The sequence below is a fragment of the Arvicanthis niloticus genome, chromosome X (genome assembly GCF_011762505.2).
Source record: "Arvicanthis niloticus isolate mArvNil1 chromosome X, mArvNil1.pat.X, whole genome shotgun sequence".
NCBI classification, from domain to species: Eukaryota; Metazoa; Chordata; class Mammalia; order Rodentia; family Muridae; genus Arvicanthis; species Arvicanthis niloticus.
Window position 1 is genome coordinate 66,021,672 of NC_047679.1, and position 144,179 is coordinate 66,165,850.

Genomic DNA, 144,179 nt, shown 5'->3' on the forward strand with positions numbered 1-144,179 from the left:
TCAACAGAATGATGGACTGGGTATTAGGACTATCTTGTACCTCACTGGTACAATTAGGAATAAGTATGCTCTAATTGTATTTTGAGAGAAAAGTTTTATTTTAACAGGAAGAGTGATATGTAGGAGGAGCTAAGTGGGAAGGAGTACTGAGAGGAAGAGATGGAGCAAGGAGAGAAGATGAAGGAGAGGAGAAGCTAGATGATGAGAGAGAGAAAGAGAGAGGGGGCATGGAGGCAGATGTTCACATGTCTCCACCAGTCAAAGATAGTTTTTATATCTAGGTTGGGTATTGGGTTATGCTTCTGATTGAGCATTACCAAACTTATAAATCCTTTGATTAACATTTTAAAAAAATCGTATAAAAGCAAAAAGGAAAGGGGAGCATGGGACAGCGATGTTCTAGGGAGGGGAAATGTGGAAAGGGGATGGCATCTTAAATGTAAATAAAATATAAAATAAAAAAATTCTCATGAGAATTAACTACATAGGAGCTATTGAATGTTCTAGGAATATAGTAAAGTAGTGCACTAAGTTTTGAAGTTTGTGTAGCTAGTTTGACACAGTTTAAATCCTTTAAACATGTAGTAGTCCTATTTCATGTTATAATTAGCAAATTACTTTTATTATAGTATTATTAGTAGCATTGTCTTTTCTGTTTTATCAATAATGATAAATATGGGAACATCTAAAAAAAAGTAAAAAAAAACTTTTGGATAATTGAATGAGGTTATTTACAAAGCCCACATGACAACTAAATAAAATACAGTTAACTCTGAAAGAAAAATATAAGTGTATACCTATATCAACACATATATTAATATGTGCATTTGCAACTGTTCTTAATAGAACTGCAGATAAATTGATAATTTCTAGTCACCCACCAAACATATAAAGACTTAAATGTGGTCATTAATTATTTAACATTCAAAGATTCAAAAATTTGTATAATACATGACAAATATTATTTAGCAGTCACACTATTGTAATACTATAATTTCTAATTGAAACTAAATCTAATTTCTCAAAATTGAAAATTTAAAGTAAGTGTTTTTGTTGTAACAAAGTGTAAAAAAATTGCAGTGAGTCACAATTAGTGAATATTAAGATTAACTAGAGTTTTACATATGTTCATTTTCTATAAAAATGTGAATCTTGCTAAATGGAACTAATTATATAGTTTTCAGAATCCAGTATTTCTTAAACACTTTGCACCATTTTGAGCTTAGTTACTACAAATTCACTAATGATATTTTTTGGACAAGTGATATAGCTTTATATAACCAATATTATACTATAAGCATAATTTTTTAATGCTATATCTTTGAAACTCAAATTTGAAACATGTATATATTTTCTTTTAAATTTAACATGTGTTGTATACACTCTGAATCTTTCCTAACATCTTAAATATAGTTTTTAATTAATCATACTTATAAAATTGATAGACCTAATTAATCTCCTGCTATGCATCAGCGCTGCATGGGACAGAAAGAACAACAAGAGAAATCTATGTCATTAAAGAACTACTTCAAGCTGTGATAAACATTTTTTGTTCTTGTTTTCAGTTCTGGAGAATAAATTATCCTTTGTATGATTATTTTTGGCAAATGCATACAAATGTTTGTAATTTGTACAAATTAATTTATCAAAATCAAAAATGTCTTTACTATTAGTAAGATTTGGTGCCAAGTACATGGCATGGCATGGCATTTATCTCATAGATTTTATTTTTTTTTCTTAGTCAAGATGAAAGTGAGCAAGGAAGGAAGGAGATAAAGAATGTAAAAGATTGAGAGAATTATTTTATGGTTAGACAGTGTCCAGTATTTACCTGAAAAGAGTGATAGATATTCATTATAGATTATTTGGGGACTGTAAAGAATATTAAAGTTTAAAGTATATATAGTTGTACTCATGACAACTTAGGTAAAGTAGCACATTACTCCCGTTTTAGTTTACTGCATAGGATTTGTTTTATTTGCAATCATTGGCTTGGAGATAAAGAGAATTCACCAAAAGGCCTTAAAATATTTATTCTATAACTATAACTTAGAAATGGCCCAAAGTGTACAGTGTCCTAAATTAGTCCTTCTCTCCTGGAACTTCATTTTGATTAAAATAAATTATTATCTTTCAGCTACAAAATAATTTTTGTGCTTAGAATATATATATATATATAAACATTATGGATTCTTGCTGGTCATAGCTTTTTTTTCCTTTTTGATAAAACACTTTCAGACACAGGATGACTACTTCCTTCCTTGTCACTGTGGGTTAATTTTTACTAGAGAATGTAGTTTCATGTACTTGGATTTAACAGTTTATTGAAACCAAGGTAATCAAAGCAATATATTGAAATGCAGTTGAAGTCTAACAGGAATGATTGTTTTCAATACATATATATATAATATATATTATTATTTGTTAATATATTATTTTTAAAATATATATAAATTTATAAAGTTATTTTTAATGATTATTATATTTATATATTAGCAAATTAAATTATTTATTATATTATATATGTATATATTTATATTCATGATTTATATATTATATATAATATCAAACTCTCCTAAGGAATGACACAAAAGCATATTTACCTTATGAATTACAAATTAAATTATTTATTATATTATATATGTATATATTTATATTCATGATTTATATATTATATATAATATCAAACTCTCCTAAGGAATGACACAAAAGCATATTTACCTTATGAATTACAGTATAAAATTCATATTTGGAACACATGAACTCTTCTTTTTAAATTAATTATAATTATAATTAGGAGGCTGGAGAGATGTCTCAGAAAAAAGAAGAGCACTGACTGCTCTTTCTTTCTTTTTTTTTTTTTTTTTTTTTTTTTTTTTTGGTTTTTTGAGACAGGGTTTCTCTGTGTAGCCCTGGCTGTCTTGCAACTCACTTTGTAGACCAGGCTGGCCTCGAACTCAGAAATCCACCTGCCTCTGCCTCCCAAGTGCTGGGATCAAAGGCGTGTGCCACCACTGCCCGGCCTGACTGCTCTTTCAAAGGTCCTGAGATCAATTCCCAGCAAACATTTGGTGGTTCACAACCATCATGTTATGGGATCTGATGCCCTCTTCTGGTGAGTCTGAAAACAGCTGCAGTGTACTTGTATACGTAGCATGAATAAATAATTCTAAAAGCCTGAAAAGAATTGTTTAAAAAATAGTTATAATTTAAAAAGTAAATGAACCCTACTAACTGCACGTCAACTATGCAGTTTCACTGCCTCTCAGTTACAGAAGAGCTTACTTTGTAAGTTTTTTTTGCATTTCTTACTAGTATTAGCATTATAAAGGAAGACTTGCTTTTGTGATTATTTGCAATAGAAAAACTTCATTGATAGGTAAAATACATCTAAACTCCGGGAAGACAGAATTAGGAATAGGTATACAATCTATGTAAAACTCATTTCCTTAAGAATTTCCTTTGAGTATATCAAATGTGTCTGAGAACCAAGTTTAAAACCTGGTTATCAATAAAATATTACAAAGAAGCTTATTTTGTAACCTAACTTTTGTTTTCGTCTCTCCATATAAAGTAAGACTTTGTGTACATTTAATCCTTTGGATTGATTTCTAAAGTTCTATCCCTGCGATTAATCTATGATGTTGACTTTTGTATTCAAATAAAAATATTGGGTATAGAGTCATAAAATCATTGATACTGAAATGTATGAATGTTCTAATTAAATGTGGGGAACTAATATCAGTTAAGATTATTTTGTGTGTCAGCATCTTACTTCAATTGACCACTCTATAAATTGTCTAGGAAACCAAGATTAGATAAAATTGTACTCCAGTTTTCATCTGATACATGAAAATTATATACAATGCCCTGAAGACCATATCCAGAATTCTATAATAAATCCACCAGGTAGGAACACCCACAACACCCACAATACTGATCCTGTTGCCAAAGGAATACATGTCCCATGCATTTCTCCAGGTAGTATTATCTACTCCAAATGTGAACCCAGCAACTGCCACCTATGGACTATCATTTGAACCTTTACAATATCACATAGATTTCTGAGTTTTGCAATGAGAACCTGATCACACTAAAGAATGCTTATTCTATACAGAGAAACTATACCTAAGCTTAGTTAAACTATGGCCCACATCTTATACTCTATTTGCCTATCATTGCCAAATGGCTCTTGAATTGAACTCCAAATACCACTCAGTTGTTTCAAACCCTGAGCAGCTAGGATAAAAACAATCAGATCTGAATAGCTATGAAGTATGGCAAGGGTAGAGGACAGATATCCACACAAAAATTACTATAAATGACATGAGGTGCTTATTTCCCATCAGAAAAGCACAAACAGTATAAACAATTGAATCCTAGAATTAATCCTCACATACTAATGTTCTCTGAGAAAAACAGCTTGGATGACTCACAAAGCAATGATGTCAAAGTAAACAATTATAAATACATTAAAGGAATGCAAATAAGATAACAAACGCCATAATGAAGACCATAAAAACAAAATTGAATTAAATAAGGAAGCAATTCAAGACATGAAAAGAAAACAAAAAAAGTAATTTCTTTAATTTTCCATTGTTTATTTTTATTACTTGTATGTATTGTTTGACACTATTATATATGTGTAAAATGCATTCTGATGACTCTAATTTTGCACCATGTTCAACCACTCCCATTCCCTAATTTGTTTTTACCATATTCATGTTTTTGTTTTGTGCCTCATTTCCTGCCTTGAGTTCCTGATCTAATTTCCTTTGATGACGAACTGTAATCTGTCAGGTGAAATAAACCTTATTGTTCCCAAGTTGTTTTTTGGTCAGTGTTTTATCACAATGGTAGAAACCCTAAAACAGGAATTATCCATTGGAGTATGGCCAATCTCCCAGGAGCCATATCCTTAAAGAAAACTGATTTTCACCTCCTGAGAAGGTTCAGCCTTCAATACTCCTCTGTTAGTGTTGGGAACTTCTGAAGCACTTTTCATTCTACTGATTTGAACTTGTACTTGCTTTATGCAGGCCACCACATCTTCTGTGAGTCCATGAGTGCAGTTGTCATGTCATGCCCAAAAGATACCTTTTTCTGTGGTCTCCTGAATCTTACAATATTTCTGAGCCAACTCTATTATGGTCCCTGAACCTTAGGTGCTGTGATATAGGTGTCCCATTTTTGTCTGAGCACTACAGTGATACTTATTTTCTACATTGTGACAAGCTGTGAGTTTCTGCATTAAACACATCCACTACAAAAAATATTCTCTGATGGGGTATGATTAATTTATGAATTTATGGGTATAGAGAAATAATTTAGAAATAAGTTTTAGTCTATGTTCATTTAACAAAATATGAATAGTTGCTTTACCTCTGGTTCTTGTGAGCTCCCAAACCATTGGTTCTTGGCCAGATTTGCAATACATGGTGAATGTTTCCTCTTGTGGAGCAGGCCATAAGTTTAATCAGGAAACAGGTGACTACCCCTTTCACATCTGTGTTCCTATTGCAGCCATTGTCCTATCATGCCACACTGGTCTTTATTGTAGTTTAGTTTTCACAGTTGAGTATAACTGCTGGTGATTTTCCCCCCAGTAGCTGGAGTAGTACCTTTTCATAGAATGAGAGCTAGTCATCACAGAAAAAGCTTTCTAATAAGTACTGAGTTGATTTCTTTGTGTGTGATGAATAATGTGTACTGTCTTAAGCAATTTTATCTTGGCATTACGTACAAATGTGTTAAAAAGTTTAATAGCACTAGCTTGTTTTGGAGCTTTTTAGGACACCATTTACCAAAAACTTACAGGAAATATCCCACACCTGGAGTTGGGATTTTTATTTGGTGATTTTATTTGGTAATTTACTTGAATTATCATAATTTCTTTAGCGAGGTAATTCCAATATAATTATATTGTATAAATATACATCCATGTGTGTGTGTGTGTGTGTGTTCATCTTACATAATAGTAGGATTCTATATAGCTTTCCCCTTGTACACTATTAGTCAGAGTGCAAATTGGTGAAGCACCTATATAAATCAGTGTAGCAGCTACTTAGAACACGTTTAAAAACTATCTTTTATTCCTGGGTATACACTCAATGGATTCTCTTTTTCATCTATCTATCTATCTATCTATCTATCTATCTATCTATCTATCTATCTATCTATCTGTCTTTCTGTCCGTCTATCTATCTATCTATCTTTTAATTTACTTTATGTCAAGATAACAGCCCCCTCCCACTTCTATTTCCACTCTTACCCTGATAAATCCTTCTGCCCATTGCCCCTCCCCTTCTTCTCAAAGAGGAGTGCCACCCCCTTCAGTACCACCCTACCCTGGGGTATCTAGTCCCACCAGGTTTAGGCACATCCGCTCCCACTGAAGCTCAACTAGGCAGTCCAAGTAGGGGGAAGGGGATCCAATGGCAGGGAACAAAGACATAGACAGACCCCATTCTACTTGTTATGGGAACAACATGAACACCAAGCTGCACATTTGCTACAGATGGGGAGGGTGTCTAGGTCCAGTTCCTGCATGTTCCCTGGTTGGTGGCCCAGGCTCTGTGAGCCCATTGGTCCCAGGGTAGTTGACTCTGTGTGTATTCTTGTGGTGTCCTTGACCCCTCAGACTTGCTCATTTCTATCCCCCACTCTTCTGCGAGACTCCTGGGTTCCACCTGATATTTGACTGTAGGTCTCAGCATCTGCCTCCATCCTCTGCTGAACAAAGCCTCTTCAAATGAACAAAGACAGTTTCATTTGATTCCTGTCTGTGAGGATAACATAGTATCATTAATAGTGTCAGGTTGGCTGTCTCACATGGGATGGGTCTGAAGTTGGGCCAGTCACTGGTTAGTTGTTCCCTCAGTCTGTGCCCATCTTTATCCCTGCCAATCTTGTAGGCAAGACAAATTTGGAGATGAACTCATGCCTGGCTATAGGAGATAGCCATTTCAGTCTCTATATACCCCTCTGGTATGAATCTCAGTTAGGGTTACCCCACACACAGTTTCTCCATATCCTCTCTTATACCAGGCCTCTAGCTAGTCACAAGAGATGAACTTCCCCCTGATTTCCATTTCTGAGTCCTAGGTCTCTCTCCCACCCTTCAACCCACACCTGGTCTCCATCCACATTCTCCTCTTCACCATCTCTGCTACCCAGTTCCTTCTTTCCATCCACCTCAGGTGACTGTTTTCCTTTCTGAGTAAGATTCACACATCTTCCCTTGGGACCTCCTTATTACCCAGTTTTTTTTTTTTTTTTTTTTTTTTTTTTTTTTTTTTTTTTTTTTAATCTGGGGATTGTAGCATGGTTATCCTGCACTGGGATTTTATTTTCTACAATGGACACACATGTTAATCCATGTTCAGATGCTCTATTTTAAATAACTAGGCCTTGAACCAGACTAATTACTGATCAGTTAATGTCCACCAATGGGTAGTGACCATTTTGTACTTATAGACAATGGAATTTTATGCAGCGGTAAAAAAAAATGGAAGTTGCTGGTAAATGGACCAAGTGGGAAAATTTTATAGTGAGTGAGGTAAGCCAGGTCTAAATAACCTTTATGTTCTCATTAATATGTGGATTTTTTATTGATCATTTTACTTATTTGCATTTCAAATGTTGTCCTCTTTCCTGGTCTACATTCTGCAAACACACTATCTCATCCCCCCCTTTTCCTGTGCAGGTGGTATGAAGGGAATAGAATAATGGGGAGAGGGATGGGAAGGTAGGACAGAGAAAGGTATTGGGGGAGGGAAAATTAACCCAAGCATATTTCTTTTGTCACAATTACCTTCAATTTGACTCGTGTATTCACAAATTATAGGACATAGGTTACTCCCACACACACCTACCCACTCCCTTTTCACCCCTCTAAGCATTCCACTTCACTGGGGCAACAAGCCTCCACAGGACCAAGTGCCTCCTTTCCCATTGATGCCAGATAAGGCTATCCTCTGCTACATACATAGCTGGAGCCATGGACCTGCCCATGTGTAGTCTTTGGTTGGTAGTTTAGTCCCAGGGAGCTCTGAGGGGTCCAGTTAGTTGATATTGTTGTCCTTTCTATGGGGTTGCAATCACACTTCAGCTCCTTCAGTCCTTCCCCTAGCTCTTCCATTGGGGTCCCCAGGATCAGTCAGATGGTTGGCTGTGAGTGTCTGGATCTGTCTTACTCAGGCTCTGGCAGATCCTCTGAGACAGCTCTTACTAGGCTCCTGTCTGAATCTTTAGAGGTATATATTAGAAGCACTCACAGAATCCAGGAACATATAAATCATCATTGCTTTGCAGAATCAGGTGAAAGATCTTAAGGGCAGGGTACAGAAGAGTGCATTTCAAATGTCCTCTTTCCTGGTCTACATTCTGCAAACACTGTACCTCACCCCCCCTTTTCCTGTGCAGATGGTATGAAGGGAATAGAATAATGGGGAGAGGGATAGGAAGGTAGGACAGAGAAAGGTATTGGGGGAGGGAAAATTGACACAAGCATATTTCTTTTGTCACAATTAGGTTCAATTTGACTCATGTATTCACAAATTATAGGACATTTGTATGGATAAGGACTATTCTATCATAGTTTTCACAAGTATTCATCATTTGGTATATATTAAAACTGTATCTGTTTCTGGGAATAAACTCATGAACATGGTTCAAGTTTATGAAAATGCATGAGACAGCAGGGAAATAACTGCTAAAAAGTAAATTTCCCATGAAGATGAACTAGACACTCCTGATATTTCATAATGGACTAAAATAATAATTAACAATATCTAATATTAGCAAAATTTATTTGTGATGAAAAGTCGGTATTTGGAAATATAACCTTAGCTTACTCCAATACAAGAACATATTCATTGCAAGAAAAAAAAAATAAGCTTCAGAATTATGTGAATTTGGGAAGCTGCAGCTCTCTTTCCTTACTAATATGAGTTTAGAAAAATTAATCACTAGTTTTACATTATGTTAAACTTCCAACCTCAGTTTTTCACATAAATTTTCAGCATAATGATAAAATTCGCCAAAAATATATTGCCAGAGGGCATTGTAAAGATCCTGTACAAAATGCTTATGAAATACTTAGTATAGCGACTTCTGACACAGAGTTAAAATTAATTAAATGTTGTTGAGGTCTTGATTCATGATATTTTCTCAGATTGATTCTAACAAGGATTACTAATAATGATCTTTTAATTACTTCAGCATACATTTGATGGAAAGCTACTTAAAAATATTGAAATAGTACATGTACCTGAATTTTGTGGTTCAAAGGATGAGTGATGGTGAGTTTAAGATCACCCTCTTAAGGGTGCTTGTTAAGTTTCTGCATATTTTTAAAATACTTAAATATGTTTCCATTTATTTTTGAATTATATAGTAGAATTTCATTCTAACTTGATACTTCATCTTCAAGCTTAATTGGTATAAATAAGGTCAATAAGATAAGTCTAAATTTTCAATAAAATGACACATTAATTTGTATGATCAAAAATTTAAAAGATGCATTCTTTAATATGTTTGGCACAAGTGATAATGTTTGAAAAGCTCATAAATCTCTGTAAAAGGCTGCTTAAGCTAATTTTGGGAAACACTGTATACATTCTCATTTAAAACTATTAAGCAGAATTAATATTAGCATACAGAAGAAACTTCTCCAAATTGGCTAATAGATGATGAGAATGAATAGAAAGCATGACATTTTCTATAGTCTCTGAACTGATCCATAGATGTTCTCCAGTAGGTGAGAAATTCTCCCCAGGGAGCTATATCAATTCATAAGTTAAAGTAATGGTTAATTATATAGGTATAACGGTAAATTTTAGATGACTGTGTTATGACATTATAAGAGAAAAAAACTGTTTATTATTTCTAACCATACATGCCCTCATATTTATTTGCCTATTAATCATAACAGAGATAGTGCTTGAATTGAAAGCTTCATGTAGGTTACTAAGTTTTCTTCTTATATGTTATATGTTAAGATTTAGTGAGAAAAGTATAGCAAGAAAATAGCATTTTTGCATCATCCAACACAGTGTGTCATTTGAATATTAGGAAGTTTTAGTAGTATTTCTGTAGAAGAAAATTTAGTTCATATGACTACTAAGTTTTCTTAGCTTCTTTGCTTTTTTTAATTTGCTTGTTTTAATTAAAATAATATTATTTTTAATTCTTTGCATTATGTGTCCTAGGTAATTTTCTTTGGAATTTATTCAAATTGAAAAATATGGTATCTAAATGCTCTGAATTTTGTTTATTAATTAATTAGCTTTTGACACGTAATCTTTCATGAGGAACTGGAGCCTTTCAATTTAGTAAGACTTAGGGCAAATCTAAGGAATGAACCCTTTTCCACTTTCCCAGACCTGATATTATAATTGTGTACTAGCACACTTGGATTCTTGGTAAGGGCTCAAACACAGGTCTTCATACTTAAGACAAGCACTCTCATCTATAATCAATTGAAAACTATAGTGCTCTTTTTAAATACATCAGATATGATGTATAAAATATCCTTTGTCCTGTAAATGAAATGCTTTTCTTTCTTTAGTATAGTCTCATTTTATGCAAGTGGAATGGCTCATTTATGAGATATAGAACATAAAACACATATGATTACTTACATAGTCATATCATATGTAAGTTATATCTACTTAAAATTGATAACAACTTAAATCAGAGATGAAATCTCTACATTATTGCTTCCTCAAATATACTTCATATTACTGATACAAATATTTTTAAGTTCTACATTGTGCATCCTATAAGGAGCCTTGGTGGCTATTGTTATTTTTAACTCTTTCATTTAAACTTTTATATTAAAGTTAAGATTGATTTAATTATCAACAATTTGTTTATGTATGGACTTTAGCAGTAAGATTTGTATTCTCATGTGCTTTTGTGCTTCTGTTTGAGGTTTATTCTGCTGGACTCCAAGGTCAAATAGGCTGTTTGCTAGGCTCTCTAGTAGGGTGTGGCTGTTATTTAGACTTTGGTTAACCTTCACTGTTGGCTAGGTTCCCTGCTTGGGTGTGGTCTCTCCCTTGGAGTTCAGCATCCTTGGCAAGTCTAATTTGCTTCTATAGTCAGACAGTACAAGTTAAAGAAACTCCACATTATAGTGAAATTATTGGTAGGAATTCTGGAGACAGAACTAGTACTATGGGTACAAAGTCACCATGAAGTTCTGTGCACTAATTAATATGATGCCTCATTTGATTTCCTTGCTTTCCCCAGTAGTATAGCTGTACCATTAACCAGCCCATCCTGTTTCCAAAACGGAACATAATAAAAGTGAGTGCAGCACCTCCTGTTCCAAAATGGAACATAATAAATACTTGATCTCTTTTTTCATATCTTGAATTATTGCCAGTGAAAACTCACCTTAGTCTGTCTTTCTTGCTCAAAAAGCAACTGTGTTCAATGACACCTTTTTCCATCTGACGCTTTACTGATCCAGGTAAGAGTTAGTAGAATCAAGTGCCATTTCTACTCTTAACATTTGTCATTGTTTCTGTGTTCTCCTATGGTTCTCTGGCCTGACCTTATGTTCTGGGATTCAAATAAAGGCATTTATCTTTATGAATTTGTGTTTTATTCAAAGAACCATAACTGTGGGCCTCCTATTCAAGTCTTGCTCCAAGATCTTATTTCTGCATTTCCTAATCTATTCCACAAACTTTGTAATTTAGCATATTTTCTCTGAACATAATTTGTTTCTGTATCTTTAAATATGCAACAATATTGTTCTCTTACATCTATTCTTTATGCCTTAATATTAATATCAAATATCCATGGAATTTACCTCTACAAGACTCCATATAACTGCTCTATATTAATAGTTTCTTAATACAATACTCCAAAAAACATTACTCCTTATTTCAATATTATATTCAAATAATTCTAATCTTCACCCTTATAGTTCCATTGGGTTTCCTAAGTCATTTGGTGATTATGATATCTGATTTGAGAAGGGAAATCATCTAATTCTGTTGGGATATGAGAAATATGTCTTTGAAATTCCCTAAGAGAATATTAAATAGAAATGTTTTGAATGATGTAGATTCCAGAAAATATTCATGAAATTAATTATCTCTTAACAATAAGGAAGAGTAATAAAAATAGAACTCTCTATAGAGATCTATTATTAACTGGAATGATGATTGCATTATTGAAGCAATTCTAATGAGGTGACCTAGAATGATTCAAAGGCCAAACTTTGCATTATTTTTAGGTTATCTCACAACCATAAAGTATAATAGAATTCGTTCAAAATGTCTTTATTAGCATATGTTCAGTATAACAATTGAAATGATGGGTTTCAATTATGATATTTTGTAAAAGTATGTCATACACTTTGAGAACACAAGTTTTCCTAAGTTTGACTTATTTCATCTCAATTTATCATCTCTGTTTTCATTCACTTTCCTGAAAATTATGTAATTTCATTGTTCCAAAGAAAATATGGTCTCTGTAAGCAATGAAGTTTTATCTGTCCATAAATTGTGCTGTAATTCTAATGATAATTGTTTACACTAAGATACTGTGTTTGTGTACATATTTTGACATGTTGTAAGCATAAGGAAAGCATAGTCATTTGATATAAATTAGTTTAAAGATCAATCAATTCTATCTTTTTTAACTACTGTGTGTATCAGCCTTTACTTTGTCTTGGGAAGGTAAAAGGCATATAGATAAGTAATTCCTAAACTAAGTGAAGTAATAAGAATGGTGTATTTAGACAGCATGACTCTGCTAAATGGAACCTTTATGGTTTTGATTATTTTACATTTTGTCAAAGTACATCTTTGAAAATGTCATAAAAAGCTCTGGACTTTCTCCTAAATGAGAATGAAGGCAATATTCTTACAGGATCAAAAACCACACTGAAACCCACTTATGTGTTTTACAAGGATAAAGAAATACTGATGTCAGGAGAGAGATTAGTAAATATGGATTAGTAAATGAGTACGAGATAAGTCCGGAAGGAAAAAGCTTGACTTATTTAGAGTGGAAATGGTGTATTTGAAAATAAGAGAAAGCAGTGTAAGTACACATTAAAAGCTTATAATAAATGGTGTATTGTCCTCTAATATGCTTGGAATTGAGAATCAAAATAGGAAGTTTCAAGCAATTTGAGTAAATAACTATACCACATTTTAGGCTCCCCAACACACAAGAAAGTGAAAGAACCAAAATAATCTTGATTCTTGTTCATTTATTACTTGCTTACACACCTTGATCATCAATTTTCCCTGTATTCTCTCTTCTCTCACTGATCAGTATCACTTTAAAAGTTTAGCTAGTGTTATAAACCTAAGGGACTAATAAAGATCAATCTCAACCCAATGCTTTTTCTTCTTTATATGGAATATGTTTCTGGTTCCACATTTCCACTTAATTTGAGGCCAGCCTTTTATGTGGAGAAACTGAAACATTATACCCCATAACATATTTACTGCCACATATGAACAATAATAGAGCCAGCTTTCACAAAAATGTCTTTTTCTGAAACACAGCAAATTGTCCACAGCTTTAACTCATATCAACATTTATCTCTTAATTTACTGATTTGAGTTGATCATCAATAGTAACAGTTTAGTGTGTTTGCAAATGGATTATTCGCTGTCTGGAAAATGACAACGTTTACATATTCCAAGTCACTATAATATTTGTCGTAAGTTATAATAACATCTATAACACTGCATCAAATAATTATGGTGTAGCAGGGTGGTAATTTCTGTTTTAATGGAGGGTAGAGGTAGGAGAAAGCACAGCCTCAGTCTTAAAAATCCTTAAGGTATCATCAACATTGTGTCATTTCTTTACTACAGACCATATACTTTCAACAGGCTGCTAGATGTCAATAGTTTATTAGCTAGACATCCCAAAATTTCACATATTTCTTAGTCAAACACTCTCTTCCACAAGTGGTAAAATACCATGTTTTGTGAAATGTTAACATTGTGCAGATTCTCCTAATTTGAGCAGTAATCATTTATCTCTTATATACATTAAAAGTTGTATTGATACTACATTAGAAATGGATTATGCATGTTTTCTTTCCTTTTGTATTTCTAACTATACTCACTTTATGCAGGCCTGAATCATCTCTTGTCATAATTGTTATAACATCTTTTATTCTGCCATCTTTAACATGTAAAAGTGTTTTCATTATTCAAGGTCCAATTCAAACTAATTTGTTTATAGATTTTACATTCTTAATTTGGTAACACTACAAATTTGTTTCAGTTTTTTTTTTCTGCTTATACAGATAAAAAGAAATTCTGTAGGCTTCTGGTCTATTTCATGACTGGAAACATCATGACTGATTAGCCAGTACCAAAGTTCCATATTAGCCATGCCACCATAAAAATCACTTTGCCTCTGCAGCTCATTCTGGATCAAGCCATTATGGATATTACATTGTCTATGCTGCCCATCACAAAAACTATGATCACCTTGCCTTTGGTGATTCATTGATGCACCTGGCTCCTGCTACTTCAGGGTCAAAATAAACCTAGCAATTCATCCATCTGAGCAACATCTATCTTAATTTACAAGTCACTGTGAGCCATCTGAAGTGGTTGGTGGGAACCACACATTGGTCCTTTGCCAGAGCAGTACTTGCTCTTAACTGCTGAGCCATCTCTCCAGACCTATCTAACTTAAAAACAATTCTCTTTTTTGTAGTGTTTGTGATTAAATTCATTATTTAATTAAATTAAAACATTTCATATTTAAATAAATTAAAACATTTGCTTTTTGTACATCCTAAGCAAATGTTCTATCAGATTCACATCTCTGACCCTTCTGGTTTTCCTCACATTGAGTTTTCCTTCAATTTCTGTCTTGAAACTTTCTACTTCTCTTATTTCTTTTTGTTCATAGCTTATCCAAGAAATTTTTTAATTCAGATTTTAGTTTTTCTGCATACAATTTTCCATTTGTGTCTTTTATAGCATTTTAAAATTATTTAAGTAGCTATTTTTAAATAAACAAAGTCATTCAAATTTGTCATACATTATCTTACCAAAACTGATTGTGAATCCTACACCACACAAACTTTTAGAATAAAGGTGTTCAAATAGTATTGGTTCTACCATTTTAGGCAGGAAGAAAAGGCTCTGCAAATATTGGTTTATTACTAGGAATTGGGTAGCTTATGGGTTGATTTAGATGGCACAATTGACTATGAAAACATGGAAAAACACTCTGAAAATTTATATCAAAATCAGCGATCGGTGCCTACCATTGTTAGACATCGGTTTGCTCAACTAGCTACATGATGAAATTTTTGTTTCAAGAAATAGAATTCAGAGAGATACAGTTCAGTAAATGAAGCTATTATTCTTGAATATGAACCATTCTAAATACTGCCCATTTCTGCTGGTAATTATTCTACTTTGTCTTTGAATACAAGTAGTATTCCAATATTAAAAGTGATTATCTAACAAAAGAGTAATACAAGTTCCAAAGTGATTCATTTTAATAGAAATTTAGTAATATGCTCAGAAAATTACCACCCATACTATTTAAGACAAACTACTAAATTTGTTCAGCAATGTACTGAATTCAGTTTAACTGGCAGATACTTTGTAAAAGAGATACTTTATGAATGCAAGCCTTATGTTGGTTATATTTTGTAAGTGTTTTTCTCAGATTAAAAGAAGAAAGAACATTGCTTCAGGAGCAAGGCTGTGAACTTCCTTTATTTTATATACTATCACATAGTTATAATAAAATATGGCTTTTCATTGTTACTCAATTTCTCAATTTGACTTCTGTAATAGGCACAATTTATTTGAGATTCACACAGATTGTTGCCTACATAGAAAGATCATTATTTTTTAATGATAAGTAATACATCACTACAAAAATATATCACAGATACTTTAACCCTTCAGTTTTTGAAATATATATGGATAGTTTTCATCTTTGGGCTATCAAGATAATAAATCTGCCATGGGTATTATTTACGTCTTTGCATAAAAATAAATTTTAATTACTTGGGGAACAACATACCCAGGAGTAAAACTGTCAGATCATATGGCAGTCATTTATTTAATTTTATAAGATACTGTCAAAATGTATTTCAGAATGGTTAGATTATTATACATTATTACTTTGCAACATATGAGTGACTGACATTCCAGACATTCTCACCAAAACTAGATGCTGTAACAATCTCATTTTTGCCATAAAATACAAATTGCCCTCATTCATTTTCTTTTCCAAAACAATATACATCATAGCAATTAATTTAAGAAGAATGAAAGTTTATTTTGTTATACAGTTCTGTTTTTTGTTGTTACTGTTTTGTTTTTGTGGGTTTTTTGTTTTGTTTTGTTTTGGACAGGGTTTCTTTGTACAGCCCTGGCTGTCTGGGAACTCACTCTGTAGACCAGGCTGGCCTCGAACTCAGAAATCTGACAGCCTCTGCCTCCCAAGTGCTGGGATTAAAGGCATGCACCACCACTGCCCAGCTGGTATACAGTTCTGAAGGCAAGGATACGAAACAAAGTGCAAAATACTATCCTATGGTTGCCAGTGTGGGAGAAATGGAGAAAAAGGGCCCACCTTGATTGACAACTAACTCTTTGAAGAACTAGTCAATTCTCCTTAAAAGCTAATGCAGAGTTCTAAATAAGCCATTCTTTTAAAAGTTATTTTATTTATTTACATTCCAGTCACTGCCCTCCCTTCATCCTCCCTCCCACAATTCCTCATCCCATTCCTATTCTCCCTTGTTTCTGAGAGGGTGCTCCCCACCCACCAAACCTCCCTCTTCCCTGGGGCCTCAAGCCTCTCAAGGATTAAGCTCATTTTCCCACACTGAGGTCAAACCAGGTAGACCTCTGTTATATATGTGCCAGCGGCTTTGGACCAGCCAATATATGCTCCTGGTTGATGGCTCAGTCTCTGGGAGCTACCTGGAGTCTGGTTTACTTGAGATTGCTGGTCTTCCTATGGACTCATACTCCCCTTCAGCTTCTTTAATCCTTCAACTAATTCAACCATAGGGGTCACTGACTTCAGTCCAGTGGTTGGGTTTAAGTATCTGTGTCTGTCCTAGTCAGCTGTTGGTAGAGCCTCTCAGAGGACAGTCATGCCAGTATCCTGTCTGTTAGCACATCAAAACAGTAGTGTCAGGCTTCATTGTCCCCCCATGAGATGATCCCAAGTTGGGCAAGTCATTGGACAACCTTTCCTTTAGTTTCTTCTCTATTTTTGAACCTGCAGTTGTTTTAGACAGGAACAATTCTGGGTCAGGAATTTTGACCCTGTCTCTCTACTTGAGGCTCTGTCTGCCTACTGGAGGTGGGCTCTTCAAGTTCTCTTTCCCCATTGTTGAACATTTTGGCTAAGGTCACCCCCTATGATTCCTGAGAGTGTCTCACCTCCTGGGTCTCTGGTACTTTCTAGAGAGTCCCCCTACCTCCCACTCTTGAGGCTGCATATTTCCATTCATTCTCTTGGCCCTCTGGGCTTCTCTCCTGTCCCCTCCCCCATCTATCTAATCCTGTTCCCTTTTTCCCTCACTCTCCCCTCCCCCACCCTGATCCCTCCTACTTTCTCTTCTACTAGATTTACTGTATCTGGTTTTGTGATGATGTCCTTGATCTACCTGGATATGAGCTTTATGCAAGGTGATGAATATTGATCAATTTGCATTCTTCTACCTTCAGACCTCCAGCTAGACCAGCACTACTTGTTGAAGATGCTTTCTTCTTTCTGCTGTATGGTTTTAGCTTCTTTGTGAAGATCAAGTGTCCATAGGTATATGAGTTTACTTCTTGGTCTTCAATTCTATTCCACTGATCGACTTGTCTGTCCCTATACCAATACCATGCAGTTTTTGTCATTCTTGCTCTATAGTACTTGAGGTCAGGGATGGTGATTTCCTCAGAAGTTTTTTTAATTGTTGAGAAGTGTTTTGGTTATCCTGGGTTTTCTGTTTTTTTCATATGAAGTTGAGAATTTTGGTCAATGGGCCTACTATCGCTTCCTTTTTATCAACCCCAGCCCCACTCTTATTCAATCTGTTAATCTCATGGTATTCCTGACTGTTTCTTTTCACATATATTCTATATTTTTACTTTTTAATATTGTTTTTGCATATTATATGGTTATACATTTACTTATATGTTTTAGTTGTATTCTGTCTACATCTACAAAGATCTTTAGTAGTTTTGATATTAATTAAAAAAAATATACATCATTCCTGTAAATGCATGTTTTTCATATATGTATGTTTAACTATATACATTCAGATGTTATCTCCTTTCCCCATTCCCCACACCCCCTCGAACTCCCTATCCTGTCCCTCCTCCCGCTGCTTCTATGAGCATGTCTCCCCACCAATCTACCCATTCCTCCCTCCCTGCCCTCGAATTCCCCAACACTGGGGCATCCTGTCTTCATGGGACCAAGGACCTCCTCTCCCACCAATGCCTGACAAGGCCATCCTCCACTGCACATACCTCCTGTTTAGCCTACTACCCACCAGAAATAGTGGGAAAGAAAGGACATGGGAGTTGGGAGATTGTAGCTGTTTAGAAAGGTTCTTTGGAGCAATTCCCTTCTGTGTTGTCAGGAAATTGGCAATTCAGTTCACAGGTCAGAAGCTGCAGCTCATTCCACTCACAAGCATTTCACAGATACACTGGCAGTTCAGTTTGGGATAGCAACCACGAATCAGCAGTGATGGCATACCTAGCAGAGACAGCCAGGCCTCAACCTCTTCATGATACCAGGAGGAAAGCCAAGAAAAGTTCTTGGCTGTTTTATTTGTTTTATATATAAGAGTACACTGTCAGTATCTTCAAACACATCAGAAGAGGGCATCAGATCCCATTAACAGATAATTATTGACCACCATTTTGTTGCAGGGAATTCAACTCAAGAGCTCTGGAAGAGCACACAGTGCTTATAACCATTGAGCCATCACTTCAGCCCTAGTTTCACACTATTACAAACATTTACTCAAGGCTGTTGAGGTGGCATACTGGTTTAAAGCATTTGTTGATCTTTCAGTGGACCCACATTCAGTTTCCAGTACCAGTGCGGTGGCTCACAAACATCCGCAACTCTATCATCAGGGGATAAAATGCCCTATTCAGGCCTTCATGATTGTGAGGCATGTAAATGGTACACAGTCATGCATAAAAGAACAACATAAACACACTAAGTTTTAAAAATTTATTCTTCTCTCATACATTATATCCCAACTGCAGTTTCCCCTCTCTCCATTTCTCCCAGTCCCTGCCTCCAACCCCCTCTCAGATCCACTTCTCTTCAATTTCCTTTCATAAAAGGACATGCTTCCCAGGGATGCCAACCAAACAGGGCATAACAAATTACAATAAGACTAGACACCAACTCTTAAAGTAGTTTTAAATCTTTAAAATGAACACTTTCAAAACATATGAAAATGTATCATGATAATATATTTGGGGGTAAAACACCTTGCCACTGAGTACCAAAAGTATCTTGTTAATGTATTACTATACTATAACTAAGATTGATTTCCTGTTGCACTATTTTTTATTTTAGTCCAATGATTGATGTTATTATGCTATGAAATAATATTTAATAGTGATTTTTGCATTTTTGTTAATACTTCTGATAGTTTTTTATATTTGAGTCTTCAGGTTTTCTATGCTGAGGACTACCTTTTTATGTACATTTACCTCTTTAAATTGAATCTTTTTTGAGTACCACTATAGATAATGATAACTAATAAAAATGCAGTGTTTTGAGCTCAGTCCCAGTGGATACATCTACAAAACAATGTTATATCTAAGGCTCAGGGAACACTGTGAAGGAGAGCATGGAGAGTCAGAGGATTAAAAACTTTGCTGTGAGAGTGTGTCTCCTAAGAGTATCAAAAGCTATACCCATAAAGCCTTACTCTTATGACTGCCCAAACATGAACCAAACAAGGATGGCACCAAGAGACATTCCAAAGGCCTGAACTCCACACAAAGAACAACAGGCAACTTAAGGAAAGCTGGGTGTAAGAGAGGTATTCTCCAGAGATGAAGGCACCAATTGATTATTCAGTACCAAACTGCCCTGAAAACATAATCCTATACTGTTTTACAGACTAAGCTGGTTATATTTAGGAATATATGTACATACATATATGTATGCAGTAACAATTAATGAAAAAAAGAGGCTATGACTTGGAAGGACCATAGTGACTTGAAAGGAGCAAAGTGAGGGGTACATGGGAGGATTTAGGGGGAGGAAAGAAGGGAGAAATATTATGATTATATTATAATCTCAAAAAGTACATATACAAATTGAATATTTATTACATATATTTTAATTTAATAATCAATAGTATAAATTACTAATATACATATAATGCATATGTATCATATATGTTGTTAATATTATATTAATATATACATATTGTATATATAATGTAGACATATATTTGCACACAGGAAAACACCACATACACACATAGAAAAAGAGAGAAAACCAGGTAAACAGAGAGATATAGTCAGATTTAGAGAGAAAAACTTTTGTTAAAATAATGTAATTACATTAAACAAATTTAATTAAATGCTTTGGTGAAATATATTTTTAAATATAAAACTATAAACATTGATAGCCGGGCGGTGGTGGTGCACACCTTTAATCCCAGCACTTGGGAGGCAGAGGCAGGTGGATTTCTGAGTTCGAGGCCAGCCTGGTCTACAGAGTGAGTGCCATGACAGCCAGGGCTACACAGAGAAACCCTGTCTTGAAAAACCAAAAAGAAAAAAGAAAAAACATTGATAAATATTTTGTAAAACAGAAAGATCAAGACATCATCTCATATTTCTGATCTTAACAGCATTTTTTTTCTATGACAATACTAATGGCAGCACACTTTTAAAGATTTTCTTGTTATATTGCTTTTATCATGCTAAACTAGCAGCTATACACATGTACTCACAAGAGATAAATGGCAATATTGTTAGCTCTTTGAAGGGTGTTTTATTTACCTTCCAATAAAAGAAATGGAGTTTCTTTTCAATATAACACTTAACCACAATTCTAATAATCCCAGTGTGCCTGCCTATTTTGTTGCATATTAATTTATTTAGGAATGAGAATTAAGGACTTTAGTATATTTTGTCATGGCAGTTAGGTAAAAAAATTGCATCCAGATACATGATAGTAGCTACAAAATGGCATTTTCTACATTGCTTATACCTGGGTTGTCTATCAACACTTTGTTGTTTAAATCACCCTTCTTCAAAACATTTTATACACTAGAAAAAAATCTGTATCATTCTTTGTTTTGTTTTTTTAAAAAACTACCCAAGGCATTAGGTAATTTTTGAATCACTTTTCTTAAATATAAAATTTCTAAGAAAGCTAAGAATACTATCACTTCAATTATTTCCCTTTAGGTAAATATGATTAGTTCATTGTATTTCATTATTTATTCCAGAGATATTGATATATGCGATTGTAGTAAAAAACCTAGGAGGTTATTTTTAAATGTAATTTTACTCAGAATATCTCAAAATTACACTGTAAGTCTTCAATGGAGCTCATCATTTCTGCATGACCAAGTGAACACTAATCATATTTCAAAGAAGTAAAATTGTGAATTTAGTTCTTGGGTTATTATTAGCTTCAATATAAATATGTTCACTCAGCCTTGATACTCATTGGAATTTCCAATTTCCTGGGATGCTTACAGTTAAACTGATATTTGTGTGCATTTTCATGTACTGTCACAATTCATATCTCTATGACTGCTGAAAATGCTGGTTATATAACACTCATGTGAATTTTTTTAATTTGATAGGTAATTAGTATAAAAAATGACTCCTCCCTGTCTCTCCTTACACAGCTCTTTCCACCATTCTATTCTCAAGGAGGAGGCCACCCCTGGGTACCTTGTAGCTTCAAGTTACTGTAGGACACATCTTCGCCCACTGAGGACAGACAAGGCAGCTGGGTTCAGGGAACATGATTCACAGGCAGATAACAGAGTCAGGGACAACACTTGATCCAGTTGTTGGAGGACCCACATGAAGACCAAGCTGCACATCTTTTACATATGCCTTTATGTGTGTGTGTGCGGGGTGTTTAATCTGGCCCATGCTTTCTCTTTGGTTGGCAGTTCAGTCTCTAGATGCTCCCAAGGGTTTAGGTGAATTAACACTGTTAGTCTTCCTGTGGAATCCCTATCCGTTTTTGGTCCCCTAATCTTTCCCTGAAGTCTTCTACAAGACTAGGCCTACATTATAAAATGACCAAATCAGGGTACTTAGCATAATTTTGTAATACTCATTAGATCATTATTAATCACAGCCATCATATTGCGCAACAGAACAATGGAATTCACTTCTCTTACTGAAACTTTGTACTCTTGACTAGTGTTCCCCCCTTTCTCAGTTGAAACTCTTTCCCAGCCCTGATAATCATCTGTCTATTTTCTCCTTGTGTGAGTTCAATTCCTTTTTGACTCCATATATAGATGAGCTAATACTGTTTTTCTCTGTGCCTTGCTTTCCCCTCTTAACATTATGTTCTCTAGATTCAGTCATGTTGTCATAAGTGACTTGATTCCTATCTTTAAAGTCCATTCCATTGGGTAGTTACATGAAATTTTTAATGCAGATGAACAGTTAAACTGTTTCCATAGTTTTACTATGATGGGTAATGTTTCAAGGAACATATTAGCACATGTCTGTTCAGTATACCAATATTGATTCCATTTTGTTTATATTCAATAATAAGTGTTTGTTTATATTTTTATTTTTTCAAAAGCTTCCATTCTGTAATCTACAATGGCTGAACTGATATGTCACCCTACCAAATATATAAAGTTTCCTTACCTGACCATTCTCCTTGACATTTCTTTTATTTATTTAATATATTTTAAGTTAAAATGTAATTATTTTATTTCACCCCTTCACCTTCATCCTTTAACCCATGCCCTCTCTCTCCAGTCTTTTTGATGCCCCATATCTCCCTCTCAAATTGCTAACCTTTTTACTGTGATTATTACCACTTTGTACTAGATAAACATTAAAGGGGGCTATCTCTTGGATAGACTAATTTCTCACTCTCAGTATCATTAGTGGCCTGTGATTCTTTGTCTGGAGGGTGGGAGTCTATGAGTTTTTTTCTCATCTGCATTAGTATGTCTATTGATACTGACATTGTTCAGGTTTTGATTAAGTAGCACTTTATAGAAAATAGTCTCACAGCTGACTCCTGGTCCTTGGGCACTTAAAATTTTTGTCCTCCCTCCTCTGCAATGTGCCCTGAGTCTTAGGAGCAGAGCCTTTTTAACAGTGGTTAAATATAATGTATATGATTAAGTTTTTTTTAAATAAATGACTACAATAATTAATTTTCTGCAGTTGTATACTTTATCTGCTATGGAATATTTCAGAAATCATATACCTTTGTAATGTGTACCTATATTCTATATAATATTATTTTGGAATTTAATTTAATTAAATTATTGTAAATTTTTATTTAGAGTAGCAAGCACCTTTGGCAACTTATATCTAGGTAGAAAGAATCTTATGCTTAATGCCATCATAGTAGTAGGAGGACATGCAAGAAAGGAGAAAAATCACATAATGAGGCAGGAAGTCAGAGAATGAGTCAAGAATCAGTCCTGACCTTTTGTGTTTTACTGCCTAATAAACTGTTGGAGCCTATGATAACTATGTTAATTGTTTCTAATAATAGGTTTTCTAAGCACTCGACTCCCATAGTTCTCATAGCTTCAAGGTCCCACCATCACTCCTCATGGCTATATAGAAGAAGAAGAGTCCAGCGTAGTAACTCTGGTGGAAGAACCTGCATTCAAACCTTATCACTGTTATGGAGCTAAGCTGAGTGGATTCAATACTTCTTATTCTTGTCATGTGTCATGTGCACATCCCTTATAGCTCTTCATTAATTCTATTTGGTATAAATAATTTGCTTTATCTTTGTGCAACAGTATGGTCATATATCTATATCTGTATCTGTATCTAAATCTATCTATCTGGTCTAAAACATATGCCATGAATCCTAGGTATTTACTTAGAATCTTATATAGTTAAATAATAAGAAAGGATTCCAGAGTTAGTTGTCTGTACATATTGACCTTATAAAAAGAATTATTTTGAGGTTTTATTTAGTTATTTAAAGTTTTCATGATGACTACTGGCCACAAAACTGTCAGACAGGTGATTATAAGTGTGAACACTAGGACAAAATAATCTATAAGAAAATAGATTAGAAATTTGAAGGTGAGATAAATTACTCACAACTCAAAAATGAGTTCTATATCTTATCAGTATGTATTTAATGACTTTTTGAATATAGCAAAAACCCGAATTGCCCAGGGTTTTCTAGAGAATATAAATTAAAGGTTACAAAGTAGGAAAGAAGAGGGAGTGATTATAAAAGTAAGCCAATAAAGTATAAGATTATAGATGGTGGAGTGCTCAGACATACAGCAAGAAAACATGGGATGCACATGATCTGATGATGTACTTCATGTTTGAATGATTTCAGGCTTGAGTCCCAGGAAGAGCCACCATTAGTTCTAATATATACAAAGATTCATGCATTCAACTGATTGGCTATATCACATTAAATTATGCCAATCTATTTTATTCACTCTGTTAATATAAATATTAAACTTACACTGGCACCCCCACAGAAACAAACAAAGGAAAGTCTAATAAAATATTTGAGCACTTTATATATAATTCAGTCAGCTTAAAGTGTTTAAAATAACACTCATAATTTACAAAAGCAAGATGGAAAGGGGAATGAGGCAATTTGCTTTATATGTAACTAGAGATAAACCCCAAGCTTAGGTGAGTTAACTTCCTTCTCTAAATTCGTTCAAAAGCCATTTTACAATAGTGTTTGTAGATACTTAGAGATCTAGTCGCTTCTTCATGTGAAGAAGCTGAGATAGAAAGAAGTGACTTCTCCAGGGTCACACAACTCATTGACAAAGCTGAAACAAAAGCTTACAAATTCAACACTGATTTTAAGGATGTGCTAAGATAAGTTCTCCTTTATTAATATGAGTGTGAGGTGCAATATCTGGGCATATTTCAAAAATGCACAATAATGTTGGCATTACAGATGTTTGTTAGTTTGAGTTAGAAATATTTGCCTTGGCATGAAATAATCATTCTGAACCAGATGTCTGAATATTTTGGATACTACTAGCAATGTGGTAATTTTGAGTTAATTTAAAACATGTTCTTCTTTATCTTTTTATAAAGACTCGAACAAAGAAATAAGCCTGTGAATATACAGGGTATGATAAATAGGTGTTTATATAGGCAAGAGGCCAGAATGGTCAGAATGATGTGTGCATTTTCAAGCTATCGTCAATGATAGAAGACATCTCTTTGAATATAACTTAGAAAAGCACTGTTTCTCTTTCCATATATTTGCTTAAGTTAGTTACTATCCAGACAGCACTTAGTGGGATGAGTGTGTGTGTGTGTGTGTGTGTGTGTGTGTGTGTGTAGGAGTATGAGAGTGTAGTTATGGCTAGTCAGCATGATTTTATGATTTTTATAGCTTCTATTTTCAAGTAGAATGTTTATATAGAGGCATTCACATTTTCAGAAGAGCTTTGCATATAATAACTGCGGATCTCCATAAGGGGACTGAGGATACGATGCTTTTCCTTAATGAGCTACATTCAAATTTTCCATAAGAAGAATCTCAAAATAGATCATAACGAATTCACCATGACAAATTCTCCTGGGACAAATTGGCACAGTTTTAGAAGTGGGCTATAGAGGAGTGAGTATGAGAGTGGGTGGAGTGGGGGGGGGAAGGGGTTGTAGAAATGACTTTAAACAGTTTGCTTTTACTCACATACCTGGATTTAAGTGACAGCTATGCATTTTGGCATCAGAGAAGCAGGGTTAGATATTCAGGCATAAAGGCCGTGAGTTTGCAAATCTAGCAGCTGGAGTGTGTTTGTGGTAGCTGCTTTCCTGTGCTAAGCTGATTTACTTGTTTAAGGTCTGACCTCATCATCCTGTCAGTATGGGTTCCCACCTACACTGTTAGCGGCAGCTTTCTGGCTTCAGCTAAGCTGGAAGTATTCACAGTGTATCACAGGCAGAGGGGGAGGGGAGAGAAGGCAAGAAAAACTGCTCGTTCTCTCAGCACTTGTGCTTTTGTTAGTTCTACACAAGAGGCAGAGAGAAACAAGAGATAACAAAGGCTCCATTTCCTTTCTGTTAGAGAAGGCTTTTGTCTTTTCTCCGGCAACAATGTCAGTGTCCGGCAAGAAAGAGTTTGATGTGAAACAGATCCTGAGGCTGCGCTGGAGATGGTTTAGTCATCCTTCTCAAGGATCGCCTAACACTGGAAGCTGCCTTCAGCAGGAAGGATATGAGCATAGAGGGACCCCGGTGCAGGGCAGGTTGAAGAACCACTCACGGGACAGAAACGGACTGAAGAAAAGCAGTAGTCCTGTCCACCACGATATACTGACGCCAGTGCCAGGACCAGCCCCTACCCATCAAAGAGTCCTTCAGAATTGGCACCAACAAAACGTGGTAGTACATCTTCAAGCAAATGAAGACACTCCTAAAGCCGGTCCAGAAGGAAATTTGCTCAAAGAAGCTTGTGAGAAGCGCTCACGAGATTTGGAGATGATGGGTGATGACAATATAGAAGATTCTAGAGCACGGTAGGAGTTTTTGGTTATGTAAGTGAAAGCTTTAGCCTAGATTAACTTAGTCTATAAAACTCTCATTTCACACTTAATAGGAAGTGTCACAATAATCTGAGTTTGTGTGCAGCCAATCAGGGTCTTGAAGAAACCGTCGCTTCTAAGTCTATGAAAGAGCATTTTAATCGCACATGTTTTGATAATTAATGGGAAGTTATTTTTCTTAGTAGCTTTACATTCTGTTTTGTTCCCTATCCATTCAGAATTCTTTCGATCTTAAGAGACAGTTTGTTTTTAAATTACTAACCTATGTAGAAATCTTCAAAAGCTTAGATGTTCCCACAGTGGTAGTTGTTTTGACAAGTACATTAAATCAGAACACTTTTAATTTTATGAACAGGCTTAACTTTGACAAAAATAAATACAAGTTCTGACTGAACATATCCTGACTTACTGCTTACAGCATAGTAATACTTTTGAAATTCTTTGGGTTTTGGTTTTTAGTGAGAATATATAAAATTCCTTGTCATTTGAGAGCCATTTCAGTGGCATTACTTTCACAGCTAGTTTGTAAACAGACGTATTCATTGGGCAAGTAATAAGAATTTGCTCACATCAGTAGATTCTTAAAATAAGAAATGCCAAGCATTTTAAGGCAACAAAATTAAGCTAAGAAGGCAAAAAAAGGTGTATATGGGGTAGAATTCTTAAGACATGATTTTATTCTAAATTGCACTCATCAGTAAGCTTTGAGTGGAAGAAATGTTTATTCTGTTATCTAGTATTGTCAAATACAAGAAAACCCAGTGCACTCCTAAGTTTTTGTATTGCCAGTAGAAATTTTGTATGATTAATTTGGTTAAGCCATAATGGATTTTTGAATTGAAATTAAAATTTAAAAGTGCTGTATAAAAAAGAACCTGTTTGATGTATTGAAAATCATATAATAATCTATCATGAAAATGTACTAACTTTGGAAATCTAGATGCTTGACAATGTGTTCCTGTTAAGGACTGGGATATTTTCCTCATCGTGTGAATTTGTTTAGTATATTTATGAAATGCTATTTGTTTTCCTGAGTTCAAAACAGAATATCAAAAGAAAGTATAGTATATTAACATTATGATAGAGACAAATCACATATGCAAAGAAACAGCTTTAGAGAAACTTGGTTGGTCTTTTGAAATGTAAATATGTAAAGGATTTCTGAAATGACTTTAAGTACAGTATTAGATTACCTATAATATAGATCTTTAAAGATTTCAAGTGTTTTTTGTGAGCATGTGTCTGTTTTCACTTAGAGAAAACTATACAACTATTAAGATTGAAAACTGAATTTAGAACTACTAAAAGACATCCAGATGTCTTTAATTTAATGTCTGAATAAGAGTCAGAGTTTTCATTTAAAAGAATCTTCCTGTGAACTTTCCTCATTCTACTTTTTAATGGACAATTTGAAGGCTAATGTAAATATTTAACTCAGCTATATACAAACTTTAAAAACTCACTCTAATTTCCTAAGAAAATCTTTTGAGTATCTGGGACTAAAACTGAATAGAAAAGAGTAAAATAAGTTAGATGCTAGAAGAAAATGATGGCAAATATCCAGTCTCAAGTATCACCAGATGACTTTAAGATTTTGACATTCCTTATATTTCAAAGAATTTTTCTGATAATTAAGATTTCATAGGAAATTTACTATTTTCTTAAGATAAACACAGGAAATGTTTATAAGTTTGCCAAGACTATTAATTCATCAGGGAGGGACTAAATTGAGGGGCTTATTAATTAAAATATTATGTCTTATTATCCTCTTATTACCTATTACAAATTTCCATGTTTTGTTCCAAGAGAGTTCAAGGAATAGGTGTGGAATTTCTTGCTACTTTAATTCTCTCTTCTTCAGCAAGATTGCAGAACTGAAGGAAAAGATTTTGTTAAATTGTGTGTGCCACATCCTTGATCTAATTCCTTGGATTAAAAGAAAAGAAAAGAAAATCAGCATGGAGAAATCATGATAGTAGTATGAGTAACCTCTGATAACTCAGCAAAGAAGGCTAAGACATTCCACTTTCTGTAGATATTATAAAAGTTGAATCTATAATGGACTAATTTATATGTATTCCATACAAAAATAAGTGAAATTAATTTCCCAAAGATATTATAGTCACTGTGGTAAAATTTTATTAATATTTTATATAATAATTTAAAATTCCAAATATAAACTTCCAAGCTTCATTCACAAGTATGTATTATATTTAGGAACAGGTGTCACATGTCTGAGCACTATGAAAATGCATATATGAATATGCCTATCATCAGAGTTCTGAATTCATTCTGTCATTTGATTTTTATGATAGTCATCTGCCAACTCTAAATTTTTGCTTTTGTGTAACTATGTTGTTTTAAAAAAAGATTTTCTCTTCTTTGTTTCAAATCATAAACTTCCAAAGATAAGTATTTTTATATTATATTATAGTGCTAATATTTAGCTAGATGATAGATATGCTAAATAATATACAATATTTGCCTATATATGCTAAATAATATACAATATTTACCTATAGCCATAGCTGATTACTCCTAAATAAACAATTGTGTTAGTGTTTCAATGGAAATCATGGTGTTCAAAACAATTCCCGCTATAATAAATATCAGTTCTTAAATAAAGTGAACGTGACATGTTTATGGTACCAGCATATACCTTAAGCTGTCAGTTAAAGAGCTATTTAGTTTAAAGACAACAAAAGGAATGGGGATCATGGTGATATTCTGTCTATAGGACTTGTAAGGTGTGGAATAACTGACAGCTATACAGATACATTAATCTGCATTCCTTTCTAGTCTGGGAGTGTGAGAATGATACTCAAAATTTTGTTTCACTGATCACTTTTTATTTGTCAAATAAAATTTGCTTTGAAAATTGTGGCTGTCATTGTAAATACCAGTATAGAACAGGAAAGGAGAACTGTATTATTGACAGAATTGTCAATAAGTAAATCCACAGATATTGAATATTAAATGTGTTCAGGAACTCTAGGCTAGGTGTTAGGAATAGAATGAAATCTAAAGGAATAATGTATTTTTGTAATATATGCATATTATGAATTCACATATAAAATTTAAATGGCTATAAGCTGTAGTAAAGAAAATTAAAGGGGATAGAGTATAAAAGGAGGTATCTTTCACAAAGCAATAGAGTTTCCAAAGCAATTACAGTTGAGCAGATATTCGAGTGCAATGAAAGACTCCAAGCTTCTGAGTCACAAATGTGAGGCATGTGCCAGGTCACTGCCCTGTTTTACAGAAGGGTCCTTAACAACAGTACATCATTTATCTGTGCAGATCAGTGCTGCATAACCACATAACCAATTGAATGAAGTACAAAAATCCTCAGAATAAATGAAAAACTAAAAATTGTATTGTCCTGTTTATTGTGGGGATTTTATGATTACATCTATGTCCCCAGGACACAGAGGTGACTTCCCAGACATCCTGTAACTATGGTGGCATTGTGCTATCTAGGCAACTCAATACTCAGGTCCCACAGAGTGCTTCATGGACAGAGGTCTATATCCTTTTAGTGTGTAGTTGATTTTTTTTTGACAAAAATATTCCTATAGAGACAAATTCAATGTGGGCTTTCATTTCCTCTCCAAACCATTCTGGAGTACGGAATATACATGGAAAATACATAAGCATAGGAGAAGCCTAAATTGAAAATGATGAAATTTATTCTAATGTTTTTTCTGATACAATAAAGAACCAACAGTGTAGTATTCATAGGCATGCTCCAAGGAAGCAAAACTGAAATTTCAATGACCCTGTGACTGAAGTGTACTAAGTACTTAAAATACAAATGTGTCTTCTAGTAAAGTTCTCAACAAAATCAGCGAGAGAAGAGAGGTTTTGAAATATAATACAAATAAATTATAGTAGTGAAAAATAGGACTTAAAATGTCATTCTTTATTTCTTGTCATAAAACATGTTTTAAGAAACTAGTATTGGGTGTGCAAGTTATTGTTACATCAAAAGGTGTGAAATAAGTCTTTTAAAAATCTCCTGAGTCTAAAGCTCCTATAAAATAAATGTAAACTTCTGGTATGATAATGTGTGTATAAAAAAATCACAAGTTCAGCACTGATGGTTACAGTTAATGTCTATAAGATGCCTGGTAATTATATGTGGAAAAATATATTTACCTTCCATTTGTTACAAAGCTATTTTAACTTATAAATTACACATAGATTTTACATGCATTAGAAAGTAAATGGCAATTTGAAAGCTCAACGGTTATTTGGGCATAAATGAATAAACTAAAAGGAAAGAAAAATAGTACCTTTAAAACTGAATAATTAAAAATTGATTACCATTTCTCACTTTACAATGCATATTTTCACTGTTTATTTCATATGGCTGCCTCAGCACATAAAAATATAGGGAGAATAATTGATCAGTCTCATTTTCTCCAACAACAGAAACAGAATTTCCAATTTTTATAATAAAATTCTTGAATCTGTGTTCTTACACAAACAAAATATAAACATGTTTGTTGTGTCTGGGGTAATATGCATGGTGCATGTTTTTAAAACACACAAAATGCCTAGACATTCTGATTTAAAAATCCAAATGCTAAAATCTAACTGGCACAGCCACAAATGCCTCACTGTTTTGTTTCCCATCCCTTCCTTACATAAACTTATTCTAAGGAATTCTAAGGATTAATAATATATAACATATGGATAATTTATGGTTAATAACCTCATTGATTTAGACAATGGTGTTTCACTTAGCAATGAAAACTCTTAAAATAATCACAACCCTAAAAGTTCAGTTACTTTGCTGTAAATAAATGGTTTGAAAAACAAAGTATTAACAATATTTGCAAATTATCAGCTAATCCATAGTGAAGTGTTAAGTGTAGTTGTTTATAGCAAAGGGAAAGATTAGCCACTGGTATTGAGCTGGCATACCCCAAAGGCACTGTATTTCAACATTTACTATATCTTCTAGTCGCGCGCCCACACACACACACACACACACACACACACACACAGAGAGAGAGAGAGAGAGAGAGAGAGAGAGAGAGAGAGAGAGAGAGAGAGAAACGCTTTACATTTTTCTCTAGTTCTCATGCTTTCAAAGGACAGATTACATTGTAGTGTTCTTATTCACATGGACAACTAATATTTCTCTGTGAAATGTTTGTCTGGGTATGTGTTGTTACTTACCTTTTTGCAATGCAAAAAAAAAAATAGTGTGGTTTTCTAGGGATCAAGGCCTGCATTATTAACTTTACACTGCATTATTCAATTGAAACAGATTTCAAATAGAAGAATCAGGAATAAACTACAATGTTATTTTGTAGAATAATTAAGATTAAATATTGACTGTGACTTAAAGCAAACTATATAGCAGCATATTAATCTTAAAGTGTTTCAGTGAACATAGACCATTTTAAAACATAATTTAAATGTTATGTAGTAATTCATAACATTTTAGAAATGTAATTCTTTGCTCAATCTTTAAACTCTTTGTATCTACAGTCTCTTTTTAGACAATTAAATACTGTGGTCCCCATGTTAAATAGATTTTTTTCTAAATCAACATTAGTGAATTACAGAATTATGAAAAGTGAGTATTTGATGTTTCTTAATTTGTATTCTTCCACAGTTAAGATGATAATGTTCTCAATTCAATTCACCATCTCTAATGAGTATGGCCTATTTTATGTCAATAAGATAATATTCTAAAGACAATCATGGTGAAATTAAGTAAAGTTCTAAAAACAACATAGGATATGCTTCTCCAGATAAAATTACTCCTGATTATCATTTATTGTGTACTGATTGCAGGGGTATAAAACTCATAATACCATAGTTTCCCATTAGAGTAAATCACATTTTAATCACTGAGTATATCCTCAACAATAGTGACATAGTGAATATTTATTGATATTTTCAAATCTACACATTTCCTATCAGTTTAATATAATTTGCATTGCTGTCTACTACTTTGATTTTTGGAAGAAAATATTGAAACATATAAAACAATAATTATTTTGTAAAATCTTTAGCTTCCAAAGATAAATGGATATTGTAGCCATTGTTTATAATTTAAATTTATGATTATTTTATTCACTTTAGATAATTTCACAAAAGAGCATGTCAAATTTTAAAACTACCTAAGGAAAGTAAACTGGAAGTGAGAACAAATGAAAATCAAATTACTTTTAGTCATTTAACATTAATGCTGCAAAAGGAATTGTTGACATTTTAAACAAAAAGCATTACATATGTGTATATGCTGAAAACAGTATAAAACAGATGTTTTCCAAATCAACAAATACATATATTATTTCACATAGCATTATAATTTACACTGGAAGAGGGAAATGTCAATGATCATGTTTATGCAACATCCAGAAATGAATCATTTCTCTAGTAATGCTCATTTTATTAGCCTGCTCTTATTGGTTATAGTTACTTACTAAGTAAGTTATTAAGAAATGTGCCTCTCACTCTTTTCTGTACCTATTTCTATTGGTTTCTCAGTAGTCATACTTTAGTAATACTTGCAATTACATCTTACAGAAATAATCAATGAAAAGTAATTCAAACTACAGATCTCCAATAAGCCAACTGCCCATTTATCATATTTACAATATTATAATTTTGAAAATTCTCTAATACCTATGAATATAGATTTACTGTTCCTGAATACCAAATACAAACACCAGATTTGAAAACACTCAGAAACTTGGGTTTTGTTTTTTTCCCTATTTACTGTATAATTCTAAATTATATCCTTGTTAATGAATAAGATTACTTTGTTAGTCTTAATAAAATATTAAAAGAAACTTTTTAAAAATAAATAGTCCTCTAGCTCATTTAAGTAAAAAAAGCCATATACATTTTTTTTTTATTTTCTTATATTGGATATTTTATTTATTTACATTTCAAATGTTAGCCCTTTTTCTGGTTTCCCCTCTGGAAACCCCCTATCCTATCCCCCCCCCCCGCTTCTATGAGGGTATTTTGTGAATGAAGTTAAAGCTAATAATATAAAAAAAAATGAGATATACCATAAGACAATAGATGGGTCTATTTCCTATTATAAAGTTTAACTATATTGTTAAACTATAAATCCTTAGGGTAATAATTAGCTAGCTTACATCCAAAGCACTTCCTGTTTCAAGTTTATTAGGCCATTAGTATATAACGTTTGAAGTTTTAACGAGAATAAGCAAATATCGCTCAAAGTAGCAAGCCTGGTATACTAGAATTCATCTCTTTGAAAGTAAGATATAACTTAGATGCTAAAACTTTGTGAGCTAAAGCATTTTTTAATTTTACATCTCTATGTATTAGCAAAAATAGTCATGTAGTCCAGGAATTAGGAGTACTGAAATTTGATTAAATATAAAAGGAGTTTAATAGAAATAATATTTATTTTATTTGGCAAAATACATAAAACTTCAAATCTGACTCTGGAGTAAAAGTAGCACAAAAAGCACCAAGAATACAAAGCTAATATTTAAAGCTCAACAGGAATATAAAGAATAAAGCACTCTTATTAAATCTCTAAGGCTATAAAAACTGCAACAAAGCAGCTTGAGAAACAGAGAAAATACTACAATCAGCCTCTCCCTGGAGAAATTCTAAGACTTATAGTAACAATTGCTCATAGTGTTTCAACAGGAAAATACTTAACAGATAGTTCACAGCATTATTTAAGCCTTCTGCTACTTTGACATTTAATGGGAGTTATTAAGTTCTACTATAGGATAGCAAATATTTTAAAGATCATGCCCTTAAGGAGTTTACATTGCAGTTAGAATGTTAACAGGACGGGGGTGGGTAGAAAAAACACTCTTCCCCCATAAAAACCTTAATAACAATTACAATAGCAGCAACTTGTTATAGACTCTAGTGTTTAGTTAGGACAGCAAAGATGGAAATGAGTCTAGTAATTTAAAATACAAACAGGTTAAGGCTCAATTAAAGAATAGAAACAAATTCAACAATGTGAAAAATTTTTATTTGGTTCCCATTTCCTGGATCAAAAACAAAATTACCAATAATGTACTATTATCAGTAGAATTCCACTGAACTCTCTGATGAACTGTTTGGAAATTTTCTAATATAATCCTGTGTATGCTGCAAATATTTATCCTGCCAATCATGTTCTGTCACAGCACTCAAATATTTTTCTCTTTTTCCCCAGGTCCCACAACAAATTTTCATAGATATTATGTATCTGAGGACAAGCAATACTAGTGCACTGGATTTTGATCGTTTTACTTCCATTGAGCTTTCCATAATAATCACACTTTAAAAGACTGTGGTGTTTCTGAGTTTGAAAAGGCTTTTAAAAAGCTATACAGATTACAAAGGAAAGTCTAAGTACAACATGACCACAGCTAATTCATAGGGAAAAGACTAGAACTCTAAGAAAAATTTCCTAATTGCAAGATGCTCAGCATATTCCTTTCTCAATTTCATGTCTGATTTCTTCATTCTGAAAGTATTATGAGTCTGCAGTTAACTTTACAGTTTTAAGTACAAAGTACCAAGATTAAATTGCACAGAGAATTTTTTTCCAGTTAAGTATTTGAAGTAACTGTACCATTTAAAATTGTAACACTATCATATCAAAGATTCACTTTGATACTTTTCAAACTTTTAGAGAATAGATATAGTTAAATCACCTTGCTTTATTGTTTCACCAAAATACATAATAGCTAGTCAATTTGTCAGTAGGTATTGGCTCTATGGGTTGTCTATCACAAAATAGAGTTTTGTAGATTGTGTGTGGAACAGTCGAAGGGTAGATGGGGCAGTGGGGGAATAAAATCTGGAGTGTAAAAAAAGTAAATAATTTTAAAATGCAAAATGTAAAAAAAAAACATAAAAGAAGAGCTAATTGTTTACTTGGCTTCTGTCTGCTAGTGATATAAATAAGAAAGAAGTAAATGAATTGCTATTTGAGAACTTTTCTAGTATTTTGTTTGGTTTGGGTTGGTATAGCATGGTTTGATTTTGAGACAGGGCTTTTTTTCCCCATACAGTATTTTCTGATTTTCATTTCCCCTCTCCTTACTCTTCCCAGTTCTTCTCCATCTCCCCTCCCATCCTGTTCCACGTTTTATTTTGTCTCCCATTAGATAATAAGCATATGTCTGAGGAATAATAATGATAATAAAGTGCAGTAAAATAGAACAAAAACAAAGCAAAACAGGACAAAAACAAACAAGAACAATAGTGAAAGAAAAAGCATATGTAATGCATTTAGACACAGCACACACATATGTACACATACAGGAATTCCATTAAAAAGGAATACATTATACATACATAAAATATAATATATGTATGTATGTATATATATGCACATATGCACAAAGGAATAGTAATGCAAAATAAAATTTTAGAAGTCCTAAACAATATGAGACAAAGAACCTCCAAAGATTTTATTGACTTCATTTTTCTTGGCCAGCTTTGCTAGGCATGGGGCCTATCCTTAAAAGTAATTTGCTTTTCCAGTGAGACTGTTATTTTAAACTCCAGATTTTATTCCCCTCCCGGTCTACCCTATAACTGTTCCACATCCTATGCCTCCTACCCACCCCCTGTCTCCATGAAGATGTTCCCACCACTCATGCCTACCTCACCAGACCTCTGCACTCCCTGGGACCTCCTGTCTCTTGAGGGTTACATGTATCTTCTCTGACTAAACCCAGACCCAGCAGTCCTCTGCTGTTTATGTGTTAGGGGCCTCATAGTAGCTGGTGTATCCTGCCTGGTTGGTGTTCCAGTGTCTCCAAGATCTCAGGGGTCTAAGGTTCTTAGTCTCATTAGCAGTCTTTTGTTTAGGTTTAATCCCATAGAGTGCCTTTTAAATCCAATCTAGCAGTAGTTGTTTATTCCCATAGCATTTGGGTAATTATTGCAACAGTACATTCTGTAGGCTGGTTGTTGATGTAATTTCAAGGGTTTTGTGGATAGGTTACATTGATGATTACTTCTCTCCTCTGATAGTGCAGAAAATGTCCTGAGTACCATAAACTCTAGTCAGTAGGAGTAAAGGTTCCAGTTGGCCACAGCTAAATATTTTCTTGTTAGATGACACTGTTTGAGCAGCAAGGACTTACCACCTCATGTTGTGGTGGGTAATCAATCGTATTGACAATAGCCTGTAATGTTTGAATACTGTATGGAACCTCTTTGGTCAACAACTCAACAGCGTGCAACCCATTGCTGCCATGGAGAGTTCTACTTGGTAGCATGATGTGTCTAATTGAATAAAATATTTTATCCCCTGTTATATGATGACTCCACTTAAATGCCTTTTATATATGTATATATTTTAGGAAACTTTGAAAGTAGTTGCTTTCATATGCCTTTCAAAAGGCCCTAAAGTATCTTTTCCTATATTTTCTCCCTTATCCTGCCCTCTGACCCTACTCCCCATTTAATTGCCCCATTCTACTTTTGTCTTATTCTCTTTGTATTGGGTGCATTATATTTCCCCTTTCTTGACAGTTCTCCCCCTACCTGCTGGACTATTAATAGTTCCCTAACCTCTGTGGTTATTACGATTGAATTATACATGCTGAAAGCTTAAAAAGGAAAACCTGGACATTTGTCTCTTGGGTCTATATGACCTTACTCCAGATAGTTGTGTCTAGTTCATCTATTTATCTGCAAATTTTATAATTTCATTTTTCTTAATATATGAATAATAATAATCCAGTGTATAAATAACAATCCAGTGTCTATAAGTGTACCACATTTTCACTATCTATTCATAGCGATGGATATCTGGGCAGTTTACAATTTCTGTCTATTATAAACAGAGTAGCAACAAACATGGATGATCAAGTACATTTGTAATAAGATGTAGAGTCCTTCGAGTATATGAGCCAGAATTATATAGCTCAAGCTTGAGGTAGATAGTCATATTAGAATTTGAAAGAGCATACCTAAAATAAACGCAGCTGCTTGCAATTTTCATGGTATTAAAGATAGTATAGCAGTAAAGAATATGGATATTATGTTCTGTATGTCTTAAATAAAGAGTAATAAAAGGAATTCTCATATGTGGTAATGACAAGACATTCAAATCATTTTGTGTTTAGATTATTTATATGCTATTATCAACTCAGGATTCTCAGCATTATATGTCATCTACTGCATTCTACAAGAGAAATAAAGAGGGCATAATTCTAAATTGAATGTCATTTTCACTCTTTCTTTTCTTGGGGAGGTTGTTTGTATCTCACTGTGTACTCTGGCTATGGTTCTTGTGGAACTTACTATGTAGATCAGGCTGTGCTCAAACCCACAGAGATCTGCCACCCCTGCTTACCCCATTTCTGTGATTTGACTATTGTATACACAAAGGTTTTCACATCAAAAATGTACATTGTGGCATTATGTTAATCAGATGCTGGTTTTTGCTAGAACCTTCATATCTGCCATTATAGATGAAGTAAATTTTTTTTACTAAGAAGTTTATTATTCAGTCATCTCTTGACCTATTTCCATCAATCAGTTGACATTTCATTGCTATTTAGTATTTATTTTTTTCTGTGATGCAGTTAGAAGGCATGGGGAAAAAACTACAAGTTAAATTTTGTAGATATTTGGAGAGGAAAACTTTGGTATATAGTTGATATTTAACTTTTTACTTTTGCCAGGCAAAATAAAAATTATTCTTAAAATTTGACTGCGTATACTCTAACGTATGATAATGTAATATGCATGTACTGCTTTACATTTAATGCCTAAAAGTTGATAGGCATAGACATTCTGCAGTAGTTCATATTATACCATGGTCAGGTCCAGATTGTAGAAATTCTAGATTTTCCCCTAAATAAATATCATCAATATACCAGTTCTTGCATTTTTATTATACCACCATCACATATATCCAAATCACTGAGTATATCTTAATTGTGATATCACTTTTTCAGTATCTCTAGCCATTGAAGCAGTGAAAATCTTTTGTACCAAAAATTTACTTTACCTATCCTTAAATAGACACACATCCATTCCCATCCTTTCCACCCCCTTAGCATTTTGTTTTCCCAGTGCTATAAACCTTTATATAAATTAATATTGGACTCATGCAAAATCATCAAAAGCTCTACTGTAATAGTAAGAGGATATCAAATAAGAGCTGGCATCATTTAAACTTAGATAGGGAGAGTCACATAGTGAATCTCTTGTGATCCCGAGATAGTGCTATTATTTATCTCACATAGCAGAACTATTACTTGCCCAAGTCAGCCTTTTTAACTACCTGTGATCATGGAGGGCAATTTTGTTAACAAAAGGATGTAGAAGAGAAGTTATGTAACTAAAGTGAGAATGAGAGGATAAACATTCCTTATCTTAATTTTCAATGAGCAATGAGAATGTTTTCCTTGAATAGAGGTTAACCTTTTAAAGTTTTAGATACACTGTAATATAGATACTTCTAGTGAATTAACAGACTTTTCTTGTAACTGAAAAGTGACTGACATTAAACCAATAAGTTGAGATTCCATACGTGCAGCTTACCTAATAGCAAGAAATGCACAATGGTGAAGTGATCTTGACCTAAACAATATACCATTATAAGAATATGCCTTTATTTTCCATAGTGATATGTAACTGAAAAAAAAAAACAGAAATGGAAATTTGTTGGGATTAATTTCTTCAATCAGTATCTCTAAATTCCAAGGAGACATCACCATAATCAGTCCTGTGCTGATTTATAAATGTTATCTTGCTGCTGGGCAAATGCAAGCCAATTTTCCTCCCATTTTTTGATTTTTCACTTTGCTTCTGTCTCCAAGTGGAGAGATTAACTGGTAATTGTCATGGATAACAAAGTGTGACATTGTAGTTCATTGTTTGTTTTCTCTGACATCATCTTTGTTTTCCTAGTCTATGTCAGTTTGTAGTCAATTTCTTTTACAAGACTCACAGAATAAAGAAAAACCACTCTCACCAGATTTATAATATGCTAAGTGAATAACTAAGTGCTTGACATATGCAATGGAATTTATTTTTAATTAAGGAACCCAGCACCTCCAAATGTTTATTACATGTAATATAAAAGCTATTGGCCTCCAAATAAAATTTGTTTCTTGCACATTCTGTACAGAAAAGCATGATTGAGTGCCTTTGCAAAGTGTCTAGTTTCAAGTGCCATTTCTGATATTTAATGATGTTATGAACTCCAGTGAACTGTTTAATCTCTGTAAGCCTCAATTTCTCTCATCTATGAAATGAAGAGTAGCTAAAAATATTCCATATGACTGTGTGGGCTTTTTGCTAAGAAAATAATTGAGAAATTTTGAAATGTTTCTTTATCCACACATGTTCAGTAAATGTTAGCATTGTCAATCTGGATTTCTGAGTAATTTTAGCATGCCTCGTTTATATTTTGTAAAAATAAAAATAATTAAGTGAATATAGTCATTTCTGATTCACTTAGTTTTATAGAGTGATAAGCCATTGCTATTTTAATAAACCCTTCACTTCTTATTTTGAGATATTTCCATATTCAAGGTTATTATAAATATTATTTTCTAAACTTAATTCTGGAATAATGATGTTTAGAAGTCAATAATTTTTTTAGTATTCCATGCAGTGAATGGAATATAAGAAATTCAACAGTTGATTGTGTCACTTACCCTGACTCCTACTTTGTTGGAGATGGTAACTGGGGCCTAGTGTCCAGTTCTGTTACCCTGGCCTTGTATCCTTTAGCTACCATGTATAACTACATTACATCTACACTGGCCAGGTTGGTGTCCATATAAACAATGCCTGCTAGGAGGTTTACTACATAGAACATAGTGTCCAGCTGATGGCCACATGCCAAATGACAAGATCACTGGCTAGAGGAGATGACATCTGCAACACCTTATTTAGTGGACTAGGCAGGCACTGACAGGTATGTGCCCAGGGCACTGATTGGGGATATGAAACCCACAGTTACTGATAAATTTTGCACTGGCACCTACTACTGCCAGCTCTTCCACTCTGAGCAGCTCATCACAGGCAAGGAAGATGTTTTAATAACTAAGGCAGTGGACTACACTATTGGAAAAGAGAACATTGACCTTGTCTTGAACCAACATCTCACGCTGGATAATAAATGCACAGTTCTTCAGGGATTCTTTGTTTTCTATGGTAGAGGAACCGGCCCTAGGATCACCACTGCCCCTTGATGATGGAATGGCTCTCTATTGATTACAGCGAGAAGTGCAAGCTTATGTTCTCTATTTACACATCTCTTAGGTTTCCACGGCCATTGTTGAGCCCTACAATTCCATACTCACTAACCACACAACCCTCTAACAGCCTGATTATGCCTTCATGGCACACAATAAGGCCATCTAAGGTATCTGTTTTAGGAACATCAATATTGAGAACTCAACCTACATTTTACCTTACCAACACTAACCTTAACTACATTTCAGTCAGATTATGCCACCCTTCACCACTTTCCTCAGATTTGATGGGGTCCTGAATGTTTATCTGACAGAATTTCAGACAAACATGGCACCGTACCCTCAAATCCACTTCCTTCTGTCCACATATGCCCCTGTCATCTAAGTGGAGGTTTCAGTAGCAGTGATCTATGAGCAGGTTTCTGTAGCAGTGATCATCAATTGCTGTTAGGAGCTGGCCAACCAGATGGAGAAATGTGTCTCTATCTGTAGTAAGTACATGGCTTGCTGCCTGCTGTACAGTAGTGATTTGATTCCCAAAGATGTTGGTGCTGCCACTGCCACCAGTTTGTAAACTGGTTTCTCACTGGATTCAGAGTTGGTATTAATTACCACCCTCCAATATGGAGCATGGAAGAGACCTGGACAATGTATTTGTGTACGTGTTGAACAATAGCAATGACTGAGGCTTGGGCTTCTTAGACCACAAGTATGATAAATGTACCTTTTTTCACTGGCATGTGGGCAAGGGCCCTGAGGAAGGGGAATTCTCTGAGGCACTTGAAGCCATGGCTACCCTAAAGAAGGATTATGAGGAGGTTGATGTGGATTTTCTTGAAGGAGAGTGCAAGAAAGAAGGAATAATTCTAATCCATTCTTTTCAGTCACATAGTATATCAGACTAGCAGAACTTTCACTTTAACATGAGCTGACAAGCATCAATGCTTTTAATTGGGTTATTTTCATTCTGTTTATGCATATCTTTGTAAGAATATCTATAGTTTTTTTTATCATATCTCAAAGTGAAAGCTTTAAGGAAAAAAATTCAATTATTACCTTACTGAATTGTTGCCTTGTATACATTATATTAAATCAAACTATCAACGTATAAAATTTGATAATAAATGTTATTTTAGTCTTTACCAGCTGTTCTAGATACAGATTCTGAAAATGAATTTAGTGAATATATTAGAATATAGGTAAATGTCTTTTCTATATAAGCACATGCAATAATATTAAAATAAATATTATTAATACCTGCTCTATTTACAATTTGTATACCAATGGGTTTCCATAAAACCATACTTGTGGATATTGAATTTTGAATTTTTCATAGTACATTATAAAGTTTTAAAATGAAATCTTAGTTCTTATTCATAAAAAATGGCTAGCTGCTTTTATTTAACACACAAGCTGTAATTAGTCCACCCCTCTTCTAGAAGCATGCTGGGAGACATACAACTCATATTGCCTAGGAGAAAAACATCATGAAAATGCTTTCAGGCTGGCTGGGAGACTTATTTGAGCTCCTTAGAGCTTTGAACTTTCTCACTATTCTCAGTAGATGACTCTAGCTTACTCTTTTAGAAGTGTTTTGATTTCACACTGTGTTTAGATTCATTATTTTATATCAGGATGCTCTCAACACTGTTAAGGAAACTTAAAAAAGCTGATGGTGTGTTGTTTGACATTGATACAGAACAATAAAAAAGCATACTGAAAGTACTTCTCCATACATGATCCTTAACATCAATAGATATGTGCAGAATGTATAATGAATTCATGGTATCTTAAAACCATGCTTTCTATTTGATTACATGAAGGGTATATGCCAGCAACTATAATGATATAATAAGATCTAAATAACAATGTATCCCATAAGTCATAAATAATATGTTTTTAACTAAATTTAAAAAACGTGCTTGCAGGAACTAACTTTTTAATTCCAGTTGTATATCTACTGATGTGAGTGTGTGAACACTTATGTGTGTATGTGTATATATGTGTAAATACGTACTTCTCATTTGAAGTATATACTTTAGGTACCTATTATTTCATAAAAGACTAGATCTTGTATGTATATAAGAAATGAGTTTATATTGAAATGAAATCACAATACTTAATGAGAATAATGCCAACCAGCAGTTGTTTTTTTTAATCCTATCACAGTATTATTTCATTCTGTCTTTAAGACTCCTCATAGCATTAACTTAGGTAGTCAGAGTATAGCTTAGGGAGTACTAGCAAAAACATTTTACAGGTCAAATATTTTGCTCTCATAATCCAGCTGATTTTCTGAGTTTATTTTTGGAGATGACTTCCTCTCTTTCAAGGCCGTCATTGTCTTTTGTTTAGCTGTAAATAGCCATGGCCTTTCTGTTACTACTTTCAATAGGAAGACATTCATTTGTAGACAACCAATACACTTTTCCATATGTTATTGGTCATTGTTTTACTGTGGCAAGAATACTTAAATTGGGTCTAATCTCTTGAAAATTTTGAATGTACAATACAGTATTAACTATAGAATATTATTCTGTAGTATATCTCTTGAATTTATTTGTCATATGTAACTGAAACTTTACACCATTCTACTTTGTGAATCCACTCTGCCATACCCCATAATTTCTTAGCAACTTTTGTTCCACTCCAGCTTTCTATGAATCTGACTCTTGAGGACATACCATATAAGTCAAGGAATGTGGTATATTCCCTGCCAATGCTACATAATTCCATCTAGTAAAAATTCTTCAAATTCATATTTTACATCACAGGATTCCTTTTGTCCCCATCACATAATAAATTAATTGTATGAGTATATTATGATTTATTTTTTAAATCATTTATGTTAATTTAGATGTTTCCCTATTTGTGAATATTGTGGCAATTAATAGGTGGTTAATAATTGGGGTAAACATCACAGTGTCTAGAAACTTCAGGAGACAAGCCTCTGGGCATCCCAATGTGGAGTTATCTAGATATTTGATTATATAGCTATCCCCCTTAGTGCAACTATTGAGTGTGGAGTCATCCACTGTAGCACAGAAAACCTACTAGCAACGGCATCCTCAAAGTAAACTGAATCTACTTCTTTAAGAAGTCATCAACTGCCACAAACTTCTCAGCTTGGGGAGAAGACTGCTGAGTGTCTCCCCTAGTCCATACTGGCATGTTGGATGATGTGATCATATGCCAGCTATAGCTCCTACGAGTTCATGTGTGTTTCAGCCATGCCATGTCCTTTTAGCCAAATTAGAACCTTACATGTAGATTTAACTGCACCCCTAAAGGAGGGTCATGCTCTTCAGTGGACTTGGGTCTTACACTAAATAAAAAAGGAGAAAGTGATCTGAGCATCAACATTCCTCATTCTCTTGTTCATAACTATAAATTAAATGTTAGCTTCCCCAGCCCTCTCCTCCTCCTGACACAGTGACATTTCACCCCCCAGAATAGACTGTTCCAGAAACTATAATCCAAAATAAACCATTTCTTTGGTTGGTTTTGTGTTGAGTATCTTGGCACCACCACAACAAAAAAATAAAACATGCTTTCAACTATTTTTTTCAATCCCTAATATCTACTTTTATATTCAAAATAACCATATTAAAAATGTTCAGTAATTGTTCATAATAGTTTGGATTAGTTGCATGTTTTAAACATTTGTGTATCTTCATTAAAGAAATATTTATTCATCCCTCATACATTGTAGTATTTCATCCAGATGAAATATTCTGCCTTAATATTCTTTTTTTTTGTTTTGTTTTTGTTTTGTTTTTCAAGACAGGGTTTCTCTGTATAGCCTTGGCTGTCCTGGAACTCACTCTGTAGACCAGGCTGGCCTCGAACTCAGAAATCCGCCTGCCTCTGCCTCCCAAGTGCTGGGATTAAAAGCGTGTGCCACTACCGCCCGGCCCCTTAATATTCTTAATTTTGTTGTTTTCACAAATTTAAATCCATTTATTTATTTATTTATTTATTTATTTATTTATTTATTCTGCCTCAACAAAAGAGGGTTGAGGTTAGTTGAAATTTACAAACTGAGGTATAGACATTATGTAGGTAAATTCAATTATTGCTCAATGAAGATATTTAGGAAAAGATCATTCAAGAATTATTTTTTAAAATTTGATTTAAATTTATGCATGAATATAGTTTTGGATCAAATTTCTCTCTCTTTTCTTCATGCCAATTCCTCTCCTATCTACCCACTCTCCACGTCATATTTGCTCTTTTGCTTTGTACCCAAAAGATAAAGTGATCTCATTCTTTGATGCTTATATTGGAAATGAGTTTGGAACCATCCACTCTGGCCTCTCAGAGCTCAATCCCTAACAAAAACTGACTTTTGCTCCCCAAACAGCCATCAATTGCAAAATGATCCTTAAATAAGTGTGGGACTTTATGATTCCCTTCCTCCATTTATACTGAAACTGTGACTAACAAAATGAAACTTTTCTGATGAGTTTTGAAAGTACCCCAAATCTGTGGGTATAAAGTTAACACCATTGGAGATAGTTTATTTTATGTCTATTTTGCAGAATACTAGTCATAGGAACCGTGACCTAGACAGCAATGGACTTTTGGACTACTTGATATTACCAGAAGTGTTCCAGCTCATGAAGCTGGATTTAAATCCAAACAGAAACTGGTTGGTTATTCCCATATTGGTTTTGAGACAGCATTGCACCAGTGGGCACCTCTTGCTAGGTCAGCTCTTACTGTAGATTGCACAATTTATAGCTTGGTAAGAGTACTGATTACTCTTCTCACCATGGTAGTATGCACATGTCTTGTAGTGTAATATGGCCTTACCATATTACCAGGAGAAATGGAATGGTTTGTTGTATTTGGAAGTGTGTCTATAGGACATCATTGATCAACAACTTGAAAAGATTTAACCTATATCCATTACTGGGTTTTTTTTTTTTTGATAACTTGTGGTGTCTGAAAGAGGCATTCCCTCACATTATGGGATAACTCCATATATTTTATATAAAATTATATATATATATGTATATATATATATATATAATGTTATGAAGCTTCTATAATAGTTCTCATAATCTGATACACATTTGAAAATAATCATTAGTATGGATAATGACATTTTTTTTCATTTAATCTGGAAAATGAGAATTACATTTGACTTTTACAAAATTGTAAATGTCACACTCATTAGCTTTAAATTTCGTGGTTTATAATTAGTTGTATGCCAGTTATATCTCCTCAGGATACATTGATATTTATAATACTTAAATTGTTTTAGAGTAAAATAATATTCTGAGATCATTGTAATTTTGGATTATTATTATATTATTTTTATATTATATAATATTTTACTTTTAATATTATTTATATTTTCATTTGTATTATTATACTTTGATTATTTTATAATAACATTTATATTTGAAGATATATTATTTAAAAACTCTTTCCCTTTTATAAATTGATGTTTTATTCATATATTTTATTCACAAGCGTATTTACTATTAAAGTAGAAAATTACTATTTCTATTTATTTCTTTATAAAATTTTTAATTGTTAAACTACTTTAAATTAAAACTAATTTGTTAATTATTTCTTGTCACTAACTTTGGTTTTCAATTGTTGTGAAGACAAATGATCATGGCAACTATTGAAAGGAAAACATTTAGTTGGGGCTGCCTTATAGATTCAGAGGTTAAGTCTACTATCATCATGGCAGAAAGCATGGATTTACCCAGTCAGACATGATGCTAGAGAGGTAGCTGAAATTTCTATATCTAGATTGGCAGGTGGCAGGACAAGATACAGTGGACCTGGCTTGAGCTTCTGAGACTTCAAACACTATCCCCAGTAACGCACTTCCTCCGACAAAGCTACACCTATTCCAACAAGGCCACAGCCCTAATTTTTCAGTCTTACTTCCTTTGAGCCTATGAGGACAATTTTCATTTAAACCACTAAAGTCAATAAGAACATTTTATAGCAATTCTCACTTTTAAATTGTCATTCATCTAATTTGTGTGTTCTCTGGAAATTATAAGCATGTATAAAGTGGATTCTGGTTACACTAACTCTCACCTCCCTCACACTTTTTTCTTGTTCTCACCACTAGTATTCTCTTATTCTCAGTACAAGCCCCTTTCCTCCATTCATCCAGTTTTGTTTTTGAGTGTGGGACTTTGATTTTGACAAGTACTATCCTTCTGGCCACTGGGTTGGTACTATCCACTGAAGCTTGATGAAAACAATTAAATACTAGAGCTGAAGATATTGATTATTCTTTTCCCAAAAGTCCATCAACTGCCAAATCTGCAGAAAATGAGAATGATTCCTGACTCTCCCCTTGATGCAGGATTGCTAGTGAACAGACCCAGTCTCACAGCAAGCTCAGTTCAGACAAAGGATCTTCTGTGTGATCACATTTGTAACAGTGATGTCATGCTCTGATAGCATCTTGCATCTCTTCTACCCATCTTCCAGCCATTACATTCTTCCTACTCTCTTCATAAATGGTCTGTGAGCCTCAGATGAGATGGTATAAATGTCCTCTTTAGGGCTGAGCACTAAGCCTTCGATATCACTTGCTGTTAATTTTGTATTGCTTTAATAGACAATAATTAAATGACCTCATCTAATTGCTCACATTCTCTTGTCAGTTTAATATGCAATGTCCAAAATATTGAGGAAACATTGAGACTGTATAATACATTGCATTTAAAATATTAGGACAAAGCATTATGCACTTAGTTTTAGTCCTTTGGAAGTTTAGACAATTTTTTTCAATCTAAATTTTGAGAATCTCATGTTGTGTGTTGTACTTATATCAGTTTTACTCCACCTTTTCTACCCGTCTCTTAGGTTCCTCCCCCAGTTGCTCTCGAATTCATGGAATTTTCTTATTTAATGGCTATGTTTTGTTATATACACATATATAAAACTAAATTCCACCTAATGAGTTCATTTATATATGTTTAGAGCTTACCATTTTAGGATTTAGATAACCTATAATGCAGTCTCTCTTATAAATTATCTAAGAAGTTTCTTATTAAACAAAAATTTAAAATATTTTTAGTCTTTTTATACAAAATTAGTATTGTTCTCAATAAATAATCACACCCTTCACCATGGAAATGAATCCAAAGATTATTATTTGTTCAAGAATTATCATGTGCTATTTTCTCTCTTCAACTAAGTCAAGATGCATTTTTCCAATTATTCTCCATCCTACATTGTTTTACTTGTGTATTCACAATACTAGTAATTGTTGAAGGTATCTTGTATATTTATTTAATTATGTGTGGTTATCTCTCTCCTCACTCCACAGTAAAACTCCAAAAGAAGTAAAAATCTGTATGTCCCATTGTTTGGAGCATAGAACATGTTCAGTATATCATTTTTAAATAAAACAAAGTAAGATAAAACAAAATCTGTTGTATTAAAATTGGCAAGGCAAACCAAGAGAAGAAAATGAGTCCCAAGAGAAGGTACAAGAATGAAAGATCCACTCATTCATTCATACACTTGGGAGTCTCATAAAAACAGTAAACTAAAAGCTCTAATATATACACAGAGGACCTCGTACAGACCCATTCATCCCGGTTCATGCTGCTTTAGTCTCTGAGTTCATACAAACCTTACTCATATTGATTTATAGGGATTTGTTTTCTTGGTATTCCCCATCCCTTGTAGCTCTTTTTACTTCTCAGTAAATATTTTAAAGTTGTAATTTATCAGAGAATTCAACTGTGAGTTCTTTAGAAACCACTGTAAGTTTAAGTAATAAATGTTTGAAAATGTTAAGGAATTGTTATTTGAAAAAATATTATACCAAAATCAACAAACATGGTATTATTTTTTAAAGGATTCTAACATGGGTACTATACTTACTAGAAAAATTCTGTTTTTTGTTGTTGTTATTGTTGTTAAGGATCTAGCGTTGCTTGAACATGTTGCCAACAGTTTACTAATATAATTTCTCCTGTGGATATACTTGATCAATTTTTGAAACTTAATGGGCTATGGTAAATTCTAATTTACTACTCAGGGTATTTTTAAAATTCTGTCTCTATTAATATTACATCATCAAAATGCTTTTATTGTGAACTTTACAATGTAGTAATTGGAACAATTACTTTTATTTAATGTATAATTTTATTTATTGCCTTCATATTTTATTAATGACCACTGAAAAACTTTTGTGTGGAAATCCTACTGACCTATTTGAATCTAGTAAAATAAATTTTCTTTGAGTAAACTAATTCTATCAAATTGATACCCGAGTAAAATTTTGACAGAAAACAGTCTTCCTAACAATGAGCTTGTATGATTTTGTTGGTACACAATGTATGGCAACATGTTTTCTTTTGCATTTGTTTATGACAAGTGTAAGTTCAACTATATAAGGTAATTTGTACTACATACTCAGTCACTGATTCCTTTATTTGAAATATTAATTTGTGTCTAGAGCTTTCCTTTATATTTTTCACCCAGAGTGTAATCATTCTTTCATACATATTTACAAATAACAGACATGTTATCTAGTAAAAAGTAGAAAATATAAATGCAGAATTTTTACATAAATCTCTTACTATATCTTTATTTATTTGGGTATACATATGTACATAAATATTAGTCATTCAAAAAATAGGAACTCATCTTTTTCTTGCTAGAGGAGCTTCTAAAACTTGATATTATAAACCGCCCTGCCTTTGTAATTATTTTCTTGGCGCTTTATGTGTATTAATGATTTTGTGGTTTGAAGGGCTATACTTGTAGACCAAAGACCAAATTTCTGTTCATGCCAGAGAAGAGAAAATGTAAGTAGACAATTTGAGGTTCTATCCTCTATGTATTTTATTTCCCAATAGCTCTTTAAGTGATATGATTCATTGAGAAGTGTGTGCATGTGAGAGCTTTTGAATAGTACCATGCTGTGCTGTGAAATTGAAGAAGTCCTTAAAGCACATTGTATTTGCCCAGAGCCAAACAGATTTAATCCTGTTATTCTAAGAAATAGAAGTACAAATAAAATTTCCAGGCACTGCTTAAGTGATATTTGTTACTGCTCATAGAAATAAGAGTTTATTCTTTCAGTTAGTACATCAACTTGCCCTTAAAGCCAACACTAGCCATTATATTATATTTTTCCTCAGTATTTCTTTGACTTCAATTTTTAAGATGGTGAAAATACAGTGCTCAAAAGTATCATAAGAAATAACTAACACTTCTCACACAGAAACCATAAAATACAGAGTCCAATCAAACATAAAGACATTTGTGACAAAATATATAGAATAGGATTATATAAGGAAAATATTTGGTTTTATAAAGAATGAATATACTATAGTATAAAGTAAATATAATAATATTATGAATGAATATATTTTATATGCTATATAACACTAAAGAATCATTTTCTATAGCATTTAACCATAGCTGAAATTAGAAGAATCATTTGTTTTTCTATTTTTATAATATTATTTTGTGTACTGATTCCTCTAAATTGAATGGAGGAACCACAACATTTTTCATACTACTGAGACCAGATCTTTCTTGATAATTTAAATTAGTTTGTCATTAGCTGAGTATTCAAATTAATAAAATAGCTTTGATCTTTGTTCTATTTGGTCAAAAAAATTGAGCTGTTTTATGGTCTTGACAACCTTTGTGTTTTTATCAAGTGGGAGAAAAACATTAATCATGATGCTTCAATTGTCATAGGGACATTTTGCAGGATATGATTTGACTTGCACTTTCCTTATTTACTTTTTAATTTGTTATTGAAAATCATTCTTCTCTCATATGATACATCCAAACCACAGTTTCCCCCACTTCCGGGCTCCACCCTCTAACCCCTTTTCCCAGATACACTACCCCTTTTTTCCTCTTCATTAACAGACCAGGCTTACAAGAGACAATAGCCAGACAAGACTAAGTAAGATATAATAATACAAGGCAAGAGCCCTCCTATTCAGGCTGGACAAGGCAACCCAATATGAAGAAAAGAGTACTAAAAGCATACAAATGTCCAAGAGATACACTGATCCCACTGCTAAAAGTCCCACAAACCCCACCAAGCCAACAGCAATAACATATAAGAAGATGACCTGGTACAGACCCATGCAGGCCCTGTGCTTGCCACTTCACTTTCTGTGAACCCATATGAACCCTACTTATTTGGTTTAGTAGGCTATTTTCTTCTGATGTCCTCCATTGTCTCTGACTTCTACACTTTCCCTCCTTATCTTTCATGGGCTTCCACAATCTTCAAAAAGAGGAACTCACTAGAGATCTCTGAGTTGGATTCTCTCCCTTCATAATGTCTGGATGTGCATCTCTGTACACAATCCCATCTGCTGCAGGAGGAAGCCTTTTTGAAGCTGTGTGTACAAAGCACCAATCTATGAGCATAGAAGAATATTATTAGGAATCATTTCTTGATTGTGTTTTGGAGGTGGGGGGGGGGGCAAGTCCTCTTTGATTCTCCCTGGTTCTCTGTTCTATATAGTCTCTGGTTCCTCACCATCAGGTAGTGCATGTGGTCCCTCTAGTTGTGTGGGACTCAAGTTAAACCTAATATTGTTGTGAGAGAAATAGAATTTGGCAGGAATGAGCTCCGTAATTGGTTTTCCAATAGAAAGTGGTCAGTACTAAAATCATAAACATACAAGTAACAATTTTTTACACTCCAGTCTTTATCCCCCTCCTGTTCTGCCCTGTCTTTTCCACATCCCATACCTCCTCTCCCTGTCTCTAAGATGATGTCCCCACCCCGATACCCTCACCCTACTAGACCTCCCCACTCCCTGGGGCCTCAAGTCTCTCCAGGGTTAGGTGAGTCTTCTTTCACTGAGAATATACATCAGGCAGTCCTCTGCTGTATATGTGTTGGGGGTCTCATATCAGCTGGTGTTTATTGCCTGGTTGGTGGTTCAGTGTCAGAGCAATCTTGAGGGTCTAGGTTAGTTGAAACTGCTGGTCTTCCTATAAGGTTGCCCCCTTCCTCAGCTTTTTCTAGCTTTTCTCTAATTTAACCATGGGGGTCACTAGCTTCTGTTCATTGGTTGGGTGTAAACATCTGCAACTGACTCTTTCAGCTGCTTGTTGGGCCTTTCAGAGGGCAGTCATGCTTGGCTCCTGTTTGTAAGCACACCATAGTATCAGTAAGTGTCAGGCCTTCGGGTCTTCCCTTGCGCTAGATCCCACTTTGGGCCTGTCCCTGGACCACCTTTCTCTCAGGCTCTTCTCCATTCTTGACCCTGAAGTTCTTTCAGACAGGAACAATTCTGGGTCAGGGTTTTTTGAATGTCCAGCTTGTCTGCTCCTCTGAAATTTGTTGACATTTATATATGTAATAATCTTAAATTGGTAGTCTTCCCCCACATGTTCCTCACTCCCATCTCTTTTTCTTCTCCTCCTTTAAAGCCTCGTTTTATCTCTCTCATGACATATTTTCTAATTCCTAAGGCTTTACTTACACTTACTTTTACACACACACACACACACACACATACATACACTAAAAGGAAGTATCTACATGTGGGGGAAAACATGAACTATCATGATCCTTCTGAGCATGGGTGGCCACACTTAAATATATTATTTGCCAGTCCCATCTGTTACTGTACTTTAGTGGCTGAGCTGGTTTTTTCCAGGTTCTTGACCTCAAAATTGAAAACATGGATTATAAGCATTGAAATTTTCCTGAGGAAACTTGATTTAAAGCAAATAAATCATTCAGAACAGAAAGAAATATGCTGTCAAATTTGACAGCAAGCTACATTAATGAGAGTAATCATAGGCTAATATTTTAAATTTTGGCTTCCTTTGGTGGGATTCAAGACGAGGAGTTTGTTTCCTAAGGATGTAGTATGGATGATTCTCTGTTTAGGATTGCATAAGCCTTTTTAAATATATCTTTTCCCATGATGTTTTAATTTTTGATATTATATAATGGCCAAATATACATAGACACAAAATAGTAAGAAAGAGGTTCTTTCTTAAAGTTCACTTAAAAGACATAGACTCTTTTATTACAAATGTGCCCCACACTAGTTAATTCCATTGTCCCACTTACCCCTACCTTTATACCCAATAGAATTAGGGATGCATTTTAAGAGAAACTGCCCAACTTGATTCTCAGAAATGGAGAAGAAACTTAATCAATTGTTTAGAGAAGTGTGTAACTGAACTTTAGCACAAGTGGAGGCTGTAGGTTGCAAACAAGTATACTTTTAGAACAGGGAGGCTTCCATAGTATATAGAAATGAAGGTTATAGGCTGTCAAAGGCAGTATTAGAAAAGGAGTGTATGTTTAACCTAAGCCAGGTGGGATTCCAAGTTGTTAAGCTATTTCCAATGCTTATCTGCCTAATGTCTATTTTCCTGAAAATTTCATAATTTTCTGTGGATAAATAAAATTCCTTGGATAAAATTATTACATACATAAAATTATCCATCCATCTGTTGCTAGGTAAGCAGTTTAAATTCATTTTCTTACTATTATGAATTGAGCACCAATAAATACATATGCACGGGTATCTGTATGATAACATATAAAGTTATTTAGGTATATATGGAGAAAATGGGTCATAACTGACTAATAAGACAGCCTTATGTTAAGCTGTTTGTTTGTTATTATCATCATCACCATTATTATTATCATTATCATTATTGTAATTATTATTACTATTATTTCCCTGGCACAAGTCAAGCTTGTAATCTACATAGGCATGTGCATTTGACTTGGCTTACAGCAGAAGATATGAACACTCTCCTGTGGAAGTGGCCTTATAGCCAATGAGAAATGTTTGGCGATTCCTATGTAAGTCACACCATTGTAGCACCATAGGTCACATTTTCTATGGTAAGGCAGAAGTGCAGTATGTGATGTTTAATACTCTTGATAGAAATTCTCTCCCAGAAGCATATTCTGATTTCTGTAGTAACTGCACCATTAGCATTGAATAAATGTTTCTCTTTCTCCTACCTTTAGTAACATTTTTGGGTTTTTTGTTTGTTTTCTTGCTTGTTTTGTATTATTTTAATTTTTTATGATAGCCATCTGACTGGGGTAGAGTGGAATTACAAATTAGTTTTAACTTGAATTTTGCTTATTTTAAGGATATTGAAAATTTCTAGGAATATTTATTGCATTTCTTCTTTTGAATATTATATTTTAGTAGTTGATTAGCATATACTTTTTTTATTTTTGTTATTCATTGAATTCTATATACTAAGCCTTTGTTTGAAATATAAATGGCAAAGATCTTCTCCGATTATGTATTTTGTCTATTCTTTCTGAAGAGTTTCTATGCTTCTGTGATTTTTAATTTAGTATAACCTGTTTGTTAATTGTTATGGCCATTTTCATGTTTATTGGGGTTCTCTATAGAACTCTTCTACCTAATTCTATTTCCTAAATATTTTTCTCCAGCAGTTTAACACTTTAGACGTTATAGTAAGGTCTTTGATTCACTTTAAATTTAATTTTATGCAGATCGAGAGAACTGCATTATATTATTCTTCTGCAAGTGCATTTCCAGTTTTGTCAGGACTATATATTAAATAGATTATATTTTCTCTAATGAGGTTTGGAGGCAAGTCATCTGTAAGCAGTTACTGAGGGTGAGACTGAAGTGATCAGCATTAATGACATGAAGCTCAATGAGTTACCTACCTGAGTCCCAGCCAGGTATAGCCACCCAGGGCCTCTAGTACAAAATGTTTCCAGCAATCAGCAGCTGATACAAGGCAATGGAGATGGATTATAAGGGAGAGTTGAAAAGGTCTGTAGGAGAGTCAAACTGCCTACTTCCTAAGATAGATACACATTCCCCAAAGAGTGAGAGGAAAGCTACCTGCAAGCAGACTGCCACAGGACTACAGGTAAAACTGGAAATATCTAAGGAAAAAGATAATGAAAATCACCTACCTGGGTCCTAGTGTTGTGCAGCCAATGGGGTTTTCTGGTAGGAGGTTCTTTTGGATACTGGTAGCTGAATCAAAGGAATGGGAATGTGCTAGAAAGAAAGCTAAGAAGGTCCCCAGAGAGGAGACTCTGCACAGAGAGCCAGTGGAGTTCCTGTAGAAGGAGCTAAGGTGGGAGGAGTAAGAAGAGGAAGAGCAAAAGGAAAAGGAGGAGCTAGAGAGGGAGAGATGTAGGAGCCATGAAGAGATGAAGAGCAGTCGCGGGTAACAACTTTCATTTAGGTTAGCTAATTGGGAAACAACTCTCTTTGTATGGGCATATTGTTATTGATCATTACCAAATATATAAGCCTTTGGATAATTTAAGCATTAGCGTCTCATTTTCTTACTGGGCCTGCATGGATGGTGGGATGATCTGGGCAATGCCCAGCCTTGCGGAGACAGTGTGGAAGATTGGCAGAGACATCTACCACGCTGGTGTCTCATGGGTGGCAGAGCTGGTGTTTCTAGCTGGCTGTTTCTAGCTGCAGCGTGCATGTGGCCTCTGGCCAGAGAACATGGTGGCTGAGTTAGGCAGACCCACTGCAGTTTAGATAGCTCTGCACAGAGGCCATTTTAAATAATTACTTCTACAAGTTCCCAGGAAAGGAAGCATTGATATTATCTTTATTCCAAAATTGTAAGATAAAATTAATGCTCAGAAAAATAAAAATTAGTTGTTCAGCATACCTTATCCAATAAATATTTATGTTTCTATTAACCTTTTATGCTCCCCACTCCCATGTTACAAACTGCGGTTAGTTCATGAAGGAAAGAGAGTCTAATGCTGTAGTTTCCATTATCATATCTGACCTAGTAATATAGTATCTAAAATGAGGGTAGGTTAAAAAAATTATGAGCTCCAGGAAATTACTAAGATCAATTTTAGGAAACAGGATGGCTTTGTACATGGTAGCAGTAGCTTGCTTGCTTGTTTTGTTACTTTTTTTTCAAATAATAATGACACACACATTAGACTTTTGTTTCATATCATAACTTAAGTTATATATGGAATTTAGGATGTTATATTTTCTTCTACACATCTCTACAAGCACTAATTTTTTAAACTCACTGAACATAGACTTCTGTCCATTGAGACAACTGCTTAGCTTGTGGTACATATATGAAGTGCTATGAACTTATGTGGGGTTCATCTTTGTAGGACTTTTAAGCTTTAAAAATCTATATGACAGAAATAAAATGCATTTCAAATCACTATATCTGAGCAAAAATGTGAAATGGTATTTAAAGAAAAGTTTTTTTCTTTAACCAAATTGGTATGAAGAAAACTCAGTATAAAATGATGTCTACCTATAAAATTCCAAATATCCACTCCTTTTCATTGAGAAAGTTCCACTCTTTTTATATTGGATATTTTCTTTATTTACATTTCAAATGTTATCCCCTTTCCAGGTGTCCCCTCTGGAAACCCCCTATCCCATCCCCCAACCCCTGCCTCTATGAGGGTATGCTCCCCCATCCACCCACTCACACACACACATTGGCATTCACCTATACTGGGGCATCCAGCCCTCACAGGACCAAGGGTGCAGGGTGGAAAAGATGGCCTGCGTGCACGGGCATGGATCTCTGTTGCATTGAGTTGTAGTTTCTGCATATCTTCTGTCTGGAGTGGGCACCTCAGAGAGGCAGTCCTCCACAGAGAAGCAGAAGCACATGTGGGAAGTTCAACTGGTCAGTTTCATGAAGACTTAGCCTTTTTACTAAGGGGAACTTGGCAAAGTGCTGTAATTCTTTACCAGTACAAAAGACAAACAGCCAGCTGTCAACAGAGCAATAGTTCAAAGCTTACACTATTCAACTGGATTTGTCCTAATTTGCTTCACTGAAAATGTATAACATTTGATATTCTGTCATAATTTTACATCTTACTTTACTAACTGTGACATTACTGGCTATTTATTTCTTTGTGGTGATGTCTACCACTTGTTCCATTACAGTTACTAGAAAGAACATTTATATTCTGATTTCTTTAGATTGAACACAACTATTACTTACCTATAGGAAATTTCACATTTTCATTTTTCCATCAACTAAAAGAATATTTAGAAATCTGTTCCAGTTATTTATGTTACACACACACCACAAAGCACTAAAAAATGTTCCAAGTTATAGCTTATACAATATATTAATTTATTTAAATAATAATGTCAGGGATTAGTGCCTACCTATGGGATGGATCCCAATTTAAACTGGTCACTGTCTCACTTCCCTTCAGTTTCTCCTTCATTTTTCTTTCTGTATTTCTTTTAGATAGGAACAATTTACATCACACAAATTCTAATAAAAAAATCTCAAAGTATATTGAAAGGACCTTTTCCTCCAGAATTCATTAAGAAAACTCTTTTTACTTCATGTGCATCATAGGAGTTTTACAATTCAATGCAATTGTGTATTTGAGACTACTTATCATGATAGGAGCAAAAATATGGACATGTTTTGTAGGGGGGGCGGGAAGATGGCCCACATGCTGGTCATCTGTTGTGTTGAGTTGTTGTTCCTGTGTGTCTTCTGTCTGGAGCGGGCACCTCAGAGAGGCAGTCCTCCATTGAGAAGCAGAAGTGCACAGGCGGCACCAGGCTGGCACTGGGCTAGGTGGGCAAAGGCCCGGGGTGCCCCGGGGCAGGGAGTGAACTCAGTCTGGGGTTCCATGAGTGGCCAGGGTTCTTGAGTGAACCTGGAGGTCGGTATTTCCATTTGGGGCCCCCAGGCACAGCTAGGGGGCACAGACAAACAGAAACTGTTGGCACTCAGGCCCTGTGTTGTGATCAGTGAGGGGGAGGGAGCGAGAGCTCTGGGCTGCACCTCACGGAAAAGAGATTCTTTGGTTACTGCCTAGGCTGAACGGCAGTTGCCCTGGCTGGAATGCAGAAAAGTCCTCCACAATGGCACCAAGATGGTAGGCCCCAATGACACGAGGAAGTTCGGGGTTCCAAGAGCTTTACTTACATGTCAGATGATAGATGGTTTAGATACACACCCACTTAGGTCAGGGTGGGCTTGTCTTAAATAGGGAGGGGGAGGAGGGCCATTTAATTAGCTACGCCCTCTGGCCTTTTAGATATCTCATTAATATAAAAAAACTCTTGAGACTGAGGCCTGTAGTCACGCACTCTACCTGTGTTGTGTGACACCTCTTTGGAAGGGGCTGCATTGCCCTATGCATGACTGCAAGGCACAGGTCAATGAAGATCTTGGCTGCATATCAGGAGCCTGGGTTCTCCGGGCATGGCCGAACACCTTCCTTTGTCCAAACAGGGTAGGGGTTCAAGGCCTGTGCTCAGCCAAGAACCAAGCTATCCTTTCACAGTCCCACACAAGGGCTGCTCCTCCTACTTATGTCCAACAAGGCCATCCTCTGACACACATGCAAGCCTAAGCCATGGGTCCATGGGTACTCTTTGGGGGAGCTCTGGGGGATCTGGCCAGTTGACATTGTTGCTCCCCACATGGGGCTGCAAATCCCCTCAGCTCCTTCAGTCCCTTCTCTAACTCCTCCAGTGGGTACCCTGTGCTCAGTCCAATAGTTGGCTGTGAGCATCTGCTTCTGTATTTGTCAGACTCTGGCAGAGCATCTCAGGAGACAGCCTTACCAGGCACCCATCAGCAACTACTTCTTGGCATCTACAGTAGTTTAGTGACTGTATATGGGATAGATCTCAAGGTGGGGCAGTCTCTGAATGGCCTTCCACCAGTGTCTGCTTCACAGTTCATCTCCATATTTCGTCCTGTGAGTATTTTGTTTTCCCATCTAAGAAGCACCGAAGCATACACACTTTGGTCTTCCTTCTTATGTGTCATATGGTCTGTAAATTATATCTTAGTTATTCCAAAATTTTGGTCTAATATCCACTTATAAGTGAGTGCATACCATGTGTGTTCTTTTGTGATTGGGTTACCTCACTCAGGATGGTATTTTCAAGTTCATTCATTTGAATATGTATTTCATGAACTCATTGTTTTTAATAGCTGAGTAGTACTCCATTGTGCAAATGTGCCACATTTTCTTTATCCATTCCTCCTGTTGAGGGATATCTAGGTTGTTTCCAGTCCCTGGTTATTATAAATAAGGCTGCTATGAACATAGTGGAGCATATGTCCTTAGTACATATTAGAGCATCTTCTGAATATATTTCCCAGGAGTAGTATAGCTGGGTCCTCAGGTAATAATACTAAGTTCAATTTTCTGAGGAACAGCCAGACTGATTTCCAGAGTGGTTGTACCAGCTTGCAATCCCACCAGCAATAGAGGAGTGTTCCTCTTTCTCCACATCCTTGCCAGCATCTGATGTCACATGAGTTTTTGATCTTAGCCATTCTGACTGGTGTGAGGTGGAATCTCGCGGTAGTTTTGATTTGCATTTCCCTGGTGACTAAAGATTTTGAACATTTCTTTAGGTACTTCTAGTCTATTCAAGATTTCTCTGTTGAGAATTCTCTGTTTAACTCTATTCCCCATTTTAAATAAGGTTATGTAGTTCTCTGGAGTCTAGCTTCTTAAGTTCTTTGTATATATTGGATATTAGCCCTCCCTCAGTTGTAAGATTGGTAAAGATCTTTTCCCAATCTGTTAGTTACTGTTTTGTCCTATTGAAAATCTCTTTGCCTTAGAGAAGTTTTGCAATTTTATGAGGTCCCATTTGTCATTTCTTGATCTTAGCACATAAGCCTCTGGTGTTCTGTTCAGGAAAATTTCTCCTGTGCCCATGTGTTTGAGGCTGTTCCCCACGTTCTCTTCTATTAGTTTCAGTGTATCTGGTTTTATGTGGAGGTCCTTGATCCATTTGAATTTGACTTTTATACAGGGAGATAATAATAGTAACAACAATTAGACACAAAATGCTTGATTGACCTATTAATGTAAGTTAAATAATTAGAGGAGATGAAATATTAAAATATTGTAAATTGCCTGCAAATATGTTGAACCAAAACTAGTGAAAGTAGGAAGGAAGCTGGTTGAGAAGTGAGTAAACAGGATATGGGGGAGAGACCAAGTGAAGGCAGTGAGAGTTAGAAACGGTATTAATATAAGAACAAATCAATTAAATGGAGAAATTAGTTTTCAAACACTGATTCAGCACAGTAATAGAAAACAATAGAATTTGTTAGTTTTAATTTTATTCTTTTAATTGAAATACAAGTACATGACTTTCTCCTCCCTTGTTAACATCCAGTCTCTCTCATCTCCGTCTTTCAAATCACCCACATTTCACATACACACTCTCAAGTTCATAGCCTTCTATTGATTATTCATATATTAATATTCATATGTGCGTTTATGCACAATTATATGTAGCTACAAACTGTTAAGTCAATTTTATTAGTGACATGTATATGATTTTCTAGACTTATATTATTGCTTTAGACAACCAAGAATGGGCTTAATTTGTGAAATTAGCTAATACTCCTTACTCCAAGTAGTCATTAGTTCCCTAAAGTTTTATTCCCCCTAGAGTTGAAACTTGGCAAAAATTTTCTTGTTCATGTTAACAATGTCTATTGACAACATTTTTCTGGTTTAATTTTGCCACAATTTCTAGGAGAGACAGTTTTATAGCAGACTTGATGTTAAAGTGGAAAAAGATATGATATACATAGGAGATTCCAAAAATCCCACAAAGAAACATGTAGAAACAATTAACAATTTCAGCACAGTGTCAGGATACAAAATGAACACAAAATATCAGCCTTTCTGTACAACACACACACACACACCAGTGAGTAAAGTTTATGAACACACTCTCATTTACAAAAGCATTAAGCACAATAAATACCATGGAAAAATCTTCCAAGGTGATAAAACTTTTATTTTATTATTTTTTTCTTTTTTCTTTTTTTTATATTTTATTTACATTTCAGATGCCATCCCCTTCCCCCATTTCCCCTCCCTAGAAAACCGCTATCCCATGCCCCATTTTCCTTTTTGCTTTTATACATTTTTTAAAATATTAATCAAAGGATAAAACTTTTATAATGAAACTTCATGTCTCTGGAGAAAAATTGAGAAAGACCAGAAAATGAAATGATACTTCATGTTATGGATCAATATAATTAATTGTACAATGTAATCCTAATCAAAGTTCCCATTTAGACCAAAGAAATAAAATAGAAGATTTAAACATGAGTTACTTGTAAGTGCATTTTCTATTTGGCACAAAGGGAGAACATAAAATAGAGAGATGATAACATCTTCATCAAATGGTTCTAAGAAAACTGTATGTTCACACATAGAATAATGAAACTAAAACCATACCTATGATCCTGCTCATAAATTATATTCAAGTTGGTCAAAATATCAATTTGAAAATCAAAATGCTAAAACCAGTAGAGAAAAAACATAGGTAGTCCTATAAGACTTCTGAATTAAGTAATAAATTAAGGCCAACAGACATCATAAAAGCAAAATTAAACACTTTTATATAGTTCATAAACAAGTGAAGAACAAACACAAAATGTGAGAGATTATTTGCCAGATATACATCTAAAGGATGATTAATATGCAAATACACTAAGAATTGAAAAAAAAGTTTCAAGGAAACAAACACCCCAATTAAAACAGTGCTCTAGTTATTTAAAGAGTTCTCCATAGACTTTATGTTTTGTTTATTTTGTTTGTTTGTTTTAAATTTCGTTGTTTTTACTAAAACTGACTTTTTCTAATTCTCTCATACAATACATCCTACCCACAGTACTCCCCCCCTCTATTACCTCCAAGTGCTGACCACTTTCAGAGCTGGACTCTCTTGGACTCAGGTGTCCACCTCTTCCCTGGATGAAGCTCATTTCTGTCTTTTCCTCTCTTCGTGTGCATACTGAAATGTGCTAGGTTGTCAGGAGACAACTCTTAGCTGAAAGCAGCTATCATCTTTGCAGCCATTTTGGGCCATATATTTGCAGGTTGACACTTTTCCACCCTGACAAGAGACTTGTTTTTCTAGCATAATATTTTTGCAAGCAGCCCACAACAGCTGAGCACACTCTGATAATATCTTGTTTTTCTCAGACATATCCTGGACTTGCTGTTTAGTGCCCCCAGCTGCAAGGCACTTGTGGTTAAGTGTCTCCAGCTGCACTCCCCTGCTTGTGCTTATGTGCCCATAATTGCCCTTCAATAAGCGAGACTTGATCAAACAACTGTCTTGTCTCCATTCTTTGTGTCTCTTGCCCCTCCATCCCCACTCTCTCCCTTGTAGACCCTGTTGACTGACCCACCCGCAGGCTGGGTCACTAGGTGCCTACTGTGGGCTGTCAGGCTCTTTGGACTCCGTAATTCCCTTATACTACTATTTATTAAAGGTTCTTTGTTTACTTCTATACTGAGCTTCAGCAGCAAGCTCCAGGAAGGGCAGACATGGCTATTTTTGAGTCCACACGCAGTCAGTTATTAGTGTCATAAGTATGTTGAGGATATGATAAGGGGTGCTGATTCTGCAGAGAGGAAATAGAAAAAGTTGTGAATGGTTGCATGTAAGGTAGAGTGGCTAAGTAGGTAATGGGAAGTGACTCTCTGTACACAGATCAGCATATGCCTTTTGGACTCTACAGTAATGCCTTAGCTCCTGTTGCCTGTCCCAGAGAGAGACCTGGAAATGTCAACTTGTGTGTTGGCAATTGTCTGTATCTCAGGTCTGTATGAACAGTATTTTAAATATATTTTAATGAGGTTTTCCAACTAGCAAACTTTAAAGCATCTACTAAATAGAAGTCTGTGTGATCCTGTAGGCATTTAAATTTTATCAAGGGTAAATATTTAAAGTTAACTTTCATTGATATTAATTTCATGACCCTTATACTCAATTTATGTCCAATTATAGTCAATATATGTCAAAATACTCAATATTGAAGGGTGGATATTCATTGTTGAAACATACATAGTTGTTTTCTAATAATGTTATATTATAAAAAGAAGTTATATTACCTTGAGACTATAGTTATCAAGATTGTAAAAGCCAGAGATTGAGGATTATCCCAAGGAAACAGCTTCTTCCAAACACAATCAAATTCATTCATATATGAATTCAAATGAATTATGACAGTACGTATAAAACCTGCACAGGCTCAAACCAGATAAAATCTCACCCCTGAGAAGGGGAAGTGAACATAAAGTGTTACTGCTAATGAAACAGTTATTTAAAATTGATCCCTGTTGGGAAAAGGAAAACCAGGCTTCTACAATGGAGCATCACACCAAGGCAAGCTCCATGTCCAGTGGTACCATGAGTAGTTGGCACAAATAATAATAATAATAATAATAATAATAATAATAATAATAATATAGACTCAATATTTTCTGGGCTAATTTTTTTGTTTTGTTTTTGACACATTTCTCTCTCTCTCTCTCTCTCTCTCTCTCTCTCTCTCTCTCTTTTTTTTTTTTTTTTTTTTTTTTGGTTTTTTTCGAGACAGGGTTTCTCTGTGTAGCTCTGGCTGTCCTGGAACTCACTCTGTAGACCAGGATGGCCTCGAACTCAGAGATCCACCTGCCTCTGCCTCCCAAGTGCTGGGATTAAAGGCGTGCACCACCACCGCCCGACGACACATTTTTCTCTTATTGGTTATCTTTTAAGTTTCTATTTTTAATTTTGGCTCCTCTTTGAGAGAGAGAAAGAAAGAGAGAGAGAAAGAGAGAGAGAGAGAGGGAGAGAGAGAGAGAGAGAGGGAGAGAGAGAATAGTTTGAAGTTGGGTAGTAGGTAAGCATGGGATAGATTTGGGAGGAGTTAGAGGAGAGGAAAGAATATGATAAAATTATATAGTATAAAATTTTAAATTAATTTTTTAAAAAAGTATTTCTGACAAAAGCACCTAGTCCATATGATTGAAAATATTATTTTTAATTCAATATAAAAACACTAAAGAAATATCATAAAATGGGGGTAATAACTTTATAAACATAAATATTAGATTGATGCATACATTGTTGTAGTGCTGACCTGAATAAAAGTAATATGACTCTCCATTTGAATGGAAGTTGAAAAGTTTAGGCATTAATAATAGTTATATATTTATTATTAGATTGCAAATTTTAATGTAATTTACTCAATATGTTTCATATAGAAGTATCGACTAAGTTTCCACTAGATATATACATATTAATTAGGAGAAAGTTGAAATGTGTAACAAATGATACAATAAATTATATTCTCATTTTCACTTAACTTTCAGACAATATGTTGAGGAACCTGAACAAATGAATACCAGTTCTGAGGATCACTATCATTCTCACAACCATGCAGATTATACTCTCTGTAAAATGGAAAGCTATTTGAAAGAGAAGAAACTATGTGATGTGCTACTTATTGCTGGACCTCTTAAAATCCCAGCTCACCGGTAAATACTCTTATATATCCACAGGGTACAAGTATGAATGTAGAAAAATTGATAAACTGATTATAAATTGGGCCACTGGGAAATCATTTTCTACTTTGAAATATTCAAACGTTAATATTTTCTTGTCTGATACTTAATAGACACAAAGTTGGCAATATTGACAATAATAACAAAATAACACAAACCCTAAAAAGGTTAGCCCACTTAGTTGTCCTTTCTAACATCAGTGCAATTTAACAAATTGTGATATTTTTATGTTTATCTTAAGACAGGGGCTTACTATGTAACCCAGTCTGGCCTGGAACTTGTTATATGTACCAGGCTTACCTGGAACTCACAGAATCTGCCTGGTTCATCCTCCCATGCTCTGGCATTAGAGGCATTTGGAAACATGCCTGGCAATTTTAAACTTTTATGGAGAAAGTATGCTGATAAGTTTTAAAAACATATTGAAAGCTCTGCATTACAATTTGTGATACTGTTGACTAATAATAAGTATTGATTCAACCTTCCTATTTCTAGATTGGTTCTCAGTGCTGTGTCTGATTATTTTGCTGCAATGTTTACTAATGATGTGCTTGAAGCCAGACAAGAAGAGGTCAAAATGGAAGGAGTAGATCCAAATGCACTTAATTCTTTAGTGCAGTATGCTTATACGGGTAAGCTCTCAATGTGTATTAACTAATATTAACTCTACATTATGTAGCATGTGTTTCAATGTGTATTAAATACTATTAATGCTACAAGAATGGAAAATATATGATATAGCAGTTAAGTCACTTTCTAAAAGCATTAAAATAAAAAATACAAAATGAAAGATTAATCACCATAATGTAAACTATGAAGAGTATGCTGTTCAATATTAGTACCATGAAAGGAGAGAGCTAATCTAACATAAAAATACAAGAATGTGCCTTTTATGTGTTAGCAGTATTAAGTTATTAGATTTTATTATTTTTAATTATGTATAGTTTTTGGACAGGCTGTGTATCTGAGTGTATGTGCCCCCAAAGGCCAAAAGAGATTATTAGATAGTGAAGCTGGAGTTACAGCCAGTTGTAAACTCTTGGACATGGCTAATTCATCAAAACAGAACAGTTGTAAAAACAAACATAGCATCTACCTGATTACAATTAAGTAAAGCTAAAAATCAATAAAAGAATCACAGAAACTTTACTAATGCATGGCCATTTCATATCACAAATTAAATGATTAATGTATAATCACAGATAATCAGGACAGAAATTAAAATATTCCTATATTCAAAGGAAAATGGAAACAGAATATGAGAAATAGTAAGAGAAAATAAAGCAATTCAAAGAACAAATTTTCACTATACATGTCTACATTAAAAAGTTAAAGAGATCTTAAATAAGCAATTTAATGTACATTATTGATATCACAATTCACTGTCAAGTTTAGTAATCAGAAAATAATAATTAAGATCAGGAAAGACATTAATTAAAATATAAGACTAATATGCTACAAAGGATTAATGAAATAAAGAGTTGGGTGTTTAGAAACTAAACAAGTTCAATAAAGCTAGAGAGGAAAGAGGACCATAACAGTAGATACCAAATTCAGAGTAATTAGAGTATATTTTAAAACATATATTTCAATAAGTTGGAAAATCTAATGGAAATAGGTAAATCTATAAACACATAAGAATTACCAAAATTACCCCAAGATAATATGAAAAAAAGCAAAACCTTGATCAATCTTAAACAAGCATTGACATTGATAAAAGTTAAAGCACCAAAAATATAATTTAAATGGCCCAAAACCTACTACATTCACTGTTGAATTTTACCAGAAATTTAAAGCAATAGTAGTAACAATGCTTCTTGTATGATTCTATACCATATAAAGAAAAGGAATTCTACTAAACTCACTTTATGGAGAGTGTTGTGCAAATAAATATTTAAATGGAATATATACACATAAAATAAAAATCATAAGCCAAACTTCATGATGAACATGAATGCAAAAATTTTCAATAAAACTTCAAGTTCAGCAACACATATAAAAGGTCAATTGCCATGAACAAGTTGAAACAAGAGAAGTAAGCATATGAGCATACAAATATGTGTACACAACTGATATCAGCATTACTTTTAATTATAAAGAATGAAAAGTATGAATATTTATAACTTGTTGAAAATATAGTAGATTATTTACATATATATGTAATATATACTAACAGCCTGTAATATATATATTTTACAGGCTGTTAATAGGCAATGAAGGATGTACTAATAGATGTCCCAATAGCAATAATTTTTAAATATCACACTAGTTGAGAGATGTCTACTACAAAAGACGATTTTTCATATGGTTCTATGGTTCTATAGGTGTAAGAATTCAGGGAAATTGGCAATTTAAACTTATAAAATATGCTTATAACTCTTGTTTTATCATATACTATCAGTTATCTCCCTTTAAATCCCAATTAAAGAAATAACACAAGCAAATGTCCATATGTATTGCATATATCTACTATATTATAGTTTGAAACAAATTGAGCAAATACCACTGCATATTACTCTTTTATTTATGCCTGTGGAAACCATATAAGAATTTTTAGAATGAAAAAAACTCTTTAAGAATAATACTATCTATGTGAAACCATTAGAAACAATGATCATAGCTTCTGTAACTTGGCTAAAATGATAAAACACAAGGATATATTTTATTTAGAAATGTTTACAATAAGGTATCAATAATGCTTGTTAAAACATAATGAATAGAGCATTGTAAATATGTGATTTAAATTGCTTGTGATAATTTGTAAGTGCCAAATGCCAAAATGTCAATGCAAATGAGCAGTTTTCATTTGTGAAATCTTTGCAATATTTTCTTTATTTTGAGACAGTGTCAAAGGTAATTCTGAGCATAAACTTGGGCTAAGGTAAACTTATCATATAATAAATGTACAAACAAAAAGAGATAAAAATGTGTATATGTCTTGTTTATCAAGGTCTATGCCCCTAGAAAAAAGGTCACTATACCATATGACCAATTTTACCTTTAGAAAATATGATATTGCATCTTTAAACTCATAATGTGAGGTTTCCCAGCTTCATTTATATATGATTAACAATTTAAAATTGTATAAATTCAAAGTGTTCTTATGTTTTTATATATTAAATATGAAATGATTAGTATAAAAATGAAATTATAGTTTAAGTCAATAAAAATTACTCAGTAACCATTCTTTACAATATTCATTATTGATTTGTTACAATCATTTTCTATACTCTTCTCTGATGGCTTTTTCTTTATTTGCATGTACAAAAAACCTCTTTTGTATCTCTCGGTCCTAAACCATATTCCTAGTGAAGCTACTAAAGATTAAAAGGCATAGATGTCATATGAAAAACAAAAATGTCACATAACATATCGGTGCTCTATTTTATGTGATATGTAATCATTCTTTACTAATTCAAACCATTTAGGTATGCTGCAACTGAGAGAAGACACCATTGAAAATTTGCTGTCTGCAGCCTGTCTCTTACAGCTGACTCAGGTCATTGATGTCTGCTGCAATTTTCTCATAAAGCAGCTTCATCCTTCTAACTGCCTAGGGATTCGCTCATTTGGAGATGCCCAGGGCTGTATGGAGCTTCAGAATGTGGCACATAAGTACACCATGGTAAAATCATTTGTTTAAAATTAGTTTATTGTAATAATATATACTTTCTATGATAAAACTGAAAGCCTATATAAACTTATGTAGTTTTCAGATAAGCTGTACATAATATATACTAGAAAAACTTCTTTAAGATTTATTTATTTTATGTATATGAGTACACTGTAGCTGTATTCAGACAGCACCAGTAGAGGGCATCAGATTCCATTACAGACGGTTATGAGCAACCATGTGGTTGCTAGGAATTGAATTCAGGACCTCTGGAAGAGCAGTCAGTGTTCTTAACTTCTGAGCCATCTCTCCAGCCCTAGAAAAACTTTTATTTAGTTGAATAATACTGAATCAAATTTTTCATTTCAGAACTAAAAATGTTTTAAGTCTTTAAATTTCATAAAATTAAAATCTTGCTTATGATTAAATTGAACAGCTCTGTATTTCTAATTGAATATACAGAACTAAAAACATTACCTCTCTGACTTGTTGCAGAATTATCAATTTATTTTGTAACATTGTACAAATTAGGATTTCTATTAAAATTAAACATTACTCAGTTTGAAAAAGTGGTAGGACTGTGGATACAGCTTAGATTGTGCCTAGATGCGTAGCACTTTGCATTCAATTTACAGGTCTTTCATAAACTGATCATGGTGACTAATATCTGCATTCTAGCCTGTATTCTAGGGGCAGGAGGATCAGGAGTTCTTTGTCATCCTCTACTCACTAAGAATAGTCTGAGACCAGCCTGGGATACTTTAGATTCTATCTAGGGAATGAAAAGGAGGTGAAAGGGAGATGAAAATAGCAACAGATCATCAAGAATAGTAACAAAAATGATTTTATTGAATTGGATTTATATCTTAAAAACCTTGTAAGTTTGGTTAAAAACAATATTTCAGTTTATTTATTGAACTTTCTGAATCTCTCTTAATTCTATCAAGTTATAATGAATCAAGTGAATATGTCAGTAGATTGTAATTATTTAGAATTTGTACAGAACAAAACCACGTTTATTTAATTAGATAACAATGAGGTGAAATATAGACTAGAAAGGATCAAGGGAAAATGAACCTTGGGTATAATGTATAAATATTTACTGTCGTTACTAATGCTTCCCTGATACAATGAAAATGAGCTATTTAACCTCTAAAGCAGTAAATTACAAAAGAGATGGATCTCTTTAATACTTTATCTAAAAACGAATACTTTGAACAAATGAAATTGCTCCAGTTATTTGAAATTTGTAAAAGAGGCAATTGTATACTAGAGAAAAATAACTAAATGTAGAATTATTCAATACAAGTAATACATTTTAGGACATTTTTCCTAAATATTAGCATATAGAATTTGAGATCTCTAAATTTTTTTGTTTATAATTTCTTTTCTTCATTTATCCCTTTGGCCCACCAGCTGATTGCCCAGAATTCAAAGTTTCAAATACAATCCTAAAACAATACCAATGTGTGGAGAATCACATTATCACAGATTGACATTTTACAATGTGTTATTTAGTCATGCTATTTATATTCCTGTGTCCTGAATACAGTTGCCATATAATCTAAAAGAACAGCAGTTATGTAGGTTAAAGGTTAATCTTACCATAAAAGCCAAACATGAAAACTTCCTGTTAAATTGCTTAAATTCTTGAACTAAGTATTAACAGTTTCCTGTCTGGTATCTTACTCTTGCAGACAAAATACATTCTGATAAACAACTTGAATTATTTTTGCTGCTCAAAATGAACGTGTCTTCCTTTTTGCATTGTGCTATTCAAACTGAGTGTCAAAGCAGGATGTCCATAAACATGCAGTAGTGCTTTGTCCCCTAATGCCCATTCCAATAATATTAGCATCTATCCTGAATACAATAAAATTAAAAAAAAAATGCTTCTTACAGTATTTTTACAATTGTCTCAATAGGATTAGAACACAAATAATTACTTTATTTGAATATTGATAGACAGTGTAGGTATTCAATAATGGTGGATATGCAATATTATGAAAATATCTATTACGTTCTATGAGATTGCAGCTTTTGCTGGACCTCACAGCCATAGTTAATAGCACACTTTGAGGACACTTAAGACTTAAGACTGCTCTCCTACTATATACTCAAACTGTTCATTTAGCCTGATTTTAATAGAACAGTGTAACAAAAAACCTTACTTCCTTTGGATTTTCCATGTAATCAACTTTCACAATGTAAGATAATGTAAACTTCAAAACTGAGGTTCTATACTGTTCTATGCATCTGATTCAGGCTACATTTTTGCATTCTTTACTGAGAGTAGCAAAATCAGAAGCTGAAAATTACTTTCTCCATCCTAACATAGAGGTTGAAAGCTAACGTGAATATTAGTTGATATACAATGACGTTTGTTGCTTCTCTCAATTGGGACCAGTTGGAGCCAGTGACTTAATATTTTATAAAACTCTGTTAAAGATTTATATAAACTATCCCATCCTTTCACCATGCGATGTTTCCTATGATGTTCAATAAATAAAAAGCAAAGTTGTTTGTCATCGCCAGACAGAGTCTCATGGAGATAAACACAAAGGGACAGATGCAGATACTTATTCAGGCATGGATTCAGACTCATACAACATAAATAGGACAGAACACAAAGAGATCATGAAATAGAGAATTCAAATCCATTCTCACTCTTGAGTAAATGAGTCCAAGGGGAACTCGAAAGGGAAGAGCTTTTATTTTTTTTCCTTAATGTCACACCAATGTATGACTGGTGACTCAAAAGTTAATCACTAATGCATTATAATGCACGGAATTTATAGTTGAGATGGTAGAATAAGGAAAGCAGCTTTACCTATACTGATTTGTGTGGTTTTCATTCACAGTCTTTCTCAGATAAATACATGAAGTTGACACATAAAAGTCTCTATCTCTGTCATAAAAGTACTCAGAATATAATAAAAAAGTACTTTTAGTGTATAAAAGTTATTAGAAATTGGGTATGTATCTTTAATGAGTAACAAAAATTATAAAAAAATTTAGGGCAAATTACATAATGAAAAGTACATTAGGTTCAAAATAAATTCAAATTAAAACTATTTAAGATATTTACTCTCTACATTATTAAATTTCATAGTGGCATTCACCAATCTTTTAACATAATACATATACTTTTATTTACACTAATGTATATTGCTCATCAATTTTCAATATTCTTATGAGGCAACAACTCTGAAGTAATAGCAATGAAAATTACTTATTATTACTTTAATTTTCAGTAGAAGCATTTTAAATAAACTTCTCTATGATGCACTTTTGCATTGATTAGGTTTTACACGCTGAAATTCTCCATCTCACTTTTCCCATTTTTATTTGAAGAATACAGTTTTGGAATTAACATACAATAACAGTGAATGTGATACTTTAAATTTTTTATAGTGTTTTAATTATTTCTTAACATTTCTACAATTACTTTATCACTTAGAAAAGACAGCTGCACAATTGAGCAAAATGTAGTAAGTATGATTTTAGATTATGTTTACTATAACATGAATTATAAACATTATGATTAATGCTTAAGTTCAGAAATTCCAGCCCATTATATAGGAAATCAAAAATGTGTTCTACAAGTTTCTCATTAGAGTAAGTCTGTCTGTCCTCTCATAAAATTCCATAATGATCACTTAACACTTGTGTGATTATTGTGTGAGGCAGCATTGCAATGGCTTGCTATAAATGGGATGAATGTTAGCTAGAATGGTCTGCAGCATTAAGAACATCATTTATGTCCCAACTGATTGACTTCATCACAAAAGGATTTATTGTTTAAATAGTCACAGTAGTTTGGAAAGTTGTGGCATCAGCATTTCATTATGGAATTACCAGCCTTGGTTTTTCATTTATAGGAAAATTTGCTACCTCGTCTCCTTTTATTAATGAATAAACTAGGAGTTAGAAGTGAAGTAAAAATTTGATTTATACAAAGCTCCCAATTACTTAGAATCTGTCTTAAGATGTCCCCAGGGGGGAAAATGTAACTCTTTAATTATGTTTGAAGAGTACAATAGTTTATTCCACTTAAAACTTGGGATATTCAAGTGTAAAACTATTTGAAATAGCATGTTTTCATAAATATTTGTTTAAGAACTAGAAATTATGGTGATGTTTTGATGAAAAATTGAGACATGGTTGCTTATACTTTGACAGCAGATGAAATATATGACAATTTTAAAAGGAAATTTGACATAAGGTATGTTAAATATGTGTTCTGATCTTTGTGGAAGTTAACAAAATATACTGCTTTTGTATTCTTATTTCATTAAGCAGCTTCTCAACTACTGTATCAGACGATGCTTTTGTTTGTTTGTTTGTTTGTTTTGTTTTGTTTTAGGAACACTTCATTGATGTTGTAAAGAACCAAGAATTCCTGCTGCTTCCAGCTAACGAAATATCAAAACTTCTGTGTAGTGATGACATCAACGTGCCTGATGAAGAAACAATTTTCCATGCCCTTATGCATTGGGTAGGTCATGATGCCCAGGCTAGACAACGAGATCTGTCGAAGCTGCTTCCTTATATCAGACTGCCATTACTCTCGCCACAGGTATGGAACTTTATCAAAATAATGGAAATTAGATTTCTAAATTACTAGTAGGCAGCAAACCAATCATTATTTGCCTTTTTTTCAAAGAATGTATAATAAAGATGTCTATAGAATTCACTTCATAGAAAGCCATTCTTCAATTAAGGGTATTAATAATGGAGAAAAAGAAATGCAGCTTAAAAGAATAACCTACAGATGATCCCCAACATTGTAATACCCATTAGTTTCAGTTTCCTTCCTTGCCAAATAGCATTATAACAGGCAAAGAAAATGACTAGGGCTCCTATTCTGTTTCCACTCACCTTCTAAACAAAGTGGTAATAATCAACATAGCAGCTTTGTGTAAAGGGGCTTTAGGAGAAGTCAGATCCTGGATAATACCTACAAACATGGGCAATTATCTCCTGTAATTGAAAGCAAGCTTCTGTCCTTTCAGATGCACTCATTATAATGGGATTCTCATTGTGAATACTGAACTGAAGGATTATAGCAAAGATTATTCTAAAAATAAATGTCCTTAAGGAAGATTCAAGATTAGCTCATTGGTTGTTCAATTGCAACATTTGCATTAACTACATTTTAGTTCTGTTGGAAACTGGTCAGTAATATATATGCTATGTATAATACAGAAGAAAATAATGCTAATATGGATTTTATATTTATTGAATCTAGATAAACTATTCAAAATAATTTACTTTGGAAAAAAGAGGTCTTTTAAGATTAATGCAAAATTAACACATTTTATAACAATTTCCCCCAATTAAATACTAATATTGAAACAAATGCTAATAAACTCAAAATTCCTTTTAACCTTCATCTTTTACTTACTTATATGTGTGTCCATATAAATGTTATTGTAAAGTCAAGCAATAGTTAATTTTTTTCTAAAGTTGCTATTATTCTATCTTAATGAAGTAAAAAAATACCTGACATTATTTTGTATTTTTTAAATTTGCATACAAAATCATGGAAGATTTCTCCTTATCACATTTCATGTGCATCTACTATAGATTGTTGACAGTTTACTGATATCTACCAAGTTCTCCTTCTGTATTTCTTTTATTCCCAACAAATATAAATGACATGAAAGTAGATGGGACACACACATATATGGACAGATGCATAAAACTATATACTAGATTCTGTATATAAGTGATAATGGTGATTGATATTTGTCTCTAGAACTAGCTCCTTTGGCTGAGAATGGTCTGAAATTCCCTCCATTGTCTGGCAAATGGTATTATCTAGTATGTCTTTATGGCTTAGTGCAATACCATTTTCTTGTATCCAGTCATCTGTGGATGGGAATTCAGGTTTATTCCATATGAAGGAGTTTGTGACTAGTATTTCAGTAATCATGGGTAAGCAGATAACTGTCTACATAGAATGCTAAGTTAGATTTCTTTGGACATATTCCTAGGATGGTGTAGCTCGATTATATAGTAGTTCTTATTCTAGATTTTTGAAGAAAATTCATACTAATTTCTTTTTACCAGTTTACTTTTGCAATAGCAGTATGCTAGGCTTTCTTTTCACATCTCTCAAATATGTTATTTTTTTAAGTTTTTTAAATTTTGAATTTTAAATTTTTTAAAAATTTTTTCTTACAGGTATATATTGATGATGTCGATTCGGATGGGAGTGAGATGGAAGGGCAGTGTGGTTTTATTTTGTGTTCCCCTGATGGCTAAGAATATTGAAACTTTTTTTCATATGTTCGTTGGCCATTTGCATTTTTTTTAGTTTGAGAATTTTCGGTTCAATTCATTTGTCCTTTTATTGGTTGGATAAATTGTGTATTTGGTATTTTAAGTTCTAAGGTTTTGTGGATGTTAGATATTAACTGTTGTTAAAAGTGTAGTTGGCAACGAATTATCTTCTATTCTGTAGATGTCTGTTGCATTTGTTTTCTGTGAAGATTTTTATTTATTTTATGTAATCTCCAATTAATGTTGCTGTTTATTGAGTCTTTGGAGTTTCTTTTTCAGATTTCTTCCTCTTTTTCTCAGTTTCAGCTGTTCTGTTTAGATCCTCGATCCATTTAGAATTGATTGGTGTAGGGTAAGAAGTAGAAATTAGACTCATTCTTATGCATATTAATATCTGATTCCTATCACTTTATGTGCTAAGGACAAAAATCTTTGCTACTTAAAGTTTTATCAAAAATTATGCTGTAGGGGTATAGTTTATTCTTAGTACTCTAAGCTGTCCCATTTGAATCTCTTTCTCTCTCTCTCTCTCTCTCTCTCTCTCTCTCTCTCTCTCTGTCTCTCTCTCTCTCTCTCTCTCTCTCAATGGTATATTTGTAGTCAGCTTTGTGCAAGAATCATGCTTATTATTAAATGGTGTTGTACTACTTTTTGAAATTAAATATTATGATGCCTTAGCATTCTTCTTGCTTAAGATTTCGTTGGCTATTTGTGGTATTTTGTGTGTCCATATGAGTTTTTGGATGTTTCACTCTTGCTATCTTTGACCAATGCCATTGTAATTTTGTTAGTGACATTGAATCTGTACCTTGCTTTCATTTGTGTAGCCTTTACTTCTTCAGTCCTTTAGAGTTTTCTTGGTAGAACATTTTGGTGATCTTAAATAGGTTTATTCCTGGGTAGTTTACTTTTCAGCTATTATAAATAAAATTTTTCTTGTTTTCCTCAGCATGGTTGCTATTGTTACTCATAAAGTCTACGAATCTTGATATATCAATTTTGTATAGTGATACTTTTCTAACAATGTTTATCACATCTAAGAGTTTATAGTCAAGTCCTTTATTGCATATATAATTATATCATAAGCACACACAAATAATGGCGATTATATGAATCATACATTTGCCTTATTGATTTGGCTAATAATTCAAACAGTTCATTGACTTGGAATGGAAAAAGTGGCCATTCTTGTCTTCCTGCTATCAAATTAAATGCTTTTCACTTTCTTATTATTTAATAATTGCCTTAGTAATACAGCAGTTTCTTTCACAGTCTTCTACCTGTTCCATTGATCTACATATATGTGTGTATGTGTATGTGCATTCACAGTTTTTGTGCTAGTACCTTATTTTGTAATACTATATAAACTTCAATATCATAATTTAAGCAAACTATGAAGTTTTCTTTTACATTATTTATTATATTAAAGTATGTTGCATCTAGTAATAATTTTCAGGGATTTTTATCCTGAAGTGATATTGAAGTACACGGAAGTCTTTTTAATATCTATTAAAATCATTTTGTAGATTCTATATCTGTGTCTATTAATTTAAAGTTTTACATTTGTTGATTTACAGTTGCTGTACCTTCCTCATATTCTTAAAATCAAGCCCATTTGATAATGTTGTATGACAATTTTTACATACTATTCAAATATTTTGCAAGTATTTTATTGAGATATGTAGTGTCTATGTTCATTGGGAAAGTTGATTTAAAATTTTCAGGTGTTACTTTTGCTTGTTTGTATGTATGTATGTATATGCTTTTAGGTTTAGGATAGTGCTAGCTTCTTTTAGTATGCTTTCTATAGAATTCTATGTCCTTTTGCTTTATTGAATTATCTGAGACAAGTTTACATTGTTTCTTCTTTTAAAACATGGTAGAATTCTTCAGTGAATCTGTCTAGAATTTTCTTTTTCTTGGAATAATCTGATAAGACTTGGCTCTTTTAACTTACTATTATTAAACTATAATGAACACTTTTTATATCTCCTGAATTTAATTTTAGTTTAAGAATTTATCCCTCATCATATACTTTCCAGAAATTTTTGAACATGCATTTTAAAAATATTCTCTAATGATTCTCTGGATTTAATCTTTCTCTGTTGTAATGTTTGGTTTTTTTTTCATCTGTAATCTTTGTAAATTTGGCCCTTGACTTTGATTATTTCATTGGCTTTATAATGTTCATTTAGTGTCCATTCCATTATATTCAGCAATGATTTTTGTTATTTGTTTATGTTTCTTGACTTTGAGTTTGGTTTGTATTTTTTGGTGTTGAAGTTAAGATGTCTGTATTTTTCGTTTTTTAATAACAGCTTTAATATCCCTTTAGAACTGACTGTGATATCAGATAGTTTCTAATAAGCTTTAATTAAACTAAGAAATTCCACATGTTCTTTGATAATCTATCCATATTTAATGACATAATACTAATTACCTTCTTGAGCCTATTGTATATACAAAAGACAACTCAATATTAATACCTAAAAGATAAATACTCAACTATACATATAATGTTGCTCTCAAGATTCTAAATAAACAATGGATAGCTGAAATTCAGAATATGTGGAAATTTTATGTTTGTGTGAATATGAGAATCTTGGAAAATTATTAGATCCTCTTACGTAATGCCATAGAAGATGCCCTCAGAACAGCAGCATGATAATGTCTATAAACTTTTAAAAATATAAGATCTTAATCTCTACTGAGAGCATCCAAATGACTGTCTAGCAACAGGAACACTAATATATGTCTTAGTCTGTGGATCAGATATGTTTAGGTATGCAAAAACCTGAGAAGAGCTAATTTATCCAAAAATTTTAAACTTACACTTCTTTGTATAGATTTGTGTATTTTTCAGCAGGTATTAATTTAATCTTCTCTATATTAGAAACATGCAACTCTTGTTCTCTCAACTCTAATAATGCTTTATGCTTAAAATGTATTTCATGTGAAAATATCCTGATGCTGTTAATTATAGGCAATGGCATGAATATGTAGGCTTTCTAAAACAAGTGAATATGTTCTAAACACCATACAAATAAAATATATAAAGATGATAAATCTATAAAGCAATTTTTAGGGAAAAGTTGTGTAGCTTAGACTTCAAACCAATTTCAAATACTATGTTAAAAAAATACCTACAGTTCTGTCAGGCAAATCAAAATAGTGATTTTACCAGAGATTATAAGTTGAAAGAAAGCAGAACTGAAATTAATCAGAAAAAGAAGAAAATGCCAGAGAAATCTTATGAGAAGAGATTAATAATTTCACTCTAGAAACTTGCTTGATATTTCTTTTGATATACTATGACAGCATGTATCCATAATCCCAAAAACATATTAATAGAATATAACACATGTCAACATTATGAAATATGTTCAAGAGTTTTCTCCAGTTCATCTTGGGAACAATATTTTACATATACTTCATCATTGTTATTTATATTGTATCAGGTAGTGATAGGATCTATTAACTACTTTTGCTGGTCTTGACTAGTTTCATATGTACACTAACTCACTATTAAAAGCATATTGTTTCAAAATAATACTCTCATATAATGATAAAGATACAGTATTCCTACAAAAGATAATATCTTAACAGAGCATGTTTCCATGATATCTCTGATAGTCCAAATACAAACAAAAATAATACACTTATTTTATTAGCTATGAACAGTAAATGAAATACCTAGTTTTGTGTTGCTATAGCTATTCTCTTTGATTACTTTTGCCAATTCTTTTTATAAGTGCTTCATGTAATAGATATAAATCATGTTCTTTCTGATGTTGGACACCTGATATATGTGTCATGCATTATTACTTTCCAGTTGCTTGCAGATCTGGAAAACAGCTCGATGTTTAGTGGTGATCTGGAATGTCAGAAGCTACTAATGGAAGCTATGAAGTATCATCTCTTGCCTGAGAGACGATCCATGTTGCAAAGCCCTCGTACAAAGCCTAGAAAATCAACTGTGGGGGCACTTTATGCTGTGGGAGGTATGGATGCTGCTAAAGGTAAAAGCAACACATTAATTAGTTGGGAAAATGTCTTCATTTGAAAAAGAAGAGATATTTCTAACAGCCTCCACGTTACAAGGATGCTATTAAATCCTTGTTATGTAAGTGTATCTGAAGCTGTTTTTCATAATTAGGGTAATTTGTATGATTTTTGTGATCTCATTTTCCTTCTTATCTCTTGGATGATAATCTTTAATTATGACTTATCTAACTGCTAGTAGCGATTTTACTTTATCAACACAAGTCTAGGTTTGAACATTCAGTTTTTCCAATCAAATCTTTTCAGAAAAATTATTTACAATTATTTATTTATTTAAATTGAAAGGATAAGTGCATCCAAGTATATTTTTGACACACATGGAACAGTGAGCTCCAGATACTGCTTTCAACTCTCTGCTACTTAAAGACTAATTTCAAAAATATTGAATGAAATGCTGAAAGCAAGATCATCACTTCAAATTTGCAATAAATGCTTGATTTTACATGAATAAGAATTCCAAGAAATGAAAGGAGCAGTTTCTGAAGGCATTGTCCTTGTCCTCTTTGAACATGTTTTATCTATAGCCTTATTTATTTGCAAGTGCTTTTTCATTCTTGCTATGTATTTTGATAATATAATAAATCAAAAACTTAATTTTTGTTATTTTATTTTACATGAAAGGATGTTTTCATTTCCTGTATGTCTATGAACCACCTGCATGTTTGGAATCCATGAGTATAGTCTCAAAGAGACTAGAAGACTCAATAGGTTTCATGGAACTGCAGTTATAATACAGATGGTTTTGAGCCACCATGTGGATGCTGGGAATAGAACCTGTGTCTATAGAAGAACAGTCAATGCTCCTGCCAACCAAATCATCTCTCCAACCTAAAGCAAATATTTTAAAAGTTAAATTTGATTGTACAGAATGTAGATCATACTAAGAGACAATCATACTTATAAACCAAAAACTGAACTTGTATGATACAATGTACCATTTATCAAATTGATACATTGACAAAGTGAACTATAAACTGAAGGTTCTATCCATATAAAAATCCATTATTTTGGTTGGAAATTGGGATAGTAAAAAGAAAATATGCTAATTAATTATAAAACGTATTTCACCTAATGCATTTTCTATTACTATAAAAGTCTGAGTCTTGGAAATCTAAAATAATAGACACTTACAAAAATAGAGATGGAAGTCTAACATGGTGGGAAGTAGAAGGAAAAAAGTGAAAAGAGCAAAAAGCATATAGAGGAGGAACTTTGATTTTTATTAGTGTGCATTCATTTTAGAATGTTATAGTTTCATTGTCTTTTTAAAACATACATGTAATAGAGTTTATTATTGCTTACCCATCTATTATCTTTTCTTTTTATTACTATCTTTTCTTTAAAATTCTCTTTGATTTTTGCTTAGCAATCACCTGTTCTCATAATAACTAACAGAGTCTTGTGTGAACAGAATGAATTCTTTTCTCAGGATAATAATTCATGATTTTATCGGTTCTTCTAATTCAAACACCTTTACACATTGATTGCCATATTATAGACTAACTTTGCAATATGCAAACTCTAGAAGAAGTTGTGTATTGGTGGTGCACACCTTTCATTCTAGCACTCAGATACAGAAGCAGGTAGATCTCTGAGTTTGAGACACCCTGATGTACAGAGTGATCTCCAGGACATCCAGGGCTACACAGAGAAACCCTTCCTTGAAACAAACAAACAAACAAACACAGAATTCTAGAAAATATATTTGAAATTTAACCTCTGAAAATGAGATTGTAAATGGAATTATTTCTGAAATTCTGGAACTACCTCATATAGCAAGTGTTCTTCAGAATATAACAAACACTATGAGATACCATAATTAATTTCAATTGGACCATTTTGTCTTTTATTGTTTTATTTTTCATTTTTCATTTAATTTTTGCTTTCATAGCTTAGGTTGACCTCAAAGGTCATGGCAGTCATCCTCATCATCCCAAGTGCTGGAATCACAGACATGAGCCACTGTTCCTGGCTTCATTGAAGTGAATACAATAACAGTAACAGCTTTGTGGTACTTAAATTGAAAGCTAAACGTAGTAAATGCAAAAAAAAAAAAAAAAAAAAAAAAAAAAAAAAAAAAAAAAGAAAATGCAATTATCATTGATTGTGCTCTTTTTTATTTCCTGTGCTGGGAATCAGTTCAGGGTTTTACACATGCTAGGATAATTCGCTAGTTTTGAGCTATAATTCAGGTTTGAATTTGTGATACCTATAAAGACATCATCTGCAATATAGAAACAATTTTAAGTGTTGATTTTATTTATTAATTGCTTATGTGAACACATGTGCCACAGTGTGCATGTGGAGACAATTTACAGGCATCAGTTTTCTCTTTGCCATCAAATGGCAGGCATCAGGCTTAGCTGCCAGCAACTTTACCTCCTGAGCCATTTCTCTGGTACATTATGGAAACTTTTTATGTGTTTGTTGTATTTGCTTCTAGTTTGTTATTTTCAATAATATTGTGTCTATTTTAAACTTAAATAAATGTCTTAAAAACAAAAAGAAACCCAAAAAGTAGTTATAAGTATATAAAGCTACATGCCTGATTCTAAAAAATAAGCAAAATAGATTTTTATGATTGAATTCTATTACCAAAGTTCAGTTTAAGAAGCAGCTAAGCCTTTCATTTTGAGGGTCTCTGAGTTCTTGTTAGATAGAGACACCATAAAACGCTCTATGGGAAGTTTCAGACTATTAGGAGAATAATAAGACTTAGTAGTTGTGAGTACCTTTTGAAAACACTTTGCAAGTCTGGCCACAATACTGGATGAGAGCTTCTATTACTTCAACTTTGGGCATTTTAAAATTAGATAATCTTGAAATGCTTTGAATGAATTCTTGTTGAAAGTATATGTTCCTTTATCTCTATTGCCACTATTCCAGAAGAGATAGCAGCAAAACTCTTTCTACTACTTTGAAATGTCAATTTGTGGTTTCAGGTTCTTGAAAAAACAGTGTCAGCACTTAAGAACAACAATAAAACAGGAAAGAATTAGATGCAAAAGTATAGAAGTGACTACTAATTTGCCCAACTTTCACTTTAAGTTTATTCATTAGAAGTCTATTCATTGGGGCTGGAGAGATGGCTCAGTAGTTAAGAGCACTGATTGTTCTTCCAGAAGTCCTGAGTTCAATTCCCACCAATCACATGGTGGCTCACAACCATCTGCAATGGGGTCTTTTGCTCCCTTCTGGTGTATCTGAACAAAGCAATGGTATACTCATATACGTAAAATAAATAAATCATTTATAAAAAGAAATTTTAAAAGGTCATATATTCTGAAAAAGAAGCCTATTCACTATGAAGAATCAGCCCTAACTAAAAAACACTTTGAGTAAATGACAAAATGCATTGTCTACAGAAGTGAAAACTCCATTACAGTAATAGTACAAACTGACTCATGTACAGGTGAGAGTATATACTATTTCACTAAATTGACATTTCAGAAGTTTAAATTAAAACTTTCATCAATGAGATAATTCCTCAGAAGTGTACACCTGTAGCCACAATTCTTTACACAATGACCATGGAACATTTTGAGAAACATGCTTAAAAGCAAGTTTAATTCTTGATTATTTAGTCATCTACCTAAAGTTTAATTCATATGTACACACACACATATATATACATACACACCTATATTCGCAATATGAATAAATCCTTAAATTGTAGAAAAACACAGAAGTAAAGAATAATTATTATAATTAAAATTTTAAGGATATATAATATGCAATAACAGAATCCAATAAATGGGCTTTTCATTATAAATATGATGTTGGACACCTGTGTTGGTACTACATATTTATTTTATTTTGTGTTATATTTAATATTAGCACAATACTCATATTTTGATGACATAAGCCACATATATAAAACGATTTCCTTCTCAATATTCCAGTTCAACCCAGAAGTATCACTCATTGCCTTATGTTTCAGTTAGAACTATCATCTGAGCTAGTTAATTTAATTTGAGCTCTTTCCTATGCTATGCTGCTAATTAGAACACATAATGTGAAACAAGCAAATTCAGAATTTTAAAGTGGTTTCATCATTGCTAATTATATCTTTAACAGGTACCACTACAATTGAGAAGTATGACCTCCGAACCAACAGTTGGATCCATATTGGCACTATGAGTGGACGTAGACTTCAGTTTGGAGTTGCAGTTGTTGATAATAAACTTTATGTTGTGGGAGGAAGAGATGGCTTAAAAACTTTGAATACTGTGGAATGTTTTAATCCAGTTACTAAAACCTGGGTTGTGATGCCTCCTATGTCAACACATAGGCATGGGCTAGGTATGATATTTAATGGTATATAATTACTGAAAAAAATGTTCAGGAAAGCTTTTAAAATTAGATATAGCTTCACTTTATAAGGAGTTATTCAAAGAGTAACATTAACTTCAGAGTTCTGGGGAGGTTAAGCAAACCTGAAATGTTCATGGAAATCTTTAATTGTAACATAATATATTTTAATTCTATATCCTTCTACCAACACTTGAAAGGTTTCCATTTCAGAGAAGAGAATAATTTTCAGAAGGGATATTTTATGAAAAAGATAAAAGGCAGTAAAATACTTTATCCAAGTTCAGTTCAGAGTATAAAATTTTTGACAATGGAAAAGCATTTTAAGTTTTAATTAGAATATTATGCATGCCACAACAAGCAAATTTGCATTTATTGAAAGACTTAGGGTAGAGGCCTAGCATAAACATGTTTATGATTAGCACTTTTGTTGATCAGAGCTCTAAAATATAATTAAGGCAGCGGTTTTTTAAGCAGTTTAAGAATGAGTATGGTTGTGTAGACTAGAGGAGAACTTTAATTCTTCTGAATATGTGTCAAGGTATATATTTTTTTATCCCATGTTCCATATGCATTAAATATTATGGTATTTGAAAAATAAAGTACTTGATTTTTTTGTTTTACACAATAGAAATTTTAGGTTTATTTTTTAAAATCATGTGTAGGCAAGTGTGTCTATATATGGGTTTATGAATGTTTAAATGGTGCCCTGGAGAACTGAAGACCATGTCATATTTCTTGGAGCTGGAGCTACAGGCAGTTGTGAGCTGCCAGTCATGAGTGCTAGAACTGAACTTCTCTAGTCCTTGGCAATCTCACCCCCACTTTTAACCACTCAGTTATTTATCTATTAGCACAATAGACTTTAATAGGGCTAGGCTACTAAGTATCAGTTCCAGGACTGAAATTGTCTCCTCATTTGTCTTGATAAACAGTTTCTGCTAAATCATATAGAATGTAGTTATTATCTGTTATATCAATGTAATTCTTATTATACACAGTCACATTCTGTAGAGAAATAAAGACAAGTTTTTAAAATACAGTTTAACAGTTGTGAATAATTGCATATGTGATACGGGTTTACAAACACAATGTGAGTCTGATTAAGATGAAAGTGAAAGCAAAGCCCAATACTCAGAGTCCTGAGAGGCAAGAAGAGATCATTATTAATTTCTATAAAAACTTACAGCTAAACCTCAAAAAATATATGATTATTGAATTATCTCAAGGAAATTATTTTAACCTTGTATTCAAATATGAATTGAGAAGAGATTCCACATTAAGCCTGGAAGTAGTGGTTTATCTTAAGTATCCTTTCCTGTGTGTATTTACATTAACAAACAATGTTGAAATAATGCCAGAAAAAATGTTAGTTTCCATTCAGTTCCTTTCCTGGTACTATACTACTTCTGTCGAATTTCATGATACAAGAATGATAGCTTTCCTTGACATATATATATATATATATATATATATATCATATGTATATATACATATGTATACATATACATATATGTATATATGTATGTGTATATATGTATATATACATATGCATATATACATATGTATATAATCATATATATACATATATGTATACATATATGTATATACACATTATATATATATATATATATATATATATATATATATCAGTGAAGTTTTTATGATAGTAAGACCAAATTTATCATCATACAAGAATCAAAGTATTCACATCTACAGAAAACTATTTCAAATATAAAATACAGAGGGTGTTTTTGGCAGTTGGTTTCTTGTAAGGTGAAAATAAAGGTATTATATGCCTAAGTGTGCCCTTATAATTATTATGTTATTCTTTAGGTGTAGCCACACTTGAAGGACCAATGTATGCTGTTGGAGGTCACGATGGATGGAGCTATCTCAATACTGTAGAAAGATGGGATCCTGATGGACGTCAGTGGAATTATGTGGCCAGCATGTCAACTCCAAGAAGCACAGTTGGAGTTGTTGCATTGAACAATAAGTAAGAGTAAACACACAAGCTCTTTCCTCTCAGGAGTAGAAAATCTTCGAGTAGAGAGTCTCTGTGTCAAGATCATCAAATAATAAACATTCTACATGGTCACAGCATCCTTATTAGCAATTATAAGAGTCATTTAGTGGAAATGTTCCTTCATTATGAAGAAAAATAGTTGTCTAAAATAAATGTTTTATTAAATATATTTTTTATATTTTATCTTTTTTAATTGGATATTTTATTTTTTTACACTTCGAATATTATCCCACTTTTCTGTTTCCCCTCCACAAACCCCCATCTCTGCACCCCCCTGCTTCTATGAGGGTGCTTCCCCACCCACTCAACCACCCACTTATTTCCTCCTCAAGGCCCTAGCATTATTCTACTCTGGGGCATGGAGTCTCCACAGGACCAAGGGCCTCCCCTCCCACTGATGTCAGATAAGGCTATCCTCTGCTACATATCCAGCTGGAGCCATGAGTCCCTTCATGTGTACTCTTTGGTTGGTGGTTTAGTCCCTTGGGAATTCTGTGGGGTCTGGTTAGTTAATATTTTGTAGAACTTCTCTTTTCAAATTTTTGATACTGTGACCAGAAATATCAGCATTGTTCGAACAAATTTTGCATCTTAGCCTTATCTCAAAATAGAATCTGCATTTTAATGAAATCCTTAAGAAACGTGTATATATATATAAATTTAAAGAACATTATTGTAGATAATCATTTCCTGTTTACCCTAAATAAATGGCAAATTTTGCATTGCTATTTACTCTAAATTTATAAAACCATTTGTCTGCCTATGTTTATAAATAAGATAATGTTTTGTTCAGCAATCTATCTTCTGAGAGTTTAAAGATCATAATTATCAAATTCCTTCTGGTTTTGCCTGTGAAGATTTGCTTTTTCCTGGTCCTGTGAGAACAAGCTAATAAACTAAGCCTAATGATGGTTCCATGTATTGAATCTGTATCACATAATTCTAATGTTTTTCTTTATTTTTAAAATTTTTCTCCTATTGTTGAGATTAAAAGATAATGACATCATTTTGCCTTCCCTTCAAACTGTCCCATATACCTTTTATTGCTCTTTCTAGTTTATGACCTCCTTTTCATTCACTGTTTTCACATTCATATATGCATATACATATATTACTAGATATAACATATTTAGCTACTTATACATATGTTTTCAGGGATATAGAATCACTCAAGGATAACTTACATGATGGGAATTTTATACAACAGGGTAGGCAGTGTCTAGAAGAACTATCTGACTCTGTACTCTGTACTCTGTACTCTGTACATAAAACTGGCACATGAACAAATAAATGAGCACAGTAAAAAAACAGCTCAAGTATGTTTTAGAACTCAACACATGAAGAAATAGGAAAAATGTACAGCAGATAGGAAGAAGGTCCATATCCATAATACTTTTAGAATTCACACAATGATAAATGGACTGTCTGATCAAACCTGATATCAAGTGATTCACTTCTGTAATCTCCTCTATACATTATACCAGGTTCATATCGTCAACTTGAACTAATTTCATTTTGTTTTATTAAGTTTCTACTGTTCAAAATTCAGTGTGAAAAAAGTAACAAGCATATAGTTTAATAAATGTTCATCATCTTTATTGTAACAGGATAAATTTAAGTTAAATATTACATTTCAAAATAATTAACAATTGTAAGTTACTAAGGAAAGGGTAGGACTTACATTTTCTTCCTGGGAATAATTCACCTTCTTTATTCTATTCTATTTTCTTAATCGACTTATATCAATGTCTTTTAGAAAAAATATTTATACTAAAAAACTTGTACATTAATGTGTGAAGACAAGTAATTGTAACTTTGTTGAAAATTATTGTTGGAACTATGTGCAAAACCTTTTGATACCTTCTGGCTTTTTACAAATACTTGTTTTCTGGACCTTTTACTGTTATCTTAAATTAACTTTGATGTAAATGGAAGAGGCCTGTTTGGAATAGGCTAGGGTGGAAGAAGTATCACAGATAACTACCCATTCATAAACCTAGCCTTTCTGTTGTAAATAGTAATGAGATGGAATATACATTGTAAAGTGTGAGAGAATAAAAGTGCATTCATTTTTTTTCATGCATGAATTTTGCATGAATATGTGCACACACATAAGTATGTATATATGTCTATATTTTTCTAGGCTGTATGCTATCGGTGGGCGTGATGGAAGTTCCTGCCTCAAGTCCATGGAATACTTTGACCCACATACTAACAAATGGAGTCTGTGTGCCCCTATGTCCAAAAGACGTGGAGGTGTAGGGGTAGCCACACACAATGGATACTTGTATGTTGTAGGGGGTCATGATGCCCCTGCTCCTAATCATTGTTCCAGGCTTTCTGACTGCGTGGAAAGGTAAGGTTTATTTTGTTTGTTTTTGGTTTTCTTTTGTTTTTGTTTTTGTTAAAGTTGTTCAAATCCTTTGTACTGGTTGTATTTATTTATTGCTTTATTTTATTATTTAATTCTTTTTTACTGTACAGTCTTCATCCACTCCTGGTCAACCCCATGGCCCCTTCTGATCCCATACTTTGCCTCCCCCAATTTCCAAGAGGATGTCCCCACCCCACCAAACCTCCCCACTCCTTGGAGCCCCAAGTCTCTTGAAGGTGCACTTCTCTCACTGAACCCACTCTAGGCAGTCCTCTGCTGTATATGTGTTGGGGGCCTCATATCAGCTAGTGTATGCTGGCTGGTTGGTGGCTCAGTGTTTGAGAGATCTCAGGGTTCCAGGTTAATTGAACTGCTGGTCCTCTTACAGGGTCTCCCTCTTCCTCAGCTTCTCCCAGCTTTTCCCTAATTCGACCACAGGGACTCCTGTCCATTGGACTTCTGTTCATTGTTTGGGTGCTAGTATCTTCATCTGACTCTTTCAGCTGCTTATTGGGCCTCTCAGAGGGCAGCCATGCTTGTCTCCTGTATATATGTGAGCTTATTTGGATTGGGTTTGTTTAATAAGAAAAATTTGAAAGTACCAGAATGTAATCTTGTGATATGTTCATCTTTTAAGTAGATTATAAAACATTCTACATTTAGACAAAATATTTTGTAAATGTCGATAAAATTCAGCATAAAACTATGAAATATATCTCTGTTAGTTACATTATAAAGTAGCAGCACAAAAACAGAGAGTAAGAACTTTTTATGAGAAGCTATCAATCAACTCATGAGATTCAAATGATATTAAGTTTATTGTTTTTAAGCTCAATGCAGCAAGTGATTTTTTTTTAAAAAGTGTCATCACAAAATAGAGGCAGAATTTTTAAATAAAATTGATTTTCTAAAAAATGACCTTACTGCAATAAATATTTTCTTGCTCAAAGCTAAGTTCTTTGAGTGGAATACATTGATTTAGATAAATAGCATGATTTGTTGCTTAAAATAATGATCATCTGTCTGAATTCCCTCTCAAAGTAGACAGCTTGTAAAAGCAAAAAGAAAGTTAAAATTGTGTTATCACCAACTCAAAAATTTTCAGTTGCATCTCAGAAGACTCACTTGATACAGGGATTAAAGAAATTCCTGGAACCAGTATAAAATTTGTACTTTATAAACATAACTTTCTGTTGGTATTTCCTTAATAACACACACACACAGAGACACACACAGACACAAATATCACATACATCTGAAACCACTGGAGCAAAGGAAGACAAGGGTTTCTAGTTTTCTGGTGTGCTTCTCTGCTGGTATTAGCAAACATTGACCAAAACTAAGTTAGTGGAGGAAGGAATTCATTTTAGTTTATGGTTTCTAATCCATCATCAAGGAAGCCAAGTCAGGAATTCAAGCAAGAATTGTGGATTGGAACTGGAGCAGAGAATATGGAGGAACACTGCTTATTTGCTTGTTCCCCATGTCTTACTAAGCTTGTTTTCTTATACAGCCTAGGCCCATCTGCCCTGGGATGGCACTGCCCACACTGGGTTGTACAACTCCACATTAAGCATTAATTGAGAAAATGCCCCCTACATGCCTACATGCCAAAATCTAATGAAGACAATTCCTAAACTGAGGTCTGTACTTTCCTGATGACTTCAGTTTGTGTCTAATTGACAAAAACTTACCAACACATAAAAAAAAATAGCTTTATCTTCCTGACATTATATTTGTTAAAAAGAAATGGTTGATTTGTCTAATATCTTGGAATTTTCTTAACCATTATTTAACTTGGAAGCATTTAACTTAAAAGGTTCCCAAACTTTTTTCTATAATTTTATAGCTTCCATGTTTTTAGTACAATATTAATTTCAAGATATAAAAAATTCCCAATGTTCTCTCTTGTATGCAGTGAGCCAGTGATACATTATCTTATCTTTTCAAGATCATTAGAAGTTTCCATCCAAATTAATATGTATTTGTGTTTGTGTGTCTATAGACTGACCAATAAAAAAAAGTGAAAGAAAGAAACAGCGAGGAAGCAACACCATTTGAATTGAATATGGTGGAGTTGTCAATGTACTGCTTGACAACTAATACTCTATGTTTTCACGGATTATAAAACGATTAACAATTTCATTTTCTTCCAAAAATGAAATTTCACTATCTCTTGGGCTGGGGATACAGCCAAGTGGAAGAGTTAGCACACTTGTCAAACATGTGAAGAACACAGACTCAGTCTTCAGGAAGGCCAATAATGAAGAAATAAACCAAAATCATAACAGCTCAACATTTCCTGAATTCAATAATAACATGAAAATCTTAATATTTTGATATTTAATTATGTATGAATAGAAAATATGAGATTTTATATAAATAGGTAATGACACACCTCTGGGAGTTCAAGCTTACATGTGAATCTATTGATTTAACTCACTACAGCCTTAATTAACAACATTGCTTGGAAGATGTAGCATATAGAACATCAAATATAGATTTGTTTTGGTTCTAGGTCTCAACATACTATAACAATACTATAACAATTTAAGGTGATGCAGTAAGAATATTTTATATATAGTAGTATATAAAATACCTAGAGTTAGACTTGATAATTTATAGTTCTGATGGTGTTAAAATATTATTGATTGATAACAAATCAGATACAAGCTAAAATGAGATGCTTTGGATAGTTATTGAAAATTTTAAAGTTTAAAGGAGGTAATAGTAGTATAAATAAGTTTGTAAAAGATGTTATATGAAAAAAGACTTTCAATGTGCTTTTACAAGTAGGTCATGATTAGAATGCATTTCATGAATAATTATATGAATTTACTTAACTTTTTACATTTTAAGATTTAATGTTATATTTTTTTAATATACAGTTCAGAGCTGCAGAAAACTTTTTCTTTGGAAGGTTTCAATACGGAATTTGATACCATATGAGAAAGGGGACAAAAGGAGTCACTTCCTTTACTTTTCATATGTTTTGTGCGCCCTCTTGTGACACAAGAGTGTTATGTCATGTATATGTTCTTTAATAAAAATTTTTGTCCTGAATAGCAAACCTACACTTGATAGTTACAATGTTTCAATTTCTGTGCTTTACACCATAGCATATTTTATTAATGCCTCTCTTTCATTGAAACATTACTGGATTTTTACCTTTCAATTGTCTTCCTAATCTCTTAAGATATGATCCAAAAAGTGATTCGTGGTCAACTGTGGCACCTTTGAGCGTTCCTCGAGATGCTGTTGCCGTGTGCCCCCTTGGAGACAAACTCTACGTGGTTGGTGGATATGATGGTCATACTTATTTGAATACCGTTGAATCATATGATGCTCAGAAAGATGAATGGAAAGAGGTATGCTTGTAAAACTATCTTCAAATTAGTATATTTCAGAATTTAAGGAAAGATTTTAAAGTTTAATTTTGAAATTCATTTAATATTGTTCCTTTGAGCAGCCATAGTAGGTCTTTTCTTAGTAGACAAATACCTAATAGATCTAGATTCTGTTTTTGACTCAATCATTGTTTCAATTTTAATCTCTCAAATTATAAAAGCACACTAACAGAGAATAGCAGTATAACTATCTATGCCAAATTTTTGTGATCCATTATTTCATGTAGTCCTCACAAAATCTTTTTGAGTATTTATCATTAGTTGTGGCTTTTCAACGGAAAAAATGTTGCACATATAAAATTATTTCCAAAGCAACTTATCAACTAGCCCTCATCTATTTGTATTCTATAGTTTATTATGATCTGGATTGTAGTTTTCTTATTTTTAGACAAGGTAAAAGTTAGGTCAAAATAGGTAACAATTCTTTGAAGGCCAGCATTCTGGGTTATGCTAAAGGCAGTATTTCTTTTTCTTCTTTTTGTCTTAGGAAGTCCCTGTGAATATTGGAAGAGCTGGAGCATGTGTTGTTGTTGTGAAGCTCCACTGAAATCATCATTTGCTGAAGCAATGAAATGGATTTCAAGAATGAAAAAAATGCTCTTTTATGAAGTTAATAAGCAAACTAAATGCTGTTGTGTTGTTCTCATATATAGTTGAAACTGCTAACATTCATAAGGCTGAAAATGAAACTTAAATGTGGATTACATGTTAGTGTTAAGTGTCTGTGCTCAGTTTATAGTCTAATGAGAAATCCAATAGGCTATGATTTAAGCTCATTACCATAAAATGTTAAACTATTTAATGGATATTTGGTAGTGGGCAATATTTGAAGGTGATAAATACATTAACAATTTTCACGTATGGATCTGGGAAGTAAAAAAAAAACAATTCTGTTAAAGGTACTCTACTGTCTGGAATAGCTTAATACAAAAGTGACAGGAGCTTTAAAGCATAATGTCTGGTTTTCAAACAATAGCTCACATTGCTAATAATACCTCACATTTGTCAAGAAGAAAGGTTTTTCTGTGTCAAAGTTGAAAGAGAACATTCGCTGATATAATTTGCTATACTAATCACACTAGTTCAAACTTTTCACAAGCCTATTATTTTTAGTTAACTATCTGCCAAAATACATGTATAGATTTTTCTATTTCATGACATGGTGTATTGCTAGATTCGTTTGCAGTAAGATATCATAATGTCACATATACAATCTTTATTCTGAAACAGTGAATCAGTGAATATTATATTGATACAAACTGTGACCTAAGCTTCAGAATGTGAGGACCTCATTGTAAAGAAATTAATTTTCTCCTCAAACATTTAATGTGTTCTCTGTAAACACCTTCTATTAAGTTTAAAAAGTTGATTTAAACAATTCTGAAGAGGATTATAATTGAAAAAAATGATCCACAATGCTAACACTTGGTTACACCAAAATGTTTAGTATACATTGTCAATTCTATAATTTCTATTTACCTATCAATATTTGATTTTCTTTTAATTTCATAATTATGTTTACCCAGTAGGAGATGGTAAGGATAAATGTACTATATAACCACACTTTTGAAAATGAAAAGAATATTGAGTCATATTTTAGCTTTTAACTATTATTTTCATTCATCCTACCTAATGATAAAACTACATGGTGAAATATTGAAAACTCACATTTATGTAGTTAACTTTTCAAGTAAATGTTCCATTTTAGAATTGCTATACTATCTTCTCTTAAATACTCTTTGTATTGTAGACTATCAACCAAAAAAAGCCCAAAAATCAAAAAATCCAGAGAGATACTTATAATATGTATTACTGCTAAGTATTAATTTTTTAAATCACATCATAAGTTGCACAAACATGTTTGTTATTTGACCAGCTGAATTTAAATAAAATCTTTTCTCTCTGGCTATAGAGACTATGCTTTTAGAATATGCTGAATGCATGCTGAATGATTCTTTTGATGCTGCTGTGTCACAATAGTGAAAATATTTAAGTGCTAATATATAGTTCCCTCTTTTATTTTCTTATTTTGTCTGTAATTCTCAACAGAGATCTGTAGGTTTTTCCATGTTTAGAGGTGAGACAGAGTGACAGAGTGACATTGAAAGACTATGAAACACACATCTGGTTTTCAGAGCAAGGATAGTATTAACTTTAAAATAGACCTGTAATAAAATTATATGGAGATCTTTGAAAGCCATGCCTTTACAAATCTTGACAATTCCTTTTCTTAGTTCTGCCCATTCTGCACTTGAAAAATGAGGCTCAGAATGTCTACCTGAACTCATATGACATATCTGGCCCAATGTTCATTAATTTGTTTGACCTCACAAATATGAAAGTCAGTGAGAAACAGATAATTCTTTTCCTCTAATCATAAGATGATTCTTGGTTTTATTTACTATAGTATTTCCAATACATATCATAGTTTCTAGTATAGAAATGGCTTTCAAAAACAGCTATTAAACTTTGATGAATACTTTTTTTTCAATTGCATCAAGGGCCTTATATTTTATGATGATAGAATCTAATTAATTACACTGGAAACATGCTACAATAAGTATACCAAGGGTTACATACTATAATATACATCAAAATTAAAAATAAAAAAAAATGGATGAGAACATTGTAAAGGTTTTAGGATGAGGGAGGAGTGTTGCAAAAATTTACCTTCTGTATATTTCATGGCCATTTCAACAATGAACACAGAACAGTTCTGGTTTTTTGCATAGGAAGACACAAAAATAAGAAAGAGATTAGTTGGTAAATATAAGAAATCTATCAGAAGTAGGTAAGCTATATACATGTATAAAATTATGAAGACAAAAATGGAAAGAATCTACTTTAGAAGACAAACTTAAATGATATATTGGCCAGATTTTAAGAAGTCAGTGTTGCAACCCCATTTCTGAACAACAATATCAACCAACCAGATACCCCAGAGCTCCTAGGGAGTAAACCTGCAGCCAAAAAGTACACATGGAAGGCCTCATGGCTTCAGCTACATATGTCGCAAAGGATGGCCTTGTCTGACATCCCTGGAATGGGAGTCCCTTGATCCTGTGAAGGCTTGATGCCCCAGTATAGGGAAATTCCAGGGTGGGGAAGTGGGAGTTGGAGTGAGTGGGTGGGTGAGTAGGCAGCACCCTCCTAGAAGCAGGGGGAGGGAGGATGGGATAGGGGGTTTCCAGGGAGAACCAGGAAAGAGGACAACATTTGAAATGTAAAGTAATAAAATAACCCATAAAAATTTTAAAAAATGTCAATGTCTCTATATTTGTTTTACCCATTCGGGAGCCAGAAGGTTTCAGAAATTTGACTCATAAACGTACTTCTATGAATCAATTTATTGTGGATATCTAATTATAGAAAGTCTGAGTGAATTAAAAATTCAGCTTAATATTTAATCAAAAGCAATTGAATTTTTAACTCGAATTTAAACTTCTCAGAGAAGCCCAATATCAACTATGTTACCCACAAGATTTTCTCAGGTAAATAGAGATCTTTTAAAGATATTTTAATAAAACCACCATCAGAAACATGAGAAAAATGCAGTAAGGTAGGATGAAACAACAACCGTGTACATACATAGCTAAGCTCTAAAAAGTTAAAAAGCAAAGAACTTGGTACTTGAAAAATAGTGCATTCACTTGGTAAGAGAGTTAATCTTGGAATTAATGGACTCAGCCATGTATTTTGAGCACAAGGGTTCTTTTTTGCCTTCATTAATTTTACTTTTTAATTCACTTTACATGCTTGATCACAGCTACCTCCAAAACCCCCTCTCACACAGCTCCTCCCTCATTCCCCCTCCATTTCTCTGAGAGGGTTGCTCCCCCCTTAGTACCTGGCACAATCAAGTCTATGCAGGGCTCCGCACATCCTCTACCACTGAGTTCAGATAAGGTAGCCCAGTTAGGGGGACAGGATCCACAGGCAGGCAAAAGAATCAGGCTGCCAAGGACCAACCTCAGCTTGCAGAGGGTTTCTGAGAGAAGGGGTGTCTGGGAGCAGCAAAATAAATGACTGGAAGTCAAATCATGGGTTCAAGCTAATGGCCTATTTTCTGCTCTCTAGACAGCTCTCTGTAGATAGCTCTTGGCTCTGTAGTGTGCTTGAGACAGCTTTTCAGACTGCTGTCTTTCTGTGTTCTGCTCTGCTCTAGACAGCTTTTTCTTGATATATATCCCTCTCTACTTGAGACAGCCTGCTTTCTGCTTGAGGCAGCTCTCTATGCTAGTAAAAGTTCTAAAAGTTCTCTGGATAGTTTATGAATTTTCTGACCAAAGTCAGAAAAGCTGATATAAAACATTCTTGAATCTTCTGACCAAGTCACAAATCCTATTAGAAAAAAAAATTCTAAAAGAGCCATGAAAAATTCTAAAAAAAGCTGTGTTTGCTCTCCATGGATTTTTTTAATAAAACTCAAAAATCATGTTAGAAAAAAATCCTGAAGAGCTGTGTTTCTCTCCAGAGATCTCCAGACAGCCCAGCTCTTGCTCGAAAAAAAAAAAAAAAATCTAAAACATGAACTGCTATCATGTTCTGCTAGTTCATCTCATGCAGACCAAAAATCCAGATGTTTTTATTTATAAATGAATTCAGTTATTTATTCCATGTTTCTTCTTGACCATCCTATGAATCAGCATTTTATGACCCTAGCTCCTTGACTCTTAGGAAGAGACAACAGGCATAAACACAGAAAATAAAATACCTGGCCCTGGAATTACCATTCCAGCCATGCCTGGGTCTAAATTTGTTCCATCTCAGACTAACCTTGAACTCAGCACTCTGCCAGCATTTGTATCTGCCTGTCTTTGTATCTTTCTGACAAGCCAGCTCATAGTGTAACTGCTTTTGTTCTTTTAGAACTCTGAAGCTCCGTATACAATTCATATTGCTTCTTTATATTTTTGTATAGATGGGAAATTATATATTTTTGAACTCAACATTTTGGAGTTATTTTCCACATCTTTAAGGGTGTCTTGAAGGTCCCAGCATTTACAATTTTGTTAAGACATTAGGCACACCTTCCCCTCCTGGACATATGCAGACTTTGTTTATTATGGAAGCATTAATGTTAACAAGGAGGACATTCCTAGGAGGAAAGTAACATATGTACATTATACAAACAAGCCTTATGCCTACAGCAGTAATTGACTTTCATGGATGCCCATGCCTGCTGGTCCTGTTCCAGAGGCCAGAACTATGTCATTCGGTCCCCACCAAGGCCATGCTGCACTTGGCATCAGGGTTGCTCCAGTTGTTGGGGGACCTGCATGAAGAACAAGCTGCACATCTGCTACATAGGCACATGGGTTGTTAGTACCAGTGCAGAGTTAGATCATAAAATCTTAAGTGTTTTTAGATAAAGTATGTTTTCAGAAGTGGAAACTTTAAATCCTAAAAATAAAGATTCACCAAAAGGGTGAACTAATAATTCAGGTAGAGCTCATAAAAGATCTAAGTACATTTCTGAGAATTTAGCACTAAAGAAAAAAAACTAGAAATATAAGAATGCTAATACAGCACATAAGTTGGAACCATGACTAAAAGAATGTGTAATCAAACACGATGGCATTATTTAAGTCCTTGAGACCTATGTGGTTTAAAGAAAGACATGAGTCCTTAAAGGTGCACTGTTTTCCACATGCATGCAAGATCATGAACACACAATAAATCAGTATGTCAATATATTTTTTAAATATTTTGATGAATCGAAGATCTAACTAAAATAATTTATTTTTCTTGATAAGCATGAATTATACTGATATTGAAACAATGATTCCAAAGTTTAAGTAAAATTCCCAGCATAGTCACAAAATATTGAGGAACAAAGCTGGACAGTTGCTACAATGAGTATATGACTATCAATACATGTATAAGAATTTACAGGTGACATTAACAAAAACTCAGATAAATCAATCACTAGAATATAACAGAGGGTTGCATAAATGTGCTAAAGCAATATTTGACAAATGAGTGAATTTAATATAACTGACTGGAGTAAAGTTTTCAACAAATAATTATTCTCATAAAAATGAAAATAAACAGAAAATACAACAGAGCCTTCTGGTATGAGCCAGAGCACTGAGCAGATCCAGGGTGACAGCTCTGCCCCCCAATCACACAAAACCCAGAGGAAGCAGAGCTCCCAGGAACTCTAACCCGGGCAATATCTTAGGTAAGCAGACAACAATGGCCGCTCCAAACAGGAAGTTACTGGGACCCACAAAGACCCAGAAAGTCACTCCCAGCCCAGAGCACTGGTTCCTTCCCATCTAGGCCTAAACACTGAGCAGATCTTGGGTGGCAGCTCTGCCTCCAATCACACAGAACCCAGAGGAAGCAGGGCTCCCAGGAAATCTAACTGGGGCAGTATCTTAGGTAAGCAGACAGCAACATTCACCCCAAACAGGGAGTAACTGGGACCCACAAGGACCCAGGAAGTTGCTCCCAGCCCAGAGCACAGGTTCCTTCCGATCTGGGCCAGAGCACTGAGCAGATCTTGGGTGGCAGAACTCTAACCTGGGCAGTATCCTGTCTGCACTTGAGCACTGAGCAGATTTTGGGCCTCAGTGCTTACCCCAGTAGTTACACCCACCCCACAAAGTTCTAATACAACAAAGATAATAGGAAAGACAGGCTCTAGTCAGGGACAGGGCAGGTAGCACTAAGGAGATCCAGATAGCAAAAAGTAAGTACCCAGGGTACTTGGCGTCACCAGAACCTAGTTCTCCCACACAAGAAAGTCCTGAATTCCCCATAGTACTAGGAAAGCAAGATTCAGATTTAAAATCACTTCTAGTGATGATGATAGAGGACTTTAAGAAGGACATAACACTCTCAAAGAAATCGAGGAACACACAGGTAAACAGGTAGAAGCCTTTAAAGTGGAAACACAAAAATCCCTTAAAGAATTACAAGAGAACACAACCAAACAGGTGAAGGAATTGAACAAAACTATCCAGGACTTAAAAATTAGAAGTAGAAACGATAAAGAAATCACAAAGGGAGACTACCCTGGAGATAGAAAACCTAGGAAAGAAATCAGGATTCATAGACACAAGCATCACCAACAGAATACAAGAGATAAAAGAGAGAATCTCAGATGCAGAAGATACCATAGAAAATATCGACACAACTGTCAAAGAAAACGCAAAATGCAAAAAGTTCTTAACACAAAATATCCAGGAAATTCAGGACACAATGAGACCAAACCTAAAGACAATAGGTATAGATGAGAGTGAAGATTCCCAACTTAAAGGACAAATAAACATCTTCAACAAAATTATAGAAGAAAACTTCCCTAATCTAAAGAACAAGATGCCCATAAACATACAAGAAGCCTATAGAACGCCAAATAGACTAGACCAGATAAGAAATACCTCCCATCACATAATAATCAAAACACCAAGTGCACAAAGCAACTAAAGAATATTAAATGCAGTAAGGGAACTCCTGTCATGTAATAACCAAAACACCAAGTGCACAAAACAAAGAAAGAATATTAAATGCAGTAAGGGGAAAAGGCCAAGTAACATATAAAGGCAGACTTATCAGAATTACACCAGACTTCTCACCAGATACTATAAAAGCTAGAAGATGCTGGACAGATGTCATACAGACCCTAAGAGAACATAAATGCCAGCCCAGGCTACTATACCCATCAAAACTCTCAAGATATTCCACCACAAAACCAAATTTATACAATATCTTTCCACAAACCCAGCATTACAAATGATAATAGCAGGAAAACTCCAATACAAGGAGGGAAATTACACCCTAGAAAGAGCAAGAAAGTAACCCTCTTCCAACAAATCCAAAAGAAGATAGCCACACAAAGATAACTTCACCTCTAATAACAAAAATAACAGAAGACAACGATCAATGTTCCTTAAAATCTCTTAATATCAATGGACTCAATTTCCCAATAAAAAGACATAGGCTAATGGACTGGATACATAAACGGGACCCAACATTTTGCTGCATACAGGAAACCCACCTCAGTGCAAAGACAGATTCTACCTTAGAGTAAAAGGCTGGAACCAATTTTTCAAGCAAATGGTATTAAGAAAAAAAGCTGGAATAGCCATTCAAAAATTTTTAGGCTGAGAGCACAAAGGGAGGGACTCATGGCTCCACCTGTATGGGTAGTTGAGAATGGCCTTGCGAGGCATCAGTGGAAGTGGATAGCCTTGGTACCTGAAAGTTTGGGTTCCCTAGTGTTGGGGAATTGCAAGAGCAGGGAGGTGAGAATGAGAGGATGTTGGAAGCACACCCTTATGATAATTGGAGGGGGGAAATGGGGTAAGGGGTAGGCATCAGTGGAAGTGGAGGGCCTAGGTGCCCGAAAGTTTGGATTCCATGATGTTGGGAAATTTGAGAGCAGGAAGGCTAAAATAGAAACTCCCAGAATTATATGGATTAGACATGACAGAGGAAGGCTGCCAGATGACTAGATTCCAGAATTCAAACAAACAATTATCTTGATACTAAAATTTGTTTTGAGAATTGTATATTGTGGAATACATAGCCTTGGTGTATCTACTCATCAGGCAAGCTGAGCAGACCTGCTCGAACCTCTGATATCCTGGAATTCCAGCTGGATGCAGTGAAGACACAGTGTCAGAGGCTTATCAACTTTCTCTTCCCCCAACCCCTCTTCTAATATCTCAACACCCATAATCAGCTTGAAGAAGTTAATGAAGAGTCGGTGCCCCTATTCCCTGGGCTTGGGGACTGAGATGGTTAATATTGAGCTTTCTTTCTAGGGAAAAGTAGTGGTTTTGTTGGAACAGGGAGGATTAGCTAGGATTTATTGCATAGCCATAACCTACTGGTAGAAATATGTATAATTGTTATTAAGATGAAGTTATAATTTCTTAAATGGTACAAAATTTACTTTGATTTCAAATTTAAGGTTTTCATTGGTATGAGCTTCTTATTAATATAAAAGTGAGATGAATATTGTTACTATCATAGGCATTGTGCCTGTATAACACATTTAGGAATACAAGGCTTATACCCAGTCCTTCTTTAACTTTTTTAACTGATTTGAGATGGTCAGCCTGTGAGTTAAGGGCCTATAGAAAATTCATGGCTTTGAGTTTATTGTTAGGGTGTTTTCTATATTTTCTTTAGAAATAGCTGAGAGGAGTTAACAGACAACAGTCCAGATTGCCTTACATAGTTGGTTTTCAAAACATCAGAAATCCACAGAAGTGACGTTACAAATATTTCTGTATTAATGTACATTTTGATTAGAGACCTGTCTGCTCCTGACAGCTTCCTGTCCTGGATTCTAAGAAGAAATTGAGCATCTTTGGAGTTTTTCCAATTGTGGTGAGACAGACACTAGACAAGAATTGCCTCTTTCCATCTACAGACAAATTACTGTCCAGAAAAGGACACACTTGCAGAATAGTCAACTGATTATATCTGCCAAGATAGAGTAATCAGCCCTTAATAATTCTGCATCACTAGGTCTGTCAGATGATCCTGGGCCAGAAGGCTGAAGATCAGATGCTCCAGCGTTCTGTAGTATAGGGACTGTCCAGGTGTTCAGTGGTCTCTATAAATTGGCTATGTTTTAGAAGCTATGCTTACTGCTTCCCATAATTTCAGTTAACTCAGTCATTCTGGATTTCTGACAGGGTTGAAGACCTATAGTCTCATAGCCAATCCTGGCTATTTACTTTGAGAGAAAAGATCTGAGAGGATGGTTTTCAGCTGACATTCATTCTAAAGCCAAGAAAAAAAGCCAGGTTCAGAACTAAGTCTTTTTTTAGGAGAGATGACAGAGGTTCTGCTTAGTCAACAAAATGATGGACTGGGTATTAGGTCTATCTTGCACCTTACTGACATAAATTGGTATGGTTATGCTCTAACTGTATTTTGAGAGAAAAGTTTTATTTTAACAGGAAGGGTGATATGTAGGAGGAGCTAAGGTGGGAGGAGTACGGAGAGGAGGAGTAAGGAGAGGAGGAGGAGAAGGAGAGGAGAAGATAGGTTATGAAAGAGAAAGAGAGAGGTGGGCTAGACATGGAGGCAGATGTTCACATGTCTCTGCCAGTCAAAGATAGTTGATATATATATAGGTTGGGTATTAGGTTACACTTCTGATTGATATTGAGCATTAACAAATTTATAAAGCCTTTGGTTAACATAAAAAAAAATTGTATAAGAACAAAAGGGAGAAGGGGATATGGAATAGGAGTTTTCTAGGGAGGGGAAATGGGGAAAGGGGATGGCATCTGAAATGTAAATAAAATATCCAATAAAAAATAAATTTAAAAAAATGTGAAAAAAATAAATATTAATAATAATAATAAAAGAAAATACAACAGTATATTTCTGGACATTAGTTAAAAATAGATTTAAGTTCTAAGACTAACTCCCCAAATTACACTTAAAACAATCTATGTGGTATTTGTTTGATAATGGCTCACTATGTATAACACCAAACAGTCCATGAAAGAACTGATAAGTTGCATTTTATTGAACTAAAAAATAAATCTTCTCTGTAGAAGATATAAGGAGAATGAAAATATAAGTTACAGAGTGGGGGAAGATATTTCTCAAAAGACATCTGAAAAAATAGCTGTCCAAAATACACAAAGAACCCTTAAAATCAATAACACTAAATCAATTGTTATTTTCTTAGCTTGTGAATACTATAGACATTATGGTTTATAAAAACTGACATTTATTTGTAACCATGACAGATAGTAAAACCCCTTGGCTAGGGGTCTAGGATGATATGATTTTGGTGAGGGTTCTTTTCCACTTTAAAACTGAAAAGTTCTCCCTAATTCCTAACAAAATGGAAAACAGAGAGAAACATGCTTTTGGAGTTCTTTTTTTTTTCTGAACTCAAAACACTTTATTTATCAGTATTTGTATATACATATATACATACATATATGAACAATAATTAAATAATAAGATGTATTTGAAAAGTATGGGGGGTTAGGAAGAGTGGGAGGAAGGAGAGAAAGGGGAAAATTATGTAAATACAGTGCTCATATATGAAAATCTCAAAAAGGAATCCAGTTTTTTAAAATGTTCAACAGGTTAACTAGCATTTTACAATATGAAAATAAATATGACCTATAATTATGTTGGAGGACATTTTAACTCACTACAAACTTGGAGTTCTTATAGTAACATTCATTCTATTAAATATAGCTCCGTCTTCATAGGATCACAATTGTTTGTAAAAGGCCCCCTTTCTAATATCATTACAAATATAAATAAAATTCCAGTGTGTATTTATGTAAGAAACATAGGTACTCTATTTATATATTTAGATATTGATTCTTCAAGATACAAGTTAATTTCTTCTGTACAGTAGTCCATTTAAGCAGTCACAGAAAATAATTTGTAGATTTAATTCAAAATTCTGAAGTCTAACATTTAATCTAAACATTTAAATCAGATATAGTTATAAATAAAGATATGCTTTCTTTTAAGAAAACAATCCTTTCCATCTATAAGCCTTTATGTGAATATAAATTACAATGAAATTCCTTTGTGTCAGCTGCTTTTATTTAAAAATACTTTCTACCTGGAACATCTAGTTGCCATGTTAGTCAGAGACTGAGATAGCTGGTTTTCACTCTCCTTCTTCTCTTCAATTACAATCTTCTTAGTTTCTTCCCTATTCCTTTAGAAGCCTCCTAGCAGGTACCACTTCTCCTACCCTATCTGCATCCCTTTGGGATTTCTATTAAACATTAGTGCTGAACCAGCTTTATTTTTGCCTATTGACCCTCTCAGTCCTTCCTTCTAGCCCATTCCCATTCCTTGTGTCAGCCCTAGATACCTAGAAACTGTTCTACCTAGTACGCACACCCAGCTGGCACTCAGTAGGAATATTTAATCTTGTTACTGTCTACTATTAGGGTCTCTCTTGTTTAGCAGGTACAACTTCTCCCAACCTACTTCCATTTTCTGAGAACAACACTTGGTGAGAACATAGCTATGCTTCTACTTGGACTCTCTCATCCCTCTTTTCTAACCTACTTTTATTTGTTTGTGTTATCCCTCTATACCTTGTATCACTTTCTACCTGAGACCTTCAATGGCTGCATCAGGCTAGTACTCACATAAGTGATTCATACTATACTTTTTTTCTTCTATTATAATCTTTTGATTCCCACCCTCAGCCTTGTAAAAATAGGTTTGCACATTTCCCTTATCCCATATCAACTCTATTCACTAGACTCTAACTCTTGGTACAGACAGTGTCCCTCTATATCTTTCATTCCTGTCTCTCCACATCATTCCTTATCTTACTACAACCTACACTCAGAAGCCCCTCCTCACCTCACACCTTCAACTTCCTGTGGACCCTGTCTCTTGATATGGATCAGATGACCTTAGCTCTTTCCAGTAGTTCCTTTTATCCTTTTCTCCTATCACATTGCTATTTTCTCTGCCACTCACCAACCAGCAGAAGTAGTCTGTACCAAGGAACACAAAACCATCCCACTTTCATCAGATCTACAGCAAGCAATGTAAATAAAGGAATAAACCAACTACCCAACAAAGACAGAAGCAGATATCAACACCTAATATCACATCAATCATCATAATTCCAGATGACCAGATACCAATACAAAAACATAACAGTTAAGCCAATATGCCTCCATAAAAACCAAGGAAACCTGCTACAGTGGTCTCTGAGAAATGTAATATAGCTGAAGCACATGACCAAAACTTTAAAACAGAAATTATCAGCATGTTTGAAGACCTTAAAGAAGCTATGAAAAGGGATTTCCCTTTATGAAATCTGTGAAAATACAAACAATTGAAAGAAATAAGGAAAATAATTCATGACATAAAAGTAGAATTCAATGCATAAATAGAAACACTAAAGAAAATCCAAACTGATATAAATCTAGAAATGAAAAATTTAGAAAGTCAGGCAAAATTTCAGAGGCAAGTTTCACCACATGAGTATACGACAAGGAAGGGAGAACCACAGACACTGACAAAAGGTAGATGAAATAAATACCCCAATCAAAGAAACCTTTAAATTAAAAAGAAAAGAAAAGGCCCACGTATGTATATTCCAGACAACCTGGGACATGGTCAAAAGGCCAAATCTACAAATAATACTGGAGGAAGAAGAAACGAATGCCAATGACAGAAAAAATATTTTCAACAAAATTAATGAAGAAAAATTTCCCAAACTAAGGAAGGAAGTGAAAAACAAGGTATAGGAGCATACAAAATAGCACGTAGACTGGACCAGAAAATAAATTTACTGCGACACACAATAATAAAAAACAGTAAGCATACGGAAGAAAGAAATTATTAGAAGCCACAGAAGGGAAAGATCAAGTAATATGTAAAGGCAGAACAGTTAGACTAGGGACAGATGATGGGAAGAAGTGCTGTGAAATACTGTACTCTGTATATGACATGGATTTTTTCCTCATTAGTTCCCAGCTACTTGGGTTATGTGAACAGGATTAGAAAAGTTTAAGGAGTTAAAATTCCAACTTGTATTCGGGAGGTCCTAGCCCTTGCTGAAGAACTATTGGTAATTAGTGGCTACATGTAGATGGCGAGACCTCTTTATAAGTGTGTATATATATGTATGCACATGTGTATGTGTATATATACAACCTGTACAGATTTCCTTGTATGTTACATATGTTCCAGTCAGTGATCCCAGACTCATTAGCTTTGTGCATATGGGGACAACACTATATGCCAGGAGCCTCTTGGCAGAGACTGGGTACAGAGTAGCACTCCAGTGTGGCTTTAAAGACTGAGGGTCTCTGAATATTTTAGCTCTCTAACTATATTAAAATACTGATAATAACTTCTAAAAAGTCCTAAAAACTTTCTTCCTTTTTCTGAGGGTAAAAAGCTGCTGACTTAGGCTATTAACACCTGTAGCCTAACACTGGAGGATTAAATAATGTGGCCTTTGTTTTATCTCAGCAGGAACTGCACAACTCTAACCTTGAGCCTGCTAGTAGAAGTCACAGGAAGAAAAGGGGACACTTTGAAAAGTGATTATAGGGTTTATTTTTAAGTTATAAAATATTACTTACAAGCTGTCACCTTAGGTTTTGATCTTACCCATTCTGACTGGTGTGATGTGGACTCTCAGGGTTGCTTTGATGTGCATTTCCCTGATCACTAAGGACTTTGAACATTTCTTTAAGTGTTTCTCAGCCACTGGAGATTCCTCTGTTGTGATTGTTCTGTTTAGTTCTAAACTCCATTTTGTGATTGAGTTGTTTGATTTTTTGGTAGTTAGCTTCTTGGGTTCTTTATATATTTTGGATATTAGCCCTCTATGTGGGGTTAGTGAAAAAAATTTCCCAATCTCTAGTTTGCCTATTTATCCTATTGACTATGTCTTTTGCCTTACAGAAGTTTTCCAGTTTCATGAGGTCCCATTTATCATTTCTTGATCTTAGAGTCTGAGCCATTGGAGTTCTGTTTAGGAAATTTTCCCCTGTGCTAACGTATTCAAGGCTATTTCCTACTTTCTCTTCTATTAGATTCAGTGTATCTGGTTTTATGTTGAAGTCTTTGATCCACTTGGACATGAGCTTTGTGCAGGATGACAAATATGGATCTATTTTAATTTTTCTGCATTACAGACTGCCAGTTAGACCAGCACCATTTATTGAAGATGCTTTCTTTTTTCCTTTGTATATTTTAGATTCTTTTTGTCAGATCCAGCTTGGCAAGGATGTGGAGAAAGGAACACTCCTCCATTGCTGATGGGATTGCAAACTGGGACAACTACTCTGGAAATCAATCTGGAGATTCCTCTGAAAATTGGAAATAGATCTACCTGAACATTCAGCTATGCCACTCTTGGGCATATACTCAAAAGATGCCCCAACATGCCACAGGGATACTTATTCCACTATGTTCATAGCAGGCTTGTTTGTGATAGCCAGAAGCTAGAAACAACCCAGATGTCCCGTAACAGAAGAATGGATACAGAAAATGTGGTTCATTTACATAATAGACTACTACTCTACCATTAAGAACGAGGACATCCTGGGTTTTGCAGGCAGGCAAACGGATGGAACTAGAAAATATCATCCTGAGTGAAGTAACTCAGGCACAAAATGACATGCATTGTTTGTACTCTCTTCTAAGTGGATATTAGCCAAAAAACCCCAAAAAAAACCCAGAATATCCAAGATACAATTCACAGAACTCAAGAAGATTAACAAACTGTAGTGCCAGAGTGAGGATACCTATATCCCACAAGGGAGGGTGAAGAAAGCAATCACAACAGGGGGTAAGGAGGGAGGGACCTTGATGGGAAAGAGGACAGAGAGGGGAAGAGGGGAACATGATCTGGTATTGGATAGGGGGAATAGGGTTGAAGCTCTGAAGACCAGGAGAAAGAAAGGAAGCAGGCAACCTCGGGAGGTAGAAGGTGGGGGTACCCTCCATAATGTACTAGAGGCACAGGAGGTGAGAGACTCACGACTCAAAGGAGGGACCTAAGATGAAATGCCCTACAGTGGAAAGAAGAAACATGTAGAGCTCACCTTCAGCAGAAAGACAGGGCATCAAATCAGAGAGGGGGCTGCTATTCCACAGTCAAAACTCTGATTCATAATTGTTCCTGTCTGAAAGAACTGCAGGGATGGAAATGGAGGAGAGCCTGAGGAAAAGGTGGTTCAGTGACAGGCCCAAAGTGAGATCCAGCTCAAGGGTAGGCCCCAAAGCCTGACACTATTACTGAGGGTATGGAGTACTCACAGAAAGTGGCCTATCAATACTGCCCTCTGAAAGACCCAAGAAGCAGCTGAAAGAGTCAGATGCAGATATTTGCATCCAATCAATGGACAGAAGCTGCTGACACATGTGGTTGAATTAGGGGAAAGCTGGAAGAAGCTGAAGAGGACCACCCTGTAAGGAGGACTAGCAGTCTCAATTAACCTGGACTCCTGGGATCTCTCAGACACTGGACCACCAACCAGGCAGCATACACCAGGTGATATGAGGCCCCCAACACATATACAGCAGAGGACTGCTGGGCCTGTGTGGCATCAGAGATGATGCACCTAACCCTCAAGAGATTGGAGGCCCCAGGGAGTTTAGAGGTCTGCTGAGGTGAGGGCTGGGGGGAAAGTACATTCTCATTGAGGGGTGAGGAGGAGTTATGGTATGTGGAACAATTGGAAGGTGGACTGGGAGGCAAATACAATCTGGAGTTTAAAATAAATAAAAAATAAAAATAAATAAATAAATAAATAAAAATAATAATCTAAAAAGATCAGGAAAAAAAGTTTAAAAAGAAAAGAGAAGAGAAAAGAAAAGAGTATTGTTTTAATCATTATCTCTCTCATCCCTAGTGATCACTAGGAAAGACTTGCTTAGTGTTCCTACAACCTTAAATTCTACTGACCTAGAATTTTCGTTCCGGAGTGTTGAAGCCTCCAGCCAGGAAACACAGCAAACATTCCAGTGAACTGCAAGTTCAGACTACTTCCTGGATAATTTTGGTCTTTTAATGCCCTTAAGCCAACAGGCTAACGAAAAAATAACAGCGGTTAGGAAGGGTGATTGATCCAGAGTACCAATAGGAAATTGGGTAGATTCTTCATAGTGGAGGCAAAAAGATTATGTTTGCAATACATGTGATTCTTCAGGTTGTCATTTGGTGTTTTAGGATTAAAGTCAGTCAGTGTGAAGCTACATAAACCCAATTGAGGCAGGATGTCAAATGACAGGAACCCTTTAGGAATAAAAGTGTGGGTAACTCCTCCAGGAATAGAACAAAGACCTCCCGATGTGCTTTAGAGGGTGGAGGAAATCTAGAATGGTTAGTAGAAGAAGGTAGTTATAAATACCAGCTAAGGCTATGTGACCAGTTACAAAAATTAAAATTATTTTTTTTTGTCGATTAATTCACTGTAGATTTTATTACTCTCTCTCTCTCTTTTTTTCATCCCAGAGGTAGTCTTTTTTTTTTTTTTTGGATTATTATTTTTTTTATTAGATATTTTATTTACACTTCAGATGCCATCCCCTTTCCCCATTCCCCCCCTTAGAAAACCCCTATCCCATGCCCCCTTTTCCTTTTTGCATTTATACATTTTTTAAAAAATAATGTTAATCATAAGCTTTATAAGTTTGGAATTGTTCAATCAGAGGTGTAACCCACTGACCAACCTAGATATAACAACTATCTTTGACTGGTGGAGGTACATGAACATCTACCTCCCTGTCTCCCCCCTCTTTCTCTCTTTCATCACCTAGCTTCTCCTCTCCTTCTCCTCTTCTTACTCCTTTTCTTCCTCTCAGTGTACTCATCCTACCTTAGCTCCTCCTACATATCACCCTTCCTGTTAAAATGAAACTTTTCTCTCAAAATACAATTAGAGCATAATTATGCCAATTTGTACCAGTGAGGTACAAGATAGTCCTAATACCCAGTCCATCATTTTGTTGACTAACCAGCACCTCTGGCATCTATCCTAACTAAAACATTTAGTTCTGAACCTGGCTTTAGGATGAATGTCAGCTGACGACCATCCACTCAAATCTTTTCTCTTAAGGTAAATAGCTATAAATTTTCAACCCCGTCAGAAATCCAGAATGACTGAGTTAACTATAATTGTGGGAAGCACAAAGCATAGCTTCTAAACCTTAGCCAATTTATAGAGACCTCTGAACACCTGAAAAATGAAAAATATAATTCATATGATTGTGTCTATATTTTGTTAAGAATGTGTTTTTACAGATATTTCTGTTTTCTTTCTTTGAATTCCATATCAGGTAATATCAGATCAAGTGAGTAATCTCAGTGGTTACCATATTTCAATTTTGAGATACTAAAAAATAATCCTGTAAGGAAGATCGCCACTTATTCTAAAATATGCGATGTTTAGAGTTGTACATAAGATAGTTATATCATGTTAGAAATAATTGTGACCTTATTGTCTTCATTTACAAATTAAGTATGATATAAAGACATGTTTTTTTATAAAATTGACAACGGATGGAGTTGTAATGGCTATTCTTGGCTGTCAACTTGACTACATGTGGAACTAATTAAAAACCCAAGCATCTGGGCATGCAGTGAGAGACTTTAAGTTAGTTACAACATTTGAGGCCAGAGGCCCGTCTTAAATCCAGATCATCTGGGCCACATTTCCCAGTGGCAGGCTGGGTAAAGGACAAAAAAGAAAGAAGCTTTTGATGTTTGCTTTCTTGTCATTTTTCTTGCTGCCTCATTCATTCCTTCACTGGCATTAGAACTTACATCATCTGGATTTCAGCATACAAGACAACCAGCCTCCTAACACCAACGAGTTACTGGATTCTTGGACTTTCCATTGGATGACACATAGAGGGCAAAAATGGCCTTGTGCACATAGAATCCAGGAAAGTCAAACACAGGGCTTATCTCTTCAAAGGAATGAAATGCTTGCTGTTTTGCTGGAATTCTGGGTGAAATGTAGTTTAAACTTGGTAATCTTTTGCTGTTTGATCAGCCATATGGGTTCTGCCCATATCGCCCAGATTTTGTTTATCCTTATTCCAGATCCTTTCCCCTAAAGCTTGAGCATTGCTCTTAGGCCATAAAAACACCATCCTCATGAATAATACCACTTGTGCTTTATAACAGCCTAAGTGACTTCTATGGTGTTTTAGGGCTAGGTACCCACAGGCATTATGCTTATCTTGGTCACTTGCCCTAAACCATATATCTTTAGCTCTAACTCTGAGTCAATAATACATATATTTTTCTGAAATAAAAAGCCAGATGTACTTTAAAAAGAATCTCAAATAAGCATATCTTAAAATTGGTGTGCACTTGTAACTGAAATAATTGTTACCAGATATTTTTCCCAAAATTGTGCTGTGCTTAAATATAGCTAAAGTAAGTGATCAGGGTCAGATTCTAGAAGTGTTAGCCTAGCACTGGTTAGCAAAACTGATCCCAGTTTAATTTAATACCTTAATCTGATTGTTTTCCCCTGCCTGTTCTAAATCTCAAAGGAACCCTCTCACAGAAACAGCCACTGTTGGAATTATCTGACTTGTAAGGCACTATAAAAAAAGTGCCACATATAATATATATCATATATGTATTCATTCTATCAGCTCTGTTTTTTCTAAGAACTCTAATATGTAGCTGTAGCTTCTTGTGTGACTTTTAATAAGATGAATGTGTCTGGATAAAAAGGACTGGGTTTGATAATTCTGCCTCAGAAATCCTGTGGAAAATGCATATATATACAACTACGAAGCTTTATAGTATGTACTAGAAACTGAAGATGAAATTGTTATACCTGGTGATTATTATCCAAAATTTTATATTATTTTGATACCTTCAGAGCAAAATTCTATATTCCTGATACAATAATGTCTAACAAAATTATCAATAGAATCCCTGTTAAAGAAGTTCATCAGATTTTTTCTTCTTTCATCTAAAACCAGCCCTGCATATTTCTACCAAATTTACTTAATCAGTCCTATAGTTCCTAGTTTAGCACAGCTAAGAAAAACCTCTTGATTTCCTGAAGACATCTGTCTCATAATGATCACTGTCACTGCAACTCTACATGCATAGGACTGTGCCTTTTTACTTTGGTGATTTCTCTGGATCACTGCTATACTGAGTCCATGCATTGCTCAAGAAAGTGATATACTCTAATTACATAAAACACAAGGAAATGTAAATATGTATGGACTTTGTTTCCCTTGAATGTTTTATTAAAGTTAATGAAGAATGTCATCCATAAATCACTATTTCCTACTAAGAAACCAGGAGATGCTGGTGGATAATAAACCTGAAGCTAAAGTAAAACTTGTTTTTTTTTTTTTCCAAATTTTCTGCAATCTCAGATTTTCTCAGTAGATGGTGGTGTAGCACCACTTTCCCCCTCACTTACAAAATCATATGAAAACTGCTATCAGCATCAAACTAGGTGGCAGCATCTTCATATATATTTCACCATTTTGGAATGTACATCTTTGTAGCCTCTATAATCCTACATTTTCAAAAAAGACAGACAGATGATGGACACACAAACAAGATAGTCAGACACACATACACACACACACACACACACACACACAGAGAGAGAGAGAGAGAGAGAGAGAGAGAGAGAGAGAGAGAGCGCATAGGCCAAGTTTAGAGCAATATACAGCCAAAACTGGCAAATATTTTCTGTAAAAATCATATAGGCAACATTTGAGGTTTTAAACAACTATGCTGTTTCTTTAGTAGCTATTCTGTTTACTGAATTTAGCATAAGACAGGTATAGAAAAATATTAATGGAGGAGGTTAGGTCTCTTCTGGAAAAAGAAAAAGATAGGGAATAAGATAAAATTTAAATTCCAAGTAATGCTGAACCTAATACAAGAAGTGGAAAGGACTACTCTAGAATCAGGCTCAGAGTTGCCTCACTGAAGGCTGTATGCTTCTGCTGCTGTGATCACTTGTTCCTTGAGTTCATATGTATGCTGCTAGGGGTAAGCTAGGTTCCTATACTGTAAGTAGTGATAGTTACAAAAATTTGATTTCCAGGAATTACTGTGCTTCATAAATAATATGGCAACATTTATGTTAATAATTTCTTGGGAAATTACAAATTGTAGACAGTAAGGTATTTTTTCATATGACTTAACTAGATGACAGTACACAAGAAATCAAACATGAAAGTCTATATTATTTTAGACACACTTTGTAGCTATTGCAAATATTTAAATCAATAGAATCCATTGTGAGGATTGCCTTGATCATATTGGTGGTCCTCATTCATCCAGATAAAAAGCCCTAGGCAAAAAATTGAAATTTCAACAAAGAAAAGGAAAGTCTACTTCACATGTTAATAACTCTTCCTTTAGAGTTCCCATTCTGCCAGTCTGTCCTACAAATCTCAGACTTGCTAGCTCCCACAACACATTTGCAAATCTCTTAAAGTAAATCTCTGCTGGTTCTGTTTCTCTGAAGAGCTCTGTGTGAAACATGTGTACAAATTTAACACATATGAAAGAAGCTAGGTATATCTTCATTTGTACATGTAACAGTAGGTTCTTGAAGTCTTCTGTATAGGGAAAAACAAAATATAGCCATAGTCATGTAACAGGGCTCTCTTTGTCTTCACAGTTTATAAAAGTATTTCTTAACTGGAAGCAGTCTTCTCCATCTAAGGAATATTTGGTAATATTTGTAGGTATTATTTGTTGTTACAACTGATGAATTCAATAAGATTTTCCTAAATATAGATTATAAATGCTACTATATTATGTATATGATATATTAAACTGTGAATATGTTGAAATAGCATGGGATATCCCCATATAATAATGACAAATTCATTCAAAATGATCATAACATCAACATCAAAGAAAGCTTATCTTTGGTAAAATATAGTTATCTCAAAATATCCCTAAATAGTTGTTGGAGTTTCAAAGCAGAGGGACACAATCCATAATATTTAATAAATAAAACAACCTCAATATTACTAGATAAATGGATAATGAAAATGTGATACATACAAACTATGGAACACTATTCAGCTTTAATGAAAGTAAAATCATGAAATTTCTAGGTAAATGGGTAGACCTAGATAAAAAGCCATATTGAGTAAGGTAACCCACACTCAGAAAACAAATGCCTCATGTTCTCTTTCATTTGCAGTTCCTAGTTCTCAATTTTCAGATGGGAGTATACACCATGGAGTAACCCCAAGAATTGGGAAAGTATAAAAGAACCCCATAAGGGTTGACTTGATAGGGAAATGGGAAGATAGAGATGATATTAAGGGGTAAAGGAAAAAGAGTAAAGGTAAAGATCCAACTAGGCAAGGGTTAGGGATGTTAACATAGAATGAGAAGGAGAGATGAAGCTCAAATAGCAAGGTTATTTGTTCAAGCCTGAAGGAATTTGTATTTACCTATAATTATGCTACACATGCATATATATCATGACTCTCAGAACAATATGGATTATGCTGTTGCTCTTGCATGTCTTTCAGAGAACCCTTGCTAATGAAAACACTACACACACTAAAGACACAGATCTCATAATATTCAAGTTGGATCTAATCTTAAAAACCTTCTTCCTATGCTTGACAAGGTTATCATCCCCTAGATATAGAGATTGAGTCATAAGTCCCTCCCTATATGCTCCCAGGCTGGTGGTTTAGACCCTGGGGAGCTCTGGTTGGTTGGTATTGTTAATCTCATGGGGTCACAGAGAGGAGATCCTTGGTCTCATGAAGGCTGAACACCAAATGGGGGGGATTTGAGGGTGAGGAGGTGGGAGTGGGGGAATAAGTGGGAACACATCCTCATAGAAGCAGGAGGAGGGGAGATGGGGGTTCCTGGGTGGTGGGGGGATTGGGGTAAGTGGATAAAATCTGAAATGTAAATATAATATCCAAATAAAATAAAATAAAGCCTTTTCCTGTAGTAGTGTTTTCATGGTACCAAAAAGTACCATGAAGCTACCATGAGCTGGAATAATTAATAGTCCTACCCAAATGTGATACCTATGACCCAAAACAATAACCAATATAGCAAGATCTCTGTAAAGATATAACAGGGGCACTAACATGCTAGTGTTAACAATAGTTCTCTAAATGTAATTAAGGTTCATTCAGAAGAAGGTAAATCATGCCCTGGTACTAGAAACCTAGTCAAATAAGCAGTGAAGTTATACATATTGGAAAAGAATGCCCTTCTGTCATTTTGTTGCTGAGGGTAAGTCTGTAACTATATTAAAAATCTTATCCTTATGCTTACAAATAAGTGTAACTACCATCATTTATCAAAGCTTTTCTTTAAGGCAAATGGAGAGCATCTCTCTCTCTCTCTCTCTCTCTCTCTCTCTCTCTCTCTCTCTCTCACACACACACACACACACACACACACAACCTACGACTGTACAGAATGAAGAAATCAGTGTTAGAAATGCTATTACTAATACCTGTCAGTAGCCAGGGTAAGTGACTTCTACAGTCTTAATGGTTGTGTTGCAATGTTATATTTCTAAATTAATGTGAGTGATAAATCATTGTTGCCCAATCTAGAGCCTTCTGGTGTCTTCTCACTTTATTATTATATATTTTATCACAGTCCTCTACTCCTGAAATTAGGGAAACAATCTAGATAACATTTGTATACTATACACAGAGTACTTTTTTTTAACTTCATCTCTTTTTATTTCCCATGAACAAGAACGAGTTTCTCAATTTTCTTTTATCATCAATTATCTCTCAAGAGCTGTAGTACAATGTGACTCAATTCTTTCCTTTGGGTACAGAAAAGAAATGATTCACTAAGGGATAATATTTAATCTGAGGCCTAAATGATGTGAAACATCTATAAAAATTCAAGTAGATGAGTAGGTAGAACAAAGAAATAGAAAATAAAAGACACAATGTATTGAACACAATGAAAAGGGAGTGCATAGTGCATGATGAAAACAGTCTGGCAAGCTCCAGCTCACATAGCAGTCACTCCGTCATGGATACACTGCAATCCACTGGTATACAGAGCTAAGGCAAATTGTTGGGATCTCACAATATGGTTAAGAAGATACATTAACCAGGAATTACACAAATAAACCTGTAATTGTAATGTCCACTAAAAATTATGAGTCCAATCATTAGATGTCAGATACTATGGCTAAAGTATACAACGTGTCCTAATTAAATAGAAGAGATCCCTACAATGGGGATAAAAGAATATGTAGTTACTAAAGCTGAGAAAAGGACTAGTATAACACAAACCAAGTACATTGCATTTTTCTAGTTTAAAAGAAATCCTCTTTTTAAAAAAAATACTGTGAATCAGCAAACTGATGTGTCTTAAAGAAATAAATTTAAGACTACAAAGTAACAAGTGTTTTGTTTTGTTTTTATAATTCAATGTAGTTAGTAACATCATTAAGTCCACAGAGACTAACTCTGGGTTTCTTGTGGTCACTGACTTCTCACTTGGAACTGCTGTGATACTGTAACTCATAAGAGAGAGCCTCATTTAGAGCATGTGAAGTGAAGCCAATGAAAACATACCCCTAATTACTGTTGCCCCTTTCTAGGGTAGCTGAAGAACTATTTTGGACAGACAGTGTTATCAGCTTCTTTTAAAATTTCACTCTCCTAGCTGTTTGTATGTTTTCTGCAATTTTCTTTTCTTTTGTAAGGCTATTTTTAAATATTTTATTGGATATTTTATTTATTTATGTTTCAAATGTTATCCTCTTTCCTGGTTTCCCCTCTGGAACCCCCCTATCCTATCCCCTCTATCCATGCTTCTATGAGGGTACTCCCTCACCCACCCACCCACTCCAGCCTCCCCTCCCTAGTAGTCCCCTACACTGTGACATCAAGCCATCACAGGACCAAGGGCCTCTCCTTCCATTGATGTCCAACAAGGCCATTCTCTGCTACATATGCAGCTGGAGCCAATTTTCTTTCAATGTCTCTCTGTGAGAAATGTCCACATATGGAGTTCCTGAGTAGATGATCATGGAGATTGTTTGCTGTATGTATTTCTCGGGACACTATTCTAGAAGTTTTCAAATGCCTGACTGTCTATAACAGGATCAGGTGTCCCTCTGGAAGAAGTTCTATACTATCAGATACCCTTATGGTGACCTCTGTCTACTTTATTCTTACTATATAGTCACTTTCTCAGAAAGCACTGATAAAGATAAAGTTTAAGTGTGTCCTTCAAGTGAGACAGAAATGGTGACAAAACTAAAGGAGAGAGTTGAAAGAAACAGGCATTGCTTATAAATATCAGAGGACAGCCACTCATGAAAGATTATGAAATATGAACCAAAGCACTGTTTGATAATATATAACTTATGCATATATCAGTAAAATGGCAGGAAGAAATAAAACAATTGACTGTGTGAGGTAAAGTAAAATTTAAATGTATCACATATAAAAAACTGAAGCAAATCCCTAACTTGGTCCAGTGCCAGAGTCTTCTTTTAGAGAAAAATGCTGTTGTGATAGTGTTTAAAATATTTCTTACTCGATATTTTTAAACACTGCTATTTCCCAGTGTTAATATTGATGCTTCCGAATGTGAAAATGCATATAGTTATCACCACCACCAATAAGCTGTCTTGCTGGTGTTTAAAAAGTAAAATGAATGTTAATGCGGTAACAGACATATCTCATATTCTGAGAGAAGTTAGAAGATGCTTAAAAATACTAAATGGCATGTTCTTTGAAGTAGATCTAAGCAATATTTCTATGTGGACTAAAATTTGGTTAGTCTTACGTACACATCAAAAATGAAAAAAAAAAAAAGATATTGTTATAGTCCTGTAACTGACTGCTTCATAACTATTGATGCCATTTGATTTTTAGAGACCAACAATATTTGACACTGGAGAAGCTGAAAAACTTTAACATTCATCAAAGTCATTTTTTTTTCTGCCAGTTAAATTGAAATAAGCAAATAAATGAGCTAAAAGCATATGAATCTGGATTTAAACTCATTATGAAAACCCAATTGAAATGAGAAACATACTATATCCTGATTTATTTTGTAAGCTATATTTTGTAGCCCATGCTCATAAAATACAAAATTAAGACCATAAATACTTACTGGAGGCTATGAGGGCTTATTATATCTGGATGTTTGATTAATCTATATTTTTTGTGGTTCATTTTCAAATATAATTTTGCCTACTAGTGTAGAAGTGCTACATGCAATAACTACAATTTGTGAATCTGACTTTGTCACATTCAAACATTTAACAACATATCTCATTTAAGGATAGTGTAAATAACCCCTGTTGAAGAAAATGCAGTGAGCCTGAGAATGAGCAGTTAAGTATTGCAAATTCACAGCTACATAGATTGTGCATAAATTTGCTATGCAATTAGATTAAGGGGCTCTTATTCTGAATAAAGTCATTTGATTTTCAGCTTGACACATATGAAAAAAAAGCGAAAGACTAAATCTTAGAACTGACTTCACTGCTAGAAAAACTTCATAGTCTCAAGATAATCTCTGTGACATCAAACATTTAAATAATGGTATCAAGTTCAATGAAGAACCAACATAATACTATTTGATAATTGGTAGAAAATAAAATATTAGAACTTGTTTTGAAAAGTTTCTTAATTTTTATTAATAAAGTTTGTTTTAAAAAAATATATTCTAGCAAGCCAGCAGTGGGCGAACCCATGCTCTTTGCTCTCTCTCTCCCAGTTCAAATACAGCTTTCTCTGTGTGACTCTGCCCAAGTCTCATGGGAAATATATATATATTCTAATCATGATTAATTCCTCTCATAATTCCTCCCAGAGCCTCCTGACTTCCCTTTATTCATATTCTCTCTCTTTCTCTCTTTCTTTCTTTCTCTCTCTCTCTCTCTCTCTCTCTCTCTCTCTCTCTCTCTCTCTCTCTCCCGTTCTCTCTCTGTGTGTGTATGACGCATATGTGTGCTCGTGCATGTTTATGTTTTTGTGTGTGTTTGTGTGTTTACACACGCCAAATTGTGGAATGTGCTTTCTCCATTTATTATTAGACTCACGTTGCTATTCTTGGCAGCACAGACCTTTACCTGCTGGACAATCTAATCAGTCCTATAAACGACTTTACTTAATATTGAGTTAACCTACAAAACATTGAGTTTCACTATGCAGTTTTTGAATATACACATTTAATTTGCTCATATATTCCCCCATGCCTTCTTAAATGATATTTTAAATTCAGTTGAAACATTTAATGTACAGACAAATTAGTTTACAGTAACAGTCTGAACACAAATATTGGTGAAATGAAGAAGCATAATATTTTCTTCAAAAAATAAAATTTTGGAAAATAGTTGTGTAATTGTTTATACCAGAAATGTTTTCTAACTACTATCAAATATTACTCTAATATTCTTCCATTAAGTGTTAAAAAAAACTATTAAATGTTTACCAAGAACTTTTTGACAAAAAGTAATTAGTAGAACGCTTCCTTCTTGTGAAGTTTCTATTGAGTCATAATATTTTAAAGAGTCTTCTAAATGTAAGTACCTCCTTATACCTTTGATATCAATTATTAGTTGGAATTTAAATAGATTACAAAAGCTGCTGTTCTAAAACAAAGTTCCCTTTATAAATACTTTTAATTAGTCTATTCTACAATTATAATAAATTACTTTTAGCAAATGAGCACTTTTAAATTTTTTTCAGAATCAATTCATATTCTTTAATGTACTAAGAATGAAATGCTTTTCTCCCACTTTCCCTGGCTTTTAGTATGTCCTGATAATTGAAAATAAAATTTGGCATTATACAAACGATGGACCAGGTATGGATACTCAGGAAGATGAGATGAGACAATAAATTCATGGTGAACCTGGATAATATGCAGGACCTTGTCTCCAGTGTAAAAGGAGGCCTGAGTATATATATACTATATATACAGTAATATATATATATATATATATATATATATATATATATATATATATATTTCTCAGTAGTAGAGAGATTTCCCTGTGTATACAAGTCCACAATTCAGTATACAGTCATGAAATGAGGAAAAACAGTAAGGAGAGGGCCAAAATAAGATGACCAGAAGTAAATTGTATTAAAAATTGAAATTTATAATTTTATATTTTATTTTGGAATATTTTGACTTATGAGCTTGTCAAAGAGCAACTGTTTTAAATTTCTTTTTAAATATGTTAGATTATCATTCTCTTAATACGATGGAAAAATTAAGTCTTTTATTTTTCCATATACAAATGTTATAAAATATTCAGTAGTTTCATAGATAACTTCTCAGTTATTTTATATTTTGAGACACATTTGTTGATGGAACAGACTCTCAACAAAGGTCAGAAATGATGCATCTAAATCAATAAGCACACATTTCATTATAAATAATAGGATTGAGAATATACTCTAATGAACAGAATTTTCTTTGAGTTTTCTAGGTGCCTCAGGATCTAAAGACAAACAAGTAGTGAAGTAATAAATCAATATAGGGTATATATCATTTCCAACTAACGAAATATAAAACATGACTATGAAGAATATTTCAGTAAATATTAACAACAGTAAGACTGTGTTTTAAAATATACTCAAATACCAGTACTAGTAATTTTGTTGGTGCTTGGGATGGAACCCCAGGTACTACATGTGCTGGACAAGTTATAGCTCCAATCTGTTTTTTTTTTAAACAGAAAATTCACTCCCATCAGAGTCCCAGTCAACATTCTTGCCTTTTTCTGGGAATTATAGGCATATTCAACCATTCAAGGCTTCACCTCATGTTTCTCATTCAGATAAATAATTTGTCTTTAAAAATGTAAGACTTTAGTTTTTGAAACAGTTTGATTTTAAAAATGGTTTTTAAAAAATTATTTGTTTTATTTTATGTGCATATGTGTCTGAGTATTTAGCCTGCATGGCTATTTATGTACCACATGAATGCCTGGTGCATGAAGAGATCAGAAGAGATCATACCCTGTGGAACTGAAGTTACATATGGCTCTGAGCCACTGTGGAGGTGGTAAGTACTTAACCCAGGCCCTCTCCAAAAACAACAGATGCTATTAAACAGATGCTATTTCTTTAGATGCTTGAGATTAATTTTCTTATTTGATTGTTTCTGTTGTTTTGTTATTGTTTTGCATGTTGTACTATATGCAGAAAAAAAGAAGGTGAATCACATCAAATGTTAGAAAAAAACTGAGTGGATTACATTAAAAAGTCAAGATCAATAGTGAAGAAAAATCAGTTATCACTGCCATAAGGGAGTTGAAAACTAAAATAGCAAAGCAAATGACCCCAAGAACCCATCTCCACAAACTTCGTAGCACTTGGCAATTTTCAATGATTTTTTCCCATGGAAAAGTGAATTTTGATTATTCTATGTCATTCTTGATATTATTTTCAGCTAGAATTGTCATAAAAGTGCTTTAAAAAGTAATATACTCAAGTACCTACTTCTGCTAGCAATAGGAAAGCCCACAAACATCAGATTCAGGACACACAAAGGCCAATGGTAAACTCTACAGCCCACATGAACTAGTGGGTTGCCTGCCATATTTCAGAGCATGTGTAAGCCATTATGCTAGATCAACATCTGTAGTAATTGTTATTGAGAGAACAATGTAAATTTTTAAAAAATAAATGTTTAAAATATATTTTTGCATTTGTTTATGGATGTTTGCAACAATAATAAAAAAGGGGAGAAATTTAAGAGAGTGTAAGGAGAGACATGGGAGAAGCTCAAGGTGGGAAAGGGCAAGGAGAAATAAAATAATCCTAATTAAGACATAAAATAATAAACTTATAGATGAAATAAATAAAATAAAACTAGGATATATATATATTCTGATATATATCCTCATATCTATCTATCTGTCTACATCTATGTCTACATCTCCATCTATATATCCCATATATATATATATATATATATATATATATATATATATATATATATATCCCTGATGATATATATATATATATATATATATATATATATATATATATATACATATATGTGTGTGTGTGTGTGTGTGTGTTTGTATATATATGTGTGTGTGTATATATATGTCAGGGAGATATATATGTCTTGAATCAGCTTTTACAAAGATAAATTAATCATACTAAATATTCAAAGGCACTTTAGTAGTGAGATGAAACTTGTGTGATAAGAGACAGAAGTCCCATGGGATCTGCACCAGAAAAAAAATAGTTTATTTAGTCTTTTGTCAAACAGCATATTCAAAACAAAGCCATCTTCTACATAAACAACAATTTGAAAATGTTTTCTTCTGAATACAATCCATTTTTATTATAGAAAATTAAAAATTGAGTGAGAGGAAATTAAACATGCATGATACCTCCCTCTAAAGAAAACAGTTCTTGTGACTCATATTATTTTCAAATATTTGATTTGGGGAATTGCCTTCAACTGTGTTACTTATTGAAGTTTAATTTCAAAGAAGATTGCTTCTATTTCTGTTGAGTGTAGTATGTCCAGTAGAGTTATACAAGTGTATGAATACAATATGGTGAGTGTTTTATTGCTTGTACAGTAACTTATACACACACACACAGTTGAATTATACAGAATAGGACTGCATGGCTTAAAGTTCTAGCTTTAGCTCTGCCTTACTAAATGTCTATAGAAAGTTACATTACCCCTGTATCCATCAGTGTGTGGATGTGTGGAAAAGCAGTTCAGGATAGTATCTACCATGTAGCAATTGCAACATCAAATCAAATATAAAGAAAGCACCTAGGTTATTGTGAATACTTATTGAGTGTGGAAAAATTTTAAGCTTTATTTGCATGGATATCATCTACCTTAGCTCAGTTAGGGACAAGACTAATTTCAATATTTTTATTCTCAAAGGACATATTACCCCTGTAAGGGAAAAAGACAAAGATAAAATTGTTCTTTAGGATTATTGTGTTTATTTTTTATTTTCTGATTTCACTTTAACTTCTTTTTTCTCTTTACATCTTTTTTTTCATTACCAAAGATTAAACTTACCATATTGTTTTATACTAGGCATGCACTGTACCAGTGATCTATAATGTCTGATATTCACTTGTTACTTTGAATAAAAATTCCTACCAATTTTCTAGGATCAGGACTCATCTTGGCATTACCCTTACTTATCATCACATCCCAGATCAATTGTTGTTCTTAATGTCCTACCCCAGATGTACATGCATACGCACGTGCACACACACACACACATACACACACACACACACACACACACATACACACACACACATGCACATATACACCATATTAAGAGTACTTTTTCCTCAATTATAGTCATTAAAGCATCAATCACAGGAGAAAAAGAATCAGAATATTAGCTTAGCTATTCTCTGTGGAAAGCTACAAAATTAAAAACTGGACTGTTTCTATGTTGAATAAAGTTTTGTATATAGCCAGCCTATTGGTCATTCCATCTTCATAAATATATTAGACTTATCATTTTTTACTTCAGTTTTATTTTCACAGTCAGATTTAGATGCATAAAAGGTACAATTAGCTTTGAATCTGGAGCTTTCTTTAAATGAAGTGTGGCTACAAATGTGGATTTATGTATTCCAAGTCAAAATAAGTAATAAAAATTATGATTAGTTTTGAATATTATAGAAATATTTCAAGTGTCCTTAAATTTGCATCAATTTATAACTTCTATTGAAATATACCATTTTTATTTATTTTAATTTTGTCAAAGAATAGCCTTGGACTCTAGGTGTCATGGGTCATATCTATTACCTAGTACTAAGGAGGCTGAAGCAGGAGAATTACAATTAATTTGAAGTCATCCTGGGATATATAGATATAGATTAGTCTGAGCTCTATAGTAAAAGCCCACATCAAAAACAAATAAGCAAAATGTACATATATAATTAGTAGAGGCAATATCTAAAAAGATTATTACCAGAAGAGGTTGACTGTTGGAACAGGGTAAATGTTGTATGGCTAAGAGTTGTCAAGCAAAGTAGAAAGAAATGTTCATCATGGCAAGGGATAAAGGAAGCTAAAAAACACCTGAGAATGGATCAGAGAAGTAAACAGAGAATGTAATTGGAGAGTTCAAAACCTGAAATAATCCCCTTGCCGTCAGCCAAATCTTAGATATAGACAAGGATTTGTGCTGATGTATAGTGAGGTGCGATTCAGATGGATGTTAGGGTTCAAAGGATAGAATTAAAAATGAAACCTCTATTTCATGACTAATATCCACTTATAAGTGAGTACATACAATGTATGTATGTCCTTTGGGGACTGGCTTACCTCACTCAGTATGATATTCTCTAGTGTCATCCATTTGTTTGAAAAATTTGTGATATCTTTGTTTTTAATAGCTGAATAGTACTCCATTGTGTAGATGTACCAATTTTCTTTATTCATTCTTCAGTTGAGGAACATCTAGGTTGTTTCCAGTTTCTGGTTATCATGAATAAAGCTGCTATGAACATAGTTAAACAAGAGTCTTTGTTATATTTTTGAGTATCTTTTAGGTATATGCTCAAGAGTGAAATAGCTGGGTTTCTGGGTTTTCTGAGAAACCATTAAATTGATTTCCAAAATGGTTGTAAAAGTTTGCATTCCCATTATAATGAAGAAATGCTTTCCTTGCTATATATTCTCACCAGCAGGTGCTATCTCTTGTGTTTTTGATCTTATCTATTCTGATGTGTGTATGCATTTCCCTGATGACTAAGGACTTTGAACACTTTATTATGTGCTTCTCAGACATACTACATTCCTCTGTTGAGAATTCTGTTTAGTTCTATACCCCATTTTAATTGGATTATTTGGGTTGTTGGTGTCTTGTGTTCTCTGTAAATTTTGGATATGAGACCCTGTCAGATATAGAGTTGGTGAAGATCCTTTCCCAATCCATGGTCTACCAATTTGTCCTATTGACAGGGCTCTTTGCCTTCAAGGAGCCTTGTAATATCATAAAGTCCATTTATCAATTGTTGATCTTAGAGCCTGAGCCATTAGTGTTCAGTTCAAAAAATTGTCTCCTGTTACAATGCTTTCAAGGGTATTTCCCACTTTCTCTTTTATGAGATTCAGTGTATCTGGCTTTATGTTGAGGCCCTTGATCCACTTGGATTTGAGTTTTGTGCAGGTTGATAAATATGGATCTCTTTTCAATCATCTACATGTAGACTTCCAGTTACTCTAACATTTGTTAATGATGCTTTCATTTCCTCATTGAATGGTTTTTGGCTTCTTTATAAAAGTTAAGTATCTATAGGTGTGGGTATTGATTTCTGTGTCTTCAATTTGATTCCTTTGATCAATATGTCTGTTTCTGTACCAATACCATGCAATCTTTATCACTATTGATCTTTAGTATAACTTTATGTCAGGGATGATAATTCCTCTCAAATTGTTCAGGATTGTTTTGGTTATCCTGGGTTTTTTTTTATTTTCCATATGAATTTGAGAAGTTCTATTTCGAGAACTATAAAAAAAATGTTGGTTCAGATTCTGGGAGCCCTAAGGGTCCAAGTAAGTTGATGCTATTTGTCTTTCCATGGAGTTCCTATCTCCTTTGGGACAAGCAATCTTTCCTCTTATTCTTCCATAAAAATGTGGTAGGATTTTGATGGTAATTTCATTGAATATTACGTTCCACAAATCTAAAGAAACTAAACAAGAAGGAATGCCCAAGCAAGGAAGCTTGAATCTCAATTAGAAGGAGGACTAAATAGTCATAAGAGGTAGACAGAGGAAGGGGAAGTGGGAGAGAGGTGGGATGGGGAGGAGAATGAGGGGTTCAGAGTCAGGTGTTGGGAAGGACAGGAGGGATGGCCATGAGAAGGAATAGAAATATGTAACTGATGGGGGTGAGGAGGTCTGGGGCATCTCCAGTTCCAGACAAAGGCCTGTCATAAAGGAGGTACCTGAGAATCAATAGGGGTGACATTAGCTATGACTCACTACATGAAGAATATGGAACCTGAAGAGGCCTGTAGCCATGTGTGAACCACAGAGGAGCAATAGAAACAACAACCCAACCACATAACTTTTAACCCAAAATTTATCCTGTCTATAAAAAATTCTAGCATGGGAATGGAGCAAAGACTGAGGGACTAGCCAACTAATAAAAGACCCAATTTGAGATCCATTCCATAGGCAAGCACCAATCCCTAACACAATTAATAATACTCTGTTATATCTGCAGACAGAAACATGTTGTCCTCTGAGAGGCTCCACCCAGCAGCTGACTCAGACACATACAGACACCCAGAGCTGTAGAGTGGATGGAGTGTGGGGACTATCATGGAAGAATAGGAGGAAGGATTGCAGGGCCTTAAGGGGATAGGAACTCCACAGGAATATCAACAGAGTCAAATAACCTGAACCCTTGGGGCTCTCAGAGTCTGAAGCACCAACCAAAGAACATACAGAGGTTGAACCTAGGCCTTCCCGCACACATGTAGCAGATGTGCAAGATTGGCCTTCATGAGGGTCCTAGCAAGTGGAAAAGGGGCTATTCCAAAAGATGTTACCTGTACTTGGGATATCTTCTACTAGCTTGGCTGCCTTGTCTGGCCTAAGAGGGAGAAGTAGCACCTAGTTTTGCAGAGACTTGAAGTGTCAGGCTATGGAGGGAGGGGATATCAGGGGGCCTACCCCTACTTAGAGGAGAAGGGAAGGGGAAAGGGATGTTGGAGTGACTGAGAGGGAAACATTGAGTGGGATATAAAGTGAATAAGTAAAATACTAAAATTAAATTAAAAATGAAATCATATTAAAATTTTGTCATGTCATATTATCCAGCACTAAGTCTTTTTTATTAGAAGGATAAAAGAAGACTATTAATAAGGCAATGATGAGAATTTCAGGGTTATTTTCTGGCACTGTCATAGATAAACAATAAGAGTGTTACACAATCGTTGAAATTTATATCTTCTTTTCATAAGAATTGTTATTGCATGCATATGTGTATACTTTTAAAAGTTCATACACCTTGTTTTTTAAATCTTTTATTTATTTGTTTGTTTGTTTGTTTGTTTATTTTCACTCCAGATTTTATCCCCATCCAGGTCCACCCTCCGACTGTTCCAAGTCCCATACCTCCTCCCTAGCCCCTGTCTCCATGAGGATGTACCTACCACCCACCCCACATGCCACCAGACCTCTGCACTTCCTGGGGCCTGCAGTTCCTTGAGGGTTAGGTGCACCTTCATTGACTGAACCCAGACCCAGCAGTTCTTTGATGTATATGTGTTGGAAAAAGTTCATGTACTTTGTATTCATTTATATTTGAATGTTTATGTATATGGTAATGATTTCAAGTAAATAAGCAGAAATCTGTTATGCTAATCAACACTAAATTAACCAATGTGTAGTAATTGTAGTAATGGAGTAAGGAAGCAAGTCAATTTTTTTTTATTATCAAATCATAATTTTTACTTTTTAACACAGGGGTTATAAACACAAAAATGTAGGATGTGGAGAAGGGGATGACACAGGAGCATAGGTGTTCAGGGGCAGTAAAGATATGTTTCAGAACAAGGTGTCAGCTGGGTGAAGGTTCAGGGGACAGGTCACTATGACTCTGCCTATGATTCACTTGTCCTTATCTAAAGGTTGGAGTGATGGCTCAGCCGTTAAGGGGTAGGCTTACAACCAAAAATATAAGCAAGTTCAAGTTTTATTGTTGCTGTTACCTGTTTAATTTCTTGGCTGCTATTTTGTTTGAAAGAAATCCTCATTGAACAAGGGTGACAATATATAAAATTAGTGAATGCAAGTCATCTGAAATGTAAATAATATTTAAAATAGATTATACAATAATTTATATTGAACTAAACTTAAGGTTTCTTACTTTAAGAGCAGTTTCATTTGTATGTACATATATACACATATATTTGCATCTTTAGTAGTAGTCTTGAGACATATATGAAAATTTGCACATCAAGGATATTATGAATTAACAAGGCTTAATTTTCTGAAATGCATGGACAATTCAAAGAACAGTACATACAATTAGAGATGAGATAATATATGAATGTTATTTTGAAAGATAGAAACCTTAAAATCCATTAAACTCTGAACAAATAACAAATTATTTAGAGATATGAAGAAAATTATTTGTGACTATTTGGTTTTTGAAAGATGAAATGATCTTACTCCAAGGATAATTAAATGTGTATTGTCCATTCTAATTAAAACTCTCCCTCTGCTCTCTCTACCTGCTCATGTATGTATGTATGTATGTATGTGTATATATATATATATATATATATATATATATATATATATATATATGTAAATTCCACATTATATGTTGTGTTTTATGTGAGAATATTTAAGTTCTTTAATATAATTTCATAAACCTGGCAAAACCTGGATGGGTAACTGTGACAATATTAACCAAAGTGTTAAAATCTCTACAGGTTATGTAAGTGTTGAAGAGAGAGGGGCAAGTTATAATAGAATGTAATGGCTCTAGCATTCCTATTGCATTTGATTTAACAAGTGAATTGATGATAAAGAAAGAAATTCTAATCCATGTGGAAAACTACTAGTCTTCCTGAATATTATATTATATCAGGTCACAAGAGCCTTCTAACAGCTAGAAGATGCTCAAAAATTTATCAATAGCCAGAGGATTTCTTCAATGTGACTGAATAAAATAGATTCTCTAAAGAATGTATGAAAGGAACATTGAAGCAGAAAGTTTCCTTCTTCTTCAAAAATGAATGACTATAGCCACAATGAACTTGTTTGTTACCTGACTGAAATTTCTAAAGAAGATTTTATCTACTGTCGATAGCAATTTGAGGCTATTGCTAACTATTTCGTTTTAAAGAAGGCATGCTTTCTATAGAACACAAAACCTCAAAATGTCAATGATGTTTTTCTTCCTCTAATATTATTATCCACCCTTTTCTTATGGATTGAGCGTTTTTGTCATGAGGACAGGGTGTACACTGTGAGTCATAGGGGATACTAACTTAGATAGGATTTCTCAAGGATGTCTCAATAACTGTGTCCCAGTCAATTAGCCTTGGATGTGACCCTAGAGAATGAAAACTTTCATAAAGCTCTGAGAAATTTATTCTAAATTCAGATGACAAAGTAAAAGTTAACGTTTCAATTTTTAGTATTAATAAGGTTTTAAAAATTCAGTTGCCGATAAGAAAAAGCATTTATATAGAAGCCTATAAGCTAGTCAATAGGAATTTTCTAAATTACTTTAGCCATTTTCATATATTATATATTGTTTTCCTCAGGATTAAGAGTCTATGAATACATAATACTTCAGATTATCTCCAAACCAGTAGGTAATAAACTTTAGGATAATATGTAGTATCTTATACTGATCAAATAAATCCTCAATCTGTAATTTTGTGTGAAAAATGCTATTTTATTAGGGTAATTTAAGACAAGAAAGGAGCAAATTGAAGTGGTGAATAAATGTATTTTTAATTGTTGGCAGCCAGTTTATTTTTCTCCTAGGTAAAGTTTAAAAATAGTGAAGGCATTTTACTATTTTAAAATTTTATACACATATGTAAACATAATCTTAATTAATATATCAGTCTTTTAATCATTTCACAAAGTTTCTGCAAGTCTGCTTCTACTCAGTCCTGGCACCCCTGAACAGTTGCATTTTTTAAAAAAATTGTGTTTGTCTTTTTTTGTACATGTGTATGTATGTTTTACTAAATGGAGGTTATAACTGTAAGAGGCCAAAGAAGCAATAATGAGCATTGAGATCACTGCCCATGGAGTTACAGGAGTTTGTAAGCCATTCTATGTGGGTGCTGCAAACTGAATTTAGTCCTCTGATCAAGCAGCCCGGGCACTTAACTACTGAGGAATCTCTTCAGCCCCTCAAATGCCATTCTTACATTTACTAACAAAATTTAACTGTTTCTGTAATCTTGAGAAGGGATGTTATCAACTGTATACAATTTTTCTTCTGTCTTTTTCTGGTCTGCATATTTTTCTGCATTCTTTAATAAGCATCATTAAGTCACCTTGCATTTATATGCATAGCTTACATAATTCTTGGTACAATACATTGTCCTATAGAATTTTTAAGTCATGTAATAAATATATCTCAAGTCTACAAAGACCTGCAAAACTTTTCCTAAAAATGATTGAAATTCATATTCCTACCAGAAGTGGAGAATGAAACAATCCTTTACAACCTTATTTTACATTGACTCATTAATCATATGTGCATAGTAAAAAAAAATTAAGGACAAAAGCTTGTCACTTCTGATTTTATTTTCTGTTTGTCTCTTTTACTTTGAGTCACCTGCATACTTCTCACACTTGCATGTTAACCACTTAAGGTTTATCTGTCTAGTTAGCCTATCTTACCTTTCATTCATAATTAAAGGTATTACTATGTCATTATCTTAAACCTCAAGTCAACTTGGAGATCCAGAAGAACAAAAGTTAGCAGGACAGCCTATGAGATGAACCAATTCTCCATGAATGTGACATACCACCCTGACACAGAAGTAATCCTTGTTTAAGAACCAATTGTTCCTTTTAAGCAAGGAGGGCCACTTTGCTTTGTCTTTGTCAACAAGACCTATGCAACTGCTTGTTTATGCATACCTGCCCTCCTTGTTCCAAGTACTCTTTTTATTTTAAATCTACAGCTGTTGTCAGTGCTCCATGAAACAGACTTAGTGACACTGGATCATCTACCTCTACTTTTCTTAAATTCATCAATTTACATAAGGATCTTTTTTATTGGTATTCTTTGTTGTCAACCTGACTGCTATGGAATTAGCTAAATCAAAAAAGGGCAGATGCACCTATTAGGAATTTTTGTTTAATATGGGCAGAGATCCACTGCCAATCCTGGTCTTAAGGCAAGAAGAAACATACCTTTAATCTGGGCCATACCTTCTGCTGGAAGTTTATATAAGGACATGAAAGACAGAAGCTTTTGTTCTTTGTCTGTGTGCTCTTGTCTTACTAGCAAAATTCATTCCTTTTCTGGCATTAGAGCCTACGTTGAGATTCCAGAGTTTACTGACCACCAACTAATGCTTCCATTCTTGTGAACTAAACAATTTCTGGATTCTTAGACTTTTTATTCATAGCAAGTTATTCTTAGATTAATTAAACCACAGACAAAAAGTCATTCTAATAAATCTCCTTTCTCTATTATATATATAGAGAGAGATTCATCCTATATTCTCTGCTTCTCTAAAGGACTCTGACTGACACAATCTTCTTTATGTTTATAATCAATATTTGTCTCTCTAATAGGCATATCAAGAATAGGAAATGTCTAGTTTGTTGCAGTTGCTGGACCTTCTGTATTTGTTTTTAAAATCTCCACTTGTAATAATGATGCCATTTGTTTTATATCTTTATAAATATTTAGTATATTATGGGCTTTAAATTTTATAGGTTTTGGAAAGTTGTAAATGATGTCCTGTTTATTTTAATTTCTACTCAACTGTTTTCTAACAATGCCTTTATTTTCATGTTTATAATGACATACTTATACATCCTTTTCAAAATATTTACCGAGATTTTGATCACCATTGTATTTTTGTTTTGATTATTATTTACTATTAAAAATTCTTTATATATGATGCATGTAAATTACTGAATTAATTTACTAGCATTTTAAGTAAGCTATAGATTTAAAAAACAGAAACTATATAATTGAATTTATTTCATGTATGTATTGCTATCTATGGTCAGTCTCTGTCCACACATGAGCATATTCTCTTATGTTTTAATGCAGAAACTGTCTGGAGTTAGCATTTACTGTTATGTCAGTATCACAAATTAGTTTTGTGTAGGGGTTTAAATTCACAGATCTCTTCTTTTCATGAGTACTCATTTCTTCTAACACTGTTGAAAAAAGTCCCTTTCCTACATTGAACACAATTTTTTTTTTTTTACCTTTTAAAAAGAAGATCAATGTGGAGTGACATCAGAAAATAAAATACAGTCTTGTGGGTAATTTTAAGGGTCTTCCTTGCTGATAATCAAAGAAAAAGCTGGTAAAAGTGTTAGAATGAACCTGCCTGTGCTACTAAGAGGCCAGAAATACACACCAAATAAAAGAGTTTCTGCAACAAATCATACTTGTCAAATTGGACAGCAACATATAACAGAATGTAACTATCTACTTAGCTTCCACTCTGTACTATACTCAATTCCCAGTGGATCAAAGAACCTCAGGATAATTTCTGATATCAAGAATCTGATACTGAAGAAAACTGAAAATACAATTCAATGTAAAGACACAGGGTAAGACTTTCTTAATAGGATCCCAGTAACATATGTATTAAGACAAACAATTGACAATGGGACCTCATTAAACTAAAAAGCTTCTGTACAGGAAAGAACACCATCATTTGGGTGAAGGAACAACATTAAGAATGCTAATACATGTATAGCAGATATACATCTGACATAAGATTTTTGTTTATAAAGAATGCAAAACACAAAACAACAAGAAAACTAACAAAACATTTAAAAATTGGGGTGAATTTTCAAAAACTAGTAATAAAATTTTGAATTTGTGAGTTAGGAAAATGATGGTTGAGATGATGAGTTGGGAGGAATTGGGAAAGGGAAGTGAATATGTTCAAAATACAGAATATGAAATTCTCAAAAATTGATTAAATTTTTAATTGAGTCACAGAACTAGTAAAGGTCTCAAAAAAAGAAATAAAAGTGAATGATGTTTTTAACAAACTATTCAAAATCCTTAGCTGTCAGAGAGATGCAAATTAAAATTACCTTTAGATTTTATTTACTCCAGTCAGTATAGCTAAGAATAAAAACAAACAAAAAAAATGACAATAAATACTGTGATGATGCAGGAAAGTTCAATCAGTTATTATTCACTGTTTTCCAGAAAGCAAATTGGTTCATTCACTGGTAGAAATTAGTACATATGTTACTCCTGGTAAAAAAGGGAATATATCATATGACCCAAATACTACCATACCTGGAAACACCTCACAGATCATAAGATGGGGTCAAAAAGGTTGAAAAAGCCAAAGATTGTGGATGAATACAGCAAAATTGTGCTTTCTAGACATGAGAGGACTGTTTTAGCCATGAAATTAGTTGAGGTAGGAATGGCAGGGTCACCTATATGTAAATACTTGGGCTGCCAACAGCCACAAAAGCATCTCCTGAAGGAGGACCTAATTGAGGATTGCCTGAGAGACCAAGAATTGCTGGTGCAGACAATGCCAGCCAATCAGGAACTGTTGTTTAGAAGAGATGCTTTTAGAAGAGATGCTTTCTTAGGACCAATGGAGACATGGATAGAGGGTATTAAAGAACTTGCTTACTGCAGTATTTCTCACCTGCTCCCAGAGTCTGTGTCATTGACTATGTGCCACCTCACTTCCAACCCCCAAGGGCAGGTAAGGTCAGGAGGCAAGCAATCCAGGGCACAGGCAAACATCAGTGATTGTGAATACAAGCACAATACATACAAAAGGTCAAACCAGACAATGTCCAAACATCTTTAGGAAATGGGGTCCTGAAATTTTACCCATAGTTGAGATATTTGCAATTTGTAGCTGATTGGTGGTGGACTGTTAGTTTTTGTCAGGGATGCTGGCCCACAATATCTACCCACACTCTTGTAGATGGTCCAACCTACTTGTACAGATGGCACTAAGTGTACTCATGTGTTTAAATAAAAACTAAAAAAGCACACATGAAGTTGGAAAGGAATAGTAGAAAAATAGAGATTCAGAGGAACTAGAGGGAAGTAGGCTGGGGATAAAGGATAGTTTTGATTATTATTATTTATTCATAAAAGTTAAGTCAAAAGTAGTTATTGTAAAACACCAAAATATATAGGAATAGAATGAAAACAACAAAGAAAAATTTCTTGTACACAGAGAATTGTGGAATACTACTGAGAGAAATGAAGCACACATGTTAAGTAGATAAATATGCTCTTTTCACAGATTTTAAGGTATAATACATTTTAGACATCAATAGTACAAAATTAATCCATATATCCAATATCTATCAAAATCCAAATAACTATTTTGTAAAACAAATAAGAACTTTTTAATTTATAATTAATCTGAATGAAACTAAATATTATTTCAAATAAACAGTTGGAAGTATTTGACTTCTTGATTTGAAAACTTACTATAAACTTGCAGTAATTTAAACATTGTAATGCCAGCAAAAACTCAGGTACATATACCACCAAAACAGAGGGAAGATTATGCCAATAAATCTTTATAATATTTTTTGACAGGTAATAAGAAAATTTAATAAATGAACTATGTTGAGAAAAATGAAAGTCAAAAACAGGCATTCACATTCAAATCAATTTTGCCTGATCTTAACACTACAAAAATTATTATCACAATGTACCAACGACCAATGGGTTTTGACAATGATTTTGAAGTATGCTACAAAAAACAAAATCTATGTAAAGAAAAAGTAAATGTAATAGACTTACTGGAATTTTATATACTTACAAATAGGATAAGCTAAAGTGGTGAAAATTATATTCTTGTAAGGTAAGAATATCTATAAGGAAGATAAACAAGTAGCTTTGAAGCATATGATAGGTTTTTCACATTATTAATCATTATCGGATTACTAGTGAATAATATCTCTAGATAATATATCACTACAGATGACTTTTATGATGGCTACTATCAAAAATATAAATAAAAATAATATTTAAGTTATATATATTACCATGTCCCTGCAAAACTAGAAGAAATAGGCATGTGGAATAAGTGTTATAAGATCAAGACAACAATGGATTATATATTAGGATTTCGTCTGAAAAAGAAAAACACAGAACTGGTAAGAAGGCTCACACAGAAGAAAAATGTGTTAACCATTTAAAACTAGTAACCTGAAATCTATCACTGACTCCCATGTAAAAGGTGGAAAGAAAGAATTGACTTTACAATGTTGCCCTTTGATTTTCACATGCAAGCGATGGCACTTGTGACCAGCATATGTCATGCACATACAATGTCATGTACACCCAATAATAATGATAATAATAATTTTTAAATGCAAAAACATACATACAGACTACTTTCCAAAATATGCCAAAATGCCAAAAAACTTTTCGTAAGTATATATTCAGACAATAAACTCAGACAACTATGTGTATTTCAAATGTAATGTTAGGACACACCCAATACTTTTAAAAAAGCATTTTTATATAATAGAGATTATATAAAATATAAATATATGGTGTATTTGTTTAGTACACCCTTAGCTTCATTCCAATAACTCTAGCTTCATTCTCATAACTGTACCTTTGAAAGTGGCTTTGTGTTATTCCAGTTTCCATGTTTCAGAAAGTTTATCCAAGAATCTTTATTATGGTAACCATGGAAACAGAACTGAATGTTCTAGAGTATCTGTAACTGTCTGCCTCTGAATGCCCACCATCACTTGTAACCCTAAGCTAAACAAAATCTCATGTAGCAAAAACTGTCTTTGTGTGGGAAGATTACATTTTATGACTACAGAACTTTCTTTAAGGATACAGAAAGTTAACCATGGTAACAACACATGGATGAGTTTGTGGCACAGTGGAAAGCCCTAAGGATGCTTAGGAAACAGCCTCTGCTAAGAAATTTGCCCAAGGCTAGAAGAGGTTATCGTATGTTTATACTGAAGAAAAAAAACAAAACAAAAAATTGTACTCTCCATCCAGGAGTGTATGATAGCCATATATCATTAACAAATGTGTTTTTAAGACTAACTATGAAGACTCAACAGAGAATTGTCTCATAACACCATAGCAAAACCTTCATGTCTGAATTGTTACAGCTACTCCAGAAGATGAGATTTGTGTTCACCTCATGTACTTTCTGAACAGTTAAATCTCAAGTAGCATAAGTTTGATTGTTTCTGAAAAATTGGAATTATGTATTCCACAAAAGGAAGGGTTGAGATGAGAGAGCACAGCTCTGAGTCTTTTATATGCTACTGATAGGTACACTGGCTTGGGGCAAGTTATTAATGTTTTCAAATTTTCAATTTCTTCAATTTCCTCACCTGACAACTTAAGGGGAAATAAATGTTTCATAACAAAATTGTCATATAAAATTTAAACATTCATGCAGAAGAAAAAAACTGTAAATACTTTAAAATTATATTTTATGTGCAAGTACACTCATTTATTTATTCATTTTCAACTTACTAATGATAAATAAGTTATTAAGTAGCAACAAAATAATTTTATGGTTGGGGCTCATTATAACATGAGGAACTGTATTAAAGGGTCACAACAATAGGAAGTTTGAGAACCACTGCTGTATCGGATATATATGTATCAGTTGAAACTGGGCACCCCATGATAACTTCTATGCATTTTGAGAAATGTGGATCTCTGTAATAATCTCCATGTGTTGTAAATAAGCTAATGTGTAGTGAGATCTACCAGTGGATATAAGCATAAGCTTTCAGAATGCATTGAGAAATTGTACTGGTTTTAGGTATGTGGCAATAGTCACTTTTGCTTTAGGACCTGTGATCTTACCAGCAGTTGGCTAGCTTTACATGCCAGACATGAATTCCTTCCTATTCAGAAGCCCTTAAATCCAATTGCATAGCTGTTGTTTACTCCCCGAATGCAGGCACTATTATTGCATCACTGGGAATATCTTACCAAGCTAGTCACTGCTGTGGTTCATAGGCATTACAGATTGGTAGGACTGTTAACTGTTTTCCCCCTTGGAAACCTACATAACACCTGTGCATGCTTGCATCAGGAGAGACTGGAAAAGGATCTTAATGTCACTTCTGTGTAACATTCTGAATCTCAAGAAGCAGTCAATAAACTCTACAACAGCATAAACACTGTCATCTGTGTCATATCACAGATTCCGTTCTACAAACTTGAATGCTTAGTAGTTTTCAGGAAAGTCTCCTGAATCAATAGGTGAACATGAATTCAACTGACTTGAGATGCTAGCAGCAAGAAATGATAAAGTGTTATTACCTTAAAAACTCCACATTCTTTAATCTCAGCACTTTGATAGGCATGAGCAGGCAGATCTCTGTGAGTCTAAGGACAGCCTTCTCTACATAGTCAGTTCTAGGATAACCAGGTATATATACATAGAAAGATATTATCTCAAAGCAAAACAACAAAGCAAACAAAAAAATCATAGCAAACTATGTGTGTTGGTTTGAATATGCTTGGCCCAAGAAGTGGCACTATTAGGAGGCATGGTCTTCTTGGGATAGATATGGCCTTTATTGAAGGAGGTATGTTACTGTGGGGGTGGGCTTTCAGCCCCTCCTCCTAGTTGCCTAGAGACAGTCCTCTCCTCCAACCCAAGATGTAGAACTCTTAGCTCCTCCTGAGCTATGGCTGCCTGGATGCTGATAAGATCCTGCTACCTTGATGATATTGTATTAAACCTCTGAACCTGTAAGCCAGCTCCAATTAAATGTTTATCCTTTATAAAAGTTGCCTTGGTCATGGTGTTTCTTCCAAGCAATAGAAACCCTAAGATATTAGAAAAGGATGGAAACTCCAAGTTTCAAAGAGCAGGTTAAGAAACTATACAATAAAATGAAGAGATAAACATATATTTCTTATTTTTATTTGTAGTAAACATTATTTAGCAGTCCTAACTAAGATATTAAGATGCCAAAAGTATAGCAGATGTAATGGCTCTATGGATAGACATAGACATATGGATAGGCTTGTGATACAAGCCTGATGATCTGAGTTTGATTGCTAGGCTACATATAAAGGTAGAAGAGGAGAAGCAACTGACCAACTGATTCATGGTAATTATCTTCTGACTTCCACACAGGTGCCCAACCACTGAATAATTTTTAAAACACAGCAAAAAGAAAGAAAATGCATATGTATCTTGGTAAACAGTAAATAAAATTTGTGTTGTTCTCAGATAACATGATAGCTTATGGAAAATTCTAATAAATTGAAAAGAATGTGAAACTAATAAGGAATCATTAACTGGTAGATACAGACAGGGACAGGATCTGACCCAGGTAAGGCACACAAGATGTTCCACAACTTACAGAGGAGATGAAAAATGTGGATTCATGTTAAAGACCAGATTTGATATGAGCTTATAAGCACACAGTTGGGGTGGGGTGAGTTTCACAACTCGCACACAAGCTGCAGACCCAGGATCCAAAATAGCACACACAATTGTCATTGCCTTTGGTTACTCAACATAGCTACATGGCAAGATGACATGGCTGAAACCACCACAGTGAGGACCATAAATCACTAATCTTAAAGCAAAATGGAAATTTCCTCCTGTTGGCTACCTTTAGTTGTGTCAGAAGGAGTTATGCAAGATTATGGAAGAGAAAAAAAAAACATTAACAATGGTCTCACCTGGGGCTGGACCCTACAAATTACAATACTATTAAACAACCTGTTTCCACTGATATAGCAGTGTTTCAAGTATTAAGGGGTAGCTAATCACTTTCAGATTGTATTTGAGACCTGAATGACATACTGTTACTGTAATCTAGGTCACAACCTATGATTTGGGAGCTTATGCCCCTAGCATAGAACCTATTATTTTCTATCTCCCTATATGGTCTACATATCTACATGCCTTCAAAATATAGTTTACTCCCATAGACACAGGATACTCTCAAGTTTGGTCAGAGGAGCTGTGGAATGTGAAACCTTGCCAGGAAGTTTGGTAAGGTCAAGATCCAGAGAGGTGACTCCCAGTTCCATGCCAAACTCCTGACTTGAAACACATGCCATGCTTCTCACATAAAACAGATGTGACCTGTGCTCTTGTAGGCTGAAGACTGAGTTCTCCATGCTAATCAGGTACCCAGAGGCCTAGAATGCTTAGCCAATAAGCTTCCCTTCACAGACATTCTTCCCTGCAAAAGGTATTTAATCTCAGGCCCACACTGCAAAGTGGGGTTTGCTTTTATGCATCCAGGTTCCACCATGACAACAAAATGTTTAAAACCACTGACTGTCTCTTTTCATCAGAATCTGCCATAGGGAGACATGGACCTTTGCCTACGTAGCAGCAGCCTAGTCTTCAATAGAAGGCCTCTGTGCTCCCACCCACAACCACCACCAAGCCTGCCACCAACAGGCCAAGGATCATCTCTGCAGGGACAAGCAAAAGCTCCCCTTTGGCTCCCCTCCCACAAGCTAGATGCTGTCCCCAGCCAACCGGCCCCCAACTTGATTCTCTGCTCTTCTGTGACTCCCAGCAACACATGGGTTTCAAGAGCCTGAGAATCTCACAGCCCAGCCTCATTGCAGGTTCACAGATGCCTCTGAGCCAGCTCCAGATTTCTCACATCTCAGACTGCACTTTTCCACCCCTGGAACAGTGCCGTGGTGGTTCGCTATAACCCAGCACCCACCCCAGTGATGGCATAAGATAAAAGTAGCCAAACTTTCTGTATCCTGACTCCCCAAGCAAACTTGCCCTATGGTGTAGTGAACTCAAACAACCCTACAAGGAGCTACTATTTGTGGCATTCAATGAAGCCTGACTAATCAAAGTGTTGAGAAGAGACTGAGTATTCAGCCTTAGATGGAACATCTTTTATCAACGACCCTATCTGTCCTGTCCAGGCTCTGAGAACATTGTAGAATGAGAGGCAGAAAGAGTATAAGATCTGGAGGATTTGGAAGAGTGCTTTGAAATTGTGCTTTTCAGATATGGCACAGTTATTACAGTCATAAACTCAGGCAATGTGGCGAGAAGATGTTGAGAAAAAGTAGAATCTATTTCTTGCTACATTTTTTTTGATTCTTAAACATGCTGAAAACACTCTATAATTTACAAAAGTAATTAACAAAAGATGCATTATCAAAATACCTTGAAAATCTTATATTTACTGAAAGAAACAGATGCAATATACTCCATATATGGTCCTCTAAGACCCCCACCCCCATGAAGGGAGGACCTCCCTTAAGCCTCAGGAATTTGCGGCCACCCAATAACTCACAAGACACCATTCTTAATGCAACAGCAAGAGGTATATTTCAGGATCAGTCGGCTGATGGTCAATTCGTAATCCACACAGGGGCAGAGGAATTGACAAGACAGCCTGGTCAGGGGTGGTCTTATATAGGGGAGCCCACAAACGGGGGAGAGGGGTGAAGAGGTAACCAAGGAAATATAACATAAAAACAGTGGAAAGTCAGTTCGTTCCTGGAAGATGACTTCCATCTTTCTTTGTGGTTGGGAATGTGTCTTCCTGCTTTGGGCCTTCCCCATCTGCAGGTGGGTTCTCTTCTTTGAGGTCTAAGGAATGTTAATTAGTCCCTCTGTTCCCCTCTTGAATGTTAATTCATCAGGTGTCCTCTGACTCAGGGATAATGTAACCTCTCAGAATGTGGAATGTATCCTCCTGGGGCAGTGAAGGCTTAAAATCTTATATCTAGTTCTGCATTCTTGGAACTAGTGAACCTGCATTCTTTTGCTTAGGTTTAGGGGTCATAAAAACTTTCTATATTTTTCATAAGTTTTCAATATCTTTCAGTCCCATTTTATATTGTATTTTCAGCATAATCAAATAACTCTAGGTCAAAATTTTTGCAAAGTAAGGTCTGTGGTTTTTACAGGTAACTTTTCCCAAGAATTGGTTTTGATTTGAAATAGGTGACAGTATTTTATGTTTTTAAAACTGTATTGTTCACTCAATTATTTGAATATAACTCATATCAAACAATATTTAGATTGTGCTGAACTTTTGACATGTGAATTTATTTCAGTAATAGTACTGTAGAGTGAAAAATTATAAAAATCACTTTATAAAATGTATATAGGCTTTTCTTTAGGCCTCACTTTAAAGGGCATGGAAATTTTTCTCTGAAGCAAGCTAAAAATGTAGACTGGCTGGTTTCAGGAACCGGAAGAGAGGAATGCAAGTCATCTAGGTGGTGCTGAGAAACTAGTAACCATGATGACAGGGCAGGGCCGTGCCCAGAACAACTGAGAAATAGTTGAGCAAATGACAGGGCAAGGCCACAATGACAGGGCAAGGTCACAGTGACGTGGCAAGACCACATTTTTGAGAAGAATGAGTATACAGAGTGTTTTCCACATGACCCTGACTCACTTAGGTTGGGTTCCTCTGGAATTCTCCACTATTTTTATGTTATATTTCCTTAGCAACCGCTCACCCCCCCCCTCACTCTCCTGGCTTGTAGTTTTCCCCTTTTAAAAAACCCCTCAGCCAGCCGGTTTTTGTCAATTCAGCTTCTGCGTGAGCAAAGGAATTGACCGTTAGCCAAAGGAATTGACCATTAGCCGGCTAACTCTCCCTAATAAAGCCTCTGCTGTTTGCATCCAGATTCAGTGTCTTGCAAGTTTTTGGGTGGCCATGACTTCCCGAGACTTGAGTGAGGGTCTCACCAGAGAGGGGGGTCTTCAGTACTAATAACTAGGACAATGAGGATGTGTTGAGATTATCCCCAGCATCATAGATAAAGAACTACTAAAGTTTTTCACCAAGGTCCTCTTCTTTTATCTATGAAGATTTTCATTCTCTAATCTAAATTCAACAAGGATTGAGTTCTTATTTATATTTCATCACTCTTTTGTTTGGAGTGAGGTCATCTGAAAGTTGTTGAATGTATCTAAGTTTTGCTCCAGTGATTGGTAGTATGAGTTGCCACATCAATGATTATATCAAAGATGAAATGATGTAATATATGTGACACACTCCTCACAATCTCAGGTAGTAACCATTAACCTTCACTGTAAGAATGTGACTGGAACATGGATTATTCTAATCAGAATCAAGAGTCAATGCACCTTATTGGAAAAAGGGAAAATGAGTTTTAGAAGTTTTTACCTATTTAGAAATCCTACAGGATTGGAAAGAACTAAAAATTGAGTGGGATTGACAATAAGTGCAAAGTTATTTTGTTACTGGCACAAATTCACTAGTGGAATATTTCTTTTGGGAGAATTGTACATTTAAGCAATAATCCAGGGCCAACTTGCCTCCACGAACTAGAAGTTTGTAATGATAAATAACATTGGTCCATCAAGAATTAATTATGAATCTAAGATTTGAGGGTTTTTCACCTGTGCTAATCAATAGACTCAAACTTCATAGCACTGATGAAGCTTTTCTATGTGGAACACATGAAGTTTACGGTCCTTCAGTTAGCTGTCTTGAAAACTTTCCTTTAAACAGCTACTTAAGGGACCTTCATGGAAGAAGCATTGCCATATGCAATAGAGGTCATTCTGACTACTCTGAATATAGTAATAGCAGTCTACTGGAAAGCTGGGAATTAGGAAAAACCCAGCACAGGAGAATTTAATGGACCGGCCCTGTAGCAGTTTAAATGCTATATGCCATAATTTTGCTAAATATCAGTTATACAACTGCATCCAAATTTACAGATAGCCTCAGGGTTGCTATGAAGCAAAGAATGGCCTTGAACTTCTAATGATGCTCCTGCTTTTACCTCTAGAATACCCAGATTATAGGTATATACCATCATTTACATTATTTTGCTTTTTTAAATGCAGTGGGAATCTTTCCCAAGGCTCCCTGCATGCTAAGCAAGCATTTTACTAACAGCCATATTTCTAGCCTGACATAGTTTTTGTGAGATTTAGTATCTTTTAAAAATTTTATTGCTATATTATTATATCAGTTGCCTTTCTGTTGCTATGATAAGACATCATGACCAAAAGTCTCTTATGGAAGAATTTATTTTGGTGTACAGTTCCAGCTGGGTAAGAGTCTATCCTGGCAGGAAGGCATGGTGGCAAGCAGCAGACACAGCAGCAGGAACAGAGAGATGAACTACAAGCACAAAGCAGAGACAGTGAATCAAAGTAGCACAAAGCTTTTAATTTTGAGCCCTGCCCTCAATCACATACTTCCTCCAGCCAGGCTGTACCACCTAAACCTCTAAAACCAGTGCCAGCAAAGGACCAAATGTTCAAAACTATAGGGGACCTCATAGAAACTGCCATACCTATTCATTATAAAAATTATTGTGTCTTGTGATGACAATTTCTTGAAGATAAAGCATGTAAATTTACAATATTTATTCCCCTTATCCTTTCTTATGTTCTTCTCCTCCCATTCCTATTATGCTTCTTCCCTCTAGTTTCCCTTCTGCTTTCATATTATTAATAAAATATAAACAGCAGTATGCATCTCCATAAAAATCTGTGGTTCATAAGTTAAAGAAAACATAGCTTACAGAATCTTGATGGTTTTGTCAATATAATGATGTACAGCTGAATTCTTTTTCATGCAAGGGTCATTATTTCAATATTATTTGCCAGTGAATAAAATTCATTGTCTTTTAATTTATCCATTGATAAATGTCTAGACTGGTTTGCTTTCTTGGTTATTGTGACTAGTGAAATTATAAATATGGTTGCGAGGATACCTCTATGGTATGTTCATTTCAAAACAAAGAATAGTATACAATGTTTATTCATATGCATTCAAAGTTGCTAATTTGTCCTTCTGTTATGATTGCTGTTACTACTACAAATTTTCAAATTAAAAATTTCGAGAGTAATATTAATTTTTAATAGAATATCAATGCTAGTATTGAATGGCTTCTTATTAAAATAATTAAAGATGGAGTTTAACATGGCCTCACTTCTCCTCTGAATCCTCATTAGCCTTATTTTTCCTATTTTATACATGTTGCAGCCCAGTTTTAATCTACTTTGAGTATTTGTATTTACAATGTAGTTCATTAGCAAAGAAAAGTCCTCCATTACAGTACAAGTCTTATTATTAAAAGCAAACTGATAAAATCAAAGCTGCATTGTAGAACTGAGTGAAATCGGATATATATATATATATATATATATATATATATATATATATAGAGAGAGAGAGAGAGAGAGAGAGTTAGGAATTATATTGGTTAATTATAAGATTACCCATGGTAAGAAAAATACAGTAAGCCCATATGAATTCATGAACTTTCTGATTCACATTATTTTACAAAGTTTATAACTTCAAAGGTGACTAATCATATATATAACTGCACAATTTATCATATTTTGTTTTCAAATTTTCAACAGCCCTTTACAGTGTTCTAAATTGAAGTACATTTCTTGCTCCATTTCAATTTTACTTTGAATTCCACATCCAAGTAGCAGTAAAATATTTAAATTAAGTATCCAGTGTCTGTTAGACTTCAATGTCAGCCAATTCTTTGTATATAAATATTTACGTTTTTCAAATAACTTACATTACCAAAGTGTTTAAAATCCTTGAAACACTTTCAGTTTGTTAATCTCCCAGGAAGTCTTTATAAAATAGTTATGCTTCCCTTGACATCTTTCACAAGTTTGTATTGTCTAGGAACCAAAGAGGCAATTCTTATAGTTATTAGGATTTAAGAACTTATTTAGTAATTGTAAATGTCTTAAAATATTTAAAGTCTCAAAGGTAAAACTGGAAGTTTAACATATTTCTACCATATGGACCACAAATATGTAATTATTTTGGATTGTAACATTTGATACTCACATTCAATCATCTCTCAGGAGCTATAAGCCACTACTCTTATATGTCAGAAGGGTCATCTTGTAAATACAGATATTAAACAGACTGGTTTTGGCAAAAAGTGAAAAAACAAAACAAAAACCTCATCCATTGTTTTTTTCTGAAAATGTAGTAGGGCTGACTGATTATCCTCTCAGAACAAGATTGATATCAAATGACAAAAACACAAATATGCTTTTAAATTCTTAATTTGAAGAATAATGTAATATCTATGACTGAGTTGAAATTATAGTTAGTATATGTATTCCCATTGCAGTTTTAAATTTAAATTAGCTTAACATATAGTTTATAAAATATTACTTAGAAACATTTAGTTTTACTTGTAAAATCTTAAAAGATTCACAATAAAAATTATTAGTATAACTGTTATTAATAGGAGGTCAAAGAATTGTTATGAAATCCTGTAGCTCAGGTCAGTACATTAGTAGAGAAAAAAAAGCCTTTCACCTCTTCACTGGATTAAGAAACACAAACATTCACAAATTCAGGAGGAAAAATATGTTTTATTAAGAAAAAACTTTTCTATTTATTATTTTAATGACAGAAAAATAATTATCTTATAGAAATGTATCAATAAAATATACCAAAATATTAAACTGTTCCAACATTATTTGATATTCAATGCTATCACCTAATGAGCCATTTAATGAAAGTTATTTAACACTGACTATTTAGAATTAAGATCAGTAACAATTTCTTTAAGTTCACTAGAATACTCCTATGAAAAGCTTCCAAGAAGTGAACCATGAAAAATAGTTTGAGAAATAAATAAATATAAATCAATAACAGAAAATCCTCATAAATTTCCCAAGTGACAGACTTGGTGACAGTTTTAGTTGTGTCAAATACTGAAATCAAATATGATTGATGAAATACAGTGTGATGTGTCTGGTATAATGCATCCAAAGGGAAATACTAATCATGAGGAAAGTCAGCTCAGAACAACAACCAAAAAATATAAACTTGAAAGCCTGTATGCTGGATACTATGAATACATTTTTTTCCCAAAAGAAGCAAACAGTTTTTAAAGTACAATCATAATGTTCATCTTTACATATGACCAACTATTTAATTCTCATACTTTTATATATTTTAGTGAAATTGTAAGCAATCAGGTAGTCCTCCAGTAGAAGTGGTGAAAATCAAATCCTCCTAAAGCGCACAGTAAGACTTTTCTTTTTCAAATATGGGAATAAATCTGAGAGTTTTGCTAAAAATACATATAACAAAACAAGATGGTGATGCCATTAGAATGATTTTGTATATAACCACCAAAATTATCCTGCGTCAACACTTCCATTTCTAGTGTCTCTAAAATATTTTCATATTCTGTACATATCTATATTCACAGCAACTTTTAGACTGAATTTATATAGATATTAAAATAATATAATTCAATGTCTGTGCTATCATAATGACATGGCTAATAAGTCAAATTTAGAGAAGATGTTAAATACAAAAAAATTATTTTATGTAAAGAAACTTAAAGTAGATACATTCATGAGCTATTTCAGACCTGCTTAATAGAATTCCTGAAATTTTCTATTCTTACCATACATATTAACTTATAGACTTAGAGTTTAAGAATGGGAAGGAGATAATAAGTAAGTGAATACAATTTTATTTGAGGAATTGACATTATGCTGTTTTTCCCATGCAAGACTCTATTTGGTGTTTACCCAACAAATTTCCTCTTACTAGTTTCTCAAATATAATAAATAAAAATACCTATATTTCAAAGAAAGAGGTCCTGTCTCTACATTACTTTTATCCATGTGATTTACTTTTGTACAGTAAATGTAAGGATAACTTTGCCACTTAAACACTCAAGTGATCC

At 34.0% G+C, this 144,179-nt stretch overlaps 1 protein-coding gene across 2 annotated transcripts; it reads left to right on the forward strand.

Moving 5' to 3' along the window:
- The first annotated feature begins 26,064 nt into the window (after positions 1–26,064).
- Klhl4 (kelch like family member 4) lies at positions 26,065–92,252 on the forward strand. Of its 2 annotated transcripts, none has more exons than XM_034485194.1 (11): positions 26,065–26,716; positions 64,070–64,234; positions 64,757–64,893; positions 67,690–67,886; positions 72,241–72,453; positions 77,995–78,163; positions 82,302–82,526; positions 84,372–84,534; positions 86,708–86,920; positions 90,135–90,306; positions 90,833–92,252. In XM_034485194.1, exons 1-11 carry the CDS (start codon positions 26,295–26,297, stop codon positions 90,890–90,892), a joined length of 2,136 nt encoding a protein of 711 aa, XP_034341085.1. In that variant the 5' UTR covers positions 26,065–26,294; the 3' UTR covers positions 90,893–92,252. The 2 variants fall into 2 exon arrangements, with proteins under 2 accessions (XP_034341085.1, XP_034341084.1); XM_034485193.3 differs by having other exon boundaries at positions 26,085–26,716; positions 77,995–78,181.
- Positions 92,253–144,179: the final 51,927 nt, after the last annotated feature.

Excerpts from the sequence above, each read along its gene's own strand:
- Klhl4 (XM_034485193.3), top strand. The coding sequence starts at position 26,295 with ATGTCAGTGTCCGGCAAGAAAGAGTTTGATGTGAAACAGATCCTGAGG. Across the intron at positions 26,717-64,069 it reads ATAGAAGATTCTAGAGCACG|ACAATATGTTGAGGAACCTG; the intron begins GTAGGAGTTTTT and ends CTTAACTTTCAG. Across the intron at positions 90,307-90,832 it reads AGAAAGATGAATGGAAAGAG|GAAGTCCCTGTGAATATTGG; the intron begins GTATGCTTGTAA and ends TTTTTGTCTTAG.